The 144,179-nt window shown below is 39.5% G+C and overlaps 2 protein-coding genes across 5 annotated transcripts in view; one reads left to right on the forward strand and one right to left on the reverse strand.

Annotated features, from left to right (window-relative positions):
- The first annotated feature begins 5,070 nt into the window (after positions 1 to 5,070).
- On the forward strand, positions 5,071 to 92,874 carry LOC308386953 (roundabout homolog 1-like). 3 transcript variants are annotated; one of them, XM_080866793.1, is made up of 29 exons: positions 5,071 to 5,776; positions 25,840 to 26,166; positions 62,043 to 62,200; positions 65,571 to 65,691; positions 67,084 to 67,222; positions 67,332 to 67,462; positions 70,100 to 70,224; positions 70,323 to 70,494; positions 77,262 to 77,467; positions 77,559 to 77,640; positions 77,714 to 77,882; positions 77,999 to 78,165; positions 78,266 to 78,387; positions 79,052 to 79,286; positions 79,420 to 79,541; positions 79,709 to 79,880; positions 80,219 to 80,416; positions 81,063 to 81,089; positions 81,636 to 81,675; positions 81,866 to 82,020; positions 82,170 to 82,529; positions 82,618 to 82,737; positions 82,828 to 82,963; positions 85,198 to 85,350; positions 85,494 to 85,888; positions 86,570 to 86,710; positions 86,804 to 87,025; positions 87,208 to 87,362; positions 87,543 to 92,874. In XM_080866793.1, the coding sequence occupies exons 1-29, from the start codon at positions 5,719 to 5,721 to the stop codon at positions 87,555 to 87,557; spliced, it is 4,623 nt and encodes a 1,540-aa protein (XP_080722919.1). In that variant the 5' UTR covers positions 5,071 to 5,718; the 3' UTR covers positions 87,558 to 92,874. The 3 variants fall into 3 exon arrangements, with proteins under 3 accessions (XP_080722919.1, XP_080722917.1, XP_080722918.1); XM_080866791.1 differs by having other exon boundaries at positions 5,073 to 5,776; positions 85,443 to 85,888; positions 87,543 to 92,872; XM_080866792.1 differs by having other exon boundaries at positions 5,074 to 5,776; positions 67,335 to 67,462; positions 85,443 to 85,888; positions 87,543 to 92,872.
- An 8,191-nt stretch (positions 92,875 to 101,065) lies between these two features.
- Positions 101,066 to 144,179, reverse strand: part of LOC308386648 (roundabout homolog 2-like) — an 83,846-nt gene continuing 40,732 nt past the window's right edge. The window contains exons 3-28 of one of the 2 annotated variants that reach the window (XM_080866343.1): positions 138,059 to 138,216; positions 137,779 to 137,899; positions 137,496 to 137,634; positions 134,911 to 135,047; positions 131,423 to 131,434; positions 130,802 to 130,926; positions 128,895 to 129,066; positions 126,413 to 126,618; positions 124,315 to 124,396; positions 124,032 to 124,197; positions 123,317 to 123,483; positions 123,099 to 123,220; positions 121,355 to 121,586; positions 116,387 to 116,511; positions 116,123 to 116,294; positions 114,974 to 115,150; positions 113,879 to 113,905; positions 113,680 to 113,719; positions 112,000 to 112,127; positions 111,066 to 111,338; positions 110,102 to 110,264; positions 108,701 to 108,958; positions 107,648 to 107,850; positions 104,281 to 104,442; positions 103,886 to 104,140; positions 101,066 to 102,510 (exon numbers count right to left, since the gene is read on the reverse strand). In XM_080866343.1, coding sequence (XP_080722469.1) covers positions 102,509 to 102,510; positions 103,886 to 104,140; positions 104,281 to 104,442; positions 107,648 to 107,850; positions 108,701 to 108,958; positions 110,102 to 110,264; positions 111,066 to 111,338; positions 112,000 to 112,127; positions 113,680 to 113,719; positions 113,879 to 113,905; positions 114,974 to 115,150; positions 116,123 to 116,294; positions 116,387 to 116,511; positions 121,355 to 121,586; positions 123,099 to 123,220; positions 123,317 to 123,483; positions 124,032 to 124,197; positions 124,315 to 124,396; positions 126,413 to 126,618; positions 128,895 to 129,066; positions 130,802 to 130,926; positions 131,423 to 131,434; positions 134,911 to 135,047; positions 137,496 to 137,634; positions 137,779 to 137,899; positions 138,059 to 138,216 — 3,824 coding nt within the window. In that variant the 3' untranslated portion in view covers positions 101,066 to 102,508. The remainder of the gene's footprint in view (positions 102,511 to 103,885; positions 104,141 to 104,280; positions 104,443 to 107,647; positions 107,851 to 108,700; positions 108,959 to 110,101; positions 110,265 to 111,065; positions 111,339 to 111,999; positions 112,128 to 113,679; positions 113,720 to 113,878; positions 113,906 to 114,973; positions 115,151 to 116,122; positions 116,295 to 116,386; positions 116,512 to 121,354; positions 121,587 to 123,098; positions 123,221 to 123,316; positions 123,484 to 124,031; positions 124,198 to 124,314; positions 124,397 to 126,412; positions 126,619 to 128,894; positions 129,067 to 130,801; positions 130,927 to 131,422; positions 131,435 to 134,910; positions 135,048 to 137,495; positions 137,635 to 137,778; positions 137,900 to 138,058; positions 138,217 to 144,179) is intronic. The other variant, XM_080866344.1, reaches the window with a different exon arrangement.

A 144,179-nucleotide genomic window follows, 5' to 3' on the forward strand; every position in this document is an offset into this window, starting at 1 on the left:
CCCAGCTCTGCTGTATTGATTAGGCAGTGGCGCCCTCTAGTGGTAGAGTTTTAGAAAATATCTGAAGCTATACAGCATATCACACCCATACCACTCACCATTAATTTCCCCCAAGATTGGGACGATCTTGGGGGAAATTAATGAAAACCTTGAGGTTGATCTATGTGAGCATATGCATATGAATAGAATGACTGCTCACAGTATTGCAAACACACAGAAATGTACCTAAAACATTTTGAGAAATGTTTCATTCTCAGTTTAAGGTCATAATACATATATATGAATGTCAGTAAGCTATACAAAAGTTTTACTGCATACCAAGCTAAATTTTTTATATCATAATTGATGTTGCATTAGATTTCGTTTCGGCTTACACATAAAAGATCACATTCCTCTTGTGACTAAGTCATTAGGAAAACTTGTACACTCCTTTCTGCTACTGCAGGATTAAATTTGAATACACTTCACAGGGTTGGCATTTATAAAAATGTGCTTCCAAAGCAAAATGTATTTATCTACTGGGAAACATCTTTTTAACTTCATCTATTTATTCACTTCAACCAGCCCAGTCATCATTTCAAGTCCTTTTCTAAAATGTCAACTGAAGTTCATAAAACTTCTTTGTTAAAAATGCTTCTTTCTTTTGGGTACTGAGAGATGATTTACATTTATTTGTTCATTTTTTTTAAAAAAAACCTATCTTACGGTGTTCACAATCATTCTGCAACAATTTTCAGTGTAGTTTACTGTTTGTGGATACATTTAGGCCATGAAGATATAGATTACATATATTATGTAGGTCAAAAAATACTGTATTTTTTTTACACTTGCTGTTGTTTTTCCATGCAAACAAATATAGACAAACACAGAGGAAACCATGAGGTCATCACCCAGTCGCCCGCATCTGAACAGGAAGTCGAACAAGGCAACAACCAGGGGTATAAAGGTATGATCCACTCATCAGTCTTGTGTAAAGCATCGTGTCGTTGTGACTACAATGTGCAGAATGCTGGAATTAATTTGGTTTTATGCTTGCATGTTCCTAGTTTGCATTTACTTTTCATTGCATTCTCTATTGCCAGTAGTTGTTCAACTAATCCTGTTGCTTTTGCTTTGGTTTTATCTTGCAAAATAGCTTCAAAGAAGCATCTGAAATAAGCTTCAACAAAGCTGCCGGTGAAGTGTTGCCCCAGGATGTGCTGATTCTGTATTTGTCCTTTGAAAGACACAATTTTGATCCCATTTCCCAGGAAGAATACCACATTTCCTTTTGCTGACAAAGACTCTAATACCATTTAATGCCAGTTCAGCAGCTGTCGACCGCAAGTCCTGTGTCCAAAGCCAACACAGTTCAATCCTCTATCCCTTTGCTCTGACATTTTATGGTGAGGGCTTTGACATGGGGGTATATTGTGGTGGAACAAAGCTAAACATTTAAGTGTTCTTCTGTCTCTGTGGTTTCTGAAGATGAAAAAATCGCCCTCAATAAACTGATTTATATGCTGAGCACTCTTCCTAGCCTCTGAAGCAAAGTTAAGTCAAACACAAACAGACAATGACATGCCATAATAATTATGTGAGTGTGTTTTTCTAATCCATAATGGGCACCATGAAGATGTTTTCTTTTTCTATTATGAAATCAAAAGTGGAGTTCCATTGTTAGTTTATGTGGCACTAATGGGTGAAAGTGGAATTCTTGATCCCTTTCTCACATCTAAAATCTTAGTAGACCAGCAAGGAAAGAAAAAATACTGTGAGATGGCGCAAAGTTGAAAAGATATCCAAGTCTTAATGAATGATGAGACCATCCGGGCAGCTGCCAGTTTGGAGGAAGACCGAGAAAAACAGAAGGCATGGCTGTTGCATCAGCTTTTCTGACTGTGTTGTTAAATGTGAAGGCAAGGGCTGCTTCTCATTTTGCCTCAGTACTTTGCATGACCCTGAGCAACTGTAGTGAAAGGCATTTGACAACTATGATGCAAACAAGACATGAAAAAGCCAATGAACTGTCAGATGAGGAGCAAAGAGCGGTGAATCAGCATGGAAATTACAGCTAGTAATGGGTAAAATATGTGAAAAGGAGCTGCTAATGGCAGTGATTTGTCACATGCACAACTGGTATGAGCAAAAAATATCATGAAAGATCTTTTTTGTGTGTGTGTAACAGCTTTTAAAACCTGTCTGCATCTTTAGTGGATAAAAACAGTTGATAGTGCTTAACAGACGATCGAGGCCAAGTTTATTGCTCTGTTGAGATTCCAAATTATTTATTTTTTTGTAAATATATTTTTTTGGGAGGGGGAAGAGGGGCGATTTGGCTTTGTGCTTACTGGAGATATTTTCTCCCTTGGATGAGAACCAACTGGATATCCACTCTGGGGTGAAATAAATAAATAAAATTAGGTCTCAGTACTTGGCACGCTCTCCTTGAATTCCTTGCCATTAAATGCGCTGTGTTGTCGTGAAGACGTGCACGTCTTTGTGTTCATTTTTTTTTTCATTTTACACCATCTGTTCCTGGAAATATTGGTGCTTTGTGTTGTGAAATACACAACAGAATTCACAAACTCTGCATTTAGCAGCGCATACTGCACCTGGCATTATGTAGAGGCCATGCATGCATAAAACAAAAGAGGCATGGGTGAACCTCTGTTTATCTTCTTTTTGTTGTTCTTTAGCTCTACTGTGATTCCAGCCAGTATATTCATATTAATGCAGTAAATTGAGACTAATGATGAAGTTATTACATCACCAAACGATATGTCTTGCAATACAATCACAGGCCTGCTCTTCCTTATAGTCTCAGCCAACTGGGCTGCCAGAGAGTCATATTGCAGGGATGATATTTATGTGCAAGTAATGAAAGAAATGTAGGCAAACAGAGACCCCCTTTGGGAAAATAAGAAGGAAAATGCAATATGTGCAGTAAATAATTAAAAGTGAATAATGGAGGAAACCACTGTCCAATTATTTTTTTTAATATCACTGTGTTGTTAAAATTATTTTTAACACTATAAATGGTTTAGAAAGGTAGAAAATGCATAAAGGCGGCAGAGAATCAGAGGTGTTTACAATGAAAGCCATTGAGTGCGTGTTTTATGAAGCCAGACGAGAGCTCATAGTGAGACTGTAATTTCCCATATTTTACTGGTTGTTTACCAGCTGTGATGTCTTGGCATGGAAAGCTGAATGCATTCGACAGAGGTCCACAATGGGCAATTACAGGATTTGAGGCATGAGGGCAGGGACGGCTGAGTAAGTAAACTTTGTTCAGTCTAAATGTGACTTAAAAGAGCAGAAGCTACTGAAGATTACCACTTCTGTGGCATGAGAGGGTGGTCACATTTGCCCTAAATGCATAATTACTGTTTACTCCTTTTTTGTTACTAATTTCAGTCAGATATGTGGAGGAATTTTTTAAATGCATGCTTTTTTATTGCAAAAATTGAGGGGTACCTATTGTGCTCATTTCCAAATTTATTATATTTCAGTTTTTTTCTACTCTGCTAGAGTGGCTTTGCATGATTCACGGTTCAAAATAATACTTATTTATTTTTTAAAATCTGTCTGAAACAAACCATTTTAGCTCCTTTTAAGCTATCTTTCTTAGATTTGAACTGCGGGTGGGTGGAGCGTGTGTGCATACAGAAAAATAAACATATAAGGTATTGCTGTGCCATACTCCAAATTTTGGTATCAATCCAATGCAAGTAATTACAGGGCTAATATTGCCACTACCACTATCAATACCAATACTTTTACCCATCTATAAAAGCAGCATATGTAGGAGAGAGAGCAAAGAGATTAATGGGATGTCTCATCATTAATTTGCAAATTCTGAACACATTTTAATGACTAGTGACTTAGTACAGCAAAACACACCATTCAAGTTTTTATATTTTTGAAATTGTTCTTTATTTGCGAGCTGAATTATAAAGGCGCATGTCTCTAAATGACTTTGGCTATCAATAAATTAGATATGACAGTCAACACAGAAAGGTTCATACACACACACACACACACACACACACACACACACACACACACACACACACACACACACACACACACACACACACACACACACACACACACATTTAACATACTGAACTTAGAAGACAAAAACAAAGTATTAATCCTGTTGCATTAGTAATGATCCGGGGTGACAGAGTCAGAATTCAACGTTAACATTTAATATCACTACTTCTGTACTTCTAAATTTCTAAAGGAGAAGCGAAATTTCTAAGGAGCGATCCTTCCCATGGACTGTGCTGCGCTCTTGCAGCCAGCAGAGGGAGCCCGGACCTGCTCAGACAACAAATACATTTCTTTGGTTCACTAGGTTAGAGAATTAGACCAACTGCCAAGTTTATAGTTTTCTTTATCGATAGAAAGTATTTATTTAATCGGATTATAACTGAGGATGTCCAGTTATTACTTCAACGTGACATTAGGACACAATCCACGAGATATTACATTTCTAACGCACTTTAAAATATCATCTAATTTCACAGGAGTATGAGTGGGGGTCACAGGGTGCGAGCTGGATCGATTTTTTCAATTTCCCTGAAAAGCACAGTGACGCTTCAGCCTCACAGATGAAGGCACACTTTACCAGCTCATTAAGATTGTAGCACTTCTTTGTGTGTTGCCCGAGCCTGTCCCTTTTGGATATAATAAGAACACAGTGCACGTCTCTCTCCTTGATGGTGGGATAAAAATAGTATAAATCATTCATCAAGGTCATTTGTTCACTTCAGCAGTAGTCACACTTTAAAATATCGAGTGTAGTTTAGATGGGGGAAATCTGCATGTGACTAAAAGCACTTCTTAAAATATTGGGTAATGATGGGCACCTGACAAAGGGTTTAGTTGGAGTTTACTATAGTCCTCTGCAGGCTGCCGCCGTTCATTAAACAGGACTGATGTTGCTGGAGTTGCCTGATGTGTTACATGATCTTGTGACACTTTGCTATTTAATTTCTTAAACTGGATATACCGTGTTCCGATGGTTTTATGACATATATTAGACTTCTTCAGCCTCATCTTTAAAAAAGTTGAGCACGATGCAAAGCCAACTGGAGCCTTTTTGCTGTCAGTGTATCCGTATGCGGTTAAATGGTGCCTGATTCGCAGGAATCTCCTCTGCACAACAGAAAAGCCTGTGACTGGGTAGGCAAGCCAGACCAGCTCTGAGCGCAGAGACGCACGGCGCCTCATCCAACCAGCGTCAGTCCCACTAAATCGGGCTAACACTACACATTTTTAAACCATTAAAGTGACTGCAAGTGGACGTTTCGGATCTTTTTTCTTCTTCTTCTTCTCGATCCTTTCTCTTCATTCAGCTGCGGAAATCTTCTTTCGAAGTCGGACAAATCTGATCCCAGATGAATTCCGTGAAGTTAGCGGCATTTGGAAGTGAGGAGCTGGGTAGTGGGAGTGGAGAAAATCCAAGTGGTGTTGAGTGGATTAGGGCTACTTGTCGGATAACCCGTAAGGATGTCTCCGACTGATTCGAACTTTGATTCAAACACAAACTCAGTGTCCGAGGAGCAGTTGTGAACATTACTGTCTGTATTACCGCGGAGCTCAGGAACTCTCCCTCCACCCCGATCCCCCCTCTGTCTTCGGCTCTGCTGTAGAACTTCCTAAATTAGATGAAATAGACAAGAAAACGCATTCTCACTGGATTAACACCGTTTCCAGCTGCTCTTAGAGATGCCTGCTTATCTCACAGGAGTTTACCTTCTGCTGGTATTTCTAAACATTTCTTCAGGTATGAGTTGCTTATTGCCTAAACATTTTTCCCCTCTCAGCCTGTGTTCTAGTGATGGAAAGTTTCCAAATAATACCCGATGGGCACGTGCATATGCAAAAATGTAGCGATGGTGAAACAGAAAGTGAAGGGAAAGAAGATGATGGATTTTCTCAGTTGTATCTGTAACAGCAGCCCGCAGGTATTTGGGTCACCTTTGCTCTCTGCAGACTGCAGTACCAGTGTGTGGCCCCTGACCCATGCCGCGTGCTGACTGGAGTAGCTGGAGGTGACCCTGCTGTCCAGTGAAATACTTTTTATAAACCACTTATTATAATTCATTGGAGCTCACAGCTGAATGCATGGGCTGCTGTTAAGTTTATGTGAGAACTCTCAGTTTTGCAATAGCATGAGATCATTTGCATGACTAAGTGCAGGAGGAGTTAGCTGGATGTGGTAGGTTGTCGCCTTTTTAAATTCATTATATAGGGGTGTACTTAAGAACAGAGGCTCTGCAAAATATCCTCTCATGTTCAGGCACTGCAAGTTGGGAAATCAGCCACCAGCCATCTTTAAACATCATTCTCACTGGGAGAAATCTGAGACAAAGACTGAAAAAAGAGAAAAGCTTTTGGATTACCAGTATGCACATTGATTATTACCCACAGAGTTTTATTTTTGTCTATTGAATGGCCAAGGTTAACCTTGAGCAGTGAAGTCACAGGTGGAGGTTGGGGGTGCATAACCTGAAAGAAAGGTTTTATTGGAGTGTTTTGTGCAATTTATTGTGATGTATTGGCTCATGTTGAATAACCCACAATGACCATTTGAAAGCACGCGTTTCCAAATGTTTGCAAATGTAGCCTTAATATGTGTGCATGCGTATTTCTGAATGCACTTTAGACTCAAAACACATGAAATGACATTTGTTTCATTTACTATTTATATATTTATTTATTTATTCGTTTAAAGAAACCCTGATACTCTGTGCTGGCGCCAGACTCGTTCACTCTGTAAAGCAGAGGCAGCTGTCAGTAACATTAACAGTGGCCACAAGCTGCAAAGGAACTGCTGTGTTTTCAGCACTAGAGCTTTCGTAAGTGTCTGACACTGAGTGATGGTTTTATCTGATGCAGAACTTCCTTTCCTTGACAGCACACAAGGTGATTCTTCCAAAGGCTACAGCAGCTCAAATAACTTCAGAAAAGACGTGTGGCTTAAACACAACCTTACTTTTGGATCACATTCTTTAAAATAAACATAGTTGTATTTACTTCACACTTTCCAAACCGCTGAATATGTCCTAAATGGTCTTCCAGGCCACTTTCATGAACGCAAAAACAGTAACGTGGCTATAATGCAGCTTTTAACCTGCTCTTTTCTTAAATTTCAGTGGTCAGTCAAAAAAAGGGGGAAACACGCTAAAGCTTGCCCATCCTCTTCACCAAGAGCACTAAAATGTGCGTGACACCAATTTTCCAGTACGTTGTCTGTAAATTTGCACACTGACAAATTTGGTAACCGCATAATTCCAAGAGTTTTCAGGGAGATTTGAGAAGTACGGCTCACTCATCTAGTTTAAAAAAAAAATGTCTCTGAACTATAATCATCTATAGCCATAGGCACCTACTCAATGCTATTTTTTGTCAGGATACAAGAAGCAAACTGGCAAGAGGAAGTTTAAAGTGAACATAATAACTTCTGTGTGGTTAATGTGAACAGAAATTAACCCCTTAGTAGAAGGCCAAGTACTAATAACAGTATTTAACAGTATTTACTTCATTCTCTTTTGACTAATGCAGTGGACATTTTTTATTACAAATGGTCACCAAGTGAGTTGGAAGAAGCTATTAGGTGCAGAGTACATGCAATACCACAGTTTGAACCCATGAGAGAATGCTCTTATGATTGATTATAGAGAGTTTATACCGGAGATAGCTGCCATTTCTCTTGCAAATGGTCCAAATTGCAATCAGAACGATTACATCGTTTTCCCATTTCTAATGTGTTTAATATAAACACACCTAAATATGGCAAATATCCAGCTCTTCAAGCTGGATGTTTGGTGACTTGATCATACACAGAAACCTTCAGCTATTGGTGTCATTTTAAGTAATAAATCAGGTAATAAGGATGATGTTCAATAATCTAAATGACGCACAAAAAAGCACGTGCTCTTGTCGAGATGGCCTTTTCCTTTTCTTCCCATGTGCACATCTTAATTATGCGTCCCCAGAGCGTTGTTGTCTCACCATTCTACCTGCTTTGTTTAAAGGTCTGCAAAGACTGCATAAAAAGGTACTTCAGGAAAATATAAGATCGGCCCATTCTGTTGTTCTTCATTAAGATGACTGTTTTACAGCTGCGCTTTCAAACTAAGTCGAGGATCATTATAAAAACACTGCCAGCTTAACTGTCACTAGGATCATTACTTTAGCCTTTAGCAATAAGTATCCAAATCCTCTGAGGTGACATCTTACCTTTATAAACCTTCTCATCCATGCACTATCAGTGGATTAGCTTACTGATAGCAAAACCATATTCTCAGTCAGTATGATTGTTAAGTACAAGAGGGACTCAGAGACCAGCAGGACACAGCCCAATTTTATCATCGCTGTGAACAGCAACCCCGCAGAGGGTAGTTTAGCTGAAACATCTGGCCTACCTCCTGGAGCTTGCTGTACGCAGGTCACAGATCACACATACTTATCATTTTGTTTCGTGTCCTGTATGCTATAGGTTGACTTTTGTGGCTGGACAAAACGTCCAGCACCTGTTACTCAGAGCTAGACTTCAAACAATAATGGTTTGACTGGGGGAAGCTGACACTAAGCTAACAAGACTCCCTACAGTCATTGTGATGGTGACAGTGATGAGATGACTTCCACTACTAATGAGGATTTCTTTGCTATGGATGATAGGGCTGATAGGATGTCTTTGTATGCCAAGAATTCTTTTGTTTGTTGGTTGAAATTGTGTTCCTTAGGAATAATGCAGCTTATAAGCTACAGTAGACATGTGTTTGGTTGGAAAGAACCTTCATGAATGTTTATTTTGGTTTGAATACACCAGTATGTGGGGTCTTCTTCACACTGACTGAGTACACGCTTCTTAAACAACCCTGAGCTGGTTGCAGATTTATGTGTCCCCATGAGTTCCAGTAGCTTTATGTTTTTCTTACTGCTCTTTAAGATACATCAGACTTATACATCTGAACATCAGATTGTATGGATGCTTCATTTTAACCATTTGAATGTGATAGACATCCTAAATCTTAGTGGAATTTTTCATTGTCATTCAAAGCATCCAGATCAGAGAGTGTAAAAAAATTAGGTCGTTTCACATGAAAGTTGTTTGACACAAGCATTTACTCATGAGAAGCTGGCCCATCAAGAACTGTTGAAACAGAATAACTAAGGCTGCATGTTTACTCCCCCAAACCCCTGCAGATGTTGCTGCAATTGTTTGGTTCAGCCTGAATGTGCATAAATGCATACGCAATGCCGTTAGCGGGAGCTTGTTTTTAATGTGTGTTTTCAGATTGTCTGCTGAAAGCTGTGATTCATAATTGCTTCCCTTGTTTACTCACTTGTTTCTTGTGGTGCTGTGGGGCTGAATGTGGTTGCTTGCCTGGGGAGGAACAAGCTACTGGGAGCTTCGACGAGTGCCTCTGGGCCTGTGGGCAACAGGTCATCACACCTTCGCACAGACACACAAACATATACACAGAGAGGCAAAAGTGCTTGCACATCTCATTTTGAGGGGGATCGATTATTGTCTGCCTCCCCTGCAAAGGTAGCAGGTTGCTTGCCTGGAGGATCTTCACAAATCTCTACTACTGTCTCAGTCTTTTCAAGTCACATTTTAAAAATAGAACAAAAAACCCAAAAAATAATGTAATAATAAGAGTTTAAACTGTTTACCTCAACAGGATAATATTTATACAGTGTCACAACTTAATAAAGTGTAACAGCAACTCATGCATGTGTGAATCAAATTATGTTGTTATAATTAAAACATTATTAAAAGCATAAAGCTCAGCATAAAATTTAACTTTATGTCTCAGTGTAATTGTTAACTCACTGTGTATTCAATCAGAGTGATATAATATATAGAAAATCAATGTAGTTTTGTTCATTTGGCATGAATCCAGATCAAGACACCCCCCCCCCCCCCCCCCCCCCCCCCCCCCCCCCCCCAACATTTGGTGAGCTTTGCAGGCTTTGTTCAGCAGCAATATTTTCTTTGAGAAGAAAAAAAATAGTTTGGTATGATCTCTCCAAATTTGCAGACTATTTACATGCACAAAAACTGTATTGTACACTAAATGGAAAGACCTGAAAAGCCAACCTTTATTTCTATTTATTTTTTTAATTTGGCTGTTATGCTTGTCAATCTGTGGTGTTGTTCTTCATTCCTCAAACCCTGTCAAGAAAACCTTAAATAGTAAAGCAATAGCTTTGCTCATCTGGAGAGAAAAACGTCTAAGCTTCAGAAATGGCTGTGGGTTTGTGGTTTTCTCTGGGTTGTTTGTACTCCTCTGGCCATAGTTTCCTGTTCTGAGGTTATTGTCCAGCTATGTCTGTGTGTTGAAGCACTTAGGATAATTACTTCTCTAAATAAATCAGCTCTCCATTGTCCTGAGGTTTTATAAATATTGTGATATTCTGCGCCCAAAGTGTGTGGTTAATCTGCATAATCTGTTGTTTCATTCTCTGACAGTCAAGATGGGTTAAGGCATGCTGTGCTGATATTTTCAGGGAAATCTCTGAAATTTATCATTGGGACCCATTTCCCATTGGTGCTAGCAGTGATTGGAGTGCTATAATGGTGGCAATACTTTAAAATGTAATTATCTATTCTTCCAGGGTTTGGATTTGAAAGGGTCAGAGTAACATGACCTCAGAGATACTTCTTGAAGTGACCTCTCTGAGTTATCTCCTTTCCATCCAGGCATACCAGTAATCAATAGAGTCAATATTCTGTTTGATAGGTCTTTAGAAGTCGTTCCATCGTAAAGCTCAGACATACGTGGAAAACCACATATATTCTCTTACATATCTATTAGGCTACCTCTGACTGTTAAACCTATACAGTAACACAGGCTACCAAAGAAAATGGCTGAGGATTGCGATAGACCCCATCAGCAATGCACATTACCCATTTCCTCAATCCTTCTCATCTTTCACCTTTATTTGTCTCCTGTCTCTCCCCGTCATTACTGACAAGCTTCAAAGCTCTCTATGTGAAGACTTCAGCATAAAGAACTGTTTCCCACCAGAGCGTCTCCCACCGAAGAGCCCGAAACGTGCATAAATTTCTTTTAATTAGGGCACCTATTATTAGTTAGCACTTGAAACACTGTGCTTTGGATCAGTGTTTCATTTAGGATTTTTTGTCAGCATTGGGGTGGGAAAGGGTTTTGTTGTTCCTGGGTAGTGCATGGGTAGTCTGTTGGGAAAAGTGTTGGGAAAGCGATGCTTGACTGTAAAACATTCTAAGGAAATATTAACTGGCATCTATTTGTTAATACATAATTTAACTTTAACATGCAACTTACAGGATATACATTAGCCTAAGTGGCATTTTTTATGCAGTCTGAGTTAGTACACTTCTTTTATGTGGACGTTTGTGGAAGCAGAGTGTTTGATGAGCAGTAGATAAATCTTGCTGAGAAACAGAGGATATTGCACTTTCATATGAAAATGACTTTTTAGTGTGATCTACTTTAGGAAACCCGCCTCAAAAAAAGAAAATTTCACAATATATTGTGAATTAATCACTCTATAAACAGTACGTTGTTTTGCATGTTGAAGTATAATAACAAAAAGACTGAAGTTTCATATTTGAATATATTCCAAACATGTTTTAGAAGAAAAGTTAAGAGGAGCTTTTCATCACACTGGATATTTTCAGACACCAGGATAGTGACAGATGGTGTGGTGTCAGCTTCTCAAGTATATGGAACCGAGCCACTGGGTGCTAATAATATATTAGAATTTTATGTCAGTCAAATTCAGACGCTGAGATGAAACGCAACAGTCTCGAACAGACGAACAGAACCTCAAAGCCAAACACTGTACCCAATATTCCCGTCATTAGACAGAGGTTGGTGCAGGTGAAAGCATCTCAAGTGTTTTGATATTAACTCTCATTAGCTTGTGAAGACAGTGGAAAATATGTGCCCTATGTGTTAGTCACCATATGCATGGACATGTGGACTCTGTGTGTAAAGATTCAAAGTATTCTTAACTTTAAAACCTATAACTTTGGTAAAGTTAGGAAATATAAATATATATTCATGCAAAATGTTAACGTCAGTCATGTTTGGTGTTTTTTGTTTTTTTAATAGAGGGCTATGAGCATCTGACAGCTAATTTAGCATGCTGTAAAAGCATCAAACATACATGTTACAAATGTATGATGCACATTGTATTCAGTTTATCTTTCACTGCTATCGCTGAATAATAACCATTTTAATTGAATAACCATTTTCTTCATTTTCTATAATTTTCTCAGCCACTCCACAAGAAAAAGAACTCTTTTTATTTTTTGCCTGCTCTCATCAAGAATTTTCCATCTTTGAATTCAGCTCTAGACTTTGTGTAAATAAGGCTGAAACTAATATTGTAATAAAGCCGGGCTTTGCCTGCTTACTAGATTCAATTTTCTCTCTAGCAGTGCTGGGCTTCACTGTGCCTGCCGGCCATTTTTTGATAGTCTGTGAAACTGAGGCTTGCTGAGTGATACGATAGGCCACCGGCCAGTGTCTCATCCAATTAGAAAATGGCTCAGGTTAATGAGAGAGAACGAAAGGAACAAATGTTGACAGGGATGGCATCGGCAGGCTTTGGTCACGGTGTTGTGAAATACGTTAATTAACCCGTGTTCAGAATCTGTATGAAAACAGAGATAAAAAGAAAGTTCAGTTGCTCATTCATCTCACAGAGGTTGTGTTTGATTTCCCAATGCAATGAGAGCTAAAAGAGCAGATTTACACCATATTTAAATCCAATCCACAAAAAAAAAAATACCTGCGGTGTTTTGCTGACTTCAAACAGCTACTTTGTCATGAACTTGATCAAATGAGAACTGTAGCCAGATTTGGTTTTATTTTCCACAAATCAACTGCGTTTACATTGTGTCAATACAATCTTTTGTAAGCAGCTCATTACATCATTATTTCTGAAACTGAAAACAACGTGTTAACTCTTAACACAAGTTTGTACAACACACAAAGAAGCATTTTACCTCAGTAACACCTTTTTTTGATAACCGCAAAAGCATAAAGAGGTTATTGGATCATTACCCTTCAAAGAATCCAAAAGCAAACCCAAAAGCTGGGCTTATGCGTCAACAATCAACCTAAGAGCCTGTGCCAACACGTGCGATCTACAGCACCATTGCAAATGGAGCCAAATAAAAAGCTGTTCACACAGATAAATTCTCAAATTGCTGCCACATGAGTAATCACCCTGAAAAAATCTATTGGCCTCTCCTATGGTAAGCTTTTATCTTTTACAGAAGTAAAAAAAAACCCCAACAAAACAAAAACCTGAACTTATCAGTGCTTTAGTCTTTCAAATAGCAGATATAGAGTGAAAAGAATGATATCTGTGGAGTGGAAGTGACTGACAGGATTGTTAAAAATAAAGAAATAATGGTCAGGATATTATAGACTTCCAGAAGCCAGCTCTCATTCGCTCACTGCTGTGCTTTCTTGCCACTTGTATGTTACTGCATTACTGATTCATGCTTTATGTGTGACACTGGGAAGTCAAACTCCCATAATCAGTTTGAATAAATAGCATTACCACCATTTGTTATTATATGATTTATTTTAAGCAGTTTTACAAATGGTGGGAAATACTAAATTTTTTTAAAGAAAGATAAAAAAAACAAACCCAGATTCAATTGGATTAAAACTGCATTTCGCATCGCAAGTCCACTAAGGCCTAATATTTCAAATGAGGAATGTGTTTTTATGGTGGTAATATAGCACCACCAGCAGCAGCAGAAGCGGCAGCTGTGTTTTGATAAGACTTACATGTGGTTCCTTGGCATGAACGCTGCCAATGTGTGAAACACCAGTTGGTGTTTTTAAAATGTTCAGACCTAAGATTTGAAACTGTTTTGAGAAAAGACAAAATTACATTTAAATGTCATATACACTGCTGCATAAGCATTTCCAGGTGAACCTGCTGATTTGTGGGTAAAAAGTAACATGCCACGCTTTATTTCTTCAGTACTTGTTAAAACCAGCTTTCAGAGAGTTTCCTCATTACAAGGAACCGAAGGACGTCTGAAAAACCAGATTCCCTGAAGGTCTGATGAGTTAAGCAATCAGAAGATATTTATTTCCCTTTTCTTGGTTCCACAAGTAGCACGAATAAGTCCAACAGGTGTCAGCCAGCTAAGATAACAGGCTGTTAGTATCATAAGAAAGTGCAATGTGCTTTGCAAACTGAGAGCGCAACCCATTTTTAATGTCTTAATGTGCAGGAAATGAGCCCATTTTAAGAAATGTGCTCATTTAGTTTCTTTCCAGTGATTAAGATTAAGAAGACTATTAACAATCTTAATGTGTTAATTGGTAAACGTCAGAGATGCTTGTGGATGGATTTCCTTGTCTTTAGTCAAAGATTCCCCTTTCAGTATTTAAGTTATACTAATAATCTGCCTGTTGCAGACACAGGTGAGAACAGAATTGATCTTAATATAATTCTTGGCAAGAATAAAAACATGAATATTGTCTAAAATGTAGAATATGTGTCAGTGTAATCTATCTGCAATGCTAACAGCAGCACTAAAAAAGAGAAATCCAAAAAATACAGAACAATATAGCATGAAGGAAATTTCTGTATTATTTTTTATGGCTATTTTTTATGGATTTTTTAGCTTCACACCAAATGTTACTATTTAAAATGTACAGAAATACCCCAAAACACCTGAAAAAAAATCCAAGACATTATTTTTATTACTATTGTTATTTCTCTTATTATTATGGCAATGAAATGTATACTGTATATCAGGTATATGTCTACATTTGGGGCTTATTGCACAGCAGGTGAAATTGATTGAGCTATAAAACTATAATAACTGTCTTAATAAGATCTTATGTTTGCTGTAACTATCTGTACAATCCATGACTGTGGCATCGTGTTCTGCGTCTTCATTATAGAGACAGAATTTGAGACTTTAAGAAAGAAGGGTTTGGAGGAAATTGCCAGCTTATTTGGGGGTTTAATTGTACGTGTGTCCATTAATATTATGACATGGCATAAATAGCGTGTGTACAGTATGTGTTTGTGCATGAAATGGGATTTTGCCAATGAGAAAGACTTCTATTATAGTGCTTCAGTTTTGTAGTTGAATTTAGTGCTTTGGGCAAAGTCTGGCTCCCCTCACAGTGTGACAGTTAGTTTACATCTGGGCTGTCACTACCAGGGGCACAATTAGGACCAAAAATAAATGTAGGTCATGCACATGTGACATGCAATAGCGCAGCATGAGCCTAATGGGACATTAAAGTATTGATTTATTTAGTTTAGGAAAAAAATGTTTTATTTAAATAAAACATTTATTTTTTAAGTTTCAAGTCTCTAAGGGCACAGGGAAGGAAAAAACATAGACTACAGGTGGTCTGGTGTACTCAGTTTAACTGATTATACTAAGACTGTAGACTACACTGTAGCTTCAGCTAGTGAAATGATAAGACACACTTAAAAACTTTAAATAATGCATTTCATTAAAAAATCTAAATGTGTAATAATTCATTACAGATATACAAATGTGTGTGTGTGTGTGTGTGTGTGTGTGTGTGTGTGTTTTTCCTGTAATCATAACAAATTACCTTTTTGCCAATTCACTGTCTCTCTATTCATGGGAGGTTTTGCTCTCGGGCTCTGCTTGAGTGATAATCAATGGCCTGTACAGCCACTTTACTTTCCAGTGAACATTTAATGGAGTGAGAATAAGCCTCTCAGATGGGCTACTGGCCTTTCCAGGCAGTAGTGTACCGGAGATAAACGACTGAAATCATCTCACCTTAGCATATGGTGTAGGAATAAACAATATGGTCAGCACATAAAAAGCCAAACATGTAGAATCTATTGACAATATTTCACACAGCAGACTTTACTTTTAAACAGCATTAGAATAAGCTGAACGGCAATGAATGAATGGACTAATACAAAAGGGGAAAAAAGTTATCTGATTCTTTCTCTCTGCAGGGACATAAGACACGTGCAATATGTTTGCCCCCTTATGTGAGTTATAGACAGGTTGATGGATTTATCCTGCAGTTAATGTGTCCTGGTGACCTACTTGGCTCAGATGATTATCATGTACCAGCAATGTTCTGGTTCGAGTATGCCCAGGGGACTTTATTGTGTGTTACCTTCCCAGTGAGCATTTAACAGATGGCAACCCAAAGTGTTTTTTTTCCTCTCTCTTTTATTTACCAGCCATAAGAGCCTGTCTGGGTTTTGTTTTCACTATGCGAGTCTGTATGTGTATAAGTGTGACAAAATGTGGTACTGCCCACTCTACTATAGTAGAAACTAGTACAACAAAGGCTTAAAGCACTTTTGCAGCTGTTTGAAGAGGATGTCTGTCAGTCTATGAATAGATGCTTTAAGTTTGGTAGAATCTTCAAGATGCAGTCCAGAAACAGCACAGAAGCTTTACAATTTAGAAGATGGGTATGGTTTAACCAAACAGCAACCTCCAGGGCTCAAAAATTAAGCCTATAAACACACACGTGTCAAAAACTGCAGCTTCTCAAATGTCCATGTCAGATTGCAAGCCGCTGCTAACAGATTTTATTTAAAGATCACATTTACAGCAGAAACAGACACATTTACAGCTGGTACAGCCTGTCTGTGATCTAATATTCCCCTTTATAGTAGCTGTTCATAATAGCTGAAGGGATGTGCCTGAAAGAATCAAGCTAGCTAGTGTCTGCTCATTAATTAGTACTCCACCTTCTTGTCCAAACCTGGTCATTTCTGGCTCAAAGAAAAACAGAACACATTTTGTATGCAGTGCAGTGAGAAAATATTTGCCCCCTTTCTGATTTCTTAGCTTTTTTTTTTTTTTTTTCCAAAAAACCTAAAATCAATTGTAATTCACTAGATTTTTTTTAAAGGCTCAGTGTTACTAGCCACACCCAGGCCTGATTACTTCCAGACCTGCTGAATCACTTAAATACAACCTGTCTGACAAAGTGAAGTAGGCTGAAAGATCTCAAAAAGCAACATTTCGTGCCACGATCTAAAGAAACAGCTGAGAAAAAAAGTCATTGACAAGGATCAGTCTGGAAAGGGTTAAAAGTCATTGTCTGGACTTAAATCCAATTGAGGTGCTTTCTTGTGACCTTAAACATGCCATTTATGTTCAAACCCTCCAATGTGGCTGGATTCTGCAAAGAAAAGTGGGCCAAAATTCTCTGCAATGATTTGAAAGACTCAATGCCAGTTATTGCAAAAACTTGATTACAGTTCTTGTTGCCAAGTGTGGCACAACTAGTGATTAGGTTTAATTGTGTCTTCAATTACTTTTTCACACAGAGCCAGGTAGGTTTGGATAGATTTTTTCCCTTATAGGCACCAGCATACCTGCCGCATTGCTCGCTTTGTGCCCCGCCATTAACATCATCATACATCCATTTATGCCCAACGTTATGGTGCAGGTTGTTGCTGCAGTATTTTCCTGAATGATAGGTGTTGCAACTCAGATTAAACCCAACATTAGTGCTGATATAGGAGGAAAAGTCAAAAGCAAAGGGATTGCAGAGTTTTCTTTTCAAACTGTTGCAACATCTCCCTCTGTGTAACCGGTGAATCGGGGAGCTTCTGTACTGATGTGTCATTAAAACGGCAGTAAAAAGCAAGATGATTGTACACTTGTGTCTTCAACCCAGCTGTGGTGGCGGCAGCACAACAAGGCCGGGTTACAAAAATCGAGAGGTGCACGACCTGCAGAAACGGCGCGTGGCGATAGCGACATGATGTCAGTGTGAATAAATAACTCAAAATGAGTTGCCGTACTCCCACCTTTATCTGACATATTTTATCTTACCAAACAAAAGGAGGTGCAACAGATTGTTTACAGATTTATATGTTTAACAAAAGAAATGTCAGTTGCTTACATCACCCTTTTCTCTTTTGTGACTTGTCTCAAGAATTTTCTTGTACCTGCTTTTGTTTTTTCACTGCTTATACAATCATTCATACTGAGGCTGCTGGTTGAGCTCTAGATATCTTTAGCCTTAAGCTCTTTACCTTTGTCAGCTTATTTAAACCACACATGTGAAGCTTGGGGAAAGTGCTTGAAGTTTTTCATTAACAATGTTCTTATAAATATTTTTCATGGAGGTTCCCCTATGGTTGACTTTGGCAAAGCACTTTCATAATCTCATTGAATGCAAATGATTAATTGGACAGGCAAGGAATGGTGGTTGGTTGGAATTTGGTATTCATTTAATTGTGAATGTAATCATTAAATATTAATCTCAGAATAATTTTAAAAATAAATGAAAAATGAAAACGCCTTTAGTCCAGATTTTCATTAAATCTAATTTTAGGCCTGTGGTAAGCCTATTTCCACTCTGCTCATATCTTGCCCCGAACATCTGGGTGCTGCAGTTGGGAGGTGTTATCTTGTCCATGACCTTGACTGTCCTCCCTGGAGACTGCCTCACTGCGCATTGTGTTGCAGGAAGCGAAGAAAGAAACCCTAATTTACAGCATTGCAACCAAAGTTGATCATAACTTCCCAGTAATTATAACCATATGTACAAATGCAATTCAAAATCAAATGTTTCAGCAAAATATGAGACAAAGTGCGGTTGTAGACACCTTGTCCTGGCCGCACACAGGCACAAAAACACACTCACATTCCTTTTCCTGCATTCTTGTGTGAATGACAGTGTTGAACTGCTCCACTTAATTGTAGTTTATACAGCCTGAGAAGGAATGTCTGGCATTCATTGCGTCTTTCTGTTTTACTTAACAAATGAGTATGTGTGAATCTTTGTTATATGTCTCTACCACAGATGCGTAGCCTGATTGCTTGACAGTTTGGGAAGTGCATTTCCTACCAAGAGTGAACTGAGAATATGGTTGCAACTCTCATATCTTTAATATGAAGCCACTAGCACGACATGGTTAGCTTACCTCAGGGGTTATATGCTATAGTAGAAGCTCAGATCACTTTACCTCCAGGCTGTAGCTTTTTAATGAACAGACATAAGAGGTGAATCTTCTCTTCTGACGTTCGTCAAGAAAACACACTTGTATATTTCCCCGAAAAACATGTCGTTATTGTAGAAAAATAAAACCTAATCTGTTTATGAGACTTTTCACTCTACGATGTACTTCTGTGGCCTTATTAAAGCCAGTATTCTTGTGAGAACTCGGAGCCATTAAACAATAGCCCATCAACCTTCCTAAAAGCCTTAGCACAAGGCCTCATCTTTGATTGGTAGTTTAATCATATTTCCCTTTCTTTCAAGTTTTATAAATGACAAGTTAAATAATATGAATATTCCTCATTTGACATTCACACTGATCAATTGTTAAAGTAACGGGGGCAGATGCGACATTTACGAGCTCCCCTTTTGTGATAATTATGATTCAAGATTGGAGAAAATTAATAGTAAGTGACCGTGTGGGCTGCTTTTAAAATCACTATTACACCATGCAGGATTTTACCTTTTGTGTCCATGTAACCTTTAGTACTATACAGTTATGTGAAACAAGCCTCTGGTCTCTCTTGCAGTCCCTTTTGATATAAAGCTGAATCCACATTAGTGGGATCATGGCCTTAGAGAAGTGGATTTGTTAGGTGTTATGCTGACATTTTAGTATAATAAGATGTGGTTAAAATACCCAAGGTGATGCAGCGATGCAGAGCAAACACTTGCATACTATCATCTTGTCACACTAATACCTTGGTGCTCTTAGTTAAGTCTGTGAAGCACTCATTTCTTATCCAGGCAGAAGTCATTTCATACTGAAGCCACTATTTTTTTTTAAACTGAGGTGTATGTAGATGTCTGGCCAAAGGTGGAAGTAACAACTTTCATGTGGCACTTGCTGGCTCCTCAATTTAAAAATATCACCTTTTCTCCTTTGGCTGCTACCTAAAACTCAAAACACCTTCAGGCATTTTATCAAGTTCAGTTAGTTTTATTGTGCTCCAGCAGTGCTCGTTGATACTATGGTGGTCATTTGGTTATCAGCGTGACTTGTCATGGCGGTCTCTCAGATGCTCTTTTAGCCTTTAAATCTGTCTTGTTTCAATCCCTTTCCTTAAACTCTGCCCTGAGAAGCTGTCTGTTCAAACATGCGCTGTCATTTGATGCACAAGTACCGAATTTAGAAGCTTCTGGAAATCTCTGCCTCTCCATTAAATGTGTGGACTTTGATCCACGATCTAGCCCAAGGCTCACGAAAAAAGAAAGCTAAATGACTTTTTCCACACTGAAACAAAGGGACTGCCTTAACAAGATGTAGCTGTTCCACTTATTGCACACTCTTAAGCCTCACAAAAAAAATCTGCCTGCCTTATTAGCTGTCTCTGAGTCCTGCTTTTCCAAAATGGCATTGTCATTCAAGCACAGGTAATTCCATTGTACTGGAGGTAGAGATTTACCACCACAAGAGACTCTGGTAGTCTTGGCGTCAACGTTACTCTTTCTGCTGCTGGCAGCTGTATGATCGTGTCATACAGCTGCCAGCAACAAGGTAGGAGGAAGCTGCTAAGTCTCCAGCATCCTACACTTGGTGCTTTTCTAGTACTTGCTTGTTTGGACAAACCACAAAGAGACAATTATGCACATTGTCTAAGAAGCACATCTTAAGACTGAAGAACAAGATTTTGAGACTGAATGTGAACCAGAGGTGAAAACTGTAACCCAAGACTACAAGTGAGGGTCCAGAAATGTGTGTTAGCATGTGTGCTCATTTGGTTCTGCTATTTGATATGTTTCTTTGACTTGTTTCCAAACTGTCATACACCCCTTTCATGCGCCATAAATCCATACATTATTCTACAGTAGATGACACTGGGGTGGGCTACCTAAGACCACCAACATTGTGCTAAATTACATTCCCATTGTGTTATTACAATCTCAGTGCTTATGATTTGTTATTTTAAAGGCCCCTCTTCCCCTATTATTACATCTTTTTTCCTCCTATTATATATCCCCCCCTTGCATTCTTTTCTCCCTTACATATTCAGAATTTGAATGGCATACAAAATACCAGCCTTGTTATCCAAATATAGTTTGACTTTCTACTGCATTTAATTCTCCAGAGAGATGCACTATTCACCTCTTTTCTTCACTGTCTGAAACAAAACTACACAGACATCCGTACAAGACAACAGCACTGCCTCAGGAACGACTAACTAAAAAAAAGAAGGGAAAAAGAGATTTTTAGGTTCATAGGTGCTACAAATGACCTTTGTTGTGTGCGTGTGCACTCCATTGTGCACCTTTGTGCATGTTTTTGCATACTGATTGTCTGCTGGCTGCTGGCCCTTTGCAGATAAAGCCTGGTCTTTTTGGGGGCCACTTGTGGCAGGCTGATATTGCCTTTCAGTAATGCCAAGGAGCTCAGGGACTTCTGTTGACCGCTAGGCATCAGCCCAACACAATTAAGAACAAGGAAAACAGCATGTGTGTTGTGAGCAGGGACCGAAGGCCACACTGGCTGCCTTGTTTGTATTGTTCTGATACTGGTTTAAATGTCTAGACAGTGTGTAAAATTGCACTCAGATTAAATATTTACAGTTTTTGCCCACAGCAGTATTGGTGGGATTGCCTTTTCTGTTTTTAAATATTTGGTTTGAAAAGCTGCAGAATGTGTTTTGCTTTTCTTTGTAGTGGTTAAGATTGCTAAACATCTTTTTTCTCTATGATTCAGAGCTTTTTAAGCATCTTCTTCATTCAAGCAGCATTGTTTCCAGCTTCAATTGTGGGATCAGAATGATGCATTAGAGATGCTGCTCTGTGCTGCTACCTTCACAGGCTGTGCTACTGGAGAGTTACTTACCCAATTTACTCCCCCCCCCCACCGGAGCTCTAGCAATTTCAGTGCACATCTTAAGTGCAAATGTTAATGGTGTCCAGAGGATGAATCCTCAGAAGCTTACTGATTCACCTACATTTAATCAAGTACATCAGATCCATTTCTTACTTCCATCAACCACTGCTTTAAATTATTATATTGTATTATTGTTGGTCCTTTACCTTACAATATAAAGCCCCTTGAGGGGACTCTTGCGATTTGGCGCAGTATGTAAAAATGCATAAATAAACCTTAAGATGTTAACATGTACATGCTCATCTAAGATGCTCAGAATGGTAAGGTGTAAGTGCTACAGCTTACCATTCTCAATGTTAAGGCGTAGCATTTACATTTTACTAGTGGGAAAGGTGTAAATATGACAGATTATTAGGACCACGTTAAAAAAAACAAAGCAATATTACTGCGAAATTTCGACTTTAATCTGGAAATTCTGACTTTATTCTCAAAAAGGTTTTTGTTTTCTTAATGTTGCCCTAATATTCCTTCATATATAAGATGGAGGGTTTGTGATTGAATGGGGTCAAGCTGGCAATTAAATGCAGTTTATTTGGGATAGTACAAGTGAAAATGGCCATCTTCACACACACACAAAGGTTACATGAAACAGAAATTCACATTAACAACAAATGTTTTACCACCGATAAACAATGCAATATTAACATTGTCATGGCCAACATATAAACGTAGTATCATATATATCATTACCAAGCAACTGCTCAAAACACCACAAGTGTTGGAGACTAACTAGCATTGCTTCAACATTGTAACCATCATTTTGTAGGCAGAAATCCCAGCTGCAAAAGAAAAAAAAGGATAGTTAAATGGGTTTTGTAACTTGTACAGTGGTTCCAAATGGTCCCTTGGTGGGGAAAATTTTCCAGTTGATTCTAATTTGATCACTATTGATTGCATGTGACTGTACTGTGAACCTTGTGAAAGCCCTCTGATCATTTAGACTCAGTCAGTCTACAGTCAGTGTTTCAAGGCTTCCAGTTTGTGCTACAGTCGTACTAGGGAAAACAGTAGTCGAAGATCACAGCACATTAGTGAGTTACTGCAATTGTATGCAGTGAACCTGCAATCTCCTTGTCTCTGAAATAGTTGTTAGACTAGGCCACTTGCAATTAGTGCCATCTTCAAAGTGCCTTTGGTGCTGCAGGATGGCGATTTAACTGCAAAATGACAGTAGGTAACCAGAATACAACCAGTTGACAACAGGTTGAGCCCCATACTGCAAAGAGACATGTCACAGACAAGTTTTACTCATAAGTTCAGACTGACTCAAGTTGATTGCAACATCTTGTCTGCATCTGTATGCATTTAAAAATTAGACGGCTGTTATTTGTAAACCTTTGACAATCTGATCGCAGTTAGCCTGAGTCCAAAAACAACTTTCTGGAGATGAGTTGCCTCCCACCAGACGACCTGTGCAGTCACCTTGCAATTGAAAGTGATTGCCTGGAGGCTTGACCACTGCAGCTACTTATAATTTGTCACTGAGTGCAATCACTGAAAAACCACCAATATTTCCTAGTTGCAAAGAGTGTTGCTGTACTATTGTCATTCTAGCGTGACTTAGCTATTGGCTGTCTGTTATACCTTTTCCAAGAGATAACTGGACTTTAGCTCTGTGTTGCGTGCACTGATCTGTTTAGGACAACAGGAGCTTTTTTAAAAGATACTGAAAGCGATACATCATTTTCAGACACAGAAGCAATAGTTTTAAGACTGCATTTTGAGCAATGTCTCCCTCTGTATCTCTCCATATGATTGCCAGCTTGCAGTAAAAGCCCACTCAGATGGCCAAAATCGTGCTCCATGCTTAAAAATTCAGCGCATTCATTTTCAGGCATCTGTTTAAACAGATTTGTATCATTGCTACATGCCTTCAGGCTACTTTTCCGCCATGCCAAGGTGTCCTTGTTAAATAAGAAACTGCTGTGGAGCTCCTGCTTGATTCTGAGGATAATTTTTTCCTTTACATGTGTAATTATCTGTTTTATGTAGAAATCAACTTTTGCTAAATTTTGCGTTCATTAACACGTATTAGTTAGATCAATCATTTGACAGAAAAAAATGACCAGTAGACAGAGGAAATAATTTGGTGAAAGGTAATAAAAAAATGTAAAATTCATGGAGTGGGAGGACTTATCTCAGCTGTCTTCATCCATTTAGTCAATCGGCTACTGTCCATGAATTATGGAGTATTGTGGATGCAAAACATACAAATTCCAGCATATCTTTCAGTTTTAATGATAAGCCTGCACAATCCTCACTTTTTTGTTCTTATCAGTTTGTGTACTGTGTGGTAGGGGGTTTATTCTATGTACTATTTTCTTTTCTTCCTGAGAAAATTCAGTTTTATACAAACACCAGAACTGCACCACACTACCCAGTAGATCACATTCTCACCCATTTCACAAGGTGTTATCTATCTGAGTAAACACTTGTCTGTGTGGGATTTATTGCTTGCAGCGGGAGTGTAGGAGCTCATCACTCTCTGGCACAGTGTGATTATCAGCTTTACAGGGCCATTGGTACATTAATGCAAGACCGACTGAAGGCTGTATAAAGTACTGTTAGAAACAGCAGGAAAGAACAGAAGTGTTTCCACAGTCATAGAACGGGTAAACAGCAGTTTAAATGGCCATTTATGTCCTCCCTCTTCTATTGCGTGATGCTACCGCCTTTGCACACACCTAGTTGTGCATTTTGTGTTAGGGTTACAGGTAATCTAAACTAATTCTGGAAAACAATAACACCTGTGGCAGTCTTGCAGAATCCACCCAAGATTCAGAAAATACAGGAGGGACGGAGGACAGAAAATGAGTAATGGTCTGTTTGCAGAGCTGTTGGTAGTGTGCTAGTGTGTGTGCTTCAGTGTGATGGGGGTTGGAAAGAGATGAATAGAATGTAAGATGTACAGAGGCATTGGAGTTGTGTACCTGGCTCTCTCATTAGGGAGGTTTTTCTTTGTCCTCTGCTTCACTGGGATTCATTCTTGCATGGTTTCTTTTAAAGACCAGTATGACTGACATCTCCACAGTATTTCATGGATTAGAGGTGGTTTTGTGGGCGTTTTGTGTAGGTGTGGCTGCAGATTTCTCATTTCATCTTGGTTTGTTTAACAATTTCTGAGGTGATGGCGAAATTGGCTTCAGCTGTAAACACGTATCATAAATAAATGTGTGTAAAAATATATATGCAACTGAATAGGTTGGGGAGAAAGTGATGGTTTATCCTGAGGACAGGCATTCAGAACAGGCAGCTGCAAAAAATACCACAGAAGCTCCATAGAAGTAACACGAAAATATTTTGGAAACTATAAATTCCCTGGGTCATTTATAAAGTATACTTATTGGAGATCTTTCTGCCACTCGTTTCAGTTTTAACTGAAGTGCAGTCTTACTACAGTTAAATAGGCTAAATATTTAAACTAGCACAATAAACGCAAAAATCTACATCCCAGTGTTCAGTGGAACCACAGATAATGCCGTAATCCTATTATAGTTCAGCTTAAAAGATTTTCTTAAAAGCTGTGAATACTTACGTCTTATAAATACACATTTGAAGGCTAGACATGCTTTCAAAGATATTACTTCCTGAGGATTTTGCGTGTCATCATCTTTTTCTTTTCTTTTTAATTTACACTGCCTCGTGGGGTTCCAAACTACTAAACAAGAACAAAACATATTATGGGGAGGGATGTGTAGTATGAGAGGGGATGTGTTCGTGTGGTAATTACACTGTCAGACTGGATTATTGCTTAATGAAGGCACTTACACATCAATAATAATGTGCCATGTCTAATTCCTTTAGAACTGCTGCTGTTTTGATTACCACCACTCTTTATTGAGTGGAAGGATTATCTGTTATATTTCACTGTGGCTCGTTGTTGGGGTGTTTTTGTGTTCGGCTAACATGTATCTGTAGCTTAATTTCTAATAAATGCTATGCCTGAAATCTTGTGCCATTCTTCATCTCTAGGGTCTCGTCTTCGCCAGGAAGACTTCCCTCCCCGCATTGTGGAACACCCTTCTGACCTCATTGTGTCCAAAGGGGAGCCAGCCACTCTCAACTGTAAGGCAGAGGGCCGTCCGCCGCCTACGGTGGAATGGTACAAAGATGGGGAGCGTGTTGAGACGGATCGGGAAAATCCCCGTTCCCACCGTATGCTGCTTCCCAGTGGGTCCCTCTTCTTCCTGCGTATCGTCCATGGACGACGGAGCAAGCCAGACGATGGCAGCTACGTGTGTGTGGCCCGAAACTATCTGGGCCAGGCGATCAGTCACAATGCTTCTCTGGAAGTAGCCAGTAAGTTCCTTTTAACATGTGTGTGTTTTTTTTTTTGTTGAGTTTTTTTTGTTGTTGGTGTCTTGGCAATGCCATTAAAGAAAAAAGATGCAAAACACCAGGAGGGTTTTATATATCAGACACTGCATCTTACAAACAGGATCAGTGGAAGCAGTCAAACAACACCAAAGTATGTCTCATATCTGTAAGTGTTTGATCAAGAATTCAAAAGTTCCATCTAATACCCAGGTCCATTACCCACACGGCCAGATTTTAATCACCTAAGCTTTTATAAACATTTTAATTAAATTTTCCAAAGACGGTGATAGCAGCAAATTTAATATCTACTTTAAAAGAAAGCAAGTAGCTTCTTCTCATTTGCTCACTATTTCCTCCATATAACCTTACGATAATCTACATGACTAAAGTTATTCAATTATTTGTACTAAAATGAGTGTTTATTTAAGTTTTGGGGTTTTTTTTTTTGGCACCTTCCAACTTAACCACTTTCATGCATCTGATTATACATGAAAAGCATCATGCAGTTCCAATCTTCTTTTTATTTTGTAACTTTCATTCCTAACTAGCTTGTTGTTGAGAGACCATAAAGGAAATTCAGACAGGTGTCAGCTGTGTATTCCCAACAGGTGACAACCTCAACTTGCTGAATCATGGCTCTGAAAACAGCCAGCATGGGGAATTGCCAGTTAAACAGTCCCTTTACTGCACTATGTCACAGGCAGGACTCCATCTGCTTGCATGCAACCAATCATACGTGTGTGTTTATGTGTTATCTTGACTGTTGGAATGGACCATCTGAAGTAGAAGAGGCCAAAGAGCAAAAGGTCAGGACTTGCGAGCGTCAGAACAGGGTGTGCACATACACCGACAGTCTTTTAGGCATTTTTTGTAAGAAATGCCAGGATTAGTGTGAATGAAACAGGAGTAAATAATGGCCAGAAAGTGCTGGTGACAAGGGTTAATAACCACGACCGTGCCCTCACACACTTCAGAGCTCCCCATCTTTTACTGTCAATCCCCAGTTCTGCTCAGCTGCGTCAGCTTTGCAGTGCGCTACCCAGACTCAATCTCATGGGCAGACATCAAGGTTTTCGAATAATAATACCCCTCCAGTATCTGGTTCACCTTTTGAATTATAATGAAAGAGTTGGTCAAATGCTATCATGGTAGTGCTAGATCAGTGCTCCTACCTTGAGAAGCTCAGCCCTCCAGGGAGAGAGTTTATTACTTGTAGTTCACTAAATTTACTGCCAGGTTTTAAGGTCGAGGGGGAACACAGAGAGGACTTGTTGAAGCTGCCTGGATGAATTATGTCTCCCGGCTTTATCCTTCAGAGGTCACACGGATTCATGGGTCACCCTGGGGCTACATGGTAAAACAAAATGCCCTCTGGCAAATGCTGCTGAGTTAAGGTGTTTAGAAGAGAGGTGAGGAGCTGGGGAGTGTTAAAAAGGGGACTGACCTTACTCTGTCAAAAGTGTGTGAAGTAATTTGTTCAGCTTCTTTAGGGTAATAGTAATGGTGTAGGGTTGCTTTGTTTGAAGGAGATGCTTTCAAAAAGGTGGCAGTGGATGTGTTACAGTTTCTCTTTAAAATGCAGCTGTTTCTAAAAAGTTGCGGTGCTCTGCGAGATGCAGTTAAAAATGAAATACAGTGATTGGAAATTTTTTTCAATGCTGTATTTAATTAAAATACTATATGCACAGTTTCAACATCAAATGTTTGAATTTGAAGCCCGCAACACCGTGTAAGTGCTCAGCAACTACGATGGTCACGTGTCGTAGTTTGTAAGAAAAATGTTTTCTCAGTCTTGCTTGATAAAGGCTTTTATCTGCTTGGCCACTGAGGGCATCCTTTATCATTTTTCTTTGTTTATCAGGGGGCTAAATGTTTTCTGTGGGTGGTAGGTCAGGTGACAGGCACCTTTACTGCCTGGATGCTGTAATATGTGCAGGAAGTGGTTTAACATTGTATAGTTTAAATAAACAAGGTCTTTCATTAAAAAAAAAAAAGACAATGGGGTTCATTCACTAGCATGTGCAGAAATGTCCTTACCCTGCTAACAGAGCAAGTGCACACACAAAATTATAGTTAGATACAGTAAACGTTCACACCACTGTGCATTGTGTTTGCTATCTGCAGTCTGTGTAGTGAGACACAAACTGTGCTGGTTAAAAAGAAAAAAAAAGATATAATAAAAGAAAACCTATTGAGAATAAACACATTAGCTGGAAGAATGAAGCAGGTGGTGAAAGGCATCAGTACAGCATGGATTCATGCATACAACACAATATGCAAATGAGGTTGCAGCATATTTATTTAAGCATTTACAGGTTGCCATATATATGTCCCACACCTGGGAGGACTTGATGGCAATCACATGATGGCATGCACTTTGCATCAAAAATTAACTCAGGTCAAATGAGGTTTTTCTTTATGAACACATGACAATAGTTATTTGCTATAACATATAATATAATATTCTTTTTTACTAATGTCCCCCAAAATCATTAAAGAGGTCATAGTCAATTAAGATGGCTGTCATTGTTATGCTGCCACTTTATATAATATATGTTTTTTGAACATGTTTTTGTACTGTGATTGGAGATTGCTGGAGTACACGGACAAGAATCCCACAGAGAGATTTAGCTTTTTTCATCTCTTAGCGACAAAGAAAATGTGAGCGCTACAGTGGGAAATAATAACTTACTAAAACCTCAACTCAATTCCAAGTGAATTTACTGTATTAAAACCATTTCTGCTGCTGTTACAATTTAACTAACATCGGGGGAAGATGATGAAAAGCTTTGAGACGGCTGACAAAAGGCTGTTGGAGGCTGACAGATGTAAAGTGATGGGAGCAGGAAAGGAGTGACAGAGACAGACTGGAACAGAAGACACGGAGGAAGAAGTATCTGTCCTTCAAGGCACAGAAGTGGAACTTGTTTGCAGAAAATTGAGGTGAAGTTGTAGAGACAGTGACAGATGTACTATGTGCTGGTGCCTGAAGCATGACCACAGGGTTGAAATACTTTGTAAGCACGCACAACATCCGCACATGCATGAGCACAGGCATACACACTCTCGTGCACGCACTGTGTAGAGGAATCCTCTCTAAAAGTGAAAGAGATGAAATTAGAAAAAAGGGGAAAAAATCTAACTTAGTTCGTATCCAATAAATGTCACTGAAGACACTCAGCAGGGACCCTAGTGGACCCTGGGAAATGAACATATGTCCTGTTGACCTCAGCCACTTGATTCAATCATGGAGAGCTTTATTGAGGTGAAGGCAAAGTCACAGCTTGTGTACTCCAAAGGTTATTGGGTAGTATAACAGTTTTAGGTTCAGTAAGAGAGAAAAATAAATGTTATTCTTAATGAAATTGGACATTGTCATTTGCTAGAGGAAAGTGAGGCTCATTGCAGGGCTGAAGGTTAAGCAGCAACACTGCAGTGATGAAGTAATGAGCCACAGGGAAAGACATCCATACAGAACCGAGACTCGTCATGCAATTAGAGCGTCCCACAAGATTTCTCTGTTTGTATATACAATTTATTGGTATATGAACTAATACATTATTCATACTATTAACAGATGTGCTCTACAGAACCATGTGTCCCCTGCTCACCAGCAGATGTTGCAACCCTGTTATTTTGACTTCATGAGTCTATATTGAAGCATACCACTTGTCATAACTTGACAGTTTACAGGAAGCTTACGAGCTGAAAATTAGGGAGCATTAGGGAGCATTAGGGAGCATTTCATAACCCTTTGAGTTACAGTATGCTGTAACTCAAGAAACTATTTTTGATCTATTATTGTTAATATTTTATCTTGTTATTTTTTATATTAATATATTAATTAACACCTACTGATAGGACACACTCAATATTGTAATGTACTCTATTTTTGTTAGAAAGACAGACTATGGAAAACTGTAGTAAATATGTAATAAGTATGCATAGTATCACTAATATAATATTATAATGTAATACTGGATGTGAAAATCTGCTTTAATGCTCAATATAAATGGGACCCAAATGGTGGTATTAGCTAGGTGTAGTCTACTGTGACAGTTATACCAAAGAAGCTGAAACTGAGTAGAATATCCTTTTGGTCTCAGTCACTGATAATTATTATAGTGTGACATAAATTGCTGATGAATTGGAGGGTTGCTGGGCCACAGAAAATATTTCTGAGCCACTGTTGGCTTGTGGCTACACTCTAGAGAGTTGTAGCTGGGAAGTCAGTGGAAGCCATATGAAGTACTAATTACACAAATGCGTTACATTAATAGACATGTCCACTGTATTACTCTCTTTGACATGGACAATGAGATATGCTTACCCCAGTCACCCTGTCAGATTGGCAGCTTGTGATGGGACCATGTCTTTTCTCTGTGGTTGAAATCTTGTGCTAAAACTGAGCAGGTTCAGGAGATACACAAGGCAGCAAAGACAGAGAGGTGGCTTCTTAGAGTGCTTGTCCCCCTCTGACTGCCCCTATCCCTTAAATGATGTCTCTTTAGTTCAGATGGCTGTCACTGCCGCTGACAACATCCTGTCTCCAGTCACTCTGGATAAATGGAGTAAGAGACTTTAAGTGGCAGTAGAGTGGTATATCACAGGAACGCTGTCATTTTCGCTCCATATGGACGGGAAGCGATGTTGTTTTATAGACAACCACCGACACGTTGCAAATGGTCTTCAATTCACAGCCACAGAGCCACATATCAGTATTTATTTCTAATTGCCTGTGACAGTCTGTGGAAGCTGTGCTATCCTCTCGTTCCTGATCCTGTGTTCCGCTCCCTTATTCCCTCCCTGTTGGCCTATGGTTAGATCAGTCAGTGAATAAGTATCACACTCCAGGGACAGCTGGTTTGTGTTTACAGTCTGGAGACTGGGGGCGAGTGCTCTTCAAGTATTGTCTAAACAGTTTTAGTTGCTCTATTCCCCTCAGCTGAGCTTTTCCAAGAGCCAAGTTTGTACCAGACTGTCAGGACGTAGGGAAAGACTTTGTTTGGCTTGCAAAGGCTTGGTGAAAGGAGAAGGGAAGTAAAGTACTCAAGAGCCTCTGACAAAGACCATATGGCTCCTGGGTGTGTGGCCATATAATCATGACGCAAAAGCTAGCCCTTAGTCTGTGTCTGTGTGTATATTTTATGAGAATTGGGCTGTATATGTATGCATGCTAACCGAAAACAACAGTTGGAGCGTCATGATAGAGGAAAAGACTGACCTTCACATTTTTACACTCTGGGTGATTACTGAATGACAACATTAATTGCAACCATCTTGCTTTCCATATAGTTTCTCTAAACAAAAGAATATTGTGTGTATGTGTGTGTGTCTCTGTGTATGCATGTGTGTGTGTTTAAACCAGCAGAAAGAAAAAACAAAACTGATGAATCTACTTTTATATATGATCACGCATATGTCATTTAGGTTCACTGTAGGAACCCAGTTTTACGTGGCATATTGTGTATTGTAGTCATGATATGATTTTTGAATGATTTTTGTGTAGAGTTTGCTTCTGTGTGCCCATATATGAGTGCCATAAAATATATATTAGCGCATCTCTCCCTCGTTTGCCTTGCATCTCTTCATTTCTTCTCCGCCCATTAAATCATGCTAGGCAGCATTTTGCATTTAATTAATGTATTCTGCTCTAATTGTTGCCTGTTAGATACTGTTTGGCTTGTCCCATTTCCCCTGACAATAAATCCTCCCCTCGTCTTTCACGCTCTAAACAAAGAACTTTCTTGGTGGTTGGATTTTGTTGCATCCTTAGAGCAGTAATACAACCTGATTTTATCTATTTCCAATAAAACCCTGCGCTCGTTGTGTCAGGTTGCTCTGATGTCATATGCCTTTTATGCTCACCTCTTTGCTGATTTGTAACTTTGCACAAGAAGCAGCATTAACATGCTTAACTGTAGCAGTGCATCTAATAAGTGAATCAATTAACAACAAAAACCCCATCATCAAGTAAAAACTTCTGACAAACCATTTACGGACATAAATTATGATGCGTCTGCTGTGCCATTTTGCTTGTGAAAATATTAAGTGCTTGCAGCGTGTCGTAGTAATCCCGCTGTCACCAACAGAAGAGTGATGTCTGTGCACTTGCTAAGATATTAGCATTATCCATCCTCTATCTGTCACACCACAGTCACCAGCACCCACCAGTCTTATGTGTGCTCGGGGTTAATGCTAACCCTCAGGTGCCAAATGTTTTGCCTTTTTTTCACTTTGTGTCTCATCGTATCAGCTGCTGAAAGTTGGGTGTTGTTGTGTTGAAATAAATAAAGAAATAACTCTATGCACAACTCTGACAGTCCCTTCAGGCCATTAAAATGAAAAATGAACACTCTCCCAGATGGCAGGCTGCGTAATTGTGGTTTGATGATTGTTTGTTAGTGTTTGTGAATTAAATGCCAACTTTTTGGACTATCATTAAGCACATCAAAATTCTAATGCGATCTACTAGAGGCGGGCATTTTTATTTTATTCCTGTCAAACATAATCAAATCTTATATGTTGTGAATAAATACCAGACAGCCAAATTGCTGGAAAATTCATCTCAGCGTTTATTGTTTGTTATTAACCGTCTTTGAAGCGATACAGTTTAGAAAAACAGATCCTTTCAGTGCCGTTCGCGTTTTGCTTAACAAAGTAAAATTGGGATGCCATTAGAGTAAAACGCTTAGCTTTTGCTTCAAAGGCACGTAGCTTCTCTGGTATTATAGCCATCATTGCTCATCTGAAATAGGAAACATTAATTAGTTTTTGCACAATCAAACTGTTAGGGGTTCCGAAAGAGACTCAGGCGCAGGCCAGGGTTTTCCTTTAAGCGAAGGACAGTGCGTTTATTTACAGTGAACACATACACCAAGTGGCTATATACAACGTGCAGGGGAAACGGGTCCGGGTCGCCAGGGTCCGTGGGAAACAGGGTTGGGAGAAGGGTGTTCCACACTTTCTGTACAAAAAGTTCCCCCTTCAATCACTCCTCTCCGCATCGGGTTCCAAAAACGATCTACACAAAAAACGTCGGGTTAGCAGGATAATAATAAGAAATTCTCAAGGTGAAGGTTAGCCGAAACACAAGTCTAACTGACACTGATAGCTCAACGATCCAGCGAAGACTAGTGCAGACTCGCCATCTAAGTAGTGCAGTAATCAGCTGGGATCAGCGGCCGGTGTGGTGATGAGCAGGTATGTGGGCCAGCAGCGGGAGCCCGCAGTGAGCATCGCCGTGGCAAGAGAGAGAGAGAGAGTGAGAGAGAGAGGGCGAGAGAGCAAACAAACCACAAACATATTGCCCAATAGAGGATTGACCAGCGGGGCACAGGGACCATGACACAAACAGTGATTTAAGATGATTAAGCTAGTTTATACCATTTCTGAATATTATATTAATTATGTAATTATTTTCTTAGGTCCCTGTTGCCAAGATACAAGATTCTGAATATAGGTTTGGTAAATTCATAAAATCAGAATTGGCTAAATACATTTGCAGTTATTTATTTAGGTGATGAAAATAAATATCACTTTCGCCACAGTAAACTGGGCTGGTCTTACTATAAAGTAAATTACATATAGTTTGAAACAAATACTGAACAAATGTTATATTTTAAACATCATTACTGAAGCACACTATAAACAAATGTGCTATAATGAGGCCGATGATCAGTGTTGACTTCAAGGTAATTCAAATTAGAGTGTTACCATGATCCCATTACATTTTTGTTGAACACTGTAATAGTCATGTAATGCAGTATTGTACTAATATATTAACATAGTTACATATAAAAAAAAAAATCAACACACCCATCTCCTGTGGCTTTGTGCTGGGATCACCCAACTTGAGATTGTGTAGAGGAATGGCAAAAGTGTGCTGGGGAACATATTTACACAAGTGGGAAAAATGAACTTATGTGATTGGAATTTCAGTTTTATTGAAAAGGATAAGAATGTGATGTTAAAGTGCAAACTAGCCACTGCTGCTAAGACATAAACCCGTACCAAGTATGTGGAAAGACAATATACTTACCTCTTTAATGTACAATCAGTAATACTTGATTTGTAAAGTTTAAATTTTACAGATTTTACAGGTTATTATCTGGCAGTGAGTGCATGTTGCTGGGTAATACAAAAGTAATGCAACAAGTAGTGTAAAAAACTACTTTGTTCAGCAAAGGAACATTTTTAAGTAACATAAGGTGTAATGCTGTCACTTTTTGGAGTAACAAGCACATTTAATCAGACAACACTAATGGAGAAATAATACGAGAAACTGAGAATATCTCAGCTGAGTATTTTCACAGAACTCACACTACATAAAAGCACTGAGAGACACTTGGAATCAGAGATGTGAGCAGTTTCTAGTGCAGCAGCAGTGTAATTGACTGTGTATGCAGTGTTGTTCCTACTGCTTACCTACCACAACCAACGATTCGGGTATCTTCTCTAATAGGCTGCAGATGTGGTAATTTATAACATGCAGCAAAAATGGGGGGAAAAAAGAGTGAGAGTGGGTGCATGTAGGGGGGTTGTAGGAGTGTGGTGGGTTCTCCCTGGAAAGGGGAATAATGAGATGAACAGTTCCAAGGCACCACATTCTTGTGTCTGCCTGGCTGTCAGTTCTGCATCCCCTATTTTCTGCCATTTTCTTCCTGCTTCTCCTCCTTCTGGAGCATCGTTACCTCGCTCCTGAGGGAATACTTGCCGACATGTTTGCGAAGGAGCTGCTGTTTGCTGAGAAGCTTTGATGACCGTTAATGTGTCCTCCATTGTAAAATTGCCATACCTACTACTGTACAAACTGTATGCATGTGTGTGTTAGGATGCCTGGGTCGTTGACCCAGGGTTTTTGAGTTTTTGATATTATTTATACTTCCTAGTTTTTGGTTTCTTTGAGTTCCGTCTTATGGCTTATGTCTCTGTCGTCTTTAGTTGCTCTGTCTCCCCTATCACCTGCATCCCCTTGTCTAGTTCGCGTCTATGTGTATCTTAAGTTCCTATATCCCCGTGTTCAGTCATTGTTTGTGTCTGCCCTGTTCCCACGTCTCTGTTCCCTTTGTAGTGCCTGCATGTGAGTCTGTGTCTTTTTTCAGTCTGTGTTATGTGTTTCCTGTTTTACTTTGAAGGTCTCTGTCTTTTCTCAGTGTGTTCAGTTTATGCTTCTTTGGTCTCGTCAGTTCTGATTTGCCCCAGCTGTGTTTCCCTCCTGTTACCCATTCCCTGATTGCTCCCTCTGTGTATTTAAGCCCTGTGTTTCTCTGTGTCCGGGTTGTGATCTACCGTTTATTTTGCTGTGTGTTTTGTCTGTCCACCGGTGTAAGTTTATTTTGAGTTTTTCAAGTTATGTCATGTTGCGTTCAGAATTAAAGCCTTTTTTGAGTTCACGTCTGTCTCCGGAGTCTGCACCTTGGGTCCTATCCCTGCCTGCACACAGCCCCGCCTAACAGTGTGTGAGGGAGATGGTAAAACAAAGGTGTGCCTGTGTGTTTTCATGTTGATGCTCTGCCTTCCTTAGTTTTTTTTTTAACATTAATATTGTAGCACATGAAAAAAAAAAAAGCGAAACATTGTTGTCATTGTCAATGTTTCCAATCCCTAAAACATAATTGAATAATAACAGACAATTTTTCATTTTACCTTTTTTACATTTTATGATATTGTTTCAAATATGCAAGTTCAATCATTTTTCCAATTAGTTGCTAGTGTGGCTGTAGTAGAAACGAAAACTCACAGCCTTTGTTTTCTTGGCTGGGTTCTTCCACCCTCACCCACAAAATAAATTCTTCTCTGTCATCAAGGCCAATTTCAGGGTCTGTGTCATGTTGTGCGAGACAGACAATTGAATGAAAGCCTTCTCCAATCTACAACAACCTAGCAATCAGGTACAAGTGTCTGCAAACACAATTGCAGTATATGCTTACAAGTAGGCTTTCTATCCCATTGATTCTCTCAAATGTATGGCAGTATTTTATCTTGAAATGATACGGAATATGAAAAGACATTTCTTAATGCAATTTCCATCTGCCAATAGATCCCTGCTCTGTTTGGCCATCCTCTCTCAATCTGTGCTTTTCTTTGTAGAGTATTTGCTTTACTGGTTCTCCCAGAATTCCCAAGGCTATCACAGAAATATAACAAAGAGGCACAAATGCAGACAATATATTAGAAGGAACTCTGGAAGCTTAAGGAGAGGATAAAGCTGAGAAAAGTAAGACACACTGAGGAGAAACTGGAAATAATTAAAAGGATATTCTGAGTGATATGGCCTTTGGCACTGTGACTTTGTATTCATTTATACAAATATTAATGCCCCTCCACCCCCAACCACACACACACACACACACACACATACTCATTTTCATATCGTAGTGAGGACATCTCATTGACATAATGCTTCCCCTAGCTGCTTACCCTAACCCTTACCCAACCATAACTAAATATTAACCCTGACACTAAAACCAAATTTTAAGCGTCAAAAATGCCTTCAAACTCATTGGGATGCACATTTTGTCCCTATAGTATAGTAGCATGACAATGCTCTGTCCTCTCAAAGATGTCTAGACATGTACACACACACACACACACACACACACACACACACACATTAAAAGCAGGTAATGTGCCTATAGTCAATGTGCCCCCCCACTATTTAATGAGATATGCAAAACATGTCAGAATTCAAGTCATTTTCAAAACAGCAATCTACTGACAATTTACCACAGTCAACCATAACAACAATACTGTCATGCACCAATATTACTTTTTGGTGGAGTTTATTATAATGTCTCTTGTATTGTTGTAGTGCTTTGTTATTTTCTTGCGGTAACATGTTTTCAGGGTGTGATATCCAATTTAAATATTTGCATTGTACTAATAAACATTTGCCTCCATTTCTGCTTCATGGTTTGCTACTGAGGCAAAACGACATTTACAGCTGATCTGTCAGATGATATTCCATCATAGTCACTTGTTTTCAAAGTTAAGGATGATAAGGAGACTTTTTAGAGCTCATTTTATGCATGTAGAGTTTATATTAATTGATCAGCTTCTGAGAAAAAAACATTAATGAATCCTGTTAGAACGGTCTATGTAATGTATGACTCCAGCACTAGTCCCCCTAGTAATGTAGTGGGGCTTTCTTGAAATGATGTGGTCAGAGTAATGAACAAATGATAGCTGTAATCTGTCAAACAATGGAAAATGACATAAATATCCCTTACATCAATCTTGCCTGGGAGTTAACTAGATGTAAAAATGTAAAAAAGTACAAAAGGAAAAAAAATCTCGTTTTAAAAAATGGTCCAGATGAGTCCACATGACTGTTAAGGTGGCTATGGGTCATGTAAGTGCAACAACCACCTTAAGAAAAACTAAATAAATGCATGACACAGTGGGTTGAGAGTGAGAGGCAGAATGAAGTGCCAACCGCAGCTTTATGGTTTGGGAAAACAGGGCCCAGGTGTTCCCAGTTGGTGCTGACAAGCTGTGCCCTGCCCACCAGGGCGCTGGAACACATGCAGAGAAAAAGGTTGCGGGTCGGGCAGAGGCCGTCACACGTGGGTCAGTAACAGGAACGCATTTTCACTGGAAACTGATATATATGCAAAGTACCATTGTTAATCAAACTTTAAATATTGCATTTCATAGCAAAATTTACTACGTTTAGGAAAAAAGAAATCGTATTAAATACAGAAGCTTTGTTTGTACTAACATGAAATTTCAACATCTGGTCCACACTGACTAGGTTGAAAAACATTTTTTTCAAATCTCTGCTTGATGGCACCACTATCTTCTAGAGCAGCATTATGTATAGCAGCAGATGAATGACAGACAGGTACGCTCTCACAACCTAATGTGCAAATTGTCTCAGCTGTAGAGTGCTAATGTTGTTTGCTTTTAACAATACCTACACAAATTTATTTGAATTTTCCACTGAGAAAATACAACAAAAAAAGAGCACATGCTTCCTTTGTTTCTCAGTATGAGATCATAGTTAAATATTATTAACCTTCATTCTTTATATGAGAGACAAGGGAGATAATACCACCAAGATCAAGTCAACCTAGAGAGTTAAGATATAGACGGCTGGCTCGTGCTTTTTGATAGTTTTACTACTTCAGTGAGATGTGTATTCTCTCAGATCTCACTATGCATGTCAAGTCTGAATGGGTCTCATGATACAACTGAGTGTCTGAATTTCATATTGACTGTAAGCAAACCTCCTCCTGGCAGGTTTTACATCTTCTCATGAAAGATTCACATGCTGATAAGAATTTTCTTCCAAGCTCCATATTCCTATATTTTATCCCAGTGGCTTCCAAGCAGAGCTGGTTAATTATAAGCCCACTGAATTCATTTGGAGTGAACAAATTGAGCCAGGTTTCATAGCTGGACTGATAATTGGATTGATCAGGTACTGGGAGGCAAAATCTCCCTCATCTAATTTAGTGCTGTGGATAAATAGTGCATTGACATAGAAAATGTTGAAATGTACCATTTTTTTCGTGTCCGCTTTTTGCATTCTCAGTACCATTACTTGATTGTCCAAGATTTAAAAAAAATGGAAAGCTCCACATCCCTGCTGAGACTCCTGTGAACAACAAGATTCACTTTTTCTGTTTTTGCTCCGGGTTGGCATTTCAATACGTCCCCCTCCCCCTTATGGGCCTTCATCAAACCAATCTATGTCATATATGCCATGAAAAATGTCTCGCTAAAGGTCTTGAACTGAAATGTCGAGAGACAAGAACACATATACAACCACCTGTCATGCACGTCTTTTTTCACCCACTCTCTGCTTTGTGTGAGAGGCTTCTCAAGATGAGTGCTTGTTTAATTGACAGCTGCTTCACTAACTGGTTCCCTTCACTGACAGATGAGGAAGTTTTTAGACTAATAGCCATTGGACACCTGCACCTCTTGTCAGCTTTCCTTGAGGTTTGTTGACACCGTGTGCGGAGACAGCGACTGTGATGCAGGAGTGCTGTCAGTCTGATGTCTTACACTCTTGCTGTCGCCCTTTTTTTTCTCCTCACATTTGTGCGATTTATAAATAGATGCTGAAAGCATGTGGTGTTCTTTTATTGTTGGAATACATTTTTTTTTAAATGTCTGTATACAATACAATTTTGATTGCTTTAAATTGTTCACAATGACAGAACTACAGATATCATTCCTTCTCTCCTTGCTGGCTTTTTCTTATATGAACAGAGCTCAGCCTCTGGGTAAGCCTCTCTGCCTTCTCTAGCCAGTGCTGCTCTGTTGGCATTGATTATCTCAGACCCGAGGTCTCCACTGTGTGTGCACCATATGTGTTTATGTGTTTCTCTGTCTCCAGCATTGCTGCATGCTGAGAAGGCAGATATCTCCAGAGGCACTGTAATAGAGCAGATACTATTGCCTGCCTCGCTTTGCCATGGGGGGAGTTGGAGGTGGTGTTGGATACTAGGGAGGAATGAAAAGGGAGAAAAAAATAGGGTAGAGGGCAAGGGATGAGAATATCTGATGCTTGCTTAAAGATACATATGAAATCCTATCTGTTTGATAAGCCTGTTTACTCCACATTTCACACCCATGACTGAATTGTGTGTCTTCAAGAGACATTGTAAATGTTGTGTACTTGTCTCGGTCTGGATCAGTGGTCGGTTTGCTGCCATTCATTTTGACATTATACATCTTTCATGTGTGAACTTAAGTAACAACTGAAAGATTGAGATTGTAGAAGAAGATTCAGTTCAATCAAATATTATTTATACAGCACCAAATCACAACAACAGACACCTCAAGGTGCTTTATATTGTAAGGTAGACCATAATAATAATAATGGATTGGATTTATATAGCGCTTTTCAAGGCACCCAAAGCGCTTTACAATGCCACTATTCATTCACTCTCGCATTCATACACTGGTGGAGGCAAGCTACGGTTGTAGCCACAGCTGCCCTGGGGCAGACTGACAGAAGCGAGGCTGCCATTTCGCGCCATCGGCCCCTCTGGCCAGCACCAGTAGGCAAGTAGGGTAAAGTGTCTTGCCCAAGGACACAACGACCAGGACAGAGAGCCCAGGGATCGAACCGGCGACCTTCCGGTTACAGATACGCTTCCCAACCCCCCTGAGCCACGGTCGCCCAACACCCTACAATAACAAATACAGAGAAAAACCCAACTATTATATGACCCCCTATGAGCAAGCACTTTGGCGACAGTGAGGGGAAAACGCTTTTAACAGGAAGAAACCTCCAGCAGAACCAGGCTCAGGGAGGGGCGGCAATCTGCTGTGACCGGTTGGAGTGAGAGAAGGAAGACAGGATAAAAGATGCTGTGGAAGAGAAACAGAGGTTAATAACAAGTATGGTTCAATGCAGACACACATAGTGAGTCAGAAAGGTGATTGAAGAAGAAATACTCAATGCATCACGGGAATACCCCAACAGCCTAATCACCTGGTCCAGTCCTAACTATATGCTTTAGCAAAAGCAAAGTTTTCCGCCTAATCTTAAAGTAGAGATAGTGTCTGTCTCTCGAATCCTAACTGGAAGCTGGTTCCATAGAAGAGGGGCCTGAAAACTAAAGGCTCTCCCTCTCATTCTACTTTTAAATACTCTAGGAACAACAAGTAAACCTGCAGTGCGAGAGCGAAGTACTATACGTCATTAAGATAAGATTGGGACTGATTATTCAAGACCTTGTATGTGAGGAGCAGGATTTTGAATTCAGTTCTGGATTTAACAGGGAGCTTCACTCTCTGTGATACGAGGGTGTGACAGAAGTACAGACACTGCTCCAAATTAGAAGGGAGTTAAGGTACTCTGGCCATCTGATTAGATTGCCTCTAGGTGCCTCCTATTGAAGGTCTAAACTGGGCATGGTCAGCTGGGATGAAACCTCAAAATTGGCTGAGAATCTGGTAGAGAGTTTATATCTCCAAGTTGGAATGGGAGTGCTTGGGAATACCCAGCGATGAGCTTGAGAAAACTGCAGGGAACAGGGATGCCTGGCTTTTCCACTTTCCCTATTGCTACCAAGACATTAGGTTAAAGATGTACGCCTCACTGTTTTAAGATGTTCATCTCTGAAATGTTTTCATCTGTCCTAATGATGTGAAAAAGAAATCTGTTTGTAGAGTACCAACACAAAAGAAAAAGTATATTTATAATGTTCATGAATTAGTGTCCTTAACAGGACAGTTTCAGGACAGAGCAGAGTTTTAGAAGAAGCAGACCAAAACTGTGGTTAATGATTTTTTGGATAATACAGAATATAGTTCCAATGCAATGAGTAATGTTCTAGAAAGATATGTTGCTCTTGAGGTTTCATTATCTAGTATTTTCAGCGCTGTGAGCCTAACTACGAATTATACAGTATTTCCCTCCACTGCACTGGGCTGTAGCAGAAATCTCACAGCCAGTTATTCCCTGTAGTTGTTTGAGAACAGTTTGTTGTAAAGACCAAATGTAGGCAAGGTTGGTTATTGAAGTCAGAGGCATGTGCTTGGTTGAACATTTTCTTTGCAATTCATTTCCTTTACTAGGAATGCATAACTGTGAGAGGTATCTGTGTTTCATTCCTGTGTGTGAAGACCTTTATGTAGTTAAAGGCAACAGTGCCACTTGGTAACTCTGGTACTGAATTGCTTTTGGGAAGGTAAAGTGGAAGATGCTGTATGCACTCATGAACACACACCAGGACATGTGGTGTACATTGTTTACAGTATACACAGTCTGCTGTTCAATAGTACTCCTTGTCACTCCCATTTGGTTTCTGAACAGAGCGACAAGCTCAAAAACACCAGGACTTTAACAGCCCATGCATGTTAGTCAGTACGCTTCAATGAAAGCTATTAAACATGGGCTACCTTCACCACAGACACCTACTGGGTCTAATCAAGGGTTTCAGTCCCAGTAAGGCTCACTGTTCTTTGCCTTGTAAATTACTGTAAGACTACCGTAAAGGTATGTTGACCTCCCACTTTTTATTTGAACCCCCAAGCAATTGCATACTTATGTCAAGCAGAGCGGAAGAAAACAGCGTGTCCAACAACAAACCAATTAATTTGGACACATGCTGCCAAATGAGACAGTGAATTGAAATTAAGAGAATGGAAATCAACCAAGGCTAGATTTAAAAAAAATAAAAGCCTTTGTATGACGTGGAATGGTGCGCTTCATTGTGTGTGGGAGTGGGGGACTGGAGCATGAATGATATTTTACTCTGACCTCGTCTCAATGCTAATTCTCTCCTCTTTGTGTCGCTTTTTTCTCTCTGCTGCCTATAGAGACATAAAAGACTCTCAACAGACTGTGAAGGACATTATTTAATTTTAGCCCACAATGCAAAAAGTGTCTTCCCAGAATAAGGTTATCCCTACCCCTAACTGCTCTCTTTCACATTTCTTCCTATTTGGATCCAGACAGTGCTGAGTCTGCTTAGAGCCAGACAGCTGAAGGGATTACAATGAACTAATTATAAGCTATCTATCCATAATTGCAGCAGATTATGCTATTATTCATACACAGCTTAGCTGCATAAAATGCTCTAACCGCCATCACATTACGTAGCATATATTGCTATGTATTATTCATTATTTGCACAGCTAAAACTAAATACCACATTTCAGTTTGAGTAGCCTTAAGGGTAAAGGATAACCAAATCTCATTACCGTATTACAGCTTTTTTCTCAGTCTGTAACATATCATTGATGACTCGATTAGGCTCATACATTGTGGGCACTGATGTGCAGAAATGAGGAGATGATGCTGTCCATTCAGGTTATTGTTTTTGGAGATGTGCATGATTTGACTTCTAGGCTTAAGGTAATAAATAGAGTGTCAAGGAAAGCATTACAGCTTAACTTGTCTAAGCAATCCTGTCATCTCCTGTACCCCCTTACTTCCTTTGTTTATGTAATAATTGTTTTAAAAAAAAAGTGGACTGGAGAAAACTACAATACAGTGCAAAAGTGAAGCAACTCCTCATTTCCCATTTTTTGTCTTCTACAGAGCCAGACTTTCTTGGATTTTTTTTAATGTGGTCTTGAGCAATAGTTCCTAAGGCTCTCTGAAGTTTTTCTTTGCATATCTACTGCTTTTTCACTAATTTTCAGTAGGATAGTGTGCAGGGTGAGGAAATTGGATAAGTGGAGGCCAAAAGAAGAAGTGGTAAGTCTTACAAAAACTATCAACAGTATCCGAGGCCTCATCAAAAATGTTCCGAATGGAAGGGTGGCTGTCAAGAAGCCCTTTATGAAGACATGAAAGAGCAGGAAAGGCTGAGGTATGCCAAATTACACAAGAACTGTTCTGAAAATCAGTGGCAAAAGGTCTTATGGAGTGATGAATTTGTGTTTAAAAGTTCTGACTCCAATCGCCAATCAACATGTACCAAGTAGGTCAAGAGAGGTGCAATAGTGAGTGTCTACAGCCATCACTGGAAGATGGTTTGGGGCTTCGTTTGTACAAGTCATGTTGGGGATCTTGTTGAAATTGATGGAATTATGAATGCTACTGTAATATCCACCTTTTGATCCACCAGGAAAACACGGATGCCAAACAAGCTGCCAATTCAATAGAAGTATACCTTGATAGAAAACACACAATGGGGCCTGTATTGAAGCAGTGTTATCTTGACATGGAATCAAACAAAAGGCAGTGAACATCCAAAGAAGAACTTTGAATGTCCTTCAGGAAGCCTGGAGAACTATTCCTCAAGACTTCTTCAAGCTAAGAAAGCTTGGATAATACAGTTCAGGCTTTCGCGGAAGAGTAAATGTGCTTATATTGATTTTCAAACTCTGCTTTAGTCTTTCCATGTATGTTTGTGCTAATCAATTGTGACATCGGGTTTCCATTTTTCTAGCAACATTTAAAGAAATTAGGTGTCGCTCAAGAAATTTGCATGGTGGTGTACAATTTTACAAGTAAACCTGGAAATCTGTTTTCTTCATTGAGTAGTTCTAGTAAGGTACATTGAAACACTGTTAATGGTTTACTAGACTAATGGCCATTGCCTATAAGCTGTTTGGTCCAACAGTACAAGTATATTCCACTCACATCAAATGGTGAAGTGTACTGGAGTAGAGCTTTATGGTGTTTCTGTCTTGTTTGAATATGCAATCAAGACAAAATCATCATTTTCATTCAAAGCAGACATTCTATATTCCCTGGCAAGGAGGCCGCATAGTGTTGTGTACTGAGTAAAACTATTAAATATTAGTCTGATTTGTACAGTTAACCTTTAGATTATTGAATAAGAGCTATAAACAGCTTAAAAGAGTCACAAATGCTATATCGGAGTGAAAGAGAAACTATTTCAAGAAGCCTAACTATTGGTTGAATCTTATTGGTTGGAACAATAATTATCAAGCATTCTTTAACAGCTTTGTTAGCATGGCCAAATATTAAGATTGAAATGCCAAACAAAGAAAAAAGAAGCAGGTTTTTCTCATCTCCGGTTGTTTTGGAAGAAAAAGATTGGGAATAATTGATCTGGTGGTCTTAGGCGTTACTTTAGTTATCAGCAACAAAATGCCTACCTCTTTTCTGCTTCTTTGTATGGTTCTTGTTTATGACTTTGCAGAACCAGAGCAAAATCAATCCCCTGCCTCAGAGCCTTGTGTCCTTAGTGACCACATTGACTAAACTTTGCTTTCAGCATCCCAAAAAACTCATTTTACTAGTGAGATCATACCCACTTACCCAAGTTACAAAGCAGAGAAAGCACTTGAGGGTTTCAGTGGGAATGGAATAGATGCCATTTGCCCTTCTACAATTCACTGTGTAATCAAAATGATTTTTGTGCTGCTACAGTATTTAAAGAAAAATGATTACCACATTATAAAATATTGGTTGTAGTCATATTTGAATATCAGCCAAAGATCTTATTGTGTGATCTTCTGCTTTTGAGACAAGTTTTACAGCTGCCATAGAAGTGCAGAAAATACCAAATATACCATGTAAGCTAATCATTATTGAATAACCTGACAAAACATCTGTGATATCAGAACTTGTGTATACATCATTTCAGTCTCATGCTACTTTTGCTTACTTTTCTATAATTGTCCTGTATGGCGAGTGGGATAAGGAAAGAAATGGTTGGTAACATACCAGTAAAAGAGTCTTGGCTAAACATCGAGAATGATTCACAAATGACCAACAACTCTAACTACCCCAGGAGATTAACAACACCAGACAGAAATTTGTCCTTTGCGTAGGCTTCAATGGGATTAGAGGCAAAGTGAATATTTGCAGAGTATGGTACTGTGTGTTTGCGTGTCCTTCCATCCATCTGCATCCCTGCGTTTCCAGGCTGACAGTATGTTGTTTATCAACCTGGCTGGTTTTTAAAATAATCTATTTAGCAGTATGTTCACTTTGCTCCCTCCTACCTCCTACCCATCAGAGCAGCTGTCTCTGTGCACATGGTGCAGCAAGCCAACCTTAACGTTTTCTTTGCACTGCTGCTAAAACCAATTAAATTTACAGCAAAGAATTCGCCAGATTCTAAAGCTCAGCCCGCCCCGCCCTCTTTCTTTCCCCCTGGTGTGTGTATTCATGTGTGCATCTGTGTTTGCATGCCACCAAGGGCAATGTTAAGAGCTGATCAGGTGGGAATGTGACATACTTTCAGCTTGTGTGTGCGCCTGTCTGTTTGCTAATCCATATGGGCACAGCACTAATTAAATCCAGAGGCTCAGCCATTCACACCAGTGACTGCTTGGCACTGAGCAAAAAAAAAAAAAAAAAAAAAAAAATCTGCTGGTGTTCTGTCAGGTAATATGACAAAACCAGCAGGGAGAGTTTTAGTGAGCGTGTGTGTTGATGTCAGTGAAGGAGACCAGGGTGTCGTTTTTGGGCTGCAAAATGATTTTGTTTGGGTACAGAGGGAGCAAGCTCATCTATAGAGGCAGAAACCTTAATTCTAGTCCAGTGTTTGTAGATTGAACAGTCAGATTGGCAGCTGATGATGTAGGTATTTGTGTAAGAGGAAAGCTTGTGTCAGCAGGGTTAATAGCAGAGGGGGACATCATGTCACACGAGGCACCTCTCGGCTGAGCCAAGCCGGTCAGAGTCACCGAGACAGACTGGCTTGTCTCTGGAAGTGGATGCCTCACTCAGCAATTTCCAGGCCTTATCAAATCTAACCAGTATAAATGTTGCCTTCTCGCTTCCCTGACCTCCCAGACTCCCTAAAGCTTTTTCCAGCCTTCTTCCATCTCCACAGTAGAAACTTATTACCGGGGTTATAAGTGACATGTTTTTGCCCCCAGATTTATTTTCTGAGTGCATCCTTTCTATTTTGCTTTTTCTCTCTCTCTTTTCTTTTTTAGCAGGAAATGCTTTGCTGTTGTGTGCAGATGCTGTGAGTAATGGCACTTCTCTGAAGGGATTCTATAATGTCTTTTTGATGTGTTTCTCGCTTTCTTTCGTTTCTTTTTTAATCAGGAATGTGTTCGTGTACTCTACACATTGTGCGATATGCTTGATTAGCCTGCTTGTGAGGGCTAATGTGTTGGTTTATTGGCATTGTGTTAACTGGATAAAGATTTATGGGGGGGCAGGCCAGCATGTGTTCTGCAGTTCACACAACACATAGATAAATAAAGGGAAATTGTGTCCATTTGTCACTGTCTCGGGCTGCTCGGGATGCCGTCTACCTGTGGAGTGCCGAGCCCAGCAGAGATGTGACAGTTTGTCCTTGTCAGTCTGTTATCGCGTTGTCTATCACGCCGACACCTGTAAGCTTGTTGCAGCCTCCTGCCTGCACTCCTATTGGTTCACTACTCCGAGGCAGAGGGCTACAAGGCTTGTTTGAACTCCTGCTGTTTGTGCTTGTACATTTTTAGAAGAGTTATCTCTGGTTAAATTTGTCGCTGTAATGAAGAGCTACATGGAACAGAAAACCAGCAGGATCAAGATCCATAGTTTCTATATTTTTGAGGTGGGAATTATTTGTACACACTTTTTTTTTTTCCAAATTCAGCACAGAGAGTCATTTTTTGATTGGCATTTCAGCTTCTTAAAATAACTAGATGGAGAAAGTGGATCCTTTATGTGTGAAAGTATTGCAGCTACTTGTGTCTCCAACTCCACCGGATGATTTGCTTCAATTAACTTTTTTTTTTCAGTATTTCTCCCAGACCACAATCTATCTGTAACCTCAGTACAGTGAAGCATAAAAATAAACTTTAATTGAGTCTGAATTCTCTGACTCTTCAGTGACAACGATTTGCAAACATATTACTTTGTCAATCAAAACGGTATTACTAATGCCCTTAACGTTTCTAACAAAACATATTTGCGGCAAATTAGTACTGTGAAAACATAATTTCTAGGAGACGGGATTGTTTACTAAGCGGAATCCTCCTGTTATTTCCTCGGGGATATAAGTTATGGGACAAAATTGGGGGGAAAAAAGCTTCTCATGCACAATATTTGCTGAGTTTATCAGAAGCAACAGCAGTTTCTTGGGAACATGGAATAACTGGGTAAGTATCAAGTTTAATGGTAGCTTTCATGACTGCATGAACAGAGGAAAGTTAAACCTAAGCAGTTTTATTTTTTAAAAAAAGAAAAAAAGCTGCATTACCCCTTATTAGTTAAAGATTAACAAATAAAAGAATAAGCAAAGAAAAAACCCTTCAAGTTAAAACATTAATTTTAAGGTTTTTATTTGAGATATCAGACACTGCACTGTGAAGCGTTCTTTTTGCTTTCGTGTTCGGCAGTTTTCAATTCATTTTTTTGTACCCCCCTTTTTCATAGATGGAGTAGAGAGACACTGAAGCAGAGACAAACATGAAGCCACAGTGCAGTTGTGCGGTTTACTCTGGTATTCTGCAGACACTGGATCCATTAGGAGGGTTTTCAGGGTGGGGGGTGGAGAATGCACAACAGAGCTGGAAGAGAAAATGAGGAAAGCTCAGGCCTAAAAAAAAAAAAAAATAACAGGGAGGAAAATCTAGCCTTGCCGAAAGACTTTACAGCAGGTTTGAAGTAGAGGAAAAGAAAAGAAGATAGGGAGGAACAAAGCCCTGGGAGATTGTGAGATGGCTTAAAGGAAACAAAAGGAGATGAGAGTAAGTAGAGATTGAAGTTAGAAGACAGGAAAACACAAGGGGGGGAATGTAAAGTGATGAGGGTGTATGCAAGGGTAAGATGGAGAGATGAGAGAAGGAGAGCTGGTGGGTGGCTGATTCAGCTTATCTTTGCGATGATGGGGAATCACAGGCACATGGCAGGACCTGCATAAGAAAAATCGCAAATGAAGAATGTTTGCAACTTTCGACATCACATTACAGCAAAGCGCCATCAAGAAATATCCAGGTGTGAACTTGTCTTAACCAAAATTGCTAATGACTCACACCACTGACCCTGGTTTGGCCTGCTAATTTGCACACACGCAGTTAGATGAGTCACCTAATGTTAAAGCAGAATAAATGCAGGCATTTATTTCAGCAGCGCTTATTCGTGGGATACCTCACCCTAATGAAAAGGCAGAATATCTGCATGCACACTTAGTGATCTTTCCTGTGGTGCCCAAATTATACCCTCCTCCCCTGTCATCACCAGAGCCTTGCACACCACCGGGTGGGAGTTTCACAGTATTGGAGGCTTGGCATACCTGGAGGTTAGCGTCTTCCGACAGCACATCAGCCAGTCATATTTAAGTGGAATCAAACATCGATGGATGAGTGTCTGTAGCCACGGGGCTGTAAGCAGTGTTTGTGATGGAGAGCAAATGACAGGCGCTGTATTCACAGCATTTTCCAAAGCGCTTCATGTAATTACGGACAGTCCTCAAGGATGTTCTTCTGCTCACTTTGTTCACTTTCGTACGAACATTCCCACATGCAAATGTCCACTCTTCCCAATTACTCCTCTGACCACGACATCAAACGGAATGAGCTATCAGAGACGAGCTCTGCGAAGCGTTCCAATATAAAAATATTTTCTTCGTATAATCACATTTTTCTCATCCCTTTCCATATCGTTTTGGAGCCTTCTCCCTTTTCCCTCCCCCACACCTATCCATGGACTCCAATCGTCAGAAAGACAAATTACCCATTGGGCTGCTCTTTTAGCTGTGCTTTCTGTACAATAATCAATTTGAGGTTGAGGGAAAGGAGAAGGCTAGAAAAACGTGAAATTATTCATCAGGGTCTCTCAGTAGCGGGGTTGAAGCGGTGCGGGGGATGGTAGGGGCTATGTTGTCCTCCACGAGAGATAATTAGGAAGAAGACCAGAAAGCAGAATTAAGGGGAGGACTGCAGGCCACAGTGAAGGCAGGGCGGGGGGAGACTAGAGATTGAGAGTAGTTGGTGCAGAGAGCAGTTTGTCGGGATATTTGGAAATCTTGAGGTGGTGTTTGGCTTGTTGTCCCAGCAACAGACAGATACACAAGGCAGAATGGAGGCTAGATAGCTGCGACTAGCGATGAGTGAAGGGGAACTGTGAGGAGGAGGACGAGCTATGAGGGGAGCATGGCTTTGAGTTAGCTTCAGTTAAACGAGTCAGGAGAAGAGGATAGGAGCGTGCACAGAAAAAAAATGAGCCAGGCTGTGTCTCATGACAAGTGTTTATTCAGAGTCCTCTTGTTTCCTACCAATTACGGGGCTGGGGGCCGCTCCGGCACAAATCCTCCTGGTTGTCTTCCCTCCTATGCTCCATTTGCAATTTTGGATCACTTAAACATCTTGACCATGGATGTTTACATATGTGTCTTTACTCTTCGAGTCTACCTGTCTGGCATTTTGACACATGTGCTTAACATATAAATGTGTGCGTAATTATCGCTTTCATGTGTTTAGTTATCCTTTGTGTGTTTATCTCATGTTAATTACTTGTATTATCTGGAAACCCGCGTTTGCTCTGTTCTGATCTGTACCCTTCCCCGTGCTGCTGCAATGACCCAATTTCCCAAGAGGGATCATTAAAGTTTCATCTTTCACCCCTCATTCATTTCTCTTCCCATTCATTCCTCCCTGGCGCAGCTCGGTCAAAACCAAACAAGCTTGTTGTAATACCCGATTTCTGTTCCCATTCCTACTCTAAATTACTGGTTTTTAGCTTCGTCATGACTTGAAGGGCTTCTAAGTGCCAAAGACTACTGCTCCTAGGCTGTTTTTCCCCCCTAAACCATTAACAGGGCATAGATTTTATTTGTGCATCACTTATTAGGTTTTAAATGATCATTTATTTCATTTCTGATGACCTCTGGCAGTTCATGGTAATAAGGTGTTTAGATATTTATGTTTATCCAGTGCTATTTTTTTGGTGGAAAGCCCTTTTTCCAGAAGAATAATTTTTTTAAAGATAGAAAAAAAGAGAGAAATGCTTGCAAAGCATGACTGAAGCACCGATGCTTGCCAGAACATCCTATTATCAATATCTGACACTTGATACGAAGCACTAAATGGATGTAAATCAGCCAATGATTCGTTTTTCCCCCACTTTCTGCTGCATCTTTTCACACATCCTTCAGTTACGCGGAAATTATCGATGGTGCAGTGTCAAACCTTTCGTGTCTTGGGTTCGTGTAAATCTGCTATCACTTCATGCAGTGTCAGCATCTTTGCATGTTCTTAAACCGCAGTTTCTCCCGTTTGAATGAAAGCATGGGCTCTGGTGTGTTGTGGTGCATAATGTATATCTGTCAGTCACTGTAATATCCTCTGGAATATAATGCTGTAGTCTCAAAATATTTGCGTGAACACCATCTGTTGTTCCGTCTCGTACTTTTCTCTGATTTATATTAGGCTTTTTTTCCCTCTCTTTTCTTTTTTTCCTGGCACACCACAGTGCATTACATATTTGCCCACAGCCTCTTTCTCTCTTGGGCCTTGAGTTGTCTCTCAGATTGATGATGAGGGAGAGACTAGGGCACCTCTGGGTACATTAAGATGCAGAACATAGCTGTAACTATGAATGTGTATATTGCGTGTGATTTGTGTGTGTGTGTGCATGTGTGTGAGAGTGCGTGTGTGTTTTAGCACATAACTCCTGCATATTTTGGCACCTGCCTCACCATAAAGCAAACAGTGACTACAAAGTTGTCTTATCCAGTGTTACAATGACTATACCTCTTTGTTTCTTTGTGTCTATATCTCCACTCTCCTGCTTCTGTGTCTTTGTCTGGCTCACTTTTCTCTTTGTTACAATACATTGCCCTCCCCACTACCAGCTCTTCCTGAACAACCTCCTCCTCGCTTTGTGACCTAGGTGCACTCTTCCCTTGGAGCATCTCTCCTGGGTTTTGCACTTTATTATTTCCATCGCTACCCACTTTGTCTTCTTTCACAAACAAAGGCCAGGTAGAAATTAGGGTAGATACTCATTTAAACAAATAGTTGCCCACTCAGGGTTAGATTTATGCTCTGTCTGCAGGGTGTAATTGCACATACCCTAAACTTTGCCCCTCTCTTCTCTTTGTGTACAGTTCATGAAAGGTGCTTATTTAGAAATCAAGCTAGCCCAAGGAGATTTTCCAAACACTATTCTAAGGTCATGCTGCTCAAACAAAGGTTTCTATGGGCCAAAATGCTGGAATACATTTGTCTCAAGGTCTGACTACTGTCTACTATCCAATTCTTTTGTTTTGCCAAACAAAGCCGGTAAAGTCTTTCACACCAATCTCTCTCCTTCAGGGGGACTCATTGGACCTATTAGTGGAAAATCTGCAAATGTGTTTTTGTGTCTGCGAAAAAAATTAATTGACATACTCGCACACGTACTTACACGGACGCCTCCCTCCGCTTACCATATTTTATCTACTCGTTAATGTTCCCAATTACTCTGTCAAACACTGCCAACGTTTTGCAGCGTGGCACGCTTATTGAAATGGTAATGCAACCAACTCAAAGTGAAAGTCTTTCATTCGCTGACTTCTAAGTGGATTTATTCATGACAATTTACTGTTCTCATGCAGGATTACACTAATGAGAGGGTTAAAGTATGGTGTGTGTGTGTGTGTGCGCGCGTGTGGCTTTTCTGCTTTCATGTGAGGGACTCTTGCCCCAGAGAGAGAGGGCCACTCTTCGACTGCCTCCAGTTCTCTCCATTATTCAGAAGAAGAGGACTTGATTGGGTTTTGTACCATTCCCATTCTCACTGACATGCATTTCCTGCTTTCTAAAGGATTCAGGTGTTTGCTATTGCTGTCACAATTAATAGTTATGTTATGTTTCCTTTTGTGAGGTTTTTGATGCTTTATATCACTAACAAGTGTATATCCTGACAGCCTCAATACAAATCTCAGTAAATTACATCACACATGGAATAGGCTTCAGGAGTAACAAAGGAAAGCTAACTCGGGACCGTACAGAAAGCCATCTTCTGGCATGAGATGCAGTTCTAATAAGCAGGTGTTTTTAGGTGAGATCTCAGCATATAGATCATTATGTGTTGCGTTAAACAGTTCCTGAGTTTTCCACCCATCTAACCAGAGTCCTGTTTTAGCCGCATTATTCAGTTTTATATTTTATTGCGTTAGCGAGTGGCTATATGGATTTATTCCATTTGGTCTAAAAGCGCTTGGTGTGCAAAGTGGGTGCTATTTCCAAAGTAACGGGTGAAAAGCACAGACACAACCCACATACATTTTGTTTAGACTTCTAAAAGATAAATTAATGCAAGGCTTGCATCACTAGAATCCTGAAGTAGTGCTTCATCCTTGCAAATAAAAGACTGCAGGAAAATAATGGCAACCTCATACCTTTAGTAGATTATATTTCACTAACATGTTTCATTGAACGCTGCATTTTCACAATTATTATGTGCCCTAAGGAAGGAAAACGTTCCCTGAATGCATTTGCACTTATTAAATTGACCAAACGGGGTCTGATTTATTCTCTGTTCATTTATTTTGTCCAATACAATCTTGATTTAATTAAATGGCACACCTTGGCGAAAATTAATTAAAAAAATACTTGAAAATAATTAGCTTGTTTAATAATTGTGTGTATTCAGTGCCTGCAAGATGAAGCAGTATAATACAAATAATTTTAATTTAAAAAGAAAGGTGTGAGGCAATCCCTTTTGATGACAGGACACCGTGTTGTAAAACTATGGGTTTTCACATTCCTGCGTCATTTTAAATCTAAAGGTAGTTATTTCTCATGTCACTTGCACACACTATTTGTTTTGCAGTGCTGCAACACAACTTTTATACCTTATAATGACGCTATTGTAACAATTTATGAAGTATATATACAGTATGACATCAGAGATAGGTATGTAATCGGCAGGCCTGATTATCACTACTGCAAATTAAAACATTATACCATTAGAGCAGAAACAATAGTTGTAATGCAAGGTACATTAAGGTGTGTGTTAACACACAACCTTCACCAGAGTGGATGTCCCAGCAAATTCAGGTCAGACCATAGTGTAACCATGCAATCTCATCTACAGCCCACAGTTAGCATGCTAAATCCTAAAGTTCACAACAGCACAATTACAAAATGACTCAACAAGTATGTCTTACTTGGAAGGACTGCCAAAAGAAGGCTTCTTCTCTCTAAAAAGGACACAGCAGCACAAGACTTGTGGAATATTTTCCTTTGCACAGCACATGAGCATGACACGTCATACTGTCAAGTATAACTGTCAAATATAACTGTCAAGCACAGTGGTGGAAGGGTGATGATTTGGGCTTGTTTTGTAGCCACAGGACCCGAGCAACTTGCAGTCATTGAGCTGACAATGAACTCAAAGTCAGATGTGGGACCATCGGTCTGACAGCTAAAGGCTGGCACAAATTGTGTCATACAACACAATTGATATCCCAAGCGCAGCTGTATTGTCCAATGTGAAGCCATCTGTCTAACAGCTAAAGCATGGACGCAAAAGAAGTCATACAAAAGAATGATGTTGCAGAATGATCCCAAGCACACTATCATATCAAAAACTGAATGGCTGAAAAAAAATACAACGAAAAGAAATGTAAAAGTTGTTGCTGTGACCCATTTTTTGTCGAGATGTCAAAGTAAATGAAATGCTGTGGTGGGAATTTAAGGATGAATGCCCCTGAACTTTAACTGAAAGAGAACTGAAAGTGTAAAGAAAAATGGGCCAAAAAAGGGGGTTCTATCAGATATAAAATGTATGGATTGTACTTCATTTTTAAGTTAGCTGCTTAATTAAAATTTTAAATAAGAAAATATTTCTGGTCATGTGGGAAATTACATGAAAAATCAGTGAGAACTGCCCACCTGATCTCGTCAGAATCAGCACTTCTTCTTTGACTCTTTTTTTATTTAGTCCGAAACAATTGCCAAATGATAACTGTCAGATTATTTTTATTCAAGAAATTAAAACCACAATAAAGTGAATGAGTGATCACTATACAACATGTATAAAGGTGTCGTTTCCACATTTAACTTTGACCTTTTGCTGACGGTATGAGAAAAAGTCCAGTCCAGTCATGACATCAGAAAATGATGCTTTCCCAGCTAATCTTCATGTGCATGTGAGTCATAAGCTGATCAAAGTCAGTCCACATAGGAATTTAACTTGAAGACTCAACACACCACCTAGTGTTCTGACAAAACCTGATAGATCTGTATACCTATACAGGTGGCATTTTAACAAAGCTACGTTGCCACGAGACAACCTATTGCAGAAATCAGTCATTGTAAGAACTGGAGGAGCCTGTGGACCTATTTAATGCCTTACAGCCAGAGCTAGTTTGCAACAAACCAACAGCAGTCACATTCTGACTCCATAAAAGCTCTTTGAATGGTCTACATTTTCTATTTTGATGCCAACAAAGCACACGTAATAGTACACTGCAAATCCAACAAGAAAGTCCCAGCAAGATGCAGCCATACTTTACTACTGCAACAGCGTCAGCAGTGCCATATTTGGCAAACGTCTATGATAATGTATGGTGCCTTGTATTATTTCTAGGTGTTGAGGAAAAAGATATTCATCTAGAAACAATCATTTCCTGACTTTGTAGAAAAGAGATACCCAGATTATACATCATGTGACATCTGAAAATGGAAACAGGCTGACAGTACAAACTAACAGAGGTAGAGAAATAAACTGCATCAGAGCAAAACTAGAAGGCAAGAAAGCAAGGCCACCGCATTGGTGTATTTTTTTTTTTTAAAAGAGAGACTATCAAAAAATGGATGGATGAACCTGTATTATGTTTGTTTTGACAAGCCAAGTATGATATATATACCCATACAGTTGGTATGTGTTATTTGTATGTATTGATGTGTCTCTTCTCCTGAACGTGTTTTTTTCGCAACCAAATATATCCAAGACAGTAATTGACAACTCTACTAACCCTATTAGAGCTGTTCAGCCTCTGTTTCACCCAGCTCTTCTGCCACTTCACTAATTCTCCTAATCTTCTTCATGCTCGTCTGTCTTTTCATATCTCCCCTCTCCTTATTCTCACTGCAATGCTTTACCTCTTAGAGAGGGATGGGATGAGTGAAGAAGATTAAAATAGAGGTCACGCAATCCTTTTAGCTGGTTTTAATATCTGCTCCTCGAATGATATGTTCTGCACGTACATCAACAGGATTAGAGTGTCAGAACTTCCAAGAACTGATGAAGCAGTGCATCTATCCCTGTACGCACATTCACATGGCACCATGGTACACATCCCCTGCCAGGATGTAGTGCTGCTTAGCAGATGATATGCTTGTCCATTTTGCACATACAGTGTCTTTTTTCAGTTATTGTCTTTTCTTTTATACATATGTGTGTTTTAAAGAAGAGAAATAAGCAACAGTGCCAGCATTATCATTCCCTAACAGAGGATTTCGATGTATTGAGGCATTAAAGGATCGTTCTCTGAATCTAAAAGGTAAGGACAGCAACAGAAAAGCGAAAGTTCAGTATTAAAAGACCCTGCAAATATTATAACATGGAACTTTATCATATGAAGTGAGCTACAATATTGAGTTAATTGGTTCGCCAAACAAAGATAGATATATGGCCCTGTGTGCAAGAAAATGTTTGCCCTGGGACCGTTTTTTTAAATAATAATTTCATTGTGGAAAATGAAATTCAAATTGGAGAGCCCATGGAGGACAAGCAAGGAATTTTTGTTAGTTTATGAGCCTTATGCACTGTCTTCTAGATGCTTGTGTTTATTTTACAAATCTCCTGTGGCATAGTTATGAGACTGAGCTCATGTATGTATTCTAATTTGTATGTGTGAGACTCTTTTATTGGATTTGCTTGGTTGCAATTCTTATTATGTTATTGGCTTTGGTGGGTGCTTGCAAAGGAGAACAGGGCCCACTGGACCTCCCGTGTGAGAGTACAGTATGTGTTTGTTGGTCTCACTCTCTCGCTCTCTCTCTTTTTTCAGTCTATATTACGAACTATTAGACATGAGCTGCGCATATTGGTTTTTCTGTGAAGCAGCTGTTTCTCTCAAAGCTTTCTGCCTCTCCAGACTAGTTTTTTAAGAGCAAGGAGAAGAAGAGGAGGTGGTGGTAGTGGAGGAGGGTGGTTCATGGTGGATAAACACACCAGGGGGTGGGGGTAGCAAGAGGTCAGGAGATAGATTGTGAGAAAAGCCAAGGATTTCATATCTACTGGGACTGAACGATAGCTGTATTTTCAAGGTTAGCTTTGGGTATTTATTGCATGCCCGTTTTCAAGTTGCTGCTCTGTGATATTTTAGTCAATAAGGGCTGGTTTGTATTTGAGCTGAAACAACAGGAAATGTTTTAAGCACTGAGCGCATTAAAATTTCACAATGTCAGTTCTTATTTTCGGTTAATATTACTTGCTCTTATAATATCATGTTTTTTGTGCGGTCACTGTGATGAGTGCCAGGAAACAGACAGAACCACAATACTGCTAAGCATCTGCCTCTTGCCCTTTTCATTTCAGTATGTACACATCACAGACAGGCTGAGGCTGATCTATAGTAACAGTTTAGCATTTTGGGAACCCAAATGAACCAATAATCAGTAGAAGGTTAAAAGACAGTCGCTACTATCTTACTATCGGAACTGTCCTACAAGTGACTCCTTTACGGTGGCCCTGAGAGGCCAAACGGACTGCAACTTAAGAAAACACCAGCAATAAGAAAAACGCTGCAAAAGCACACAAAGCACAACAGACATAGGAAAAACGACAACAGAAATAGGAAAAAAGAAAACAGAAATAGACTCTGTGCGCCTTAGCATATGCTGTTTCCGGTGGGGAAACTCCTGTATAGCGCTTCGTTTCCGGTGTGATATTCGCTCCTTGTTTACGGTCGGGTTTTCCAAAACAAGTCAACCGAATAGATGAATCAAGCAGTGATTTACATTTCTAAAGATGTCTTGGGCATTTACCGAATATATCTGTAGATGATGTTCATTGACTTGTCAATATTTTTTTTCCCCGCGCCTCAGAGCAAAAGAGAGAAATAATTCAAATTCTATATTTCTCAGCATTTGTATACAGTGGTCCCTCGTTTATCGCGGGTGTTATGTTCTAAAAATAACCAGCGATAGGTGAAATCCGCAAAGTAGTATCTTGGTTATCTTCTTCAGAGTCACACTGCAAAATTGATCATTTAATTTTTTTATGACACAGCAATGGTGAGTGTTCGCACACTCCGCTCTTTGTAACTTAACACGATCTTACCGTTTTCGTGTTTTGGACATGATTTTGGAGTCCTTCGCAGTAGCGACTGACCGCAAAGTAAGGCTACCGGAAATGTACAACCCTACACCCGGTCTTAAAACAGGAAGTAAGCATTTTCTTGTGCACAGGGTCTATTGGAAAAAAACAGATTTCCAAAAGCACAAGCGAAGTGTTTCTAGGGAGACAATAACCCGACAGACCAGTTGCAGGAAAACAAAATATGGTAGGTGTGTTTTATCATGATTCATATAATACTGATGACGGATTTTTAGGCTAATAGTTAGGCTAACACACTTACCTCTCATCTTTTCTTTCCTCACAAAACCGATAGATCCTCCACTTCTTTTAAGTGTCTCCCAGCGCAATTCTTAGCATATTTTGGTTCCTGCAACTGGTCTGTCGGGTTATTGTCTCCCCAGAAACACTTCCCTTGTTATTTTGGAAATCTGTATTTTCCTATTTCTGTTTTATTTTTTCCTATTTCCGTTGTCATTTTTCATATTTCCATTGTGTTTTGTGTGCTTTTGCTGCGTTTTTCTTATTGCTGGTGTTTTCTTAAGTTGTAGTCCATTTGGCCTCTCAGGGCCACCATACTCCTTCCTTTTTTTTCCCGTTTCAGTTTTTGTACTGATAAACTAGATGTTAAGCTAAATGGCTACTAGATAGCTTTGTAGGATATACAATGATTTTTTTTCTCCATTTAAGTCTTAACCAAAACAGCAATTAAGCATTACAATGTTAACTTAATATAAAAAAAACCCATTAGATATTAGGTCAACTCCTCTGACGAGTAAGGAATATAACTAAATATCTTTCTAGTAGTAGGTTATTGCAATAGACTATGAGGGTAAAGTGCTATAACAAGATATAAGATTTATGAAAATACACATCAACCAGGTGATAAAAATGCCAAAGTGCTCTGCTTTGCTTTCTTTAAAATACTAAAAAGGACATTTTTCTCCAATATAGCTCAAGGTGAAATCTGATTTTAACCATTTTTAACCATCAGTGTCTTAAGGTAATATCACTATTGACTTTGGGACATAAAAGTTATGTTTTATTATTGCAGTATGCAATAACTGTTACTGCTACAGGATAGCAAATAGTAAATTGAGGAGTAAATTGAGACCATCACCACAAAAAGTGTATATGGCTGTCGTATACAATGATAGTGTGATAAGGTTACTGTCTGTGGCATATCTCAGGCCTGTCCTGATTTGATCGTATTTCTTTGGTCTAGTTGGACTCTATAGAGAGGATTATTGGAGCCCTGCTACAGTAGGCCTTTCAAGCTGTGGTTCAGGCTCCAGAGGACTAACAACAAGTCAGACGCTGTCAGATCCCAACTAGTGAGGCCAAGGGCTGATGCTTTGAAGTGGGCTATGCAATTCTCATCTGGAGGGATCAGATTGAGGGAGAAAAAAAGACGAGGAGAGGTGCAAAGCTTGAGCTAAACAGGCAAGTTGGGTAGGCCTCAGAAGCTGGTGAGGTGGTTTTCACTGAATCAGACCTACGTGGATGCTACATACCATCAAAAACATACGAAATTCCTGTTCATTATGCAGCTTGTGGAATACACAAGTATGATTTGTTTCTAAAACGGAGTGCAGAGCCCTAAAATATGCAAGGCATGTACAAAGAGAATGGAAAATCAGATTACACTAAAAGTTTTTAAAGTTGGCGGGAGGACACAAAAGAAATCATAATAGTTCTGGTTCTGCAATCAAAGCATGCTGAGAAAAATATATGGTAAGAAAGAAGGTTTAATTTGTGCTGATTGTTCCTTGCATAATTCTTCAAATCCTCTTAAAATCAGTATGATTTTCTTTTATTATTATTATTATTCTCCATGTAGCTTGGTCATGCAAATGCTGCTGACTTGGGAAGATTTAAGGCTAGACAGTGTTGTCTAGCCTTAAATCTTTAAATCTCTGAGCAACATCACTCCCAAAAAGTAGGTTGTCAGGATATGCTTCTAGATAAGCCGAAATTATATTAATTGTGTGGAGCCAGTAGATGACGAGAGAAGACAGTAATGTAAGAAAACAGGAGGATTTGACGACTGTTGAGAAACTGGAGAGAAGAAAACAGTCTTAGTATGCATAGTTTAGGTTTGGAGATCACAGTACATGCACTGGTGTGTGCTTTCATGGTTTTTACTTGGGCATGCATAATTTCCTATTATAATGTAACAGGCAGATACTTTTTCCAAACTCAACATAAACAGTCAGTTTTACAATCACAGCTTTTAGATTATCTGTGTACTTACCCAGCACAATAGCATGACATGGAAAAACTAACCAGTTTCTCCTTGTTCACACACACACACACACACACACACACACACACACACACACACACACACACACACACACACACACACACACACACACACAAATGGGTGCACACTTACAAAGACATTCCTTCCTAACCTTCATATGCTCCCTCTGATTTTAATCCTTATCTCTTCTAGTCTTATTTCTTATGCTAACTGCAATGCTATCACTGAAACTGAATCTTTAACAAAGGGGTTTATGGATGCAGTCCAGGCTTTCGATTTCTGTGAAAACATTTGGCCCTCACACAATAGTAAAAGCAGATGTGCAACCCACCATTGGAATTAAGCGATAATATCAGTCAATCAGTCAACATGCACGCACACAGTGTGCACAGAATTATGACGGTCTCCCTTTCTTCCTGTCTGAGGTAACCCCAACCATGTTTTTCGCGTCCCACGGGGAGTGCCTTTTATCATGCGACATTGTGGTGTCGGCAGTATTGGGGGGAGTCGGGGAGCGGGGGTGAGGTGGGGTGGGGTTGTCAGACAGCTGTTTCCCATCAGCACTCAGTCAGGCGGTCGCAACCCTCCTCAGAGGATCAGAGGGGGCAACGCAGCGAAGTGAGTCTCAGAGATATGCGTGGGCCAAAATACTTCCAATTAGAAGGTCATCCCAATTTGTTCTCTCATATCCACGGTGCTTATCAGGCGTCTCGGGCCCACTCGGTGTTATGCACAAAAAGAGGTGAATGGGTTGTTGCTGCCATATGGGAGTGATTATGCGTTTTCCTCATTGTTTCCTGTCTTTTCACCCCAGCTCTACTGAGTCTTGCTGCTATGCTTGGTCTGCGTTGGCTCGGCTCCCTCGGCTTGTTTCAGGTTCTAAGCCCCTCCTGTAATTTAAGTCCGGGAATGCTTAACAACAGTCACTCATGCACAGGCGTCTACATTAGCACATGTTGTTCACCTCATCAGTGGCAAAACTGTGCTCACCGATATGGAATTAAAGTTGTTTTTCATCAAAAGAACTTTCTTTTTCGTTTCTCTTCTACATATCCTAATTTCACTTTTATTCTTGCTGTAATTTTGCAAATGATAGCCCATTCAATATGATGCAAGAATCTAATAAAAAAAAAAACTGCTGCAGACACCACAACATAATGTCTATGGTGGAGACAGGAAAAAGCTCTCTCTGACCACCAGAGTTCACGCTGGAGTAGATGCGAGTTTGCTTTGTCTCTGATACAGCTGGTGGCTGGAAGATCTTTTTCTGCACACAACCTAGTCGTTGTGGAAAGATGATAAATTGCCGTGGTAGCTTTCCGCCTCCTGCTAGTGTAGGCTGCTGGATCCCACCTTTACTGCAGAGCTTTATATCTTCTCATCTTACTGTCAGCCATTAAGAACAAACTTTCTCAGCAGCTAGTCTCAACAGACCCTGCATGAGCGAAGGAGTAGTCCCACGAGGGATCCTGACAGGCTGATAAATGAATACAATTTAGATGAGTGGATAATACTGTACTAATATTATCAGATTACTAACAGTGTAGCTCTGTAAATTTATTTTGTGTAGGTGTTTGTGTGTCACTGTCAAAAAGTGGGATTGACAGAGCTAGTAAACAATCAACTGAAACTTGTACGGCTGTGTTTTTGACATGGAAAGTCAAGTACAAAATATCCTGCTGGTCAAGCTGTTAAAGACTTGGTATCGCAGCCCAGTTCTGCCAACAAGAAAAGGCGTTAATATTGTTACCAAGAGCAAAAAAGCAGCTTAAGTCCAAACTATAAAATTTGCACCTTAAAAATATTAGCTGCTAATGCCACATCACAAAAGTCATTGAAATAGACTTTTTGACACACTAAACACAGCCCCACTTGAAGACACCAATGATACGAGGAAGTATTCACCTTCTTAACATTATTAAAGTCCTCTCTGTTTCCTGTTCTGCTTGTCTGTGTTTTTTCCAGTCTTACGTGACGAATTTAGGCAGAATCCTGTTGACGTTATGGTTGCAGTGGGTGAGCCTGCGGTCCTGGAGTGCCAGCCACCCCGTGGACACCCCGAGCCCACAATCTCCTGGAGGAAAGATGGCTCCAACTTAGATGACAGAGATGAACGCATAACAGTAAAAGCAGCTATTTTGATTTCACACATTTCAACTAATGATAATTTATACTGTTGTTGTTATATCATTATATTCATGGGAAAGTGCAAGTCATTACATTGGAGATGCTAGAACGTTGACGTTATGTGAAGAACAAACTTTGACATGAAAATTGGTGGGGTTCAAAAAGCCTTTCAGTGTGAAATTCTGATGCTTAGTTGCCTTTTTTGTAACGTTAACATACAAATTAAAGCTCTGCAGGAATTTGGAAAAGCAACCCTGTGAAGTCGCAAGATAATTTTCTTGTGGTCACTGAAACCTTTTCTGGTTCTCATTACCAAAATGCTTGTAGGAATTTTGGAGAGATGATTTATTTGGCTCATACAAAACCTTAACCACAGAGCAGCACATCAGAAAAAAACCAAAAGTGTACATTATACTGTACAGGAAGTAACAGCATTGTGTGCTAATGTTAGCTACTGTATTGATGTATGGTCTTAGTCTAATGTATTAGGTCATGTGGCACGCGGCAGACAGCAGTGATTTTCCTTTTCATGCTTTTGTATACACTGAATTTATTTTGCATTTAATGGCTTCCTGCTCCTTTAACTTTGGAACAGAATCTGGTTTCAACAACTCAGATAGCTGTGTGCGTGCATGTGTGTGTGTCTGTGTGAGAGAGCTGATTTGTTTATTTGAGTCTTCTCTTCCATGCTCCCAGGAACACGCAGGAAATTCAAAGCTCATGTTAGTGTGGAGTGACAGGTAGAGCATCTCTGGGGAACTGTGATGGACAGAGCAGCTATCTCTGATTTAAGAAGAGGAAAGGATCAGAGCCAAGGGGGAGGCTCCTCTGAGGGAAATACAAAGGCTGCTTTTCCCTTTGTACTTACGTGCCTGGCTTCGTCCTCCCTGATCATCTTTTCTATATGGAAATGTGTCTTTGCCATGAGTGTTCTCTCAAAGACATTACTTACTGTACAAAGACCAAAGGAGTCTACCACAAGTGATTCATGGCTACCTTTTGAGTGTTTCCCTTGTGGCCTTTAGCTGTCAGTTATTAATAGTGATATGCAGATCAAGTTGTGAGTTAACAGTTGGATTGAATTTTATGGATTTTAATTAAAAAGCTGAGTGTCTTCATTGCAGGAAAATACGTACACATCACACTAAGGCAGCTAATGTGTTTTCCCTCAGGGTATCTAAGACTATGTAAAAAAGAAATAGAAGACACCGAGGCACAAGAGGAAGAAAAGCTGAGGTTTCAGTGTCCGAGATGGAGGACTGACAAACCACATTTTCATTTCTTTGCAGTGGAATTTTTGCTAAAAATGAGGAGCGGTCAGTCGAGGAAATAAAAAAGCTCTCAGTCTACTCTTTAATCAGCTGCTAAAGTTACAAGTGCAGTAAACAGAAAAAAAAAGTTGCAGAGCATAAGTATAACATTAGCCAGTGGCAATGGTTAGATCATCTTTGCAATCCTCGAGAAAGACTTGCAGCAAGGGGTAACTCGCAAAACCCTTTCTCCAGGATTTAAATAGGTAATCTCAATGAGCCAAAGTCAGTAAACTCTTTGAAATGTAGAAAAGAAATGAGACCAAATAAGAAATCTTTTAACTCACATTGCACTAGTTTGAAAAAGAGCCTGTGGTATATCTGTCTGTGTCCTCCAGTCCCTCTGCAACCCTGAATTGGATAAGCAGTTAAGAAAATGAGTGGATGGATGGGTTATTCATGAATCATTCACAGCAGCTTAAACACCCGCATTGCATTATGTTTTTAGTGAAATACAGAGCGTTTTATTTTAGTGGCTATAATGTAACTCCAAACATCCAACCCTAATCCAGTGAATACTGACAGGAATGGCTGAATCTGCAATACTAGTTCCCAAATTCCCCCACGTGCCCCCTGTGGTTGGCAATGTGCATCTCAAGTACACACAACCACAAGTCACCCCGCAATTTATTAAGTCTTCCTCTTAAAACCGCATGATTTACAACAGATTTGAAATGGTATCCACTCTTAGGCCACTCTTGGTCTTTTTATTTTTCAATTTTTTTATTTATTTGGTGGACAGTGTCAGCCGTTTGTGGTGGAAGGTTAGCCTGGAGGAGGCTGACTAATAAATGAAAGGCTGCTGGTTTTTATCCCTGCAGCAGCAATTTAATGATGTATTCCATCTGTAAGCTTGAGAGTTGAGAGTTCCTACGGAGCCAGGTGCTGTCTGGCATGTTGCTGAATTACTCAATGGACGCAGCTCTGTAGGCAGCCTTGACCTCTGAACTGTGTTAAGAAATGGCAGCGCTGCAGTGTGTGTCGTGTCCCTAGCAAGAATGCATGAATAGTTTGAGCAGGGAAGAAGCAATCTAAGAGCATAATAACTGGGCTGAGAGTTTAATTGAAGTTGATGCCTGGTTTCACATGTCTGGTTGCAGAGAATGGCTTTGTGTTTGTTTGGAGGTCAGCATGTTTCCCTTCTCCAGTTTCTCATCTACTCACTACTGCTCTGCTGTCACCTCTAACACCAAGCTGCTGCATACTATCAGTAGAGGATCTCACATTCAAAGTACCTCAAAGACATGGTGTGTGGAGGCGTGTGGTGGACAGAAAAGGCTGAAAGCAGTGGGCCACCCCAGTAGCTTACCTGGTAGATCGCGGATTTCTCACTGAGCCTGAGTCCTTTTGTGCAGAGCCTTGGGTTTGAATGTAGGGTGGGCTCTTTGCTGCATGTCATTCCTTCTTTCTCTTTCATGCCTCTGCTGTCTATCTCAACTACATCTACCAAATAAAGAAGAAATGCCAATAAAAAATAAACATGAATGTGTGGGTGTGCCTGTGCCTGTGCGTGTGTGTGTGTGCGTGCGTGTGTGTGTGTGTGTGTGTGTGTGTGTGTGTGTGTTTGCCGATATGCTTAGAGAAAAGTTTGGGAAAGGCAAAGTAGGCTGACAGAACATCTAAGGAGTGTCTCTACAAAGAGGCAGTCCCTTTGTTCCCAGGGTTCTCATGTAGTGCTAGATATGAATTATGTAATTTCATAATGGGTGACCTTCTGTGCAGATTGAAAGGCAGTGAAAATTCTATTCCTAAGCAATAGAGAGCCAGATCAATGTGCACAGGCTTACACAACACCATGCACTTCTTTTTAAACAAGGGACAGTCAAAGATGTGACCATGCAAAAGACGGCATCATACTTTCAAGTAAACATGTCAAAAAGAAAACTTGAGCTGAGGCATATTTTATCGCAGAATACACAAATAGCAGCCAGATTAATACACGCTTTATGGATGTGATACTCTGTTAGTAATTCACAAACACGGTACACATACAGATGGCTAGATCCTCCACAAATACAGCTGTGCAAATATTGATTTTTTTTCTGTTGTCTTTTAGATTCGGAGTGGCAAACTAATGATCACCAACACTAGGAAGAGTGATGCAGGGAAATACATCTGCGTTGGAACCAACATGGTGGGAGAGAGGGAGAGTGAGATTGCCGAACTCACGGTGCTTGGTAAAATATGCAGCTTTTTGATTGCATTTCACAATGTTGCAGTACTTCACTTAGTCTGAGTACTTCCAGTTCTCAGTGCCTTGCCAGTCCACTGTACAATGCTTTTTTCACTGGGGTATAATAACCCATTAATTATTTTGATTATGCAGCTCTACCACCCAGTCTACCAGCTTTAGCAAATTTCCCCACTGAACATGCACTGAACATCTAACAGTGCTACATCTAATGTTATAACCTTTCAGTATAAGAGCTCCCTATGGTACTGTGCTTCTTCTAGTGCCGCCTCCTGCTTCTAGCCTCTATTCTCAATCCCCCACTTATTTTCCCAACACTTTCCATTAGAATAGAGCTCTTATCTGTACCACATCGTTAGATGGCCTTGGTTCAGGTTGCAAATATACAATGTAGTGGCTCAAAGAGCCTGTCAAATAAATGTGGAAAATCCCGCTGAATGCAGAAGCATATTGACATATGCTGTTTTCTGGGCTGTACAAAATAAATGGCAGATAAATATATGATTATCTATAGAATTTCATGTCAAACCTGATTTTATTGTATTTATTTAATCCCAGCAACTAATAATTTATACTTATTTGGGTGAAAAGTTGAACCACTCAAAAATAACATACTGATTATAAAAGTTTGTTCAAAACTCAAATGTACCTCAAATGATTTGAAAAAGTTATTAATATGAAGGACTTTTTCTGCTTGTTCAGAGGGGTTAAAATCAGATGACTTTGGAAGAAAGTTCATGACAGACAGCATTTCATGGTCTTCTACTACAATAGGCCTTGAGAAGCCATAACATGCATTAGATCCCATTATTCTGCTGTAATGTGAATCGCACTGCACAAGCATTTGATCTTTTCCCCAAAAGTGTTTTGTAGACAGCTACTCATTCTCTGTGACTGCCTTGAACCAGAACATTTCACAGAACTTTTGCTGGTTGTAGTCCTGCTTTCTGTATCTCAAACAAGTTGCTTTGCAATTTTTAACTTTTGCAAAACTTGATGTATTGATGTTCTGTTGGTGTGCATAGTCCTCAGTCCAGCCATGATATGATGCAGAGGAGAATAGAATAACAATCTGACTTCTGACGCTTCAGCTGTTCGAACACGCTGTTTCCCACACAGAGTACTCAGTAATAAACTCTCAACCATATTTATAATAGGTGAACAATTGCAGCAAGTGGATTTACTTGGGTGAGCCTTTGATGAGTAGATTAAATCAGTCTGAGTGCCGACTGATCCCTGCTTCAAAGGATTTGATATGATCCAAGACGTCTTTCCATTTTTGTCAGCTTTTCAATACTCATACCTTCTGAGCCCACAAACACGATGAATTTGATCCTGTAATGATGTTTGTTCCTCTTACTACTGTGCTGCCATATAGAGCGTCCGACCTTTGTGAAGCGGCCCAGCAGTGTAGTGGTGCTGGCAGAGGAGAGTGTGGAGTTCAGCTGTGTTGTCCAAGGAGACCCTGTTCCCACTGTCCGCTGGAGGAGAGATGATTCTGACCTGCCTAAGGGCAGGTAACACACAAAAACCCTCTACATTCAGTAACTGACCATGCAAACATGGTGTTTCCACTTGTTCTTTCATCTCTTGGGCATGTGTGTGTGTGCATGTCTGTCCTGCCAGCAGATTTGAAATCCTAGAGGACCATACCTTGATTGTTCGCCGAGTGACCTCTGCAGACGAAGGCTCTTATACATGTGTGGTGGAGAACATGGTTGGGAAGTCTGAAGCGTCTGCCACGCTCACTGTACATGGTCAGTACAACCCAGCCTTCACACTTAATGCTCTACAATCGAAGCACCTTCTTCTCATGTATATGCAGTCCACATATTTTTTTTCAAGGCCTCAGGTTTCATTTTAATGGATGAGAAGTGTTTGCCTAAGAGTTGTTCCTAACAGGAGACCTAATCCTGTGTCATAGTGTCACAAATTTACCAAGAAATGACTTTTACACAGCCGGGCGTTCAGCATGACCACGCTTTCATCATTGTGCCTTCTTGTACCGAATAATTGTTTCTAGGGTGTGTTTGTCTTAAGGCCTGAGGGTCATATAACAACAGCTAAGAAGTCATAATAAAAGTTTGTTTGTGCAAACTAAAATGAGCATCAGAAGGAAATGTTCGTGACTGCAGGAGCTAAATTAATTTGGTCTAAGCTGTAATGCCACAATGACACCCTTAAGTTCTTAAATCAATGACAGGAAATAGGCAGTGAGATATCTCTCATGGTTGCACATGCAAACCAGTACGCATAAATACACACATACAGAGAAGCAGTTGGTGACATATACTGCAAAGACAGTAGGACTTAATTAAAGACGAGCTGGTTACATGCTGGGGACTGACATGGTTCCAATTACATTGTCTTCCTCCTCCTCCAAAAACCTGAGAAAATGAGCATCGGGGGGGGGGGGGGGGGGGGGGGGGGGCATAGCTAAATTTGGCAAACAATGGAAAAGACCAGGAATACAGCATTTGATGTTGTATTACTAGATTAAAAACATAGTTATTTTAGTGAATGCATGTTTCATATTAAAAAAGAAGAAAAGAAAAAAAGCCCAACCTCTGTATGGCTCAAATCATAGTCACAACCCTAACCACAGAATCATTTTTACTGACCTAGAACATTTGGTTGATATTAAACAATTGCCATTATAAACAGTTGTAGTAAGCCAAGGAGCTTAGTCATAATAATTTTGCACAAGTTCCAAGTATGACATTGTTCTGGAATTACTAAATTAATATGTATTTATTCTGCCTGTATTACCTCTCTCTACTTTTCTCTCTCTCTCTCTACTCTAGAGATGTGGATAGATATGGCTATTTATAGAGAGGGTGCTTAAGCCATGCTTTACCACCGTATCCACAGCAGTGTAGCACTGTAGTTCAAAAAGCAGCTGGTTAGCAAGCAATTCATTGCACTATAAATCTAGCTTTGACATCTTAAGATTTCCAGTGTTTCCCATCTACAAATGCATGTTTGTTAGTGTGGAAATTTTACAGTAGCTCCTACTTTTCCCCTCTATCCAGACACAATGCTTCATCCGCATCTCACCCTTTATGAGTTTTATGTCCTCATTAACCAATTGTACGTCTGTTAAACTATGCCTCTAGGCTGGCTGGCTCTGACTCAAACTGGCAATTACATGTGTTTTTCACACGTCACAGCCAATAAGTCTGCTGCACATAACTGGGGATAGACAGCCTGCTTTACTCTTTAACATCTGTGCTTTTCTTCCATTTCTTTAACGAGACATTGTGGGGGGTAACCTGTGTCACTTGAGATCCCTTTGAGAACACTAATCATATTTAAAAAAAAATCATACATCATACATCACACTTTATAATAATAGTTTTGAAATGCTACTAACGACAATGATGAAGAATAACTGGAAGGATTATTGAATTGGCCTAGTGTGCACAGTGCAGGGTACCGAAGGGGCCAATGAGTTCCTAAGTAAGATCTTTTCATTTAACGTGACCAACAATGAAATCAGTAAAAGAAATTAAACAACTAGCTTTCACACACACACTACAGTCTTTCTGCATATTAGCGCAAATGTCAGAAACAGTCCAATCAAACATTAAATAGACCTCAACCTACCATGTGTCCATGTGATGTCCGCTGTTGCATTATTTTGCAGTGTGAAAATAGCTTGTATTATAGTCTGGTGAAATCACGGCAAGCAAGGCTGTTCTTCTGTCTGCACGCTCTACCCACACAGCACCATCACATAAAGCAGACAGAGCATTTCCTAAAGTAAAGCAGGTCGTCTCTTATGGAGCACCAACAGGGAGAAAGTGTAGCTTTGGACACCTGATGTGAACTACAGAGAAACTAAATGATTGCAAGCTCATGAACAGAAATACACAAACCAGCCACGGAGAGACAGAGCGAGAAAGGGAAAGAGATAGAGAACAACCACAAGGTGAAGCAGAATAATAACAAAGCACCTCTTTGACAGTTTATTTTGGAAGTCTTGCACATGTGATCAGGTGCCTACAGTTCCATAACCCTTCAATGAACTGTAGAAAAAAAATCTTTTAAAACTGTCCCTGCATCATTGCAATTGTGTGTGCATTGTGTGTATTCACCCTGATTATTCATTGCGCTGCTTTTTTGTGTGTCTTTTTTCCTTGTAGTCAATACTGGTAAGTTGTCGTCCATCCCTCACCCACCATCAGACAGCAAAAAGAACTCATGAGTCCCTGTCACTGTCCTATCTTCACTGTAATTCCATCCACCACTACAGTATGTAATTCATGTTATGTGTGGGTAAATGAATAAAATATGTAAAGCTTTTCTCACACACACACACTAATGTTATAATGCTGAGAATGATAAAAAATGTGTAATGCTGACAGGTAATTAGGACCTCTCTTCTTCTGCAGTGCCCCCAGCTTTTGCCATTCGTCCCAGGAACCAGGTGGTGGCAGTGGGCAGGACGGTCACCTTCCAATGTGAGGCTACTGGCAACCCGCAGCCTGCTATTTTCTGGCAGAGGGAGGGCAGTGAGGTGAGACTGACCCTTAGTCTGTCATCACACTACTAAATCACTGCACAGTGTAAATAAAGATAATGAATGGCTAACTGTGATCTTCATCTCCCCTCTAGAGTCTTCTCTTCTCCTACCAGCCACCGCAGCCCTTTAGCCGGCTGTCCGTCTCCCAGATGGGCAGTTTGACCATTACCAATGTTCAACGTAATGATGGCGGCTTTTATAGCTGCCAGGCTCTTAACATCGCTGGCAGCGTTATTACCAAAGCGCTGCTGGAGGTTACAGACTGTGAGTAAAAGGAAGTGGTGATGGAGGGCAAAGGAGGGGACTTTTATGTAGCTCTTTTGCAGCTTCATTCTTTTGTCTTTTGGCTAAGTGGACTACATTGTGGCAGCAGTCTTGTTTTGTTGAGCAGGTAAATTAAAGTACAGTTTTGTTTTGGCTACAGACGGCAGTAATATGGGTGTGGTGGTTTGCCTTGGCTTCAGTCAGGAGAGGGATTTTATGAGATATTGTTCACATGTTGGGCTCAGAATAGTTGGTTTCTGCGGTGACTGTCTATAAAGAGTGTCTGTACTTACAGCGCTGTGCAAAAGTTTTGAGCCAGTCCTCAGTTCTTTATATTTACTTCCAAGGGGTCAGAATTTCTTGTAATATTTTTAAAGTGGTTTTGAGGAGTACCTCTGCAGTAGTTGTAGTAGTAGTAGTTATTTTAAAAAAATTTTTTTATGTTGGTTGCTTTTCCACATTAGTTTTATATTTTCAGATTAACACTTATCTGTTTATTTTTATTTATTTGTTGTTAACTCAAGCAACAGTATCTGTAAGTCAGGTCCTTTCACAACTGGGGGAAAAAATCCAGCAAAGACCTGACAATGGACCTGAAAGATGCATCTAGCTCTTCAGCTGATCTGTCTACTTTTGGATGAAGCCTCACCAGAAATGATCTCAGTGGAATGGTGGCTGTCAACTAGCCGTTCTTAAGGAAAGGAAACAGGGAGAAGAGGCTGAGATATGACAAATTACATGAGAACCATGCTAAAAATTAGAGGCAACAGATGCAATGATGAATCCAAATTTGAAGGAGGTGCTTGGGAGAAGTACAACAGGAAGTGCTTACAGCCATCTGTAAAACATGGTGGAGGCTCTGTCGTGGTTTAAGTATCTTGTCAAAATGGATGTACTTATGCAGAATATGTACCATCAGATTTTGATCCACCATGCAAAACCATCTGGACAGTGTCTGATTGGCAGCAGCTTCATTTTTCAGCAAGACAATGATACCACACTGCCAATGCAACAAAAGCATACCTGGATAGAAGAACTTGGGATTGTCTTGGCAATAAACAAAACAAAAGGCAGGCAGTATCCAAATAAGAGCTTTTTCTCATCCAAAGAAAAAGAGCTCATAGCGCCAAACAGTCATTGTAAGATATATTAAATTGTAAGGTAAAGACTCTACTTAAAGACATTACAAGAAAGCTTGCCTAAGAGAGTTCAGGCTGTGTTAAAGACTAAAGGTACTCATGCCAAATATTTTAGCTCATTAGAATTATGTATGTTTGCAAGTTTCAATAAATTGCTTCATGTGTTTCCGGTTTTCCCAGCAACATATAAAGAAATGCGTTTTGACTCAAGACTTTTGCACAATACTATATAAATCTTCTCTTAAAGAAACATTTCCCAACCTGCAATTGTGCAGTAAATAGTCTAAATAAAGATGGCTGCACTGATCATCATTAATCATTAGTTTGCCTTAACACAACACAGCACAGACTGGTTTATTGTACTCTAGATCTAGAGTTCAGTATATGAGGTTTTTATAGAAATTGGTCTGAGGGACTCTCATCCAAACTATACATGATGAAATAACTATGCTGATTGCCTTAAAAAGCTATTTGAATGTGCTCGGAGGCCTACAAAAGTAATTGCAGACACAAGTAATTGTGCACCTGTGTGGTGATGAATAACTACTTGTACGTCTGTGTGAGTTCTATGTACGTAAATACATTAAAGAAAATAATTGCTTCAGTTTTGAACAGACTGGTAATGCATCTACACATTGAGTGGATCAGTGCACCTCTGTCAGTTGTCGTGGACAGTATTCTGCCCATACCGATAATGTGTCCTGCAGCCACCTTAGTATGAAAGTGAGAGTCTATTCAGTAAAAAGGAGGTGGGCTGTTCATGGGTGTTTTTAGGATTTTTTCCAGCAGTCTGCACAGCTCTACACTCTCACTTGCACATTTTTTTTCTCTCCACTCTCCCCTCCCCTAAATTCTATCCATCCTACCACACGCCTCTCATCCCCATTTAGAGTAGTGCATTTGTATGGTAATAACTGGTTCACATTACCTCTGGCAGTTTTCAAGGCACACTTCCATCACCTTTTTTGGAGGTTTTTTTTTGTATTTTTTATCTAGAGCCCCTGCTCCCATCCAGGGTTTTTTTTTCCAAATGTAAGAGAGCGAGAGAGTCTGTTATCTAAGTTAGACTGTTATTAGTTGGGCTTTGCCGACATGATTGGATCCGGCTCCAGCAGTACCTACAACCCAATGAACGATTAGTTGCTCTCCGCTGGAGGGGAAAAGTTGATTTCTTTTTCCTCCGCTGCCTGCGCAGCCACCTAAGCTTATTGTTCTCCCTCTTTACCAATTTACCCCTCAATATCTTCCACATCTTATCTGTCTTTTGTTTTTTTTCCCAGGCCTTCATTTTCTCAACTATTCTCAGTTCTTATTTTTATTTTTCTCTTTCTCTTTATAACTTTAACATTTTATTAAAATGAATCCCTAATCTCAAATTCTGTAATATACCACTGGCAATGACATTGTTATAGAGAAGAAAATGCAGAAAAGGGTTGGAGGGGGAAAAATGTCAGCTAAGATCTCACTTGTCCCCCAGCCACTGCCCATATATATATATATATGTATATATATATTAGGGGTGCAACGATACACAAAATTTTTTCGATACAAAAAAAATGTTCATGCCTTTTTAATTTGTCATTTATTAAAATTATAAATATATATTTTAACTCAAAAGTACAGTTTTTAAATTTAACCCTAACCCTTGTGCGTGTTTTTTATTTTGACAGCGAATGCGCAGCTGCGGACCACTTATGTGCAGCCCTGGTTATTTAGCTCGTCATATTGCAGCCACAGAAATTATTTTGTCCATGAAACCATAAAGCTGCACTTTCTTTTTGCCTTATAGTCTGATTTGTCATAACTTCTCCGTTTTGTGGTAAGCTTTTCTTTGGCTGTCACTTCTTCACCCTGACCTGTCTTATTTGGCTCAGCAGAACTAAAATATATATCCTGCTGCTTTTACACACACACTCACATAAGCTCAGCGATTCTCTGCGCGATCAACCTCTCACATGTTTAAGCTTGCTGCGTGAGATTTCACTTGTCATGTTTGCATAGTAAGCTAACAATTAATTAGACGATGTCAGAGGAATTGGTGCACAAATTATCATCACTCACAGATCAGTGCTGTCGCTCTCTATACACAGTTCGCCCGATTGCAAAGTGAAAGCAAAAAAACAAGCGCAAATTCAAACGCGATTGCAATATGTCACATATTGACAGTGGCTCACCGATGCCAATGACATAATTACCCAGCTACATTTCTGAAAGAATGCAAAAGCATTGACATATATTTTTTCCTTCCTACAATAGCCCGACGGGCAGGGCAGAGATAGATTTTGGTAGCCCGACTGAAAAAATCGCTAGCCCCGGGACGTCGGGCTAGCGATATTGCGAGCCTTTGATGAGTGATTGAGGAATCACTCATCTTTGGAAAAGAGAGTTTATTACAGAGAAATGTCTCTTTCCAAAATAAAAGCTATACTATCCGCTTCTTCTGGGCTATATTCTCAGCAGCATATTAAACATATAAGGAGAATGATGTGCTAACAGCTGTCTAAATGACTCGGCAAAAGTTAGTAGCATGCTTGCTTTTTTTTGTCTGCTTCCACTTGTCTTTGCACTAGGATGATGTCGGTGTAAATGTGCAGTCATATTCGTTGTGTTCCCACTAGTGCTTTCAGGTTAATCTCGTTGAAATGACCTTAACGCCACAACACGGCAAATCTCCGTTAACGAGCTACCGCCGATCGCTCCGTGCATGGGGCTGGACGGCCAACACGTTAACGAGCTAACTGCGCTAACACACTAGTTCCCACCCATGTAATTGAGCATTGCATGGCACATCCAACATACTGTTTTACTTTAGTCCATGACTTGCTTACCTTCAGGGTCATACTCACATGAAAACCAAAATAATTCCAAACGCCAGATCTGAATGAGGGTGGGGGAGGTCCATGTTGCAAGGAGAGCTTAACTTCTGTCTCGCTAGCTTGCCCTGCGCTCTTCCTTCTGACGATGCTGTCTGTGTTGAGCGCTCAGTGAATCTGCGTTCGATTACTCCGCCTAGGCTGCACTGTTGAGCCTAGGCGGAGTAGTCGAACGCAGATTCACTGAGCGCTCAACACAGACAGCATCGTCAGAAGGAAAGTTGATAAAATAAATTACAAATTTTGTATTGTTCGATACATATGCGTACCGAACCGAAAGCACTGTATCGAACGGTTCAATATCGATACGAATATCGTTGCATCCCTAATAAATAAATATATATATATATATATATATATATATATATATATATATATATATATATATATATATATATATATATATATATATATATATATGTATATATACAGTGGGGCAAAAAAGTATTTAGTCAGCCACCGATTGTGCAAGTTCCCCCACTTAAAATGATGACAGAGGTCAGTAATTTGCACCAGAGGTACACTTCAACTGTGAGAGACAGAATGTGAAACAAAAATGCGTACCGAACCGAAAGCACTGTATCGAACGGTTCAATATCGATACGAATATCGTTGCATCCCTAATAAATAAATAAATGTATATATATATATATATATATATATATATATATATATATATATATATATATATATATATATATATATATATATATATATATATATGTATATATATATGTATATGTATATATACAGTGGGGCAAAAAAGTATTTAGTCAGCCACCGATTGTGCAAGTTCCCCCACTTAAAATGATGACAGAGGTCAGTAATTTGCACCAGAGGTACACTTCAACTGTGAGAGACAGAATGTGAAACAAAAATCCATGAATCCACATGGTAGGATTTGTAAAGAATTTATTGGTAAATCAGGGTGGAAAATAAGTATTTGGTCAATAACAAAAATACAACTCAATACTTTGTAACTTAACCTTTGTTGGCAATAACAGAGGTCAAACGTTTACTATAGGTCTTTACCAGGTTTGCACACACAGTAGCTGGTATTTTGGCCCATTCCTCCATGCAGATCTTCTCGAGAGCAGTGATGTTTTGGGGCTGTCGCCGAGCAACACGGACTTTCAACTCCCGCCACAGATTTTCTATGGGGTTGAGGTCTGGAGACTTGCTAGGCCACTCCAGGACTTTCAAATGCTTCTTACGGAGCCACTCCTTTGTTGCCCGGGCGGTGTGTTTTGGATCATTGTCATGTTGGAAGACCCAGCCTCGTTTCATCTTCAAAGTTCTCACTGATGGAAGGAGGTTTTGGCTCAAAATCTCACGATACATGGCCCCATTCATTCTGTCCTTAACACGGATCAGTCGTCCTGTCCCCTTGGCAGAAAAACAGCCCCATAGCATGATGTTTCCACCCCCATGCTTCACAGTAGGTATGGTGTTCTTGGGATGCAACTCAGTATTCTTCTTCCTCCAAACACGACGAGTTGAGTTTATACCAAAAAGTTCTACTTTGGTTTCATCTGACCACATGACATTCTCCCAATCCTCTGCTGTATCATCCATGTGCTCTCTGGCAAACTTCAGACGGGCCTGGACATGCACTGGCTTCAGCAGCGGAACACGTCTGGCACTGCGGGATTTGATTCCCTGCCGTTGTAGTGTGTTACTGATGGTGACCTTTGTTACTTTGGTCCCAGCTCTCTGCAGGTCATTCACCAGGTCCCCCCGTGTGGTTCTGGGATCTTTGCTCACCGTTCTCATGATCATTTTGACCCCACGGGATGAGATCTTGCGTGGAGCCCCAGATCGAGGGAGATTATCAGTGGTCTTGTATGTCTTCCATTTTCTGATGATTGCTCCCACAGTTGATTTTTTCACACCAAGCTGCTTGCCTATTGTAGATTCACTCTTCCCAGTCTGGTGCAGGTCTACAATACTTTTCCTGGTGTCCTTCGAAAGCTCTTTGGTCTTGGCCATGGCGGAGTTTGGAGTCTGACTGTTTGAGGCTGTGGACAGGTGTCTTTTATACAGATGATGAGTTCAAACAGGTGCCATTCATACAGGTAACGAGTGGGGGACAGAAAAGCTTCTTACAGAAGACGTTACAGGTCTGTGGGAGCCAGAGATTTTCCTTGTTTGAGGTGACCAAATACTTATTTTCCACCCTGATTTACGAATAAATTCTTTACAAATCCTACCATGTGGATTCATGGATTTTTTTTTCACATTCTGTCTCTCACAGTTGAAGTGTACCTCTGGTGCAAATTACTGACCTCTGTCATCATTTTAGGTGGGGGAACTTGCACAATTGGTGGCTGACTAAATACTTTTTTGCCCCACTGTGTATATATATATATACATATATATATATATATATATATATATATATATATATATATATATATATATATATATATATATATGTATATATGTATATGTATATATGTATATGTATATATGTATATGTATATATGTATATATGTATATATGTATATATATATATATATATATATATATATATATATATATATATGTATATATGTATATATATGTGTGTATATATATATATATATATATATGTATATATGTATATATGTATATATATATATATGTATGTATATGTATACCACACCACATGCTGTTTTGACACTGACTTCACTGTGTATTTCCAATGAGACATATCTATAATTAATACATGTCATTTTGTGGTTTAGTCATTCACTTTTCCATTTTTCTTTCCTAGCTGGGTCAGACCACCCTCCTCCTGTCATTAGACAGGGTCCGGTCAATCAGACTGTTTCTGTAGACAGCACAGTAACCCTGGGTTGCCAAAGTGTTGGCACTCCAACACCTGCCGTTCACTGGAAGAAAGATGGTGTGGTGGTGTCTCCTGTGGACTCCCGTATGTCGCTAACAGAAACAGGATTGCTGAAGATTCACTATGCTAAGGTAGTAGATAGTAATACAGCACTTACTAAGAACTCACACTGAGCCAAGGCCACCTGTCAATGTCTGCCTCCTCTGTATCTTCCATCCTTAGCTGGGAGATACAGGTTTCTACACCTGCGTTGCTTCTAATTCCAATGGAGAGGCTTCCCGAACAGCGTACTTGCAAGTTGAAGGTAGGCTATTCAGATATACAGAAAGTCCTGCTAGGTTAACTTTTGCATGATTTTGTTGCTGTCTCACTGGCAGAGTTTGGAGTTGTTGTCCAGTCTGGTCATCCCTCAGACCCTAGCCTGATTCCCAGTGCTCCATCTAAACCTGAGGTGACTGACATCAGCCGTACCTCTGTCACTGTATCATGGAAATCTGGCCCCAGTGGCACTGCACCACCCACCTCTTACCTGATTGAGGCATTCAGGTTAGAGACTTGCAGGGTCAAACGTGTTTTAACGAAGTCATTCTGTTTAACATGGATCAAGCTTGACAAAATATTCCCTGTGTTTGTGTGCTGTCATTTTTGGCCACTCTCTGCAGTTACACATTAGGCAGCAGATGGGTGACCCTGGCAGAGCATGTGAAGGCGCAGACCTTTGTCCTGAGAAACCTGAAGCCTGGAACTGTATACCTCTTTATGGTCAGAGCAGTGAATTCCTATGGCCTGAGTGACCCCAGTCCAATCTCTGACTCCATCAGAACACAGGGTCAGTCTGGATTTTCCATTAGTTTTTAAGCTTTTAAATGCCAGCTTAGCCACAAACACACTGAAATTTTATGCTTCTGTCCTTCCTTTGGTACACACAGACAGCACTGCCACTATGCAGGGAGTGGATCATCGTCACATCCAGAGAGAACTGGCAGATGTTGTTATCCACCTGCGCACGCCAACTGTCCTTTCGTCTTCCGCTGTCAGAGTGCAGTGGACGGTAAGCGAAGCGACTGGGTTGAAGTTAATGTAACTACAGCAAAAAATAATTGCCTTGTTTGTTTTTTTTAAACATGTGGACAGATTTAACAAATGATATGAAAACCAAGGGGTCAGGATGTTAAAATAAAGATTATTGATGCTGGCAAACCTTTTAATTTAGGGATTCTTGACTGAGAATCTAGACTGCCCAGTTTCCCAGCATTTATTAGCAGAGAATAAAGCACAGTACGGAGATGCAAATTTATTGGTCTGCTACATTGCCAATTTGTTCCAAGCACATAAGAATGTCTGATGCATTTTTCTGTGTGGATGCCTCCACAAAAATCTTTAAAAGTATCCCATTTTGTAATACTGTGGTTCAAATGGAAAGTGCTGAGTCCTATGCTGGCTTAATTTTAACCAGAACCTTACTGAATGGAAACCATAAATGACTTCATGCTGAGATTTACAGTGAGAATCCACAGATGATAAAAAGATAAAATGCATCACCCTAAAGGAACATTGAATTAACTGAGTTTTAACAGATCTGTTAAAACTAGATGTTTAACTCACATACAAATATTATTGTGAGCCTTTGAATTGAATTTGTTTAGTTTCCGGTGTTCAAAAAGAGTCTCATTGTCATGTGGTCTGATATCTTAACGTGTTTTTATCTCTGTTAGGTCGAACAGCAGTCCCCGTACATCCAGGGTTACAAGGTTCTCTACAGGGCGTCTGCTGAGCATGGCCAACCAGACGGGCAGTGGATTGTCCAGGAGTTACGTGCCCCACTTGAGAACGGGGTGGTGATCAGTCAGCTGAAGAAGGGATCCATCTACGAGTTCAAAGTGCGTCCCTTCTTTGACGAGTTCCAGGGAACTGACAGTGAGGTGAAGGTGGTCAGGACACTGGAAGAAGGTGAAGTTTTGTCTTAGACTATCTATAAATACCAAAGAGATAGTGATTTTAAATATCATCATACATGATCATCATACAATATCAGCGACTCTGTTAATGTCTCCGTTATTAACTGTGTGCTTCTTTGTCTTAGCCCCAAGTAGAGCACCCCAGGGAGTGACAGTCACAAAGACTGAGGCCAATGGCACTGCCATTCTCGTTTCCTGGAAACCTCCTCCAAATGCAGAAGAGGCTGGACTCATTCAGGAATACAAGGTTATTAAAAAAAAAGACAGCTATCACTCACTCACTCCTGTACTTGTCCTTCTGCGTCTTGTATTGCAACTAAAATGCAAATTGTATCTCTGTAAGACTTAAGGTGCTCAGTGTGTCCCTCGGGCAATCACTGCCCTCTCATCTTCATCTCACCTTCTTCTCGACAGATCTGGTGCCTGGGTAATGAGAGTCGCTACCATGTAAACCAGTCAGTGGATGGCTCCACCTTCTCCGTGCTCATTTCCAGTCTGGCACCGGGGATTCGCTACAGTGTGGTGGTTGCAGCTAGCAATGGTGCTGGACCTGGAGTACAGAGTGACGTTGCTTTCTTTCAGTTAGGTAAATGTTCTGCCAAAATGCAGTGTTAAAATTAGAAAGCCACACGTCTGAGCACAGCAACAGAATGTTTTAGAGAAAACCTCCAAATGCAGTTGATCAGAGCCTCCTTTGTGTGTTCAGTGAAAAATCTGAATGGAGCATAATGCTGTTCTTAATCTATTCATGGTTAGATTCACATTTTTTTATGTTTGTTTAAGCAATGCCTTTCTCTCTTTGGGCCCTTTAACTTTTTTTTTTTTAACATACTAAAGGGTCCAGTTATACTTTCTGCATTTTCTGTACATATGCATGTGTGGCAATATATGTTTGAACCTTCTCCTTTTGTTTTTACTGCTCAGACTCTGCAGGCCAGATGATGGATATCAGCGAGGAAAGAGACACATTGTCCCAGATCTCAGATGTGGTGAAGCAGCCCGCATTTATCGCTGGCATTGGCGCCACCTGCTGGTTGGTTCTCATGATTTTCAGCGTGTGGCTGTACCGTCACCGCAAGAAAAGAAGCGGCCTCAGCAGCACATACACTGGCATCCGCAAGGGTGTGTGCCTTTTCCCTATGTCCTTACTGTACAGTAGTAGATGTAAATATCAATTTCACATCTATATGGGCCAAATGTGCCTACATTTGAAGACTTTTAGGACTGTAGAAGGGATCAAGCCATGACATGTTACCACCACACTGATCATCAATTGTCCTTTCAGTGATATTAAGGAATATTTTCTGTGGCTGATAAGCAGATCACATCAAACGGTCAGACACAAAGACTTCAGAAACAAATTTGCATTTGCAGACATTCAAAGGCTGACCTTTAATTGCTTATTTGTAGAGTGCCATTTCCTCAACATAGCACAGTTCTTGGAGCCACTGGCCTGTCAAACTGCCATTAGCATGTGTGCTACAATATTGCTGATATTTCTTCCCTGTCTCCTGGGTCGCCTGTCACCCTTATTAACCTTCTTCTGGGCACTTGTGTCAGAGGCAGCACTAACACAGGTGGCATGTGGTTATTAAAATACTTGTACACCTTAAACTTTTACATGAGGAGATGCCCATCACACAGCAGAGGTTGCATACAAAGGTCTGCAATGTTATAATGTACTATGGTAGTATCTAACAATTGAGATACTAAAGTAACTAAGTTACAAAAGAGTAAAACTGATTTCTCTTGTCGTTTGTTCCTTCAGTTCCCTCATTCACCTTTACACCTACAGGTATGTACTATGTGCTTTAGCTGCTAATACATGTTAGATTTTATGTGGCAAATGATTGGATATGTTTATTCATATAACATTTGTTTCATAGAACAATGGAGAGAAACATATGTTGTATGGACACATTGCAACAATGTACTTGTCCCATTGGACCAAGTGCATTGGCTTAGGTTAAGTTCATTTGTTTATAATTTTTAAAATATGGAATCTCTCAAACAAGATTAATATCTTTTATATGACATTTTACTACTGGAGAAACTGCGAACAAGTGTTACTAAATCCATTGTGAAGTTGTGTTGTGCTGAGATGTGTAAAGGAACAGACAATTATTTGTGGTGTCTTCATGCAAATTAAACTAGACAGTTTAACAGACGCAGAAACCAGACACAAACTATACACCCCATGGATAGAAGCATGTAGACTTTTTGCTTTAATTTTTCTTTTTCTTTTTTTGCTTAGACTTCTTTCATGTTTTTTTTCTGCCTTTAGCGCTTCATCTTTTTGACAGCTCATCAAGGCTGAATGTTTTCCTCTTTCTCTTTGCAGTTGCATATCAAAGAGGAGAATCAGTATGCAGTGCTGGCAGGTGAGGTATTTTTGTCCCTTTGTGTTGAATAAAAAATAATAAAAGAAATGCACTTGCACAGTGGAACCACTAGGGGGAGGTGTCTTCTTGCTTTAAATGTGCTGTAAGGCACCCAGTCCATGCTCACTCATTACTCATTTATGAAGGTGGCAGGTTGTGATTGACACCTCTGTGATCCTCCTTGTTGCAGACCTGGCCTTCTCAGCATGGGTGAACCTCTAAACCAGCTGTGGCTGCCAGACAGTTGGCCAAATGCATGTGCCAATCATAAGGACTGTAGCATCAACTGCTGCAATAATGGCAATGGCACTAGTGACAGTAACATGACAACATACAGCCGACCAGGTGAGTGCAGTCTCACAAACTCAGACTTAATTTAGCTCTGTTACAAGCTTACATACATATTGCTCAAGTAATAAAAATCATACACCTTGTAGCTGTGCTAAAATTTGTGTTCTTGCATGCTCATGTGCTGCTTTGTTTCACGTACTCAGCCGACTGCATAGCCAACTATGGAAACCACCCAGAAAACAAACAGGAGGGACAGCTTGGGTCTGAGACAGCCATATACACTGATGTGAATCTCTCCAACAAACTCAATGAGATTAAAACATTCAACAACTCCAACTTGTGCTATGCAAGTCCAGGAGGGGATTCAGCAGCCACATATGAGCCTATTCCATATGCCACCACACAGCTCATTCAGGCCAGCATTAAGAATAAGGCAGCCTCTGGCGGCTCAATAGCAGAGCCTCTGGATATACCCTGCTGGAAACAGCCCCCCAATTTGCCTCCAATACCAAAGGAGATGGCAGCACAGATGCAATACAACTTGACTGAACAAAAAAGTAATGGTAGGGAAGACCACCTTGATATGTTTTACACTATTTTTATATAAAAAATAGAAATACAGGTACATTTTTCCTGCTGCTTTGTCTTCAGATCATTTGCAAGGAGGAGAAGGAATGATTCATCCTAAAGCTATCCCCTACAACCAGACCCGAGATCACAGCACAGGTGGCTCACACCACAGTTCAGACAGAGGCAGCAACAGCACCTCAGGTGAAGCCAACAACTAGTCTGTACTGTTTAATATTAATGAGGCAAACCGCAGGACTTTGTTTATCTTGATGTTTATTTTTCATTTCTCAGGGAGTCAAAATCAAAAGAAGGGAATACGGGTCCCAAAGATCCCAAAACATAATGCAGTAAGCTGGGGAGAAGCCCTATCTCCTCCTCATGCTAATGCCTGGGACTGTGATGAATATAGCCTTCCCATGGAAAGAAGGTAGGAGGAAAAGATACTTGTATTTCTACACAGCACATGCTGATAGACAGATTAGCATATCCTCTTCAGTTGCCAAAAGCAATATGGAAGCAATTAGAAGTTTACATAGGCTCATCATGGGCATGGATGCGATGGTAATTTTGGGATTCTAACAACATCTTTCTTTTAAATGTTCTTTTTCCAAGATGGAAAGGTTGTACATCGTACATCTTTAACGATTAAAGAAAAAAAGAATTAGCTTTACAAATTTTAATTCATTTTGGGTTTTTCTGTAATCCACAAAAGGATAATAGTATATTTACAGGGTCAGATACAGTATATACATACATCCAAATTAATATTTGGTTAAATGTCCCTTAGCAATTTGCCCTCAGCCAGATGCTTTTGATAGCCACCAACAAGCTTTTTGCATCATTCTAGGTGGATATTTGACCACTCATTTTGACCATTCTCTTTCAAAGAATTGGTAGAGTTCATTTAAATTGATAGGTTTCCTGATCAGGCCCAGCTTTTAAGCATAGTCGAGGTTGGGGCGTTGGGAAAACCATTCCAGAAGCTTAATTATAACCTACTTTATCCACTCCAAAACCAGTTTTAAAGTGTATTTGGGATCATTGTCGTGTTGGAACACCCAACTTTGCCCAAGTTCAAGTCATCTATCTGTTGAGTTGAGGTAAAGCTGAAAAATATAGAGGTAGTCCTCTTTCGTCACTATTCCATTCACTTTGTGCAATGTACCACTACCACTGGATTCAAAACAGCCCTTGAGCATGACGTCACCAACACCATGCTGTGCAGTTAGTACAGTGGTCGTAGGTTTGAAAGCCTCACCTTTATTTCTCCAAACATAACTCTTGTCATTGTGGCCAATTAACTCAATCTATATCTCATCTGACTATAAAATATTTCTCCACAAGGTATATGGCTTTTCCAAGTGCACAACTATAAAGTTCAGCCAAGCTTAAATGTGCTGATTTTGGAGTAGGTGGTTTTTTCTCAGACCATCTAAAAGTTGTGGACAGTGATGCTGGTGTTGCAGTAGTTTTCTGTTCATAGCAAGCTTGAGCCTTGGTGGTTCCTGTATTCTTCTTAACATCCTAACTTATTTACTCACATCTAAGTGTGACAGTTTGAACCTTCTTCCAGACCCTTGGCAAAGTGGTGACGCATTGAATAACTTGTACTTACATAGAATTGTTTAAACTGATAATCTGGAAATCTGCAGTTTATTAGAAATGGTTCCAAGGTACCTGTCCAACTTGAACTCAACAGTTCTCTCCTTCTTAGATCTTCACTAAGGTCCTTTGACTTTCCTATTGTTCTGAATATTGGTCAATCCAATGAGTGCTGTCAGACAAATTGTTTATAATACGGCAAAGAGAAACTACGGGTTGAAGTCAATCATGATCACTAACAAAAAGTTAGTAGGCCTGGGCTAGTTAAAAGACATTCTAAAACCTTTAGCACAGTTTAATAAATGCGTAAATGTATACATTTCAAAATTGTGTCCCTTGTGGATAAGGCCCAGTGTGGATTAGATTAGAAAAAAATCCAAAATAAATTAAAATTTGTGCAAAAAAATCTTTTTTTTTTTTTTTAAACTGTAAAAAAATGTATGTTATACACATAGGCATAGAACACCTTAAAGAAATAATTAAAAAGCCCCAGATTACCATGACATTCATGGCTATGATGAGTGGATATAAACGTCTGAGCACAGCCTTACATAAAGTAGTGCATTTCAAGCTGCTAGAAAACATGCACTTCGTTGTGCAAAAATATTATTACTTTTAGTTATTCTTCACTGACCCCCCACCCCCTGGCGCAGGACAAAACACGGTCTCATTATAACAGCCAAACCAATTACAATATTCACATTTATGGCATTGACTGACAGTTAGTTTACTATTAGAGCAGGATTATATAACTGGAATTACATTATGACATGTTTAATGAAAAAAAAGTTGCCATGGATTTTGCAAACCACTGGTTTGCCCAAGGACCTTAAGGCACCAGTTGCTGTTGTGGATAATTTAATCTGTCACAATTGGGCAATTAAATTGTGCTTTTAGTTCACTTCTGTATGTTCTGTATTTTTCTTTGATGGAAAGTGTTGATGATGCACCGAGGGCTTTGCATTAATATCTAATGAATTGTGACTAATATGCCAGGACTTTGGCAAATGGTTGGACTTCTTTAGCCATTTGATTATGTCAGCTATTCTTTTTTATCAGTTTTAATCCAGAAGAGAGAACTGAAGGCTGTCCAACTCCACCAGTTAGAGGGCCAGTCTCATCCTCTACTGAAGTATCTTATAATCACCCACCTATCACACCATCACAGGGAGACCTGACTAATGGCCTACACAATCCAGCAGAACATCTCAGGTAACCCACGACCGAATTCAACGTGCATACATTTATTAAAATAAAACTATTGTCATGACAGAATTTGACAGATTTTTAAATTCGTTTTACAGTCAACACGTCACAAGCAACCCTCGCCCTCTTTCCCCAACACATACCTACAGCTCAATACCGCTCTGCGTGGGTACTGATGGACAGGAAGAGAATGATGAAGATTTGGAGGAGGAAACAGATACAGAGCTCACTGAAAGTCATTACAGCCAAGACCACAACCACGAGAAGCACAAACACCAGTTGCACCACCAGTCCCCACACAAGCAGCTGCTGCATGGACTGGACCAGACCCCGGCCTCCAGCACTGGAGATCTGGACAGATCAGTCACAGGGTCTATGGTTAACAGCTGGGGCTCAGCATCTGAGGACAACATCTCATCAGGCAGGTCCAGTGTGGTCAGCACTTCAGAAGGATCCTTCTTTACAGATGGAGATTTCAACCAGGCAGTAGCCTCATCGCGGGATATTGTTGGCCTGCGCATGTGCAGATACCCAGAGGAGTCAGGTGAGGAAGCATATGGGGAGTTAATACAGTTCAGTCCATAAATATTTAGATTAAGACACACATACTAGCCATACTAACTATCAAAATCCTCAAAGCTCAAGCTGAGGAGAAGTGGCAGCAATCTCTGGCTTATTTAAATGAAAAATAATCTGGTATTTACGTGTGTGTGTGTGTGTGTGTGTGTGTGTGTGTCAACGTGCAATTCATGCAGTATTTCACTAACTTTTATATGTAGCCCATTATTTTTAAAGGCTCAAAATGAGACAAACTAACATAATTCTATATGAAAGGGTTTATTTTAAGTATTTTGATCTTTTTGGTTTCACTAGCAAAAAAGAAGTCCCAAAAAAATCCAAGCACCACCCTAACCTGGATGACTGACAACCTTAGACCTCATTAAAGAACATTTGAAATAGCCAAACTGTTCAACTTTTGCGGAAAATGTAGAGCTGTATTACTCACAGAAAGAAGCTGGTGGAGGTGTTTTGGCATAACTATTATTATTATTATCATAGAGACAAAAACAAAAGTCAAATTCTCTTCCAATTATAATAATAATGGATTGCATTTATAGAGCGCTTTTCGGGGCCCTCAAAGTGCTTTTACAATTACAATAATAACTGTAAGCTTACCATATGTTATATGTTAATCTGTGCTATCTATGTCCATGGGATGATTTAGGGCGGCGACAGCAGCGACCCAGCAGTCCCATGTCCACAGATAGCAACATGAGTCCTGCAATAACACACAGAAGGCCCAGGCGCCATAAACAGAACCAATCTGCTCCACAGGGTTACCAACCCAAAGACGTCTTCAGTGATGGTAAAGAAAGACCCACGGATAAGTTTTGCTGTTGCATACTGTGTCTCTTAATGATTGCAATATTTAAAATTCTGTGCACTGCTCTTTCCACAGACACTTGTATGCCTCTGGATTTCACCAGTCAGATGTCCCATGGTGACTATAAAGTGAGGGGGGCCACGCTGCCTCGGATGGGCCCTGGGGAGGCCCGGGGTAGACGAGGCAGCACTGGGACTCACAGGGTCAAAGAGGCTACAGTTGAGGAAAGAGAGAGCCAGGAGAATCACAAGATTCCATTAGCAGGAAAAGGGAGCAGCAAAAACCGACAGCACTCTGGTACTATATGGATAATGTTGCTCATTTTGAAACTTAAATTTACACCCAAATTATAATGGAGATTTTTTGCATTTTATTATTTTATGTGATCTTTTTTGTCTCTTATCATTTTAGGCCATTGGATGTGTGATTAATGAATTAATTGACTGACTCTTTAATTGATTGATTTTCTCTTTTTCAAGAATTTGGGGACATTCTTCTGTACAGTCGTCCCTCTTTCCCATCAGGACAAACTCAGACAGTGCCAAATGAGTCTAATTCATCCAAATTTGCATCATCTGGAGACTCAAGGACTAAACAGGGTGGACAGGTGGCACCTTTGGGACAGGTGGAAGAGGTACATGAAAATGTGTAGCTAACACTTTGCGTGTGTGTATATATATATATATATATATATATATATATATATATATATATATATATATATATATATATATATATATATATATATTCATGTGTATGTGTGTGTAGGAAAAACAAAAAGAGGAATGAGACTAATGCTGTTTTGTTTCCACAGTTCCTGAAAAGCTAAGAAGCAATGTGAGCTCAACAGGAATATCCTATTGTTGCTTCAGAGAAAGGACTACAACCTTTAAAAAAGTGGAAAAGACTCCAAAAATACTGCACAATATAAGTTTTTTTAAAAGTCAGATTTCTCATTAAGTGTTGGAAAAAAAGGAAAAAAGTGCTCTCATCTTTAAGTAACTAGACTTTTATTTGATGCACTGTTTATTGTTTGCTTTCTTTTGCTGACCAGACTCCAGGACACTGACCTGTTGGAGGCTGGCTCTAGTAATATAAATGCACATTTGATGGCGGTTGTGAGTGTCTACAAAAGTATTGTCCACAATGACTGCTTGATGCGGTCCAGTATGATCTTTGTTTGTCAGTTGTCTTGTTACTTTGCTATAATTGATATACAGTCATTACCTGCCATCTTGTAAATTGTTTACTGCCACAGAAGTGCTTCAAATTCAAATTTTATATAACAGTGTTAATGTTTTCTAAGTGATGTATATGTTGTCTTTGTATTATTTGTCCTACTTTGGTTAAAAAAGCACAATCACATAATTTTATTCTAAGTCATTGCTATATGAATTTTCAGTCCTACAGAAAACACGTTTTTTGAGTCTTGCTGATCATTTCATCATGCTGATTGTTGATTGTGATTGTGCATTCAGTTGCGTACATTTCAGCTGTTTTCATTCAGATCTGAACGATCTGTTGTGTGTACTGAGAGAATTGCATGCAGATTCACCTGTAGGAGGTTTTACTTAACACCATGACTGCTTTGTCCTCCCACTGGGATGATGAAAGTTTGTTCACGGACTGGTTTCATTTATTGTTTCTCTTCACTGAATTAATTCTATCTACTCCTCTGTTCCCCTGACCCTGGCCAACTTATGGTGTAGAGCTGGACAACATGCCAGTCTGCCAAAATACAATATGTGACTCGCTTACTGATGTTAATTCATATATTGTAATTTGAAATACCTGGGCTGCTTGAAACCACAGTGACTACAACAGTCAGTGATATCCAACTACAAGCCAACCAAACTGTTATCAGTCCAGAACTAGACTGAAGAAGTCGCTTGAATGAGTGACAAAACATTTCTCCCACTGAAAAAAGTTTTGTCCAGATGAACAGAGCTGAACTTTTTGGGAACTAGGCAGCCAGTTACCTAAAATGTTAAACCGGTCATATGTAGCCAAACAAATGTTGAAAGTCCATTTAAGTAAGGTCAAGTAAAAAAATAACATTTATATTAAAAAAAAAAACATATTTAAAAAAAACAAAAACAATCATTTTACTGTTTATATGTTCTAGAGTTTAGTCATATTGTCCAGCTCTATTCTGTAAGTTAAATATGGAACAAATATGTCACTTTAACTACTCTCTTCAAATAAATATTGCTGTTCATTAAGCGACAAGAAATAAGGTAGTAGTTCATTTACTAACACAATACTGACAATATTTATTCCACTTTCCAGTTTTAAGGAGACAATCGTTATCACCTCATGAAGAATATATATGGCTAAATCTGGCCACTGTACACACCATGACATTTACCCACATTTTTTGCATCTTTTTTCAAAAGTTAACAAACTTTGTCCTTGAAATGTATGTTTCTTAATGTGAGATGACAACTCCAATGCTGAAGACAAGGGTAGGATGCAACATGCATACAGACAGTAGCCTTTATTAATGAAATCAAAAGTCCAACCATTAGACAATCTACAAGGTGGAAAAGAATGATGACATTACCCAGTGAAAACAACCAGGGAACAGGACCTTATAAAAGGAAACACAGGACTATACAGACACTGAGAGGGAGCTAATTACACACTGAGACAACGGAATGAGCTGACCGTTGGTAAAAAGAATTCATGACAGGCAAGGACAATGGAGGGAAATGAACAAAGCAAAGCTCAAACTACACACAACAGAATACTATGTCAACATAAAACGGGAAATTAGAAAAAAAAACCATGTAGAACAAACAAAAATACAAGAGAAGACAAGAGGAGAGGATGGAAATAAAACAATGATGTGAACTTGTCCTTTTTTCAGCTTTTGTCTGAAAATACAGAAAACACAAAATCCTGAATGTTTCCCCAGTGCTCAAGAAGTTCAAGTTATATGACATACAGTCCTCTGAAAAAGTATTTGCCCGAATTCCTATTTAGTTTTTTGCATATATTTCACACTTATACATTTCAGATCATCAAACAAATGTTAAAATTAGACAGAGATAACACAAGTAAATAAAAAATGCAGTTTTTAAAATGACTTAATTTCTTAATGAAAAAAAAAGAAGGTATCCAAACTTACCTGGCCATGAGAGAAAAAGTAGTTGCTTAAACCTACTAACTGAAAGTCACATTGCAGGGGAGGAACTTTAGTCCACTCTGCTTTGCAAAATTTGAAGAAAGGGAAGTCAGCCACATTGGAGGTTTTTCAAGTATGAAAGTTTATGCTCATTTTATGCTCATGTAATTATGCTCACGAAGGATCGCAATTACATATGAGTCCAACCAACTTTGTTTGGTCATTTTGTTCATGTTTTTAACCGTTCAGAAGTGGACTTGTTGATGTGTTTTGAGTCATTCTCCTGCTCTAAAACCCAAATAGAGTTTCAGAGCACAAAACTGATTGTTGGACATTCTTCTTCAGGATTTTCTGGTAGACAGCAAAATTCATGGTTCAATCAATTATGGCAAGTTGTCCAGGCCCTGAAGCAGCAAAGCAGCCATGGGCCATCACACCACCAGCAGCATGTGTGACTGTTCCTTTTATGAAATGCTGTGTTAGTTTAAAAAAAAGTTTACTGGAAGAGAGATCTTCCAAAAAGTTCAACCTCTGTCTCATCAGTCCACAGATGTTTGCGCAAAAGTCTTTGGGATCACGGGACTTTGTTTCTTTTTGGTCAGCATTGATATCTGGAACTCTCTTCCTATGGGTGCATTTTTCCAGTCTCTTTTTTATTGTGGAGTCAAAAATTCTTACCTTAACTGAAGCAAGTGAGACCTAGGGTTCTTTAGAAGTTGTTGTGGGTTCTTTCTAGCCTCCTGGATGAGTAGGTGATGGCCTCTTGAAGTCATTTTGGTAATCTAGTCATTCCTGAAAAGTTCCATGTTTTTGCCATCACTGTGATTTTCTTCCAAAGCCTTAGAAATAAATTTTTTTAACTCTTTCTAAGCTGATAGATATAAAAAGCATTGTTCCTTACCTGTTTGTTGAGTTCCTTTAGATTGTGGCATGATGTGCTACTTTTTGAAACCTATTAGCCTGCTTCACTTTGTCAGACACAGCTAAAGAAACTGAAAAGAAACTCCACTTTCTAAAGAAAATGCCTAATCACAATTAGTTCATGATATCTGCGACATTAGCTATTATGAACATGTCGTCAAATGTACTTTAGGTCATATTTTTGTATTTGGTAGGTAGGTTGTTAATTCGTTTTTTGGTTTTTGATTTACAGATATTACTCAGTTTATTCAGTTTATGTTGCGCACCATCCTGGTTTGTGATTGTAAGGTGAGGTAGATTAGGAAACACAAGAAGAGAAAATGAGATTGTGTGATGGGATATGCATTTTAATTAACATCATATAAACCTTAAGCAACAGAGGAGTAAAACCATGTGAAATAATTTTAAAAAATTGCTATTTCATATGTCAACTCTCCCTGGACTGACACAGTAAGTGGTATGTCACCCACAAATAATTACTGTGATTAATTCCACTATAGTGATGATCAGTGTTTGGGAGTAACGGAATACATGTACCGCCGTTACAAAATATGAGTAACTGTATTCTGTTACCGTTTTAAAAGGTGGTATTTAGAATACAGTTACTTTGATGAAATGAACGGATTACAGGGCTGTATTTCCCTGTTTCAAATGCTAGGCTATGCCCTCTCTATTTTTAGTTTCCACGCCGGTGGAAACCCAAACAAAACACGCATTAAGAGGCTCTGATGTCTGTGTCTCAATTTCGCGGCCCATGTCACCTCTACTTGCGGCCTGCAGAATGACGTGAAGAAATATTTTTTAAAATTATTCACAAAAATTATTTCATATGAAGGCAATAGGCAGAGTGTTACAGGCATAGCCCTAAAGAATGTAGCCTCATGGGCAGTGTAGTCTGTGCTGCAGGGAGAATGGCCTGCCATACCCGTTATGTGTCTGTGAGCCAGGGAGGGAGAAAAAGAGTAGAAAAGTACAAGTTGGCACCAACCAGAAACGGGAAATGGAAGCATGTAAATATAATAATAACCACTGCAGCCAAAAAGAGTGACTGACGAGCCCAGTTGTAAGTAAGCTATTAAGACTCGACTGTACACTGTGTTCGTGTTTTCCTCCGGAGCAATAAGTTCCGTTGGAGCAGCCTTTCAACACCTCTCTCTGTCTCTCGCAAAGTTGACCCAGACAACAAAGTAAAGCTAGTTTTCAGCTACGAGCCCAACATGGAACCCAACGTATTAGCCAGAGGTCCCTTTACGCTTTTACGGTTCGGAGCCCCGAACCTGTTTTACAGGTACGGAATAGTTTTCTATACAAGATCGCTGCAAAAAGTGCAGCCTTACCTAATGTCAACCTACTGTTACTCATTTTATATTAAGATTTCAAATCTAGTTGGTATTGGTATGGCAAATAACCTTCAGTAAAAGTAATAAATCACACAGCAATAGTACATTCATGTAGTTGTAAACGGCATGATAATATATTAAGTAATCCAAAGTATTCAGAATACGTCACTCTCATTGAGTAACATAACGGCTACGTTACAAAATACATTTTGGGGCATGTATTCTGTAATCTGTAGAGGAATACATTTGAAAAGTAACCTTCCCAACACTGGTGATGATGAGAAATTTATAAACATAGCAGAATAATGACCTTTTCATGTGTGCTGGACAAGCACATGATTATCCTCCAGAGTACATACTGCTTTAAGCCCTTTGCAATGATCACCTGAGATTCTGTAGCTGCCCTTTTGCTTTGCTGAAATGACATTCAGGAGTTTCATGACTGAGCCACAGCAATACTCAAAGCAACCTTTAAACTGTGTAAGAAATTTATTTATGTCATTTTGTTTTAGACTAAGCTATTGAACTTCTGCCCAGATATTTCAATATGACACCTCACCTTAGAGTTTGATTATCCATGTAAGTACCAAAAATTGTGCAAGCGTCTTCAACACCACTCACTTCACCAGAACTTGCAAGCTAAGAATGATCATTTTTCTCATCCTACATTGAAAATCGAACATTAGTCAACTGTTTAACAAATGTTTTAGAGGGATTTCAGGTCTTCAAATATATAGAAGGAAATTGGACTATCTATCTATCTATCTATCTATCTATCTATCTATCTATCTATCTATCTATCTATCTATCTATCTATCTATCTATCTATCTATCTATCTGCTAAAAGTCAGACAAAGGTTCAGTACATTCAGTCTTGTATGATGAAGCAGTACCTAAATTACATGATCTGTATACTAGTAGTATAGACATTTTCCATAGAATTATGTCTTCATTACTTAGGAATGCTGAATCTATGCTGACTTATTCATAGTGCTACTTCTTGTAGCGACATCAGATGCTAAAATATTTATCTAACATCTAAAACACAAGATGGTGCCAGAGCTTCTCTAACGTCAGTTTTCATTCCATATATTCAGACTTCCATTTAATATATTCGGATTTTCATTCAATATATTCGAAGTTCATTAATTTCTTGATTTTTGACACACGGTCAACCGATTGCCAAGAGGAGACTAGGAGCCAACATAATCTTAATAATTAAAGCCTTTTTCATTAATTAAACCTTCATCTCTTGCAGTCCATTGCTCCACTCAACCTAGAAACAATTAATCTCTCTGTTTGGCTGTTTACCAACTCTTGCAATTTGGTGTTCAGAATGTACACAGAATGCCAAGGGTAGGGGGATGAATGGATGTTCTCTTGACCTTGTAAATAGGGCTGCACATTGCACTGAAGTCCCTGCTTCATCCTGCTCTTGCTTTAACACAACACAGCTGAAACATTTTGTGCAAAAAACGCAATGTAAAGACCTTGGTGGGTTTCAATCTACAGTCACCATCATCCAAGTTTTATTTTACAAGTGCCCTGAAAAGTTATCTATCATTCAGTTAGAGGACTTGTTGGACAACACCCTTGACTCAAATTACATAATCTCTGTCATGATAACATGAACCATTTACTTGTGGCTACAATTTACAGCACTCTACACATTCATTTGCTACATTACAAAAGAAAAAGACTCAAAATTTGCAAGAAATCCATACTGACACATTGTGGAGTTAGTAATACATATTAGCTCAAAATGTGCCTCTACAAAATGTACCTCAGTTTGCATTACCATCTGCTCCTTAATACAAGCTGAACTCTACTGACCCCATTAGACTTCTTTTAGTTAAGTGGCACAAATAGCCATTCAGCTGAGTAGCATTCTGGTAAACCTTTATGCATTGCAATATGCCATAAACAAAGTTATAGACATTCATTTTGCACAGGACACGATAAGAAGCGGGCAACTAAATGCATGGAAGAATAACAGAACATATTCCGTTTTCTGAGAAGAGAAAAACATGTTTGAAAACAGTCCAAATATTGTGCTTTTACTTTTCAAGGTTTAATGAACTACTTCATGTGTAAATAAAACCTTCCTTCAATAAAACCATGAGATGATATTATGTGTCCAATATGTACATAAAGGTTGGCTTCATTTACAGTTGGATTTCTTGAAAAGCTTGAGCGATATGACAGGTAAAACTAGTCAGAAGGTAATGTCCATCCCAATTCTCCAATAGCGTTTAAAAAAAATATGAACTAAACTTAGTCATAGATAGTATTAAACACAGTCAGAAAAGCCAGTGGAGTACCTTAACCTGCATTCTATCCAAAAGACACCTGATAGCAATTGTGTGTAGTTGCAAAAAGACAGGTTTATGGGAAAATGTATTTCATACATTATCTTTGTAAACACTTTCCTGGTGAATTTATGGTACCACTCAATTGTTTTATCTGTTTTGTAAGTGATTATCTTTGGTATGAAACAGCCCTCTTATTGGCTAATTGGTTGTCGGTCACAAATCATTAGCCCTTCCTTATCACATGTTTGGTTTTACAACCAGCGTGGTTTTGCTCATCTAGAGGCTTCAGAAACAAATGGGTGACATCACTGCAGTTACATCCACTTTTTAAACTGTCTGTGTTAGTAATATATTTATGAAAAAGCACAGCTTCACCTCTAAGGTGATGATTATATAACCATTTCTAAACAAGCAGGCCCTATTTAAATGAACACACTTACATAATTTTATCAAGTCATTCATGCAATAAAGAACCTTTCCATTAATAATTTCAGTACTTTGATTGTAACTACATTGAATTCAGGACAAGATTAAGTTCTCCGAGTAATTCTGCTTCCTTCTCTAAAAATTATTTCTTAGCACCATGAATGACTGCTTTCATTTTTTCCCCCCAAGGACAACTGTCTACAGTGGGTTATTCAAGTGTTTGCCTTGGTTTCTAAGATACTGGATGTGCATGCGTGTGTGCCTGTGCATGTATGTGTGTGAGCTGCCAAGTTTCATTTTCAATTTTGCTCTGTTTATCCAGCAGATTCTCTGCAATCTGTTGACAAAGAGGCAGCCATGACAGCTAGGGCAAATGTGGCAAAATTGCACAGAGGCTGACAGAAAAAAAATGAAACTGATGGCTGTCAACTCTGAACAACTCTTTATAAGAGGACAGATCTATAGAGGCAGTATGGCTGAGTGCTGTGCTGCAAATAAAAATGTCGCTTCTGAACTAACAGTTGAACCGCAACTGTATCTCAGTTAGATGATCAGTTTTCTCCTCTTATCAACTTCAAAGGTTGAATTTTAATTTGTTGTGTTGTCATTGGTGGTTGGCCTCTCAAACACGTACGTGCGGTCATTCAGGCAACAGGATTTTCAGTATAATGGAGTTTATTGAGGATGTGCAGAAAACACTGTTGTGGGAAAGAAGCCCTGAGGTGATGAATACATCGATTAGCTTCGCGGCGGTGAAATAAACAGGTGGTGTCAGAGATAGGCAGCTTTTCTCAGCTCTGAGAAGCAGTGTTTTCCATTGCCGCTGACATTCTTGGTGACAAGGAGGGTGCCAAGGTTGAGGACTAAGGGCTGTAGAACACAGGTGTTAAATGAGAAGTTATGAGTGGGGAGAGGGGCAAGTAACAGACTGCAAATTTATGATTTTAAATTTATTACAGTTGTGTTTGAGGAAGATTACTTTCTCTTAAAGCAGGCAGTTGGTAAGGAATTAGGAGGCGACAGAGATAATGAATCTGCTGGTGAGGCGGAGCTCACTGCAGCAGTGGATAATTCAGATTTGTTTATGGAGCTATATCACTGTCTGTCACTATAAAATTTCACTGTGTGCAAGGGGAAGACGCGTCGCTCCGTGCCAAGACATAACTTACTGTGGCAGATGAGAAGCCAGGGGTAAGATGTCGAAAAGCTGCACTCTAAGCAAACACGGTGATACCAGAGCTTCATTGTGACATCACAGTTAGCATCAGGGCAAAATTTTTAAAACTGGCAATTAGTTAAGAAGATTATAAAGTGATATTTTCTGACAAAGTGAAAGTTTCTTGCAGAGTTTGTAGAAAGTCATTTGCTAACATTTATATTTTAAGAGCAAATGGATAATATAGTGGCCATTTATCAGTTTGATACAAACAAATAATTTCAACCGACATCATTATTAGCCATTAATCTTTTTGAGGGGGGGGGTCTTAATTCATGGTAATGATTGGTACATGATGTTGTTTGAAAAAAAAAACATCTGTATGATAATCTGTTTCTATTTTGTTCTAAAAAAGTTTAATTGCACTAACCCAAAATACATTAATATGGGGAAAAAAAATCTACATGCACCATATGAGTACATACTTTCCATTACATTTATGTATGCTCTTTATCATCATGTTTGCCTTCCAGGTTGTAAATCGCCAGTGTATGCATATCTTAAACTTCAAGGTGAACATAGCTAAACACCCTTTAGCACATACATGTGAAAGTAAAACAGCCTTCTTATGTCAGGCTTGCCCTGGCTCAAAGGAACTCCCATGAGAACGGCAGAACACAATAAAGCCAAGGCTCTTAAAAAAGCTATTTTGGCAATAGTACAGAGACAAGCTAACAAGAGAAGCTAAAATACAGATTTTACTCTCTTGGGGTCCTCCAGTAACTAGAGATGGATTTTGTTGCCAAGAATAAACAGCAGAACTTATCTTGGCTGCCACTTGTACACTGCGAGTCAGATCAAGTAGGCATGGACAAAGATACATATCAATATTGGCATCCATTTGGATTTACTTAGATACCTTGTATCACAGACTGCCAGGAGAGGCTTCACTGCTTCATGTCGGTGGCACAATGTGAAGTGGTAACATGAAGGATGAACCATTAGGGTGAACAAGATGAAAATAAATTGGCCACTGAGGGAGCTGAAGGCCATTGGCCTTTAGCTTACCCTCAGGGTAGCGGAGCCACAGAGCAGGACTTGGGGTCTCAGGTGGGGTGCATGTAAACCACCACACTGTTTGAATGTTGCAATTAGCCAAATGTCATGAGTCACAATTCAGCCTTTCGAGGCAAGGTTACACATACTCAGACTGAAAAGGTTGTCCACCACGTTGGGAAAATTTCATGAAATGACACTGCTCATGGTGAACTGCGATCTAAAAAAAAAAGTGAGCGAATAGTTCTGTTTTTTCTCCTTTGAAAGTGAAAATAAACAAAAATTGCACAGCTGTTCATGTGCTATCTGAACAGCTACTGTGTAATTAGTGTAAGGTTGAGCTGTCATGTACACTATTTCTAAACCAAAAATGCATTATAATGAATGCAGCTCACTCTGATACCAGCTTATATTGGACTTTATAATGTTCTTTGCATTTCAATTTATACAGTGGCTCTTTACAAGCTCTTTAATTACTCTATCCACATTTCCTCTGAAAATGGATTTTTCTGACATTTCATGTGTCTAAAATTGTCTCTGCTCTGGGGTGAAAGCGCCACAGATATGAATATCCTGTACTGAAATGTGTTAATTTCGCTTTACATGTTGACATTAGCTTAAATAAAAATGTCTACTAACAGGAACTGTGTGAGGCTGACTTTGTCAGTGTAAATAGCAGACTGTTAATATTTCTCTTTTGCTGTTTAAAGTGACAAACCAAGCTGAAATTACTAACAACCTACAACCTGGCTAGTTCAATTCAATTCAATTTTATTTGTATAGCGCCAAATCACAACAAAAGTCGCCTCAAGGCGCTTCATAGTTTGTGGTAGCACAGATCCCCTCCAAAAGCTGGAAGAGCTATAACATCTCAAGCCTTACGATTTATTATAAATACAAAACGTTATAAAACATATACTCTACACATCCTTAAAAGATAAAACTTATTCAACAGTGTGGCCAAGCCTGCAAACCACCAACGATTCCTCTGAACACTTAACTTTTTACCCAGTAGATTACTTCCAAATGGATTTTCTATTAAGAAATGAAATATAGCTTCTATAATCAGTTCAGTGTTGTTTTCTCATAATAGTGTTATTACTACACTAGAGTTCAAATAATATGCAGAGTGGATTATTTCATTTTTTGTAATCAAATTGTTTTAGCTGTTTTGTTGTCATTATTACTACTTGTACCACAGTAAAACAGGGACTTCATTATGAGTAGTTTTCATTTGTTCGCAGCAATATCTGAAGAAGTGCAGCAGTTTCAGGCCAAATCGGTCCCCTGAGGGCTGAGAATGTATCTCAGCAATAAATTTGTTACAGTAAACTGAATTTTTATTGAACCAAAAGCCATAATGACCCACAAAGTCAGCAACATCACCGCTAGACCGATATATTAATGTATAGCTTTTATCAGACTGAGGTGTAGGTATTGAAATGCAGGGACCTTGTAATTGGGCTCTGTGGGCTAGGTTGTGAGTCTGCTCCTGTATTAAAGTCACATGTAGTACAAATTGGGTAAATTAGGAGGAGTCACATTTGGTGATGGGATTGTGTCTGTGTGCTGGGTTGTCCTTGTGATGGGATGATAGGTAGCTAAATTGAGTGAAAGTGTGACAAAATTGTCAACATGATGCTAATTTATCTGTCCTTGTGGCGCTTCTGGAAACCTAAGCAGTTGGATATAGCGTTTAAATGGTCAATTGAACATTGTACTCCTTGTCTGCACAGTATCTGCAGCCTGTCCATCCATTTCCAAGTTACTAATGCTGACAGGCTAGCCCACCCTGTGCATAGCACCTATTGCACCATTGCCTGAAGCAACTCTCCACAATGCTGATCGACTCCAGCAACAACAAAAGAAGCTATCTCTATGTAACATGGAGCTGTCATGGGGTCCTGAGATAATGATGATGGAAGTTGAGCCTGAAACTCTGAAAAAAAACCCAGCGTCAGATAAAGTTGACAAGAAGGCAAAGAGGTATTTTTTTGTTGTTTTTTTAAGATACGCCAGACAAGCCAGTGTTTGTGGGTACACTATTTTTACATATACAGGTATGCCTATAAAAGTAGATACATTGATGTTACACTGTTTATAATACATCTTTTTTTTTTACATTTATGTACTGGTGTGCAGCTTATTTTTGAATTATTGCTGAAGAACAATTGGCGTGGTTTCTAAAGTTTGTTCTAAGATTCCCTGGATAATTTAAACAATTTACCATAGCTTTTATATATATATATATATATATATATATATATATATATATATATATATATATATATATATATATATATATATATATATAAGGGGTGCAACGATACACAAAATTCACGGTTCGGTTCGATACTTTGGTGTCACGGTTTGATATTTTTTGAGATACAAAAAAATGTTCATGCTTTTTTAATTTGTCATTTATTAAAATTATAAATATATATTTTAACTCAAAAGTACCTTTTTTAAATTCTGATGTTGCTGAAACAACAAAGTAATAAAAAAATAAATCTATCTGATCGAGAAATCACTCATTTTTGGAAACGAGAGTTTATTACAGAGAAATGGCTCTTTCCAAAATAAAAGCTATACTATACGCTTCTTCTGGGCTATATTCTCAGCAGCATATTAAACATATCAAGTCCCCATAAGGAGAATCATGTGCTAACGGCTGTCTAAATGACTCGGGTAAAGTTTGTAGCATGCATGCTTGTTGTTTTTGTCTGCTTCCACTTGTCTTTGCACTAGGATGATGTCGGCGTAAATGTGCAGTCATATTCATTGTATTCCCACTAGTGCTGTCAGCGTTAATCTGAAATGACGTTAACGCCACAACACGGCAAATCTCCGTTAACAAGCTACAGCGGATCGCCCGTGCGTGGGGCTGGATGGCGTCAACACGTTAACGAGCAAACTGCTCTAACGCACTAGTTCCCACCCATGTAATTGAGCATTGCGTGGCACATCCGACATACTGTTTTACTTTTGTCCATGACGCGCTTACCTTCAGGGTCATACTTCACATGAAAACCAAAATAGTTCCAAAGGCCAGATCTGAATGAGGGTGGGGGAGGTTCAATTTGCCATGTTGCAACGAGCTTAGCTTCTGTCTTGCTAGCTTGTGCTGCGCTCAGTGAATCTGCGCTCGACAGTGCAACCTAGGCGGAGTAGTCGAACCAGATCCACTGAGCTCTCAACACAGACAGCATCGTCAGAAGGAAAGTTGATAAAATAAATTAAAAATTTTGTATTGTTCGATACATATGCGTACCAAACCGAAAGCACTGTATCGAACGGTTCAATATCGATACGAGTATCGTTGGACCCCTATAATATATACACACACATATATATATATATATACACACACATATATATATATATATACACACACATATATATATATATATATATATATATATATATATATATATATATATATATATATATATATATATATATGTGTGTGTATATATATATATATATGTGTGTGTATATATATATATATATATATATATATATATATATATATATATATATATATATATATATATATGTGTGTGTATATATATATATATATATGTGTGTGTATATATATATATATATATGTGTGTGTATATATATATATATATATATGTGTGTGTGTATATATATATATATATATATATATATATATATATATATATATATATACACACATATATATATACACATATATATATACACATATATATATATACACATATATATATATATACAGAGAGAGAGAGAGAGAGAGAGAGAGAGAGAGAGAGAGAGAGAAAGAATGACATTTCTTTAGTTTAAACTGTAACTGTGGAGTATATTTTAAAACCATTTGTAATGTAAAAATAGGTTAATTGTTTCAGAAAAATCCAAAATGGGCATTTCTTGTTAAAAACAAATCATATTTCAAACTCAGGCAATTGTGAGAAGAGAATTTGTTAATTTTCACATACACATTTTATTTTGCATCATAGGATTGGAAAAAAAAATGGCCCTACTGTATGTGGCTGTGTATTCCTGAGGGCAAACCAATCTGGCATAAAGATTCTTCATAGGGAGAGCCATTACCAGAACAACGGTCAGAACATAACCATCCAAACAAATGTAAAGACATCACATTCCCAATCTCACTGGCAGAAAATGATAATTGGCTGTATTTTTTTTAAAACTTTACAAAACATCTTTCAATTTGGCAGTCATTCAAGTCTATACATGTTGATGATAGTGGAAATCCATAACCATTCTGCTCTGTCGTTCATAACAACAAATTTGAACAGTATCATTTCTTTGATGTTTAACATCATAAACACATGTCATTAAAACATCCTATTTCTCTACAAGTGACATTGGACATTTTTAATTAATCTATCCAATGCATTATAGGTGACCTGCTCCAAATTCCTGTCATCTTCTCATTTCACAAACTGTCATATTGTATTTTTAAATATTGCACTATCATCATGTCACTGGATGTAACTGTAAAAGGAACAGATATATATATAAATATGTATTAAGAGATTAATGCTGGGAATGGCAGAGAAGTATATTTCCATTTGTGTTTGCTTTGGATATCACAGCTGATGTGTTACTTGGTTACCATACAAAATCTTCTATTAACCATTTGTTGAGAAACATTTTTAGTATAATGCATAATAGGTTTCCCAGCAAAAGAAGTATGAAACACAGTTAGTTATTTTGGCATATTAGTTTTCGCCTGTGTTTTTTGCCTCATAATTCTCAATAGATGAACATTTCTCAAAAAAACAAAAAATACAGCACAGCCAAGTATACATGTCTTTTTGTTTATGTTCTCGATTCCCCTCTTTGCCATTATGATTCTCCTCCTCAGCTTAGCTGACAATGGGTTTGTGCTTATTTTCACCAAAATGCTCTGTGCAAAAATACAATGATACAGTAGCTTCATCAAAACAAGCTAACAGTTTGAGCATTAATGAAAAAAAGGACTCATGGTAATAAATCACAAAAAAAGACAACATTGGGTTTGGCTTGCATAGCAAAGCAAAAGAAAGAGAAAAACATTAAAAAATCTATTTACAAATTATGCAAGTCCGTTTTCATTTGAATCATTAGTCATTTTGTTAGTTGTGTGTTTTCTTCCTCATCTCCACTGTGTGAATTGTTGTACACCATGTGACAGAAAATAGAAGCGGACACATAACGCACTGTTTACTCTTTTGAAGAGGGGGATGAAAATAACACTGTGAGAGTGGTGTCTGTGTCTGTACATGACATTTACAGCTCTGCATTTTATCCTGCACAATTTTGCTTCTTTGTCTTTATTCTGTCTCCATTTTCCAAACATCATACAGTGTCACTCGCAGAGAAAAATCTCATAGCGCTTATAAACAAGGTGTCCTGGGACAGGCAGCAACTGCGGGGAATGATGCTTCACATAAACTCTGAAAGAAAGACAGACAGACACAAAGGAAACAATGTAAAGTCTGGATGATATAAAAAACTTTACTCTCACAATCTGGATGTTCAGCTGCCACTCTCAGGATGTGTCTGAGGTGACAAGACAAAAGATTTTGTTCAATCTATACCAAAACTGTATTTGTTTTTGTTTTTTCTAGGTTATGTATAGAATTTAATAATAAAAAAAATCCCAGGTGATCTGACTTTATTTTATTATTCCCCTTCCACCAGATTCTACCAGATTTCTTTTAACTGAATTTTACCATTCATAGGAACAGCCTTTTTAACTTTGGGGTTCACTGTTAGTAGAATATAACATCACTGCTAATATTGCAAACCCTTGAATGTGGTATACTGTTCCAGAGAACACTTAGTGTTTGTTAGATTTAGGAAAAACTGGCAAGCATAAGAGTGTCAGGAACATTGCCAATAGCCAAAATGGTATGGCTACACTACTGGTCAGAGCATCTCAGTCCTGTCAGTTGATCCCACATGACTGAGATGCTACGTTTTGAACATTACATACAAAAAATACAACAAAAGATAAGTTTGAACTGGTTGCATGAAGAGTGAATTCTAACCTGTAGCATCCACTGCTGAAAGCCTTAAGGCTGCTTATGAGAGAAAGGTGAAAACACAATGGATCTATATGCTTGGTGGCCTGATCTTATACATCACATTTTCAGTGAGGTGTGTTTCCCTGTTATGCAGGAAAGACACTGGTGCATAACAGGAAGCTATTATACATTGGAAGAGTGATGCTCTGGCCAATGCACTCATGTAGTTGATCTTTTAACATTTATCAACTGCCTAAACATTCTTACAGACTATCTACACCCCTTCATGTCCCCTTTAATTTGATTGATGATTCCTTCATACCGTAAATTTCATTCAAGACTAGGGTTAAAGTTTTCTAACTGTCCTCCAAATTTTCCAGATCTCAACTCAACTGAGCATCTGAAGGATGTCCTGGAAAAAGTCCAATCTATGGGAGCCTTACCTTTACATGCTACTAGTCATATTTAGAGGTTAAACGGTATTACGGAAGTGGTTTTAATGTTGTGTCTGATCAGTGTATGTAGTATATATATAGTATATAACTGAACCTGTCTAATGTTAATCTTTGCAGAGTGAAAATTATTAAATGCATCAGAATTCATGAAAACTTGCATGTTATTACTTTCTTGCTTGTGTTTGCTTTACAAGAGATATCCAATATTTGTAATGTGCACACACACACACACACACACACACACACACACACACACACACACACACACACACACACACACACACACACACACACACACACACACACACACACAAATACAGTAGATCCTTTTGAGGATGAACACTCACAGTGTTCCCTTTTCTCTGTGCCGTTTGTGGAAGGATGCCCGTTGTGGGAGGGTTCTATGCCAGCTCTCTTGTTTGAACCCCTACTCAGGGTGGCCCTGCTGGATGATGTCGTGCCACTCCAGGATGCCATATGCTGCCGCTCCAGCGTGGACACACTCACCATGCACTCCTCAGAGGGGTCTGAGGGAGCAGCTGCCCACGAACTGTGCATGTGGGAACCCATGCCGTGCAGGGACTTCATGGCTGGTGTGTGGGCTATTGAGTGGATGGTAGATCAGGGTGTTTGGCAAAGGATACGAATCAGACGTCACGATATGGGCATTCTCATTAAATGTACTAAAAAGACTTAAAATAAATAAAAAGTAATAGCTGGGGGTATTAAAGTCCAGACTCACCGTCTGTGTTAGTGTCTCTTCGTCTGGGAAGAGTTCCAACCTTGTCTGTCTGAGGCTTGTTAGCAGTGAGTGGCGCCCTCTTGTGTCCAAGGCTATGCGAGCCTTGTGTACCATGGTCTGCTGTGCCAAAGCTGTCTGAGAGACACTGCTCAGAGGCCTTACCTATAATGGACCGAAATGAGACAGTTATTGAATATTAAGGTTTGGGTATGAATTCAAAACCAAGTATTTGGAAAACCCATAGAGGATCAGCAGATCTATTAACAAGCCAAACGTGTCAGTTGGAACGATAGCGGAACTCAAAGCTGCGATTGAAATCAACAAATACTAGAAATTTCAAAAACTGTCTGTTCTACATCCTAGCCTATATGTGATATGCAACAGAAGGTATGAGAGCATATTGCTACTGAATGCCAGAATCAGAGTACAGAACTGTTTTTCTTTGTTTGAGTGACAATAAAATCAAGCTCTAAAACCAGACAAGCATTTGAAAATAAATAAATAAACTATTTAAAGAAGTACTCCACAAATGCAATATGGCAGCCGCTGTGGAAATACTGCCACCACAAAAAAACCTTATTCATGTTTTGATTCACTGGACTGAAATAATTCCCTCGCTGTGACTGAATGCACTTCTAAAATAGGAAGAACTCTTGACAGCTAAATATGAGTTCATAAAATGTTTGCATTGCTAATGTTGGTAAATATTTTTAGTCACACTGATCTGCATTTTGCCCTGCAATGGGTTAATAAAAGGGCTTAAAAAACACATATTCTCAATTCACATTTCAATTTTAACCTTTCAAACAATGGAGTCTAAAAATGGTACAATCCTGTCCCTGTGGGAGAAGCCATCAAGTTTCTCTTTAAAGAAACATTTTCACACAGTAAACCTATTTATAAATGCATCAAATCTTAAATGCAAGATGTGTTTCTTTTCAGTAGAGCCCTACTAAAGATGTTGAAATATCATATATTATTGCTTTGACATCTATCCACGGAGGACTTCAAGCAGCTTTTAACAGACTGTCTTAATATTTCTTTGAAAAAGAATAAAGAGGTATTAATGGTTAACCCTAAACTATCTGAATATCCTTGAGATGATGAAACTGTTTTACATTTGCCCAAATGTATTGTCTGCATCACATTGCGCGCAAATCGCGGTCCAAACGACCAATCAATGTCCTAAAAGACCAGAACAGTGTACGGGGGGCTTGCATGCATGTGATTAAATGATCCATTTTATGCTTTTGTGTTTGTGTTGCCGACCCATAATTGATTAGCAAGGCTACACACTGCAAAACATTTTCACTTCAAGCTTCAGTGGCCCAACCACATTGGCAGATAGAGTGTTGATATTGAAGAAATCTGCAATGCCTTGGATAGTTAGAAAGCTGATTTTCTTGATTATTCACTGCTGTTTTTACATTATTTACGTGTGATAGTGGATATTGTTAAAAAGACAATATTGGTTGTCACCCACCATAAAAGGCACTTCTTCTTGTTGCGAGTTAAAGAATGTATTTCAGAAACTATCTGACATGAATGCAGTTTCTCAGATTGGCTGAATGTATGAACAAGAAAAGCAGAATTGTCTCCTCTTTGATATCGTCCTTTTCTTAAGTACCCCATTCAAAATCTCTGATAAGAGACAGATTTCCTTTTGTTGCATTTTGACATCTGTATTGTTATATGTTTTAAATCTACACTTTTGTGGTTTTTCAGTAGTGATGACAGCAAAACACATGTTTCCTTTCAGTGAATCATAACTATATCCACATGTCTCCCATTCATATGCAGTCATGGTGAAAAGAAAGCACACCCTCTTTCAATTCTAACTTTTTCTGTATCAGGACATAACAAATAATCATCTGTTCCTTAGCATGTCTTAAAATTATTTAAATACAACCTCATATGAACAACAATGCATGGGATATTAGATAGTGCCATTATTTATTTGACAAAAATTAAGGAAAAATGTTGAAATGATGTGTGAAAGTCTAAATACAGCCTCACTTATAGCCTCAACTAGGTTACTAATCAAATGCATTAACAGCAACTACTTTTAGCAGTTTTAGTCTGGAAAATTCAGGTGTGTGCTAACACGATACCAAGGAGGAAAACCATCCACAGTGATCCTAGAGAAGCAGTTACTGCTGCCAATCAATCTGGAAAGCATTATGAGGCCATTTCCAAACAATCTGAAGTTCATCATTCCACTGTGAGAAAATTATTCATTAGTGAAAAACATTCAAGACAGTTGCTAATTTTCCCAGGAGTGGACTCTGCAGTAAACTCACCTCAAAGAAACTGAAAAAAAGAAAAGAAAAAAATCTACATCTCAGATGCTACAGGCCTCAGTCAGTATGTGAAAAGTTAAAGTTTGTGACAGTTTAATTAGAAAAAGACTGAATATGTATGGTTTGTTTGGAAACAGGTTGCCAGGAGAAAGTCTCGTCTCACGAAAAGAACACGGCAGCAAGGTTTAGGTTTGTAAAGTTGGATAATCTGGATAATCTGAAGACTTCCGAGTGGAGATGTTTGGCCATACAGCCCAGCACCACATCTGACAAAAGCCCAAGACAGTATATTACCACCAACACATCATACCAGTTGTCAAGCACAGTAATGGAAGGGGGATAGTTTGGGCTTGTAGTTTGCCATGGGAACCAGGAACCTTGCAATCACTGAGTCGAATATGGACTCATCTGTGTTCCAAAGTATTCTAGAGTCAAATGTGAGGCCATTTGTCCAACAGCTAAAACTTGGTGCTAAAGGTAATTGTATAAGCTACTGAATCATGGCTTAGTTTTTCACACACTGCTTCAGCATTTTGGCTTATTTTTTGCTACATGGTGTAATATGCAATGCATTGTTGTTCATCTCAGGTTGTATTTTTAAAAAAATGTTTTTTTAGTTATGTCCTCCAACGTAAAATTTGGAAATTGAGAGAGGTTGTACTTTCTTTCTTTTTATCATTATGCTTTTCATCGACTACACTGAAGATGAAAAACTTCTACTAGCTACATTCTCACATGGGAATGATATTATTCTTAAAAGTGGCATGCCTTCAGTGAGAACACATCAAGTGAAAGCTATGAATTAAAAATGGGCTCCATAAATAAGTAATAATCATACCTCGGTTTCACAAATCATCCATATTCCTAATGAAAGTGCTATCGGTGAACTTGGTGTAGGCATATAAAAATATAATTAGAGCATGCATGTTAATATCTGTCATATTTTCAGCACCTATGCATTATTATTTACCCATATTTCCATGTGAGCATGACCTCATAGTGTCAATGACTCAGTGGTCTATTCACTTAAAAATGAAGACAGCAATTAATTTTTAAAACATTTTTACCTGAGCCCTCAAGGTTATCCATGCTGTGACCAGGAGTGTATTCAAAGCCACACAAATTCTTTGACACCACAGCATATCTTTCATCCTCCTCCTCCTCTTCCTCCTCGTCTTCAGAAAGGAGAGTGGTTCCCAAATCAGAACCCAGTGTACTAGACATGAAGTCGATTGGGGAGTTGGACACGTTTGGACTGGTTTTCATATGCCTATTTAAATGTGGGGAAACAGTGTGTATTAATAAAATGTTTTTAAAGCAACAGAAGACAGATAATGGGCGTGAAAAATGCTGCAAAACAAGCATTACAAATTCAGAATCAGTAGATATTCAGGAGGGTGGAGATGCAATGTGCATACACTATGAATGCCTGCAGTGATTTTACTGATTACTTTCTCAGTGCTGGTGTGTGTTGTGCTAACACAATGGAGTTGTAATTGGACTGGATTAAGGATATCTGGATGGGCAGGGCTGTCACCAACATGCCTGTTATCTCCCGCACAGCTGTCCTCCATGATGGCTCGCATCCCACCATAGAGGAGATGCATGCATAATTACTAACTCTATTTACTGATGTCAGAACAGCGTGTAAGACTAAACCCAGTCATTACCCTCCATGTCGCCACTGACTTGTCAAGTTTTCCAATGCTCCATCAAAGGTGTAATCAATGGAGAGATGTTTTTATCGCTTGCAAGACACACGGGCCGCAGGTCTGAGCTGACACATGTAAATACCAGCATTGAAAGGCACTCAGACATTTTCCATTGATATGCAAAATCCAAACTTTCACCAGAATAAAATGAATAAAATTACATGCATCTCTCTAACAGAGCAAAGCAAACATAGTTGAATGGATCTGCGTTACCATGCAAAGCTTTCACACTTTCACATTATTACCAAAAACAAGAATATGAAAGGTGGTCTTAAAAAGCCATCTTTGCTTTTCCTTGTTTGGTGTTCTAGCATTTTGGTTGTGAAGCATTTTGTGATGCTTACTGTATATTGAAAAGTGCTATATAAATAAATTTTTATAAAACCTAGCTTTACAAGGGAATCTTACCATGCCTGCTTGGCCACTTCATACTGGTAGGCTCTAGTCAGCTCATCCAAGTGAGCCTGCAAGATGGACTGCATTTCTTCATGGTGGGCAGAACTGAGAGAGGACGATGAAGGCTGACTAAAAGTAGCTGCTGCTGGGGAGGAGGACCTTCCTCTCAGGGGAGGAGTGGGACCTCTCTCTTCCTCTACTTCATTTTCCAAATTCTGATGGCGGTAGGTCTGGACAGACATTGGTGGTGCCCAGCTTCCGTTGTCATATCTGGCATGTGGACAAAATGTTTTCATGTTAATCACCACATTGACTTTCCTAAATAACTGATTAGAGATGTATGCCAAAGACAGAAAATACCTGTAAATATTCCACTAACAAAAGTGTTCTCAACACTTTTAAATGATCAGAAAATAGCAGCCACAATATGTTTAGGCTTTACAATGCAAGTGTGACTGTGCAATTCAGGATGGCAAAATGTGGTCCTGAAGACATCTGCTCTAGAAGATTTACCACACAGAGAGTAGCACTTTAGCCACCATTCAGAAAAATCAGAATCTCTCATATCTCATCATCATATCATATTATCCCAAAAGAGCACTTTGCTCTCTAAGTGCAGGCTTACTTGTGGTTCCTAGAGCTTCCAACAATACAGTGGGGGAGACAGAGCCTTCAGCTGTGAGGCTCCGCCCCCGTTAAACCAGCTCCCTGTTTGGATTTATCATAATCCAAAGACAAGCACCTAATATGGATATCTTTGGTGTGAACCCACATAGGCACAGAAAGATCCCCAGCTAGTGGTTGGGTTCAAACACACCCAGTGGTTTCACAACTGTAGAAATGGTGCTAGATAAATAACAAAAAAAAGGAATTCACTCCAAGAACTTTTTAATTTTGTTGAGTTAAATTATAATGTTTTGTTTATATGTTAATTAGCACTTATTAGCAGCTATGTTAAGGATATAGCTTGCTAACTAAGCTCACACTGTTAGCGCTTCATCATGTGGTTTAAATATAGTCACTTCTAACTCGAAAAAACATGGCATAGACAAAAAACAAACAAAAAGGCTTCACATTGCAGAGTTCAGAAATTAGTGTGGGGCAGCATGGCGACCACATCCATTTTTCATAACAAAGACTTTAGCTTAGTCTTAGCCAAAAGGGCTAAATGTAGGCCAGCAGTCACTCAGCTAACTAGGGTACTAGCGTTTAACAGGCTAATACAGCTAATTCTTTTTTCTTTCACAAGGTAAATTAAACAGGCAGCTTATATCCAAATTCTGATAATAACACAAAGCCACCCATGCATACACTCTGCTTGGGCCCCAAGTGCAGGCTCTGTGTTTGCATGTGTTTCTTTTCTGTTTTTATGTATTTTAGTACAGAGACTGATGACATATGAATGTACATTACCCTCCTCCATGATTTTCCTGGGGGTAACAGTCAAGGTCAACCTCAGTCCCAGGCAGGGGGTTCATGGGTGGTGGTGGCAGAGGCATGTTAGCCCAACATGTCCCATTTGATTTAGAGGTTTTTGTTCCACTTTTTAGCTTCTTTTTCTTCCCAGCCTTTGCACCTGGGGGTAGGCAAAGAGAGGTTTAGCTTCCTCTATACAAAATACGCAAGAGTATTATTCTACTCTCAGTCCACACACATTCGGTTTTGCTTGGAAAAAGGTACCTTCTATTTTTCTCTGCTGCTTCTCTCTGTGAACTTTTACCCAACCTGTCTTCTACCCAGTTTTCATTATTCGTCTCTCCTGTGTGCTGACAGCACATTACAACATTTTCTAAATGTTGACATTTCTTAAATAGGCATCAAAACCTGCGGCAAACCACTTTAAGTTGCTTCTCCACTTGTTCTCTTTATCTGTGGTTAGCTTGACATTTAACTGAGCACACGGCCTATAGTGCAAAAAAAAAAAAAAAAAAAAAAAAAGAAAACACAGAAAAGCCTCCACGACTTTACTAAATGTATATAAGCTACATAAATAGCTCCAAACACTGAGGGATTTTCTTCTTCCATCTAATCAAATTAACCCAAAAGAAATGTGTCATGATTGCGTGACATTTCTAGGCAAGATAAGCTCCCAGGGTAGAATTGTGATGAAGACAGAAGAGTAATTAAGGACATTATCCTAAGGGTTTATTTTTAGTGAATATGTAAACAAATTCTCTCCTTCCTAGTTTGGTCTTTCCTTGGTTTAGCTCCCAGTAATTTAAATGATAGGGAAAAAAGTGCTTGTGATTTTGCTGCAAAGATGCTACACTTAGTTCACAGAGACCCAAGGAGTTTATCATAAAATGAAAAAAACCCAAAACAAAACCAAAAACAATCAAATAAACAAAGATCTTGATCATTTCATCGTGGCTCATACCACTGCCAGGGCGTCTGTCAGTTAGCGAGTAGCCCAGGTTTGCTATTTCCTGCTGGGCTTGAAGAGAAGCCTTCCAGCGGGGATCTGGCCTATCCACCGCCAGCTCGTGGAAACTATTGGACTGAAGTATTTGAGTGGTGGCATAGGGGGTGGGCTGAGTGCCTCGTGCTGGGCTGCTGTAGCCTGCCTTCCCCATGAAGTCGATACTGCTGTAGATGGCACCATCAGACAGCATGGTACCAGTTTTCTCCACCGCTGCAGACGGTAAAACATCTGAGGCAAAAAAGAGGATGAACACAGAGAGGGGAGGGAAATGGAAAAGGCATCATGGAGAGATAAGTTGACATGAAGTTAACGATCTTTAAGGTCATTAACACTCCCTGCTGCTCCAGCACTCTGTATTAGTTAAATACATTTCTCAAATGGACTTGATATAAATGAAAGTGATTATCAACAACCATAATTAGCATGCAATGCTCTGTGGGAGCCGGGTGGAGTGCTCACAAGAGGGATGCTCAAACAGTGCTAACCTTCAGCTCAACAGTCTTGCACGAATAAAGCCTGAAGCTCACCAGGGTTCCATTGAACTTTGAGAACATGTAGGCATACAAACACATAATGGAAACCAATATACTTCAACCACTGTGCGCAACCTCGAAAAACGGACAATGGCAGAGCATGACAAAGAATGATGGGGAAAACAATATCTAAACAGTGCAAATTTAAGCCAGATATCAGGCTTGTCACATCAAATTAGTAAAACAGAGCCCTTGAAGGCTGTTTTAATTTGTGTGTGTGTGTTAACCTATTTGTGTATATGTGCTTAAGTGTGACATCCTGTCAGCATGCTTCCCAAGGGATCAACATCAAAACTGTCCAACTAGGCATCGCTAAACCGTATTCTTCATCGCTCCGGCTTGTTTATGTTTCTTACCTCCTCGGCCAAAGTTGCTGCCGCCTTTTGGACTCCCTAAGCCCCCGTTAGCTGGGAGACTTGTGGAAGGCCAGGAGTCAGCTAACCAGGGGAGGCCTGGATCACCTGCTTTTAACAACCCTGGACGGCTGTGAGAGAATGTTTAAAGTCAGACAAAGGTGGATGAGAGGTGGAAAGGACACCAGAGAACCAGTGACATTGTTAAATATTCAGCCTGCCCTGCTTATTTTCTTCCTGCTGCATCAACAACAAATTGATGCGAAAACTCATTCAGCATATTCTCGCCCGTGGAGCAGCCGAGCACGCAGGCAACAATAAACAACAGAGAGACATAAAATGGCAAGTCTATAAATCAGACTTCTGCCTCCCCTCGACTCTACCACCCCTAACTCTCCCTGGAGAAGCAAGGCAGGCCTAAATACACACTAAATCCACTTTAGAGCCTTAGCACAACAGAAATTTACATTTTAAATTGAGAATCATGGACAGCCTCTGGCAGATCAGCTACACTGCTGCTCAGTCTCCATAGCAACAGAGACAGCAAAAGCCCATTAGGTGGTTTAGGAATGCTACCATGTCATTTTGTCTTTGTGAAGTACAACGTCCACGAATAAAGGCGTTCGCTTCAAGGTAGGAAAGTTGTGGGCAGCAATTCAGGGAGGAACAAAAAATAGAAAAAGACAATTTACACCCCCTCTATATCAGCTGCTGTAAAAATGGCAAAACATTCACATGCCTGCACATTAAGTAAACATACCGTGTGTCTGCATATGTTTACTTAATGTGCAGCTTTACAGTGAGTTTTCCACTGAGCCTGATTTACCAAGTGCCAGGGGAGTTGTTCACAGCTGACTTGGTGATGGCTCAAAGGTGTTCAAACAATTACGTCAATAATTTCCATTTTAAACTACACAAGCATAATACATATATTTCCTTGGAAGAACAGGGCAAAGCTATGCACAGTAGCGCAAGCAGTCTGTGCACCTTCAGTGTGGAGAAAGGCACTCATGCAAAAGGGTTTTACAAGAAAGCGTTTATTTTTAGTCTATTACTTGCAACATTTGTTCTGGCTTTGGGCTTATCTGCTTGCTTAGGTGTAACAAATATGTAGAGCAAACCACTGTCCACAGAGCAAATTCACCTCTTTCCCCCTGTTGTTTTCAGGAATACTTTGATATTCTGTGGACACGCTGTCTTTGCTTTGGGCATTTTGAGCAGTCTGGAAATTCTATCGGCCACTGAGAGGAGTCTCAAGGTCCGACGCATTGTTCTTCTGTCTCCACATAAAACCCATGACTCTACTTACTCTAGGCCAAGCTTTTTAAACAGCACATTCATCACCTCTCCCCTCCTTTATTGACCTCTGGCTCACTCAGATGAACTGAGAAGCGCGCCGGTGACTAAAACACCTGCATTAATTGGTAGCTCTCAGTTCAAAGGAGTCATTAATGATTTCATCACAGTGAACAACAGTGGAAATCGTGCACTGATACAATATGAATAGGCGGGGGTGGGTGAAGGGGGGCATAAATGCAAATTCCATTCATCAGGAGAGAACTCTTCATATTAAGTTTTACGATAGCATGGTGTCATTAAAAAGTTCACCATGTGACACCGAAATGTCAGCTTGGAAGCTTTAGCAGTAGGGTTTCTGAAGGTTTTTAGTGGAGAAATTCTCACCTTCCATTGCGAATCAGGCCTCTGTCTCTTTGGAATGTCACTTGGAGGGAAAAGAGGGAGGAGAGAGAAACAATTAAACTGTCAAGTAATCAACAGCATGACTGTAGATTTGAATGGCTGATACATTACTGCTGTCAAGAATGAAGGCACCTAAATTGCCGGGATATTGTATATACAATGGCACAATGTAAAGACATACCTGCTCGAGTGAAGGTGAAGGACTGAACTGCAATTTAAAGAGACATAAAGAGTGTGCGTATCAGAGGGCATATCAAGTGGCATAAAGAGTGCTTAGAAATATTAAAATGATTCAAAATGCTCTCGTGTTCAAAAGATATGGATTGTGTGCTTTCATTTTTGCTTTGTTTGTTCATCCATCACTGATATGTCAGCACTGTGATCATATTTTGATGAAGCTTGGGCAATAACGCAGCTAACATTCCAGCATTTTCTGATTTACACTGACTGCCCTGAGGGAGAAGTTTAAATGAAGGTGACATTTTTAACCTTTTATTTTTTATTTTTGCTCGCCTCAGGTGATCTGCACTCTCATCATAATTCTATTTTTTTATGAAATCCTTCCAAAATACATCTTGAAACAATACGTGTGCAACAAGAAAGACAATTACTGATGCAATAGCATTTTTAAACTACTGCTATAAATTATTTAAAAATGAAGAAATCAATGAATTTTTTAAGTCAATGGCTCTTATAGAAAGAAAAAAAAAAGAATCCATTGTTTTCCAAATGGAAATATGAAATTTTGGACTTAAACTCCTGCAGTTTTTGAATAAAGGGATCAGAAAACCAGCCCTCAATCACATAAATCCCTGCTGAATTAGGAAATCGCACTGCTCTCTCCCCAAGTCACTAAATAAAAGCTGCAATACGCATTATGAAATTTGCACACAGCTTCATGCTCGACTCGCAGTGGAATAAAAGAATATTCCATACATAAACCTAGATGTACCTCATGTTAATGTGCAAACAACACCAGGCATGGTCTGATAATGGAAGGGGATGTTAAATTACTTATCTCGCATGAATGTATTAGAGTGTTGAGGTGTGCTGCTGATGGAACGCAGCACAGTCGATGCACATCAGTGCACAGTGAATTAAAGTAAATAGGGCCTATTTCCATCCGCGCTGAATACATTTTCTTTGTTCTGCGTTTCAGCCAGCTCAAATGGAGTCACATCTGTGATGGCATCAGCTTCCGCTGGAGAGAGACCTACTTTGCTTTGTGAGCCAGTTTTGATGCAGAACCATGTAAATTGATTTTTTTTTTTTTTACCTGCATAGTTGCTAAGTCCTTTCCTCTTTTTTCTCCTCCAGTACAACCAGGCACTGAAGCCCATGAGGACAATCCAGCAAGCCCCTCCCAAAGCAGCGATGAAGGCCGGCTGCTTCACCACATCTGAGATGCTGTTGTTGTTGTCCGATCCTGTCATTACGTCCCTCAGTTCTGCACCTGGAGGCACCACACACCCACACAGGGAGAAAAGGGAAAGAATTTAGAATTTTAATTTCAGTATGAGTGACTGAATGGGATTAAAAAAAATATTGAGCAGGAAAAAATGCAGTTCAGAGAAATTAAATTGCAACAAAATTTTATTCAATATCATCACAATGTTTGACATAGAGATAAATAAATATGGTGAAAATGTACAAGTTTAAGCAAATCAAAGAAGTGTGGAACACACTATGTATCAAACCAGGACACATGGACTACAGAGACCACCGAAAGATGAGCCCGTGAAAAAATACAAACACAAAGAGATAAAAAAAAACCCAGCATCAGTGCATCCAATATAGCGTTAATCAATTCAGCAGTGCACTTATCAACTTGAGCTGCAAGACACAAGATTGACAGAGCAGCTCTGACAGAGTTTGATTTTCTGTTGCGGCTACTGTGCTGTGAAATTAGATTCACAGTCTCCAGCAGGAACCACCCCCCCATCATTAAGCTTCATTCCACAGGCCTGTTTCCCTTTCTCTGGGCGTTAGGGGTGTTATTATATATCAGTCAAAAGTCACAGATGAAGAGCATCTGGCCTGAGCTCCCATATTGATTCTGGGCTTATATACGCTGGGCATCCTTTAGTGATTTCATAAGATGTGATAGGCTGATAAGCTCCTACAAAAACACTGTCTACTTTGTTAGCGCCAGCTGCACACATATTGGAGAGGATTATTGATATGGCTAACAGTACTTGGCACAGTGTTACCAGGCACTACACTTAATGAACTGCTATTGATTTCTCTATAGACATCTGGCGTTGTAAAGCGCAATTTTCTTTCTTCAAGTGCGATAAATTGATAAATCATTTTCCCAGACCCCCAATCTGTGATAGAGACCTAGGTCTCCTATCTTGGGGTCATTTTATTTGACTCGAGGTTTGGCGTGTGTGTGTGTGTTTGTGAGAGAGAGAGAGTGGATTACCCAAAGTGATGAGCTGGGGTATGCTCTTGACCCCCACCCCTGCGCTGGTGCCTGCAGCCACCTCTACACGGTACTGCACTCCAGTCTGCAGACCCCCAACTACCACTGAACGGATGGTCGCGTCCACAGACTTATTGACATGAAAGCGAGTTTCGTTGGCCAAACACCAGATCTGACAAAGACAGACACACCAGACAGATTTCATTGTGTGGTTGTACATCACTAAATCACTAAACTATTCAGTCTGGAGAAGCCTGGGCTCACCTTGTACTCTTGTATGATGCCATTCTGTTGGTCAGAAGGAGGAGGGTCCCAGGATACACTGATGGATGTGCTGTTGTGGTTTCCCACTGTCAGCACTGTCACTTGCTGTGGAGGCGCACTTGGTGCTGATGGGTCACACCGGGAGGGGGGGGGGGTGGTAAAAAGATTAAAGAAAGAAAAGGTAAAAAAGAAAGAAAGAATGAAATCACTACACATAGTTTATTCTGAAAAACGAGTGTGTCTTGTTTTATTTATTTCTTTTTTCATATGTCAAAGAGGGATTTGTCTCACTCGCTACCTCAATTCATATTAATTCAGCAAGCCAAACAACATGGGTTTTTCTATTTCCTAAGCCAGCCTGGCAGATGGCTGCTGGGAGTACTTCATCTCAGTTTCTTATCTTAATAGTGAGATTCTTATTGTGTTGCTGAACCCAGTAAGTAAATCACTTTCATCATGTCCTACGCGCACTACACCATATTGGCCACATCCAAATGCTTCCAGTGTAGATGCACTCAATTTAGCATGTCTGTTTGAATAAAATTGGTCAGTACCCATGTCTGATAATAAGTTTGAGGTGATTTCTTGGTGTGTATGTGGAGACTAAGGGCATAAAAAACAAACTTTAATAGTTCTTTTTTTAAATTAGAGATTGTGGCACCCTCCATAGATAGATGTAAAATTTAAAGAAACTATAGGCAGCAGGAGGCAAAAAGATCATATCTATGGAACTGTGCAAATCAGGCAATCCCTGGGCACATAGTCTCTCTCGATTCCTAATAAAATCATCATTACGTTCTGACTGAATGGATGAAACAGCTAGTTTGAGCCCGATTAAGGAGGCTTAAAATAACAATACTAATCACAGTGTTTCAATATATGGAAGGCACTGTCTTACTGTACTGAGAAGTAAAGGTGGAAATGGGCGTTGTGAGTCAAATTCTCAAAATGGACATGGTGTCTGTACTCTCAAAGTCAAAAGCACCAAGCCATGTATTAGCGCATATGAACTAATGACACAACAGCATATTAGAAGTGTATGACAGAGCATTTGTACAAGATTTGATCCTGACCTCTGCCAGTTATTTGACATCTGCAAAGCTCAACATCAGCCTCAGGTAATTTACATAGCAAAAAGATGACAAAACAATAGATTTCTTTTGTTGCCAGATGAAACAAATCTCCCTGTATAATGTAGCTTGTGCTTAAAAGAGCGGCTATGAACAGATATGGCTGTGTCTGCAAAGTACTTGACAGGCTGGCAGGACAAAGGAATTAAATCAGCCATAGGAGATGCGGTTTATTTTTATTACATTTAACAAATTAACTGAGCTCAGTTTGAGGATATCTATATTCAGACATTTAGGCAGTATTGACTTTCCAAAGCAATTACCGTTAAACAGACTCACACAAATTACTGTCCCAGTATTGAGATGACTATTGTTCAGAAGGAAGGAAAAAATACACACGCAATGAAGGAAGAGTCAAATATAAAATACAGGATATTATATTATACCATATCATCCTGCCACAAATCTTTACTCCTTTCATTCAAGTAAACATTTACAAGTAATTCCAATTTGATTACAGGTGAAGGAATTCAACTTTCTAAGTCATCAACAGTCTGAACAAAGAAGGCTCCTAATATTCAGCTTCGGGCTCATAATATTTGAGGCAATCCTTTTGTCTCTGAAGACAAAAATCTAATCATAATAACTAATCTGATGGAGCAAAAAACAAACAAACAAACAAAGCATTCCATAAAACACAGACCTCTACAACTGTTTGAGGATTTTTGGGGGGCTTTCAAAACCTCAGCCAGGAACAGTTTATTTGTCAGTTTTGTTTGTTTATCTTTTCAGTTTTGATTTTCTGAAAAAAGGAAAATACACATATACAGATAAAATCAGAAGGTATGCTATATGTCAGAAAGTACACAGAATAATGGGCATGTATACGGTTCCACATTTTTTTAAATAAATGAAATGATCATAATTTCTGATTATACCACGTTTAACATTTTATTTCAAAAGTATTCATTCCTTTTGTCATTGCACGTTATTCTGGAAATACTACCACTGTCTGTATATTTTATAATAATGCTGCTTCATACACTTTCCACAAGGCACCTAGTAAGCTTAGAGCAAGCTTAGAGCAGTAGTAGAGTGACCAATAAAAAAAAACTGCAGGAGGGCAGTGACCACTAAATGCCTTCAGTGCTCCAAGTAGGGTAATATCAGGTCACAATTATCCAAGTAACTTTCAGCTTTCCAGATGTCATTTCAGAGGTGCTCTTTTAGCAAACAGTGCCTTTCCAGTCAGTCAAAGGTCTGCATTAGGAGAAGACAGGAACCATTAAGTGTAGTTCTACAATTTCCATATGTACCACAACAATCCCCTTGGATGAATAATAGCTAGAATACCAGTAATGACTCAGGATAATATTACTATAAATGGCTGCAAAACCAAGAAAAGGTCAAAGATTATGTTCTTACTAATGTGACTAATACTTATATTAGGACTGATGTGAACTGTAGCTAGAGAGTAATTTCAAGCAATTAATGCTTCCAATGTCTAAGTAAACATTTCAGGGGTTTTTTTTACCCACAGCTGTGCAATTAAACAAAAGCTACTAAAGCTGCTTAATGTTCTGCTATGCAGGATATGAAGTAGTAAACATAACCTGTTATGCAAATGGATGCATAATTTAAGCTAATTAATTCATGAACTGGTGAACATTACTCTACAACACATCTGCCCCCGCCCCCAAAAAACAAAAACAAAAACAAAAAAACAGTAATAAACTCTATCTAGCAAGAGAAGGGAGCTCTGTTTCATATGAGAATTTCAGCTTTTAGCCTCACTAATGTCCATATGAGACCAGGTCAGATCAGAGGTTCTCATTTTAACAACTATACAAGCATAGAACCTTGACTCATGGGTTCATTTGACTTGCTGTGAATACTGGCTGAAAGCCTCTTTAAACTCACTGAAAGGTTGTGAGGTGCATTAGTATACAAATTCTCCCTTGTGCAGTAGGGAACTTCATTTCCAATCTACCTTTGATGGATAACAAGTGATTTTCTTGCAATTTTTGCAAGAATTGCATTTCTGTGCAGTAGAGAATAGGTTGAGCAAGGCAATTTTTTTCCCCTCTACCACAATGCCTTGTTTCTAGGTATCCCTGAGCAGACCATATGCCCCCATCTGCAAAGACCTCTGTGATCCTGTGTGGCCATTTTAATTGGGCTCCAGTGAGGTGAGTCTCTCTTTTTTCCACCAGCTTTATCCCCTAGACTAAGCTAGCCCTGTTCTCCTACTGGGGGGAAGATGCAGCCCTGTGATCCACTCATCATCAAACACAGATGCTTTGGGCTAATATTTTCTCTGACATTAATGGCCTTGTCATGACTTGTTTTTCAGCGCAAGCCAAGTTCCACACCATTCAAATGATGCAACACCTGAATGATGCAATGAAGTAAGTGAAGATATTGTCTTGTTCACCCACAGGCAACATATGTAGCCGCTGTAAATGAATGATGATACAGTGCATTCACTTTTTTTTACTCTTGAAGTCCAAAATGCAGTCTCACCTTCAGGGGAATTGATTAAATTTGAAAACAGTGTTAACCTTAATGCCATAGCCTGTATCACCCGATCATGTTTGCTCAGTTGTTATGGAGATCTTTTGCAAAGAGAGGACAGTAACTCTCATTGCTTTTAGCACATTTTCAGATGAGCCGGTAACGGCTTGCAATTTCGGTGAAAAGAAAAGCTAGTGAGTGGATGTTTAGTTGGGATTGTCACACAACCATATTCAAGGTTAAAGTGGATTTTCACATCAGGGGCTTTAAATAATAAATATTGGGTGATTTGACTGGAAGGTATAGAGAAAGTTAATGAGAATCAATGAGAGCATGAATCCTTTAACCTGAATGAGTAGCACTGATTCAGTGACTCCACCTGTAAGATTCATATGCATAATTGAAATTTTGTAGTTCTTTCAAAGTTGTCTCCTTAGTCAGCACTCCACCTGCCTAAGATCTTTCACTCCACAGCTGAGTTGGTGCATCTTAAAGCCAGTGTTTTTGACACCACAGCTGAGATAGTTTCCACCAAATGTTCAAATGCTCCTTAGAATTCTTATAGTTAAGCTCTGTACTGACAGGTTGAGTCCAGGGGTGAAGAGCCCATTCAATGAGAAAACACAACGAGAGTGATGCAGCAAATGAAGTCGCAGCCATGACCTGATTCTCTACCTTTGGGCTTTGTGCACTGTGGTCTCTTTCACTTCAATCTGCTTTTTCATCTCCGATCACAGAAAACCCAACATAAAAGTTGGGGTTCATCTCTTGTGATGTTTGCATTGGCAGCATTAAATAATTTCTATTATAGCATTAGCATGCAAAGATAATTCTTATCATTTCCTGTTTGCAAAGAATTGAGAATGAATAGAGAAGTCTGATATTAATAACATTTCAAATAGCCGATGAATAACACGAGGAGAAAGACGAAATCAGGAAGTGTAATTACACAAAGAGCTCATTGGTGTGTGAGTGTAAGTGAGGTGGGAGGTCATATCATGTACATTTAGACAGAGACATGGCAGCAGGCACAGACGAGGTGAGAGAGAGTTGAGCTTTACTGCTCGCCCTCTTTGCCCACCAACCCACAGAGGCTCGGGGTTGTCATAGAGCCCTACTGCGCTGTCTGGGAGACCTGCTTTCACACACAGGGGACATAGCACTGCAGCAGTGTGCGTATGTGGGAGGGTGTACTTGAAATGCCATTATCCATTCCTATCTAGCCAAGAAGCCATTAGTAGGAGCAACTAAATATGAAAGTAGGTAGAAACATTTACACAAGAGCTCCTGCTCATGCATTAGTAACTATATCTTACTTCTTTCGAACATTAAGTCAGCAGAGAAATTAATTTTTATCAGAAATGCGAATTAATTTGTGGCTCACCTTCTTCCATGGTGCGTGCTGTCATGGATTCACTGTCGGCGCCCTGAAATTCATTGAAATACGGCCGCACTTTAATCTCATATACAATGCCTTTCTTCAGACCAGAGAGAGTTATGTCCCTCTCTGAGGCAACCTTCAAGTCCTGTATCTGCCACGGCCCTGGGGAGGGCAGCCCTGAAGTTTGCCGGTACAAAACACGGTAGCCTTGGATAAACTTGGATGGATTCTCCACCTGAAAAGAGAGGAGAAGGAGAAAGAGAGAGACACGCTGCATTGTAATTGTGCGGAAGGTGTCATAAAAACTGCTATGACTCAACATCCGCTTATTTAATCACACAGTTCAATTAGCAGAAGAGAAGCAAGAAACCGTACAAAAACAGTAGTAGTGCATTTGCCATATCTGCACAGAATATGTTTTTCCTCTTGTTTTTTTTTAATTTTCCCAGGTTCTTTTCAGGACAGGTACTTCTTGACAGGGGGAGAAGCAAGAAAAAGCTTTTACAAGGAAAATAACACACTGGATTATCACCAAAACAGTGCAAGAGTGGCTCTTTTCTGGCTTATTTCTTTTCTTTCGCTGTCTCTCTGTTGTCTCAGCTTGTATGTTCTTAACAAAATGATTTGTGCATCTAAATGTCCCATAAGCCATCTCTTTTTCCTTTTTTGCCTATGTTTAAAAAAGGAATTACTGTTATTGGGAGTGTGAATAAAAAATAAACACAAATTCCTATTTTCTTCAAAAGATAGAAAAAAGTAATACAATTGATCCAAATTTGTGGAAGTTTGTGCACGCCGGTTCTTACGTTCTCCAATCTCATTACTACCAAACCCTTATCTTTACAGAAATGTGATTTTTCATAAGGCAGGAAAAATTTGCTTTGTGATTTTTGATGTCTTAGTGGAACTGTTTCTAGTAAATGTAATGTCTGATGTAATCCTGCACAAGCTGTGCATATAGGCCAGAAATGTGGAGATCCAAGTTTAACAAGAAGTATGCAATGAAGTTCTCATCTACCACACAGACAAAGGTGACTGACAACTTTATGTTCTGAGCAACAAAGTACTGAAATTAAAGTTGAGTAAAATCCAAAAAACAAAATGGGAAATGCTGTTTTTCCCAAATAACATGCAAAATACAACAATTAAGAAAGATTCTGCTGCAACTGTTTAATACATAAAGTTTGGGTACTGAAAAAACTTCTGTTAAATGGAGCCAGGTCAAATAACGCCTGTGAACCTATTCAGATCCACCACAAACACAGTTGTCTCAGTCTAAAAGCTGTGTGACAGTACACGGTTGTCATGCTGACAAGCATGAAATAGCAGACTGCAGTAAATGTATCCAAGGTGTGTTATTAACCTACAGCAGCAGGCACTGGGACACCTTGCCAACAGACAGAAATAACATTTCCCAGATCAAGCACTGCAAACTGCTTCCAGAAGTGACACATGTAGTGCCTAATGGTGATGTATTTGTCCTGAATAGAAACATTAGTCTTGATTCCTGCATCGCTTCACACCAATCAAAATTGATGCAGCAGCAGCTGTTCATTCTACAAATGTGTATCCATCCCCTCATATTTATTCTGTGTGTGTGCCAGCTAATCCAAAACAAAGTGACGTGCCAGGTATAAAGTTCTCAAACAAGCTTAGACCAGATTTGTTTTTCTTATATTGCTCCAAAGGTAACAGTCGGTACTTCGGCTATACTTTTACAAATCTTTTAAGGGTTGTGGGTACTCACAGTCCAGGTGACCTGCACTGAAGTGGAGCTGAGGACAACAGGATTGTGCATGTTGACTACAACATCCCCCAACTCTTTCTGCACACGACGGTGGTCCACTCCCTGTGCTGTAGGACTAATGTCTGTGACAGAGAAAAAAACCAAAACACAAGCAATGTAAGTGGGAACAGGAATTCTTATCGCTAAAAATTTATTAGAATCCATTCTCATTTCTGTACCTTGAGTGCGAACGGGCTCAGACATTGGGCTCGGATCCCCGAGCCCTTGAGCATTGACTGCCCTGATGATGAACAAGTAGACGGTATTGGGTCGTAGATCTTTGACTGTGAACTCTGTGGTTTTCACATGATCTGCCACGGTCTGCCAGCTGTTACTCACTGACTGACTGTAAAAAGAATAAATTAAATAAGCAGTGAACAACTTCAAATGTAAGAAATCCAGACAATTCATTTGAGATAACTAGATGTACTGCTGAGAGTGGGAGCTCAAATGATGTGCCACATAGTAATGAAACGCCAGAATAACTATTGAAAGGCTTTGAAAAACATTTTGTTTGGTGAAAGAATAGTCAGTCCAACAAACACAAGACACACACACATACACACAAAAAGTGTGCTAATCATATTCTGCTTAAAAACAACCAATAAAGTTATTATTTACATTTAAATACAAGCTACTTTGTACTCCTTGGAAATTAACTAATATCTATATATATATCTATATATATATATATATATATATATATATATATATATATATATATATATATATATATATATATATATATATAAATAAATAAAAGAGCTACTCATGAATGTTCTCCTTCAAACTGCCCAGGCTTGCTTGACTGCCCACAGAAACACCCACATCTGTTACTGCCATGAAAGTTCGGGGTCACTAAATGTTGCTCGAGGCCATAGGTCGCAGACATACCCAAAAGCCTCAATGACATAGGAGGACACTGGGGAGCCCCCCTCTGGTCCCGGTTTCCATGACAACGAGATACTGCTCTTGGTAACATTAGTAACCTCGGGTTTGGAGGGAGGCCCTGGGAGGGCGGTCGAATTGTGAGATATGAAGTCAACGAGGTCAGTAGCGTCTAAGGAAACAAGACAGACACAATTAAAGCAAAAAACCCACACAAAAACAAAACAAATGCAAGCCATGTTATAAGTGATATGCATAAAACATGTGAATCATTTCTACTGAAGCAGACCTCTGACATCCAAGTAGGCACTCCACGATGTTTCTCCACTGGAGCTGGTAGCAACGCAGGTATACAGCCCTGAGTCAGACAGCTAAGAAAAACACAATTTAAATTTCAAGTTAATTCAAGCTCCCATTTCATCTGAACTCTACAAGAACTGGGCAGATTTCAAAACTGCAACAGAAACCAAATTCTTTTGGGTTTTTTTCACTAAAAAACAGTAACTAATGATAAAAAATAATAATAATGATTGCAGACACTGTGTCTATTAAACTAACAAACATTTTCTGCTCATCTGCATCATAATACAGCTTTTCGAGTGTACTCTGTTGCTTTGTACAGCTGAATCCAACTCTGATCCCAGATGGTTTCCAGAAGCTCTTACGTCACTCTGGGCTTTGCACCTACTAGTACAGTAAAAATGCATTAACCTCCACTGGCCTGCATTTGGCTCGAGAAAAGCCGGAGAGTGGATGAGAGGGAACTTTAATGCTGGCCAATGACAAAAAAAAAAAAAAGAAAAAAAAAAAGAGAGATCCCAGTGAAAGCTTACATTAATTTTCTTAATTGATTTGCTCCAGTAATGGTCACCCGCCATTCCAAAAGCCATCGACATTATCATCACTAGTGCTGACACAGGAAATAGTAGATATGACAACCAATTTCATATTGGCAATGCTTTAGGAGAGACTGACAACTATGTTATCTCTCGAGAGAAAGTACACGAGTGAGGAGCACTTTGACATTGTGACAGTACAGCGTATATTGGAGATTCTCCATTTTATTTCCCCCTTCACACTTCTGAATTCAGACTATATAAAAGACTTCAAAAACTAACAAAAATCTATACTCACTATTCATCATTTAACAGCAACCTGACTGTACCTGTTCATCTGTAATGCATTAAAGCTGACATCATTTATCAGGTACGTAGATTCCTCTTTATTCTTTCACACGCAATGCAGGGTGTGAAAGCTACACATGCAAAAACAAACAAAAGCCCCATAGACTAAATATGTTGTTTTCCTTTGATGTGTTTATGAACTGCATTCACATTCACTTCAATGTCCTTCTCACCAAAAGAGAAAGATTTCACTGCAAAATATACGAATAATTTACAGGTCAGAGGAATGTGAAATATGTGCAGTGGGATTAATTGAAGGCACAATAATCAACAGGAGATTCAACTGATATCCTGCTGAGAAGATAACAAGGGCATTTTAATTTTGGTGGTAAAACACTGTCTCCAAGATTAATTAACTGTCCTTTATTTTGATTAATTAGTCCTGAGGACCTGATTGAACTATTGCAAAGGACACTTCAATTCCGTCTGCCACATCTGGCATGAGGAAATATAAAGGTCGTACGTAATGCTAACTGGCAGAATGTTTGCTGCAATTGTGGTTTATCATTTCATATATTTGGTAATTTGTTTATCTCTTTTAAAAAAATTAATTAGACTAAACCAAGTGAACAACTAAAACCTAGGAAAACAGCTGACTGGCAACAAAGATGGATTGAATGCCAGGAGCCCAGCCAGCACTTAAAAAACAAAAAAGAAAAAGAAAAAAGAAACACTACTCTATATGCTTTAAACATCTACAGACTGAGCAGAAAAGTTAGATGTAACTGGAAAGTGATGTCAGTGAAGAGTCTCCTAAAACTCCATTCTTTCTAATGACAGGCATGGAGAAACGTAATTTGTTAGAAACAAGATTAATTATCTAGAAGTCTAGAAAAAGAAAAAATACAACTTTTCACTCAGCAAGTATGTCTTACTTCTGAATCACAAATTTCATTTAGAGTTCAACGAACACTTAAGTTGAGCATGATTCACCACTATTTTGTGGCAGATCAGTTGCTACTCTTTCCAATAATATAAGAGAAAATGCCTTTAAAATAAGAGTCCAGAAACCAGTGATCTATGGTTAACCCATCAACTTCTTCCAACTGGACTTCAATCATTTTTTAAAGCAAAGTTATGGGGAAAACAATTAAATTAGCAATTAGAGCTATTCTTTGGTGGTTAGTAGGCCACTGTCCCCAGAAGAAACTACAGTACATATTACAGATACAAGGTATCGCTCGCTACTTCAACATAACCCACCCTGGTACTCTGGATCTGAAGGCTGCCATGTTCCAGAAGGGAAAACCTTGTGTCCTTTCCAAGCAGGTTGGCTCCATTCTTCCGCCAAGTGATTGTAGGCTCTGGGTCCCCAGACGCCTGACACCTGAGTAGGGACATGCCTCCCAAAGCCTGAGTTTGGTTGGATGGGCCCTGCCGGATGATCGGTGGTGGGCGGTCCTTCAGGGCTGAGTATAACAATCAAGAATCCGGTGTTATTATTTGAATGCTTTCCTAACATTGTAATTTGAATGTCATAGTCTTGGCAAGAAACATGCAACTGTTTTCTTGGAGTTATCAGATTTGTGGGAAAAAATACATGACCTTATCACAAGGTGTTAATTTGTGATTGCAATAATTATATTTGTGGTTGCATGCCCGAGATGTTAGGGTTCAATCTGGTGGATTTGTTGTGAGAGGAACTGACTGTTTTGTGAGGCTTTTCCACAGTAGGGCGGAGTGTTCATGGCACTGCATCACACCTTTGAGTTTTAATTACTAGGTGAGGATTAACGATGCTTCACCCGTGGTGCTAATTACCATACCTTCTTTATAACACCTTTCAGCACATTCATGCCTGTCCTCTCTCTTTCCACTTTGACTCATGGCTCTATCTCCACCCTTTTGGCAAGTCCCCCACAAACACACATGAACCAAACTCAGAATTAGCATGCCAAGCAGAACAACAATACAACTATTTTAAAGCTTTTTAGAGCATGTTATATCATCCAGAAAACAGCCTCTGCACTCTCAAACAGTAATTTCGGTAGTGTTGAATCTCTCTAGGCCTTGTAACTATCCCTCGCTTCCAATTTCCTCACTGCTGCTCTCCACTGTTATCAGGGCTGTCTCCATTCACACAAGTGTTTAAAGCAGGCTCTCCCTGCCTTATCTTTCATCACACCTCCTTCAGGACAATGAGCAATACAGCAACTCAAGCAGAATAACAGAAAAATCAGGTACAACTAGGCGCAGCATAGTGTACAGTAAGCAGAACCGCATGTGATTTTCAGAGAGCTAAATTGTTTGCACATATATGGCAATATTATCACGTTGTGTTGTTGGAAAGTATATATTAAGGTTTAACTTAGATGTAAATGTGAACATTAAATAAATGGGAAGATGCCATTATTACTTTTTCTAGTTCAACACAAAATTATTTTATGTATTATCTAACAAAAGATGCTCTAGCAAACTTTTTCTAATATTACATTTGCTGTAGAGCACGCTCTCATTATCCCAAGTGATTACGGTATAAACAAAAATATGATATTGCTGTTCCTGATTTAGTCTGCTCTGTGAAAAATGCAATCATACTCACAAACCTTGGTGACAAAAGTAAAAATTACAATACTGCTTTCCAAGGTTGTTACAGGGATGCAAGAGAACACTCTCCAGTATTAGTCCCTGCTGCTACTTATTGAACTGTATCAAAACACTAATTACTGATTATGCATAAGAATATCAATTTCTACACTGCTGGTCCAGGTTGGTACTCTTCAATCAAACATCACAGCTAAAAAAATAGCTAAAGTTATAGCTATACTTACATAGTTATAAAGTACTTTTACACTCACACATTTATGGCATATTAGAGAAACCAGCACTTCAGAAAATCCTAATCTAGTGGACACATACAGTATGGCAGCTGATCTTACAAGCTTAGTGCATGCTACAAAACGATACAATTCAAGCTTCCAAACATCCCAGGCGTCACGCCAACTCTATCCATCTTTGTTTTCAGCCATAAGTCAAAGGAATTTATCCTATCCCTTGCGCTCTACACCTTACATTTTGATATTTATCCATCTCCTCTGAGTGACAGAACAGAAGTCATTTGCTCTCCAAAAAAACACTTCAACAGATGCTAATTTAATAATGTGTGGGAGAAAAAGCCAAGAAACAAATGGGGAGAAGGGCATAAACAGCTCCCAGCTGGCAGCAGCTCAGCACTTAATGCTGACATTAAAGCTTTGTCAAAAGAAAAAGAAGCATTGCATCTCTCCATGAAGTAGATCGTTTTATTTTACATGTTTTCAGTCTTTAAAAAAGTAAGGTGCAAATGGAAAGGTTCATTATCAGTGGCTGGCTTTTAGAAGATACAGATGTATCTTTGCCAGTAAATGTGGGCAGATAAATTATCTTTGATACAGTGGTGTTCAGTGTTTGAGTAATGTTATAAGCTATATGTGCCCCATCAAAATAATAAACATTGATGAGACTCTTAAGTTATGCACAATGTTATTATGCTGATATACTTTGCACAACATTGCAAAATCACTGTAACTTCAGGAAGCAAAGTTTTCTTTAACATCTCTCATCTTTCTTTTATCCTATTTGCTCTTTAATCCAGCTGAACTGTGTATATATAAATTGCATAACTCGATAAGTGGTATTTTCCTTCATAGGTAAACATTTTCTCTCTCTGTGAGGATGGTGTCTGCTATATCTACTCTCGTCTTACCGTCTGCTACTTCAAGCTGGGCCTTGGCCATGATGCTTCCGGCCACAGTGAGGGCTTGGCAGATGTAGTACCCCGCATCTGAGCGCTGTACAGGAGAGATGGTCAACTCTCCATTCACAGACACAGACACTCGGCTGTCTCCTTGTGCTTGCTGACTGGGGAAAAGAAGATCCTATTGGGAGGGACAGTGGGGAGAAATGTAAATACACTAGATGATGTACTTGTTTAGTAGCACAAAGGTTTGGTTCATATTAACACGATAGCATCACACAGTTGATGTAGATTTGTCAGCTCCACATCCATGACACAAATCTCCTGTTAAACCACACTGCAAAAGAGCTCTGTTGGATTGAGATCTTGTTACTGTGGATGCCATTTGAGTACAGTGAACTATGTTTAATGTTCCAGCATCCTGCTGGAGGCAGCTATCAGAAGATGGGTATACTGTGGTCATAAAGGGTCGACATGGTCAGCGAGCAGACTCAGGTAGGCTGTGACATTTAAACAATGTTCAATTGGTACTTAGTGTCCCGGTGTTTGTCAAGAGCATACCTCACACACCATTACACCTGCAGCCTGAGTTACTTAGCCAAGGCAGGATGGATCCTGCTTTTATGTTTTTTATGCCAAATTCTGACCATACAAGCTAGCTGTCCAGGCAGAAATTCACACTCATTAGACCAGACAATGGAATTCCAGTGTTATCCAAAATTGTACTATGTTGAGCCCGTGAAAATTGTAGCCTCAGTTTTGCATTTCTCTGATGTGGTCTTCTGCTGCTATACCCTGCTTCAAGATTCAAAATGTTGTGCATTCAGTGATGCTCTTCTGTATAATTGCAACAATTGTAACAAAACAACCTTATCTGACTAACTGTTGCCTTCCTTGTCAGCTGGGAGAGGTCTGGCTATTCTACTCTGACCTCTAACATCAACAAGGCATTTTTTTCTCAAAGAACTGCCACTCTTTGGATATTTTTGGATCATTCTCTGTAAATCCTAGAGACAGTTGTGTAAGAAAATCCCAATAGATCAGGGTGTTGTTGCTATTCCAGCCTGTCTGGCACCAAGAACCATGCCAAAGTCACTTAAATCTAATTTCTTCCCCATTCTTAAGCCTGGCTTGAACTTCAGCAGGTCATCTTGACCATGTCTACAAGGCTAAATGCATTGAGTTGTTGACATGATTAGATTAGATATCTGTGTTAAAGAGCAGCTAATCATGTTCATGTAATTAAGTGGACTGAGTGAGTGTTCTGACAATGCTCGGGTCATGTGTTTAGCTCCCCAGTGGTCGAATATGATGATACGCACTATTCCTGATAGTTATAGTTATTATTAATTATTTCAAAATGATTCTTCAGACCAAAACAACATCAACACATGCTTTCAATATACTTGAATATTCACTCCCCTGTGTACAATTCGGTTAGAAAAGTGGGTCAATGTCTCTTTCCTACAAGGTCTGAATAGCTGTTTACCACAAGAGTGCTAATTCTACTGTGATAACCTGAAGTCATGGTCATAAAACTGAGGCATCAGCGTTGTCCATTTCTGCACCCTAGGCAGACAAGCTGATGGGCAGGAAAGGACATTAGCCTGCTTTCATTATGTCTAATGACTCTAATGCAGTACATGACATTGTCTCTTGCTAAGTGAATTGGCTAGTCAGACCAGTGTAGATTGATGATAAATGACCACTTCATTATATGCGTGTGGAACAGAACCGCACTGCTTTCCATTGGCTTGTTCCATGTAGTCAGATTTTGACCATTTTTTGAAAAATTATTATGATAGCTGTGGAATCGATGCCTGTATAGGAATGCAAGCCTAAAAGAGACACGCACACCACCCTACTAAAAAATAAAAATAAGTACATATCGTTCAAATCACAGTCTTTATCCTTACCTGGCTCCCTTCTCTTTGCCAGAAGACTGTGGGTTGAGGTTTTCCTCTGGTCTCACAGGGAAAGGTTGCTGTTCGTCCTTGAGCGACTATTTGGTCAAGGGGTCGCACCACAAACTGAGGTGCCTCTGAGTTTAAAGGCAAAAGAAAACATAAAACAACTGCAAAGCAATTTTACAGAATTCTGATTGTGTTTTTAACAGGACTCCAGTTAAACTTTCAAAGTAAAATCCATAAACTGAATGTCCAGCTGCTAATTGAAGGGATTCATGCACTGGGTTTTACTCACTGAAAAGCTATACAGCTAAAATGAGCTAAATCCAGCTGCCAAAGTATCAGAATATTTAATAATAACTCATTAGAGTGCCCATATATCTTCATTTTTTTCTAAATAAGGCACATCTCACATATCTGTAACTCCTTTTATTTCTTTTTAAAGTGACGTGGTAAATTTAAGGACTGCGGGAATAAATCAGTGGTTGACTAAAACAACCTATATATGCATGTCTAAAATTAGTTTGATGGTTGCGTTTGTGGAATGCCACAACGGTACATGCATACTGAACAGGTGTGTGATTAAAAACAAAGAGCAGCGCATGCACAATGGGATCAGCTCTTACTTACCAACGGGGCGAGCTGATGACACAACAATGGTGTGAGTGAGATTTACACACAACACAGAGAGAAGGAAAGCAGAGGAGTAGAACAGAGGGACAGAAAAAAAAAAGAAATTAATGAAAATCAGAGATGAATGAGATGGAGTTGGGTTTCCATCCATGAAACTCAGGGACAGGGAGGGTAAAAATCAGTCACCAAAGCAGGTGATGACGTGGACCTTAAGGAAATAGTACCTTGTTGGTGTTTGTGAGATAAGAAACTGATGGCAAAAAACTGCTGAACAGTTATATCGCTAATGATTTATCAGCTTTAAGACTAACAGACTTGCAAACTTAATAGATCTGTTGGTAGATTAAAAGTCATGTAAATGAAATGGATCATTGATGAGAGCGGGCTGATTAAAGATGAGATATGTTGTGTACATTATGCTGTGTTTTCTATGCATTTGTTGTTAAGAAGTTAAGATAATTAAGAAGATAATTTTAGGTGATTCAAAATAAGCTGCACTTGGTTTCCTTTCTTCTGTCATACATACAGTCTGTTCTATCATCAAAGTGTCAGCTGACATTTAACATGTCCAAAGTTTAAAATAAGAAGGTCAGAATATGTGCTGAGGTAATGTAATCCTTTTGAATCCATAATTCAGACTTTAGACCTCCATAACTGTTTGTTTTTAGGCTTTTTTTGTGTGATGTCATTTAGCGCAGATAATCTTAATATGGTTAATTCAGACACACAGGTCTGGTTGTGGACACAGCATCCGCCTTCCATTCAAACCTTTTTGGTTATGTTTCGTTAAGAAAGTTGGCTGTGGGGCCGGGGGGCGCTGCTGCGCTGGGCCCCGATCTGGATGGGCCTGGGCCCCCTTTCCCTGACGGGTTGCGGAGTATGGGAGTGCCTACTGGGGTCAGCGGGGGAGCTGGCCCCAGGGAGGGGTCACCTGCCCCTCCCTTCCTTCCCTCCCCATCTCCAGCTGCCTCCCTTTTCCCGCTCCACCACAACCACCCACACATGCAGGGCCTTGGAGTAGGGGTGCAGAGGAGGCTACCCCCCCCTCTGTCCCCTTCTGGCTGCCTCTGCCTCAATTTTATCCCACAACTTAGACCTTCACATTACTCACACTCTCATTACACATACATATAGGATCTTGGGGGTGGGCACGATACACGGAGTCCAAATTACCATCAGGGTGTACACCTCACCCCTGGCGTCGTTGCCCACCTCTCAATTTTGAATACACGTAGACATTGAGGGCTAGCAGGAGGGACTATGCGCTTACCTGCTGCTCTCTGGCAGGTAGCTCCATGCCCTCCTGGGTTTTAAATGCACCTTAGAACACACATGCATCAACACTACAATGAGCGGGTGGAGGGAGGTTTGGAGTCTTCTCTCACCCCCGTTCTCTGCGGCCTGCTGGAGCGGGGGGGCTAGGAGGAGTTGGCCGTCCGACTGCGGTCCGGAGTGTGGGGCCTCCCTGCTGCTGCGGAGTCGGGGCGGTCTGCCTCTCCCCACCGCAGGGAAAAGGGTAACACCACCTGGGTCTGGGTGCAGTTCTCCCCTCCAGGGGCAAGGGTACCTAGACCCGGTTCGTAGAGTACGCTTGGGGAGTGTGATCGTGTGTACAGCGTCTCTTTATGTCTGTCTTCATGTTGGTTGAGTGTGGAGTAAGTGCATATGAGAGCATGAGGGTGGGAATGGATGTTTGTATCTGTGTGTGCCTGTATGTCTGTGTCTATATGTCAGGTTGGGTATCAGACGCCACCTCTCTGGGGACATCTCAGGCCCTCCAAGGTTTGGAGGCCTATCTCCACCCACCACCACTTCCCCTGCCAGTGGCGGACTCCCTCAGGTGTCGGTGCGTTGGTGGTTCTTTGTGTCTGGGGGTGGGCGTCCGGGTACACACCGGCTCACTCCTTGGCGGCCGCTTATCGGGGCCTGGAGCCTGGGGCTCGCTCGGGCCACTTCGGAGGTGGGGTGCCCCGGCCTCTCGGCCTGGGGCTCGGTCACTCAGGCACAGCTGGCTGCCGGCGGAGCTCACGGGCGCGTCACTGCAACTCCCCTGGCTTCTGCTCTGCGGCTGCTGAGTGAGCCCTCATCTGGGACTCTCCTCAGCTCTTACTGGGACAGTGGCGCGGCTGCCCCTCTGTTGGTCTTCCTTGGTCTCTTGTGTTCTGGGGGCCTCTGAATGTCTGGAGTTTTGATCTCCTCCATACCTGCTTCATACCCTGGAGGAAGGGGCTGTGGCCCCCCCACACTCCCTAGCAGATCGTTACATGGAGAAACCTTTGGAAAGCAAGCATGCTGATCCACACAGGTGTACACACAGGTATTCACAGACGCGGACTACAGCTTTCTTGGCTGCTGCCTCAAAGCACATTGTGCGCTGTCCATCTTGCGTGCTGCACAATATCGTTTATTATTTAGTATCTACTGTTATCTACTGCTAGCTAGTTTATTGTGATGGTGCCGTTTTTTTTATTATGTTGCTCTTTGTTGTTTGCTTTCTCTTCTGTTTTTTTTCTCCATACAGGTGACCCAGGTGTTTTGTTTTTTTTTGTTTTTTTTTTTCCTTCTTTCTTCCCCCCCTTCTCACCGTCTCTTCTCCCCTTTGGTTTTCTTTCTCTCCCCCTCTTTCTTTCATTCTTTCTCCCTGTCCTATCCCCCAGTCATGTCTGTCCCGTTTGTAGCAACTGAAAATAAAATAAATTCATAATTATAATAAAGGTCAATCAAATGGACCAATATGGCAAGGCCATGATGATCCACTTGGTAAAATAAATCCGCTTGGCATCTTTCTTGGCCTTAAGACAACAATTCTGATGGCTAAAGATCCAAACGGGACACACACAAAAAAAAAAAGAAAGTTGGCTTAAAGTGAAGGAAGGAGAGCTAAACCAACTCATTTTAGGCAGCGGAGAAAATACACCAAGGACAAGTACAAGAAAAATAAGGATTATTTTGATGTTTGAGTCACGTGAAGCTACATCAGTAGAGTCCAGGAACAAATATGTGGAGTGTATGCAAATGAGTATCCCCTTTTAGCTCTGTCAACAATGTTTTTTCATGCATAAAAAAAGAAGGAAAGAGAAAAACGAAAAACGGAGATAATGTTATTGGTCTGAATTTGGCTTAATTTTTGCTTGAGCTTTTCAAAGATGAAACAGCTTCTTCCCACTGATAAGGTGTAAATATGGAGTGAGTGGCTGGATGGAGAATTAGCCCCCCAGGAGAGGTCATAAAAGTTCACTTAAAGCTGGTAAGATTGTTCATATCTGGCGCCTAGCTGGAGATCTAGAGCAATCAACTACATCAGCCCACTGTATGAAAGAAAAGCTGAGGCCAGGCCTAGCCTTTCAGCAGGGGGGCAATAATGCTCATAAAGTGGGCAATAAAGGACTGATTGTCCTGTGGCCTGCTTTGGGAGATACAAAAAAAAAAATATTAGGGATGGGTTATGAGCTTTGCCAAGTGTGAGTCCACAACCAGTTACCCACCTCTGATAGTCAGATAGGCGGAGGCCTCCGCTTTACCCACACGGTTCTCTGCGAGGCACGTGAAGGTTCCCTGATCAATCACTGATGCTTTCTTTATCCTCAAAAGGAAGTCGTCTTTTTCATATCTAATGTCATACCTGGTGACAGAGAGGAACAGTGACAGCAAGTCAAGTAACATTCCCAGCTGATTTAATAAAGCTGGAAGCATGATAACGGTTATATGCAAATTAAAAATCTCACGTTTAAAGTGTAGTGTAAAAACAACAAACAAACAATGATATCAAATTGCTGTTGTATAAACTACCGTGTGATGTTTTAGATGGAAGCTTTAAAAGGGTTGTGTCCTTTTTTTTGATACATTACAGGCAGACTTTCTAAGGCAATTTCTACAGTGCTAGAAAAAGGGAAGTAATTATATTGCGATGAATGCATGGCAAAATGAAAGGTGCTTTCAGCTGGAACCCTGACTGTTCCACTTTTTCAATATTTATAATGACGAACCACCCACTGTGGTGTGGGCTGTGCAGTATACTTACGTGTGTGTGTGTGTGTCTAAGTGTATGAGTGTGGAAGAGAGCAATGAAAAAAGACAGAAAGGCAGAGGGAGAGAGAGAGAGAGAGAGAGAGAGGAAGAGATAGACAAACAGTCTGAGAATAAGGGAGTGGCATAGTCTGACAAACAGAGTATGATGAATGAGCTGAGCAGTAAGAAATGACTAATTCATAGAGATGTTCCATGCATCAGTGTGTATCCACCAGTGCAGCATACTGTAAGTCAGCATCACTGAAGTTAGAGTGAGAGAAACATCTAAGCTACCAGAGTTTAGATAAGTGCCTCATAGGGGCTACAGACAGAATGAGTAAAGGAGCAAGGAGTCGGGCTCTCCCTCTCTCGGGTCCCTTTTGGCGTGAGCGATCCTGTGAAATTGTCTAGCCAGCCATACTGATTCAAAGATGGGAGACAAGTCGAGCAGAGAAATGGCACAAGGGGTGAGAAAAAGTCACATCAGAAATAGCTCTTCCAAAGGGTGTGGGCGGAATATCGATGGGAGTTGTGGGGTCTGTCCAGAGTCTGGTGAGGACTCCATTCACAGCACATCCCTGACCCAGATACAGACTTCCCAAGAGGCTGGTGGGTTTCGGAAAAGAATGAAAGAAGTTGAAGGAGGGAAGTGAGGCGAGGTAGGCCTGAAAGTAGGACATGTTTCTGGAGTCAGGGGGTACTGAGGTACAGGGCATAACATAGGTAAGCAGACAGACTGCCAGACATAGGGCGGCAATCAGTTGTTATAGTCTAACTCAAAATATAATCTAACACAGAGGCACTTTATAGCGTGTTAATGGCTTACACCATGTTTATTTCTTTTTAAAAATAAAGCCATTAAACAGCATTCATTTCGACATGAATAATCACATTTTTGTATAAAAAAGATGAACTACTATGTTTCAGCTAAGGAAAACATACCCTTCAATGCTTTAATTAACTAATATAGCTGATTAATTTCGAAGCAGCTCCAAAAGTAATTGAAAACATCTCCAAGAACAAAACCTATAATTATTTTTGCATTACAGCTGCAAAATTGAATCTCAGAAGCAGTTCAGAGAAACAAATAAACTAGTTAAACAGTCATAACTATAGACTGCTGTTGCAATTAGCATAATTGCAGTGTACCTAGAGCTGTACTCGCTGATAGGCTGATAATATTTATAATGAAATAGTTTAGACAGAATGCTTGCCATGGTTGTTTTTTTTTTAAATTTAATTAAATGTAATTGTCTGTTACAGTTTGTGATAAAAATCTGATTCATATCACATCTTGTAAAGTCCTTGAAAAATGCCTGAAATGACGAGCTGATGTAAGTTACATACTTCAGACAATGACAATTTATCAGTCTTCAGACTTCAAACTTCAGTTAGAGAAATGTAGTGACTGAATCACACTGTTTCTATACAGAGATCATATATTTAAAGCATATAAAGCACAAGACAAACAATGATAGGCTAATAATAACCTTTTAAAATGAATACTCCTATGTGATACACGCATATGCATATGATGTGATCTAAATGTGTGGAACAAATCGCAGGAACACTACATATTATAATGCAATCCATTGCAAAATTACCATAAACTGGATTAAAACATGACATGATTAAATAAACACCATTACAGCTGAATATCCAGTTACTAGGCTATTGTAGTTTTTTTCCTTTATACTATAGACAGTATATAGGATCCTATTGTGTTTCCATCTCTTTTAGTGCCTTTTGTGCCACAATTGAATTGTACAAAGCTGGCATTAGTAAAAAGAACAAAAGGACAGACATTCATGTGCTTTTTGGCCGAGGAGTTCAAACAGCAAAAAAATGAGATTCTCTGCAACTAATAAATAATTTTTTGACAGACTAATTAAAGTCTCCCATGAGTAATACAGTATGTTAAAACTTCTTTTCCTGATGGGACTCATTAGCTCTCCTCAAACATTTATCTATTATCGTTTTAGCATCGGTACACATTCACACAAACACGAACGCGCACATGGCACACAGACGTGCACTAAACACATTCAGTCACAGTCCTCACCTGCCACGAGTAATATCCACATCCTCTTTTTTCCATCGCAGCACAGGCGGCGGGTCACCATGGACTTGACACCTGAACTCTACGCTCTCGTCAACTAAGACCACCTGGTTCACTGGCCGTTGCACAAACACTGGTCTTTCTGGATGTCGGCAGGAAAGATAATACAGAGGCGAAATTTACTTTTGATATACTGGTTAAATGATGTAGGTGGCAAAAAAAAAAAAAAAAAAGCTATGATCTATTATTTTCTGAACCGAGCATATGTGCGTGTCAGACTTCTTACCAAAAACTGAGAGCTGAGCTTTTTCACTATCTCTCTCCCCAACCATGTTGGCTGCCACGCAGACATAAATCCCTGAATCACTCTTCTTGGTATTTGAGATGGTCAGCTTTCCTCCACGGACCTGAGGAAGAAAAGGCACCTGTAACTAGAATGAACCGGTTCAATACAAAATCCTTTACCCCCTGAACAGTTCCGGGTTAATGTGAGTAGCTGAGTATGTGATTTAGTGTATAGGTCCTGAAGCAGCAAAGGAGTCCCCTCCCTAAGGGAATTAACCTACTGTGATCCTGTCGTCCTTGAGGTCAAGACGAGTTTTATCTTTCCTCCAGAAGGGGGTTGGTTCCGGATGCCCACGTGGCGGCTGACACTCAAAACTGGCAGTCTCTCCAACTGCCACAACCACGTCCTGTGGATTCTGCCTGAAGTCATCACGCAACACTTAGAAATATAAAAAAAGAGAGCAAGGGTCGTTACCATTTCTTTAAGAAAATCTACTTCAGGTCACTAGTTTAAATTTTCATTCAAGTTCAGCTGTTCCATTATGTGAACCAAAAATTACCTTTAAGATTGAGCTGCCACAGGCTAACAGAACTCTATGACTTTTTTTTGTAATTTAAGAGTTCAAAGATAATTCTGTCAAGTAGACTGTCGCAGGAGACAATCGCCCATCTGTCTCCGACAATACAGTCATCACTCTGAGGGCATACTGAATGTATGGGCTCTGCAGATAAATGCAACACCATGTATATATCTAGGTGGGGTTAGCGGTACAATGTGCAAAGGAAAGACACACCAAAACACAGAAAGAGACATGAAAGCAAAGCACAACTATTAAAGACACACAAACAGGCAAGTCTAGATAAGAAGTAAAGTAAATGATCATGCATTAAAAATTTAAACTGTAATAAGTCTGACTACTTGAGGCTGAATCACTCAGTGTAAAAGTACCTGATAAAAGCAAGTGAGCTACACTCTGGTAAGTGCACAAAAGACATTGGCATACGGACATAGACATCAGCCTATGTGACTCTATACTAGCAATGATCAGGTCAACATTGAAATACCTGATTGGGTGAGGTGAAAAACTTTGATCATCTTGCTACAATGCAATGTTATCCTTTGAGTAGAATCTACACAAAACAACCCTGATTCCATGAGGTCACCTACAGCCTACGGGATGCAAGGCTCCACAGCTAATGGGCTAGTGCTGGACACCACAGTATCCTCCTCGAACTAAACACACTCAGCAGGTTCAATCTCAGGGTACCATGAATTATCCCGGCACTTTAAAACTACTAATTTTTCTAGAAAACTTTGATAGTAAAGTACACACTGGCCTGAAATTCACTGGGTCCCTAATTCATTAAAATTCATATTCTGTGAATTTTGAATACTCCAAAAGCAGCCCAGTAAAAACATGAATAACTCTCTTCATAAGTTTAATAGCCAGAACTTACTATTTACTCACTTGCTAATGAAAGTTCATGAAAATGGATACTATGGTTCAAAATGATATTAGGCGTCGGTGTGTTATGGCTATGGTGAAATCAGGCACCTTGAGATGATTGAAAATAGTCACTCTCCAATTCATTATTGTGTTTACTTTAAAACACTACCGAGCTGCATCAAAGGCTGCACAGCGGACTCTTAAATAATTCAAACAGTTATTGAACATTTTCTTATACAAAATCGATGATTTTCAATGTTTTATGAAATTCATTACATTCATACATTCATTTCCTGTAATATTTCTTGACATAAAATATTTATTTATTTTTTCTCTTTCTGAGACCTTGGATGACAACAACGGTTGGTAATGGGCCTGAATTTTTCAGCAGACACAGGGTCAAACTTTGGTTTATTAAAAAGAAGTTGAAACACTGCATATAGGAGTTAGGAGAGGTAGTGCAAATAGTGAGTGGGGATACCAATTAGATCAGACTCTGTTGGTGGATGTCTATGAAAAAACACAGGAGCAGGAACAAGGCCAGATTTAGAACTAAGGATAAAAATTTGTTTCAAAACAACATCTTTAACAGAGATGCTCACGTTATACACTGACATGATATGCTATGACACCTGGATGAAGTATGGTGGTTAAAAAAATATGCCTTGTTTATTCTAATTTTCTGTCTAGGGAGCTGTAGTTCATTAGAATGCCATTCATGAGCACATTCTCCTTTCTTCCTTTCTTGTCAACATTTTAATTTACCCACGGCAGGGATATCTGCTCTTGATTTTGTGTGTTCAAAGGATCCGAAACATCAAGGATTGTCAAGCAGTCCCTGTAAAAACCATGCATTTTGAACAGATGTATGTGATAGCCGCTGCTAAGTTAAAGGTTAATGCTTCAAAAACTCCCCACTTCTGTCACAGTTGTTTTCCACATATCATTTTTAAAACTAGTTGTTTTTTTTAACTAACCACAGGATTGACTGTACTGTAAGCCATCACTGAAATAACAGTTAAAAATAGATATCATGATCTGGTTCATGCAATGAGCTGTTGCCTCTTTACATTAACAGCTTTTGACGTCTTTTATTTATTTATTTTTTTTAACAAGTCTTGCTCTAGGCCTGTTTTAAATTACAAAGTGTGCTGTATGGCAACAATGATGATTTACAAAATTAAAAATAAATAAATGAATAAAGGGAAGTTTTCAAATTAAATAACTGTCTGTTGTTTAATAAAATTCTGCTGTTTCTAATTTTCAGTGAGATGAATTAATGAAAAACTAGAGCACTTTATCATATCCCACACTAGATGATAGCCTGTGTTTGCTTTTCATCCACATTACTGCCATAAGCTATTCTGCTGATATACTGTAACATGAATTCCAAGTCCCAGAGGACACCTCTAGTGAAAAAGCAAATCAGGAAGGAGCCAACAGCCCTTTGGCCTAACTGTCAATCACATTCCAGTAGCTAGAGTAAACGAGCCTCAGTCGCAGACACTACTTTGGCACAGACATATGCCTAGCTGGCTGTCACGTTGTACTATACGCTTACTGACCCATTCCATGAAGGCAACACTGCACTCATCCAGTCACACAACTGCTTTCCTGTTTTTGTGTTGTCACATCAGAGATGCTTCTCTAACAGCTTGTCCCAAGAGACCGTGAAACACACAGGAATAACTGGAAAACCAGTTAGTTGAAGATGAAGTGAAAACCCAATTACAAGAAGTAAGTCAGGGGAAAAGGCAGTCTGTCTTAAACAAAGGTTGCTGGTTTAATGTAATGGTGGAGTTTATAACTGTCACACTATGCTGGCAATACCATAAAAAAGAAACATATTCTAGGCATGATGTCTGGTGTCAGATACTAATCCATTATCAGCCACTTGCAGCTATACAGTATCTAAATCTAAAGTACCAAATTCTCCCTGTCTCAGTGTGAGCTTGGTCGAGCAGCCAAGAGCCGAAATGTGGAGGTCACAAGTCCAAGAGGAGTTTTGAAATATGAAGCACATTTATTTCTTCTTCCAAAAAACACAAGAAAACATATTTCTAGCCAAACCCTCTAGCCAGACACCAATTCAAAATGCAACTAACATAATCTCTACTCTACTTTAATCCTATCTGGTGCATACCAGATAAAGAAAGAGTTTCTTGCACACACACAAAAATGCTCAATATCCACATAAAAAGCACTTCCAAAGCAATTTACAACGTCTATCTATATTGACAATTCCCCAAATGCAAGTAAATATCATTCAAATAAATATATTAATACATCTAAACAGTAACACTAAACACCCTTCTAACTAATACACACTTGATAATACTCTCCAGGAAATAATAAAAGACTCTACTGGGCCTAAGCTTCTGCTTGAACATATCGAGACTGTGGAAGAGGCAGAGGTAAATTTGTATAATGGATGGATTACATTGTAGTGCTTGTGTGCTAGTAGCTGGGCAGCAAATATCTGTGTATCAATTACTCCCATTATTAATAGCAATGTTCTGTGGTAACTGAATATAACTAGCAGTTACATTCTGATACACTGTACCTATTGTCTCTGGGCTATTTTTACTTGTGATGCCACACATGATTTAAAATAACAATTTATCTCTTGATTTACTTTGGTTTGCCATGAATGGTGCACACAATCGGTTTTATCTAAATAGTTTTGGAAGAGAGTAACTTACAATTTCTTGATGATGGGCTACTGCAAACTTGAAATTTGGTCTCATTAACAAAGGCTGCACAGTTACAAATTATACACTTTAAGGCGCAGCGTAGTAGTGCAGGGGTTTGCACTGCTGCTGCATTGTAAAGCAAGTTCTTGGTTCAATCACCTGTCGGTGTCCAGTTACTCTGGCTCCTTCACACAGTCCAAAGATATCTAAGTTAGGTTAATTGTTGATACTAAACTTTGTGACGTGAGATACTTAAAGTGTATGAGTAAAACCAGAGAAGTGCTATGTAAATGGCATTCTGTGAACATTATCAGACTATACATAAAGCAAAAATAATAAAGCCCAGCAGTCTGACTGCTGCTTTCTCTCTGATACACTGAAGTAAATCTGTTTTCTTATACAGGAGAGATAAGATTGTCACAGTACACAGACTCGTCCTGTCTATTTCAAATTATTTTGATTCACTAACTTACACGAGGCAGAAAGAAGAAAATTGTTCTTTCTGTATGTTTCCTGAATTTTCCATGCTCACTTATTCTCTGTGCAAGGAAAGAACATTTCTACACAGATATTAGTGACACCCACTGAGAGGTCTAGGCAGGTTTCTGTGAGTGCTAAACTCAAACTTATGCGAGGAATAAGGTTAAGGTGATGTTAATCTGTTGATCTTAAATGTGGAACCCCTGTGGAGGCAGCATCCATGCGTAAGCTGTTGTCAGATGGTAATTATTTTGAGATGGTGGGCTGCCACCACTGCCTAATGTTGTCTGATTGAGTACTGCTCAATTATTCAAACAAGGCATTCAGAGGACTCACTCATTTGCCAGTTACATTTATCAAATCAGAAGGAGAGTGACTTGTAAATGGGCTTCATTTCGTGGCACAATGGATGGTAAAAATATGTGACAAGGTAGAAGTGTCTGAATACAAATAACTATACAGAGGCTCATTCTATGATTAATAGAAAAAGGGTGGTAATGTGGCAGTTGTAAATTCTGAGATATTCCATCTCACTGTTTTGATTTCTTGAGACTCTCTACAGGCTCACTCTACAACTGAATTTCATTACAGCATTTCACCAGCACATCAAATCTGTGAAGATCCCACTTGAGTACTGGATGCATGTTGCTCAGTTTGCAAGCTGCCCAGATGACTCAGAAATAGAAAATCATCTCCATTTTGTCACAAGTACATGGATTTAAAGCAGTATTTATTAACTTACAGCAGGTGATGTTTCAAAACATGCCTTGCTCTATACAGACAGGGCATTTATTAGACGCTGTATTATCTGGTATAACTGCTGTCTCATGTACCCATTAGGCATGCATACATTTACTGCAGAGTCTATCTCCAACAATGCACATCAGCTTAATATTAGTCATAATGCATCGCTTCTGAAAAAAAGTCATAGTCATGAATCCATAACGAATAAAAATTGATTTAGAAAAAGTTAGCCCAGAGCAGCTCAATTAGATAGCTAGATAGGTGAGGTAATGATGTAAATTGGGAGGTTTATTCTGCGTATTTAAAATATCGGAGAAAAATCTTTCAGGTCAATGTAAGAAAATGCAGATTACATTTTTTAAAAATCATTGTGGACCTGCTAGTCGAGTCATTTCAGAGCAGTAATTAATCATAAAAGGCATTTGTACAATATACACAGTGACAGATGGTGACTGTGTATATTTAAATTACAAGCAAATTAACACAGGAAGAATTCTGTGTCTCATTTCCTAACATATAGTGTTTAGAGTGCCTTTATGAGTCAATGTTATATAAACTGCTTGAGGTATAGCAGCGCTATACCTCAGGAGCCAAAATGAAAAGAAATATGTGCACAAAGTATATGACTAGTGAGGAAAGATGAAGATAGTAACATCTGAGTTGTTGTGTGTAACAGATGGCTGGATTTCCATTTGGGACTCACAGATGCGGTGAAGAAATGAGGTGCTTCATGTAGACAAAGCTTGACACATACAGTCAACATATTATACATTCAGGTTTAAACAGCATATCAGCCTTTATTTATAGAAATTGTTATAGCAGCTCTATTTCTGTAATTACATTGTATTTGAGCATAAGGAAAATCCTGCTATTGTACAGCCTTTTGCAGTCAATGATCCAGTGTCCACGAACAAACTACAGTCGTGCCATTTCTTGTGACAGAGGTCTACTACATTTTTGTTTTCTTTTTCAAGTTTGCTTGAGGTTGTTTTTTTTTTTTGAACAAGATAGCCTGTAGGGACATGTCATGTTCTCAG

This window comes from Rhamphochromis sp. 'chilingali', assembly GCF_963969265.1.
Source record: "Rhamphochromis sp. 'chilingali' genome assembly, chromosome: 19".
Taxonomy (NCBI): Eukaryota; Metazoa; Chordata; class Actinopteri; order Cichliformes; family Cichlidae; genus Rhamphochromis; species Rhamphochromis sp. 'chilingali'.

What these genes read in the sequence shown, in the direction of transcription:
- LOC308386953 (XM_080866791.1), top strand. Translation starts at nt 5,719, where the DNA reads ATGCCTGCTTATCTCACAGGAGTTTACCTTCTGCTGGTATTTCTAAAC. An exon ending in TGCCGAACTCACGGTGCTTG is followed by an intron (nt 65,692 to 67,083) that starts GTAAAATATGCA and finishes GCTGCCATATAG; the next exon opens with AGCGTCCGACCTTTGTGAAG. An exon ending in TACCTGATTGAGGCATTCAG is followed by an intron (nt 77,883 to 77,998) that starts GTTAGAGACTTG and finishes CACTCTCTGCAG; the next exon opens with TTACACATTAGGCAGCAGAT.